Source organism: Lactuca virosa, chromosome 2, assembly GCF_052849685.1.
Source record: "Lactuca virosa cultivar CGN04683 chromosome 2, Lactuca_virosa_CGN04683_v6, whole genome shotgun sequence".
NCBI lineage: Eukaryota > Viridiplantae > Streptophyta > Magnoliopsida > Asterales > Asteraceae > Lactuca > Lactuca virosa.
Genome location: NC_136427.1, coordinates 260,558,482 through 260,702,660, shown reverse-complemented (window position 1 = coordinate 260,702,660; position 144,179 = coordinate 260,558,482). Strand labels below are relative to the sequence as shown.

Here is a 144,179-nt window from a genome sequence, read left to right as displayed (position 1 = left end):
AAGATATTGAATCAAGTGGAAAAGGTCGTTGCAAGTTTTTTGAATCACGCAAACTCGAACGGGTCACTCGTTTCTAAATTCTAACAACAAACTTCATGCATTGTTCCATAACTTCACTTTATCAATTTCTTTTACCACATAAACAAATTCAGAACAGTGGATATTATTGTATGATGATGCCTTATGACAGTTTTGTAATTCAGCGTGTTGTGTGATATGGATCTTATCATTTCAAACGTCATCTCTCAAAAATTGTTTTGAATCTGTGTTTATGTCTTGATTTGTGTTCTGAAACTGTAAATGCGTGACAAAAATGGGATATAAAGGTAATAATTAGTTTTAGAGTGCTAGTACTTATGCATTAAAGAAGTTGTACTCTAGATACAACTAATGAAATGAGCTTAAACATGGGGTTGCACTTGACATAAGCTTGTTGTGTGAAGTCCACTAAATTACCAAAAATCATAGTTGAAATCAAGTTGGAAAGGGTTGATCATGAATCCATGTGAAGTGAACACGTAAGCAGCAATAGTCTGGATCATCAATTGACTTTTTGGTTTCACAGACCAAGCTCATTTAAGCTAAATTTGATCAAATTTGCCATTCTTGACCCTCATTTGTTTTATGCTTCTTATGAGGCAATTGTAAGTCCCTATCATGATTTGGGGGTCAAACCCCAAAAGGATAAGCTGTTGGAAAGTATAAACCGATTGATGTAGCCCAGAAACGTGAAAAATACAATCGAACAATAAGATCTGAATTTGAATCATATGTTGAGAACATGTAGATTTAGGTACATGTAACACATGTTTTCCTTAAAACAAATTCATCTGACAATATTGGACGCTTGTCTAACAGGAAACAACATACATAATTGTTCTTCAATGAATTCCAACAAATTCCTCTAACAATATTGGACACTTGTGTAACAGGATACAACATATGCAATTGTTCTTTAATAAATCAAGGGCATGAAACCCACCTCGATATATTGGAAAGCGGTTATGTTTTCTAATTACATTGTATTGACTATTGAACAACTTACAACTAATGATCATAGGGTAATCGTTAGTTGCCTAGAGAATGTATGTAGTTTGTTATTTTCTTATCCTTTTCCAATTAGAGGATAAGCTTTATAATACACACAATATTAATAGAATCATGATCAACATTCTTGTATTTCCAAATTCTTAATCTACATTAGCATTAGATTTAGTAGATACATTTAAACCCGAACTCCTTTAGTTAATTTTTTCATAAGCAATCAATATTTTGTCATTTATATTGTACAATTATACTTGAATTACTCACATAATGGTACTCAAAGCACCCCAAACATGCCCTCCCTTACCCAAAAGGCTTGCGATTACAACTTGGTTAAGTTTAAACTTCAAATGCTATGTTTTGCACACCACATTTACATAATAAGTTATCTTATATTTTGAGCGTTTTTAGGTTGTCATGTTTGGCACACAAAAAAATAGTTTATAAGCTAGTATTTTATAAAGTTACTCAAAGTAGCATTTCAACAAGTTTATTGAGTTTTTTTTTTCCTCTTGAATATACCCTTTATTAATTAAAAAAAAACAAAATCTTTTGCATGTTCTTTTATATAATTTTCATATTTTAGTTATCTTATCAATTAGTTTCAACAAATATCATTTTTTATCAACTAACTTTTCAACTAATCCATCAAACATAACTTAAGACTTAAACATTAATTTTAAAGTACCAAACTACCATTATGAAATTATGACATCTATAAATTTTAACCCATGAACCGTCGGGTCACATCTTCCCTTTTTGTAACCCTTCAAATTATTAACCCTTAAAACACAATTTTTTTCCTAACACTAATTATAGTAATCCTGATGAAAATCAGGTTGATTGATTTTTAGGCATTCAAATATATTATTTGAGATCATAAATCCACTTTTTAGCTATCAAAAAAACAGTTTTTTGTTTGGCTTCCTAATTTATGTTTCATTGAAGAAGATGATTTGGGTTTTATTTTTAGATTTTTGAGGAAAGAAAAGAAAATAAAGAACAAAATATTTATTTTATGTGGGATTAACGTTAAAATGAAGTCTAATTCAGAAACTTAGAAGTCATGGAACAAAAAAATTTAAAAGATTTATTTTGGACCATGTTGAAAAACATAAGATATAACCTACGCCAAGAACAAAAAGCATAATTTACTCTTAAAACTAATTTTGACCCAAAAACAATGTTTTTCTTTTATTAAAAAACATACAAAATAAAATGTAACCCGACCCCGATATGACAGCCCGCAAAGTTATCCAAGGCCTTCAAAACCCTAGCTATAAATAAACATAGAAACAATATGCTTGAGCGCAGCTTCTTTATTTTCTGAACATCGAAACTCTAGGAGACCTACAGATCATCAGATTTCATGGTAAGTTAACCCTCATCTAACACTGTTGTCTTTGATTCGTCGTCATTCTATTTTAACAAGAGTTTAACAATTTCATCCTATGCTGAATTTAGGCTCCCAAGAAGGAAAAGGCCCCCCCGCCGTCGTCTAAACCGGCCAAGTCTGGCGGTGGAAAGCAGAAAAAGAAGGTCAAATTTTGATTTACTATCACTGATTTTCATCGACGTTTATGTTTTCGATATATGATACGCAGCTTCGTTATGCATTTTCTTATTCTTTACTGTATTTTCACTTTTAGATCGTGATTAGGGTTTTAGATTTTTAATCGTACATTTTATCTGGTATGAAATTAATCATGCGCTGTAGTCTGAAATTAACTCTGCCTCAACATAAAGTAACATACTTTGATTTTTGATGTTAACCCTGTTTTTTTACAAATGCACAGTTCATGGGAAGAACGTTTTTAGTTCTAGAACTTCTATGATTATTGTTAATTGAGCAGTATTTAGATACATGACAAAGTCTTGGAAAATTGTGTTGTCTTTTAAATTTTAAGTAGAGTTTTAAGATTGTTTGTGAAATGGTTTTCAGAAGTGGAGCAAGGGAAAGCAAAAGGAGAAGGTGAACAACATGGTGCTTTTTGATAAGGCAACATATGATAAGCTTCTTTCTGAAGCTCCAAAGTTCAAGCTCATCACTCCTTCCATCTTATCAGACAGATTAAGGGTACATTTACCATTCTATCCTTCAAATGTTCTATGCAATGTAGTATCTTCTTCATTAAAGTTATGCTCCCATAATTCCATAATAAACAAACCTTTTTCTCAAAACTTAGAAGTGAGAAAAACTTGAACCGGTTTAAACATGGTAGAAAGTCATCTGATGTTGGTTGTAATTTTTTCTGTTTAGATCAATGGATCATTGGCAAGAAAGGCAATCAAGGATTTGATGGCAAGAGGTGCAATTAGGATGGTATCTGCACATGCTAGTCAGCAAATCTACACCAGGGCCACTAATACTTGAGAGATGAAAGGACTAGACTACTAGTTTTTCTGAGACAATGTCAAGTCAAGGCATGTTTTTTGTCATTTTTCTGCCTCTAGTTTCTTGTTTATTATAAGATTAAGTACCTTTTATGCCATGCTTTTCTCATTTTAAAATTTCCAAATGCCATATTGTGAGATTCAAATGTGCATTTGTGCGGACCACAATTGAGAGAAAGCTTATATTGAACAATTACTGTCTTGTTTGTGGCCCCATTTTCATGCAAATTTGATGCAAAAGTTTTCGAACTACTGTGGATTTTGTTTGATGATAACTCCACAGAATCCAGAATGTTGTGGTTTGGTCATTGTAGATGGGTAATTTCAATAGCGTCATTCCTAAAAAAAAATCCCTGTTATTTTGATGTCGGTATCAACAAATTCCATGTAGAGATTGAACGAATCACTTGAATGTTTCCATATTGTTTTTTGTTGATATTCGGATTAGAAGCAAAAACTTCAATGGAGAGGGTTTGAGCTCAAAGAGGATATGTCCTATTGATTAAGCAATGTTTAAGGTTTATGCCCCTGTAAAGCCAAACATTTTGAGTTTAAGTTCCCTACAATACCAAAAAAGGTACATTTTAAACAAAAACGTGTAAGTTTGTAGGTCTCATCCTTGAAAAATAAAAATCACAAAATATAATGACAACGAAGCAATTTTGCAAGGATTTTTTTTGCAAAATAGACTATCGTTTGTGATAAATATTACAAAACAATAATTTTTGATATACGCTTCTATTTTTGGTCAATTTTATGATTACTTATAAAAGTTGTATAATTATCTTTTACTCTTGTTATTAGTTCCAATCTTAAGCAACATGTAATAAAATGGTGTAATTTTAAAGGTAGGAATATATGCATATCCGAATTAACCGTTTTAAAAATATAGTAAAATATCAAATGTTGTGTATGGCAATGAGCGTTTTGGAGCTTTTGGCTTTTAATAAAATGTTCGATTTAAACAAAAAATTTTGTTTTGCAGTACTAACTTTTAGTTTTTTTTTTTTTGAAACGGCAAGATTAATATTAATAAAATAAAAAACCAGCGTAGAGCTGGAAAATGCAAATGCTACAAGTAGAACATAGAACAAAAAAAAACATAATACAAAATAGAGAAACACGAAGCATAGTAATTGAGATCACACCAGATTATTAACTTGCTGCAACTTTGTTGACAGTTACAGCTTAGAATCCCATGAAGCATCAGTGTATTTCCACAATTGTTATCAATATCGTCTTGATTCCACATTGACATCCAGCCGAGATAATGAATTGCTAATGGTAGACAGGATTGAGTAATATCCCTTCCATCACAAATAACTTTCAACAGGTACCATCTGAGAGTTCTAAAAAAAATCTCAGAGCAGCCATTTTGCCACATGGGAATAGCTGCCCATATTTCCTAAGTGGGAATTGTCCTATTTGGATCATCCATCCACAACCACAGAACTTGATTAACTCTGACTTCACCATGTTGTCCATCCAGCTGTTTTGTAAACTCTCCGGATTGCTTTGAGGCTATTGATATTACAGTGAGTACTTTACTGAGAATAGCCAACTATGGGGTAAAATACCAGGGACACATGGATGGTTATCCCCACATCTTGTAGATGTTGATCCGTTGTGAATTGATACAACAACTTCATGTGTATGTCTTGAGGGACCTGCAAGGAGGGTACAAAAACCAACTCAAACTACCCGACACAACACGAGACCATCCAAAGAAATACGAAAGAAGTGCTACATCAAGCAGTCTAAATCCTAAATAATGTCCACCCTTATGAATTGATACACACACCAAACACACGCTAGTCTGCTGCAAGAACACACCAAGACACCAAGTTATTTAAAGTTTCCCACCCTCCCCCTACTGCCCTGAACCCTAGAACCTTCCATTGAGATAAGATGCTTATAGCCGAAAACACGTGTTGACAGGGTCGGAACACCATTTCATCCACCACATGGACTTGTTCCTTAGTCTGGAGTTAACCCATAGATGGGATATAGATTGGATGTCGTTTGCCAAACCTTTGTGAGAGGATATGCTATTCGAATGAGCTTTCCGATTTCTGTGATTCCAGATTACCTAAATATATACTAGCATTATGGTCGATTGAAGTTGGCCTGCAATGTTAGATCTCTCTCCCCCCCCCCCCCCCCCCCCCCCCCCATGCGTTCTTCCAGAATAACAAGTTGGACAGTGATATGATGTAGTCCGGGAGTAGCCGCCACCATGTTTTAAGATTATTCCAGACCTGACAAGAGGCTTTGCACCTTAGAAAAATATGTTCTTCCGTTTCTGGTTCTTGGCTGCACAGTACACATAAATGGTTATTACCAACGCCTCTTTTTATAAGGTTCACTCGTGTTGGGATTCTACCATGTGCTACTCTCCAAGCTAAAATATTAACCTTTTTAGGGACAAGATTATTCCAGTCCTATTCTATCATTGATCTAGGTAAGATAGAGTTAATGATGAAGTTTCTTAGGGAAGAGACTGAGTATATCCCTGATGGTTCCAAGTTCAAAGACCATTTGGTATGTTGAGTTGTTTGTGATTCTATAAATAAGCTTCTGAAGTCTATATTTTCTTTTGAGAAAATTATTGGCAGGTTTGCAAAGTTTCCCCAGCAACAACTCTTTCTTTTTGCCCTAGAAGGTGCATTGAAACCCCCGTCGCCTACGTAGATTGCTATAATGACACTCTTCCACAGTTCCTGTTTATTCCCTAGCAACGCGAGGTTAGGGGCTTTAAGGCTTCCAATATCTAATCCATCATTTACTTATTTCGAGAGCACTTTCTCCCAGGCAATCCATGGTACTTTTTATTTTTTCTGTCGATCCACCCCCAAAGAAGCGTCTTATTTTATTCAAGAGAGTTAATGACTTTGGCTGGTGCCTTGTAGATCGAGAAAAGGAAAGTACCTAGGCCACTAAGCACTGATTTGCATAATGTTAGTCTTCCACCAAATAAGAGTGTAGAGGCCTTCCATTTTGATAGTTTAGCTTGAAATTTGGATATCAAGCTGCTCTAATGAGATGTTCTTGAGATTGTTGGGAATCAGCCCTTCAATATCACTCAAAATGAACTTACACACAAGAAGATGAGTGACATTTGAATAAGTATACAAAAGAAGTATACTGAAGTTACAGAACAAAAGGTTTTACTGCCATACTCTCTTTCTCTCTGCACACTTTATTCATATAAAGAAGGACTATATATATAGCCCTTGAAAGCAACCTACAAGCTGTAAAATAGCATTAAAATACTCCTACACCTAAGGACTCCTAAAGACTAGGTACTACCTAATGACCAATTATCCCCACATGCACATTCTCAACGTACAAACCATAAATCTTGATGAAACTAGGAAGGCTTATTCCAACTAATAATCTATCTACTAAAACAAAATAAATAAATCAAGATTAACCCAACATTCACCCCCTTAATCTTGATTATTCTTAATCTTGCTTCTCTTGCTATAATCTTGCTCAGACTTCTTGACTGCTACTTGCTACATACTTCTGGTTTGCTACTTGCTACAAACCTCTTGCTTTCTATCTTGCTTTTCTTGCTTGCAATCGGCTCTCTCCTGCTTGTTAATCACTTGCTGCTTGCTTCTTCTTTCTTACCTGCTAACAAACAACAAAATTCTGTTGTTGCATCTTTCTTCTGACTAACAAACATGATCAGACTTGTTGCTTGTCTTACATTCTTGCTTTCTTTCTTGTCTGCTACTTGCTACAGACTACTTGCTTTTCTTGCTCTTGCTTGCTAACATACAACAAACATGTTGCTTCTTTCTTCTTTCTGTCTTTCTTCTTTCTGCTTTCTTTTTTCTGTGTTTCTTCTTTCTTCTTTCTTCTTTCCAATTTGTTGTTGTGCAGCCAATCTTCATGCTTGCTGCTTACTTTCTTGCTACAGATCAATCGATCCTCATATCACCAAACTTCTTGCTTTCATCCTCTATTTCTTGCTGAGAACCAGGTGTGAACCTGGGTGCTCTGATACCAAATGTTGGAACCAACCCTTCAATATCACTCAAAATGAACTTACACACGAGAAGATGAGTGACTTTTGAATAAGTATACAAAAGAAGTATACTAAAGTTACAGAACAAAAGGTTTTATTGCCATACTCTCTTTCTCTCTGCACACTTTATTCATATAAAGAAGGACTATATATAGCCCTTGAAAGCAACCTACAAGCTGTAAAATAGTATTAAAATACTCCTACACCTAAGGACTCCTAAAGACTAGGTACTACCTAATGACCAATTATCCCCATATGCACATTCTCAACGTACAACCCATAAATGTTGATCAAACTAGGAAGACTTATTCCAACTAATAATCTATCTACTAAAACAAAATAAATAAATCAAGATTAACCCAACAGAGATTGTGGTGCCTACGGGAAGACCTAAGTAGACAAATGGCAGGTTGCCAATAGAACATTGAATGCTCCTAGCTTACAGTTCGATTTCAAGGTTGCCTATACCCAAGCCAAAAAGATTGCTTATTGTTAAATTAACATTAAGGCCCGAAGCGAGTTCATAACAACGTAGGATTCTTATAAGATTCTTGGCATTTTGGGTCGACCACTCACCGAGAAAGACCACGTCGTCTGCATATTGGAGGTGTTTCAGGATTGGACAGTTATTTGGGAGAGGAATGCCTTTAAAAATGTTTTGGCTCAAGGCTTCTTCCATTGCTATATTGAGTCCTTCAGCAGCTAGGATGAATAAAAATGGTGAGAATGGGTCCCCTTGTCTAATTCCCCTCTCTAAAGCAAATTCTTTAGTTGCAAATTCGTTAACTATTATTGAGGCTCTGGTTGATGAGAGGCAACCCCAGATCTAGTTTCACCACTTTACCCCAAAATTCATCCGTGACATAAGAACATCCGGTGATCCATGTACATCCAATTCACACAATCAAAGGTCTTTGAACTTTGAAAAGGAAAGCCTTGATTTTAGCTTTTTTAGCCCATGATATGACTTCATTTACAATCAATGGCATGTCTAGTATATTTCAATTTTTTATGAAGGCTGTTTGAGTTGGGCTAATGACAAAATCGATAACTAACTTCAACCTTTCGGCTAGCACCTTCGAGATGATCTTATAAAGGCATCCAATTAAGCTTATTGGTCAGTAATACTTTTAGCTTTAAGTTTAAGCAAAACATTCCAAATTTAAAACATATTTAATGTAATGTTTAAGAAAAAGCTATTGAGCTCTTACAATTAATTTTCATAATTGCCTTTCAAAATATATTTACATATTTACCTTTTTTAAACAATTATCATTTTATGTAATTTTACATGTTTTAAAAGCTTTTAACTACTTTTACCAAACATCAGAGACGTCTAGTTGATTTTGGGGCCTGTGTAAAAAAATAAAATTGGGCTCTTAAACATATTTTGTTTTAGTATAAGCAAAATTGATTAATACTATGATAAATCGATAATTGTTAGAAAAATAAAGTACGATAATATATAATATAATCTTACGTAGTTACATTAATTACAATACTATCATAACATTCTTAAAAACAAAGTTGTTCACCAACTCTTTATAATAATACTCCCTAATATATTATTCACAATATCTATCAAATATATTGTTCTCAATATCTATCATTTCTAAATCATTAAGTCTTTCTTGTGAAATATGGACCGTAATAGGACTTTAACAACTTTAATTTTAAGAAACTTCTTTCTACAGATGCAACACTTACTAGAATTGACTTTTTCATATATTTTGAAACATCGGTAGGGTTAGTGGTTTCACTCGGTAAGAACTCTCCAACCAGATTTAACTCCAGATAAAGTTCATTGACGTCAATATTTGATCGTTCACCATACTTAAGTGCAGCTTCAAGACAAATACAACACAACTTAATATCTTTGTCATCAAATTCATTTAATGTTTTGGAAGCAAAAATTCAGAAATCTTTTCATACTTATTGTATTGTTCAAATCTTGTTTTAAAAAAAAGTCGTCGCTTAAAATTGAAACAATAAAAAATGCAAGCCACAACTGAAATCGATCGATTCTAAAGTAAAAACACAACAGGTGATCATTGGATTTCTCAAAAAATCGTTTCTAGTTTTTTAAAATTGAAACAATCAATTAATCAATAATATGAAATTGAAGGCCAAAAGAGATTATGAAATTGAGTGATCTTACTGGATTTTGAAACTTACAATTTTGATTTTAGAATTGAGATGGTGCATTGATTTTGAAACAATCAGTTAATCAACAATTAAACACACACTCTCAATGACTTAGCGGGTTCAAGAGAAGGTGTAGCGTCCTAGCGACTTCCAATTTAGATAGACAAGAATCAAAGGGTGAACTGACTTTGTCATGATGATGGTACCTTTGGATTAATTTTGTTTCCGGGACTGGATTACTAGTCTACTATGATGAATCGTTTGTAAAAATCGGGCCCTTCCATGATATGGGTCCGTGCGGTCGTCTATCTCACACACCCTCAAAGACGTCCATGACAAACATTCATATAACAAATAAAAACTACAGCTTCCAGCTATCAGCTAATTTTGCCAAAAACACACAAAGTATCGATCACATACCTAATTTGAAAAGACTATATACTAGCAACCAAAAAATGTTACATAATCCTGCCTCTCTATTTTTGCTCGTAAAGGCCTAAAGGGGAAATCCGAATGAGACGTTATGTATTCTTTAATCCTAAATGTATTTACAAATTATTTGTTATTGTCTGCTAATAGTTATTAGTTATTAATAAATAATATACGTGGATTTTGTCGAATGTATTTATGCTTTATACTTTTTGAGTTTTATTTTTAATGATATTATTTCGTTCGCAAAGCTACATGAAAATTAGTCTTTTAAGTTTTAAGTAAGCAACGTCAACAGATAGGAATTGGTGTTTACCAATTAGATTATTTTATTACATCTATTCATGTTCAATACGTTTTTTTTAAACGAATGAATATTAACAAATTTGCCGATACTACAAAATACAAGTTATTTTGGAAGAAGTACAATGCATTTTTATTAAAATATGTGAAATATTGGAACAATGTTTTATTTTATTACTGTATTAAATTATGCAACAATGTTTCACTTCATACCAAAGTTTAGAGATTTATCTATTTATATAAAACTTATTTAAATAAACACAATTTACTGGAACTCACGTTTTCATCAATCAAGTTATTTCAAACAAAATAAATAAATAATAATACTTTTCACAAATACATGTAAATGTTGTTTTTTGGTGTACAAATTGATGGCCACGTATCTCACATGAAGCGGAGAGTATTTTCCCACGAGTAAAAGCCCAAGCCATGCCCAACTACAACCCCACCTTCAGCTACGTGGTTGTACGGACGACGAGTTTCAGATAGAATCTACAGAATGAGAGCGTTGTACGGCGCGTGCACATCTGCTCTCCTTACCACCACCGTCACGCGCCAATCGAGTCTCTTTAGCGCGAGTAAACTGCAGCCGTGTCAGCGGCTTAGAGGAGGAGCTATTAGTGCCAAGGGTGGAATGGCAGTTGCGACGGCGGATGACCAGCGGTTGAAGAAAGGAATAGCGGAGTTCTACGACGAATCATCTGGAGTTTGGGAGAATATATGGGGAGAACACATGCATCACGGCTTCTACGACCCCGACGCCGTCGTACAGATCTCCGACCACCGATCTGCTCAGATCCGTATGATTGAACAAGCACTCCATTTCGCCTCTGTTCCCGGTATTTATCGTACTTTTTTTTTCTTTATTAAATCATGGTATCTCGCACTTTCACCAATTAGTCGACGAGTTGCATGTAAAACGCCTGGCTCAATAGCACAGTTCCGATAATAAGCCATGATTGATTGAGTGCAGCATGTCGACTACTTGAGCTTCCATTTAATCCTTTACCGGAGGAATCCCTTGGTTGGTGTTTATCTAACCAACTACTTTACTACGCTCTCGTTTTGAATTAATTTTGATTCTGTTCGTTTGATTTTCCACTGCATCTTTCATTTCAATCCTAGCATCCTCGAATTTCGAATCCGTTCTCAGTTTGTACTCCTTAATTCGATTCTGTTCAAAATACACACATATATTTAGACTTCTTGTTTCAGTTTATCAACGTTAATTTCCAATATGTACTCTTTTAATTTAATTTAATGGCACTCAGATCATCAATGAATGAAGTGAAAGTCCAACTTATTTTTTGAGATTATCAGTTTCTTTCTCATTGTTACCAGCCTTGTTATTCTCCCTCAGACTCCCCCTTCTTTTCTTATTTCAAAGCTTCTTTCTTATATGAAGTTTGTTTACATCGAATGTGTTCATGCCCTTGGTAATTAGTTCATCAATATCTTTTCAAAGAATCCAATTGAAAGATTTCAAGTAAAGGATCATGTTAATGTCATATATCAATATGATCAATTGGTATTTCCCTCAAAGCTATCTATATGTTTTCAATTTTCACCATACATGATGAACAATTCTTCTTATAGAGGACTCCCAGAAGAAACCTAGGAGCATAGTTGATGTTGGATGTGGCATTGGAGGTAGCTCAAGGTACCTATCAAGAAAATACGGGGCAGAATGTTATGGCATCACCCTCAGCCCTGTACAAGCCAAGAGAGCCAATGATCTTGCTGCTGCCAAAGGATTGGCCAACAAGGTATCAATTTTTACACTTTCAAAAAAAAAAAAAAAAAATCAACAAACAAACTACCCCACATCTTCTTCATACATATATATTCTATCATATGAACTAAACTTGACAGTTGACACTCTATGAACAATAAACAGGTCTCATTTGAAGTTGCAGATGCTTTAAACCAGCCATTTCCTGATGGAAAGTTTGACCTGGTTTGGTCAATGGAGAGCGGAGAGCATATGCCTGACAAACTAAAGGTTCTGTTGACTTCACCCCATATATTTGGGGTCCCATGCGTTTTGTTGTGTTCTGAATCTCTTTATGCTGACAATTTGACAGTTTGTTAGTGAGTTGGCTCGTGTAGCTGCGCCAGGTGGCACCATAATTATAGTGACATGGTGCCACAGGGACCTTTCCCCTAGTGAAGAATCCCTACGACCAGATGAAAAAAGGCTTTTGGACAAGATTTGTGATGCATTTTATCTTCCTGCTTGGTGTTCTACTTCTGATTATGTAAACTTATTGGAATCCCTTTCACTTCAGGTAAAAATATATACAGTTTTCCAATACATGGTTTTTGGATCAAAATTGAAAATTCATATAATATTTTTGAGTATTGTCAGGATATAAAATCAGCTGACTGGTCGGAGAATGTTGCCCCATTTTGGCCAGCTGTGATAAGGTCTGCATTGACATGGGAAGGTCTAACTTCATTGCTACAAAGTGGTAATTAATTGGCTTTTACTTTTTTTTTTATTACGGTTTTACCCTTTATACTGTTGCTCTTTGGTGATGAGAAAAATGAATATTGGAATTAATTTGAGTAGGATGGAAGACTATAAGAGGGGCATTAGTGATGCCGTTGATGATTGAAGGATTCAACAAGGGTGTGATTAAATTCTCGATTATTACATGTAGAAAGCCTGAATAAGTAAGTATATGTATGTATTCCTAGACTCTTACTGTTTGTGCCACATTGGTACCTAAGATAAGATACACATGAAATTCAAAAGAGATTCTTGAATGAAAAAAAGTAAAATTATATCTCCAAGAGTTGGGTGAGACGTATACGTTCTTCACTTTTTTTTTTTTTTTGGTTAGAAAAAGGTGAAACTTATTGCTGAGTTTTGTTGATTCTGTTTTGGGCATATGAGCTTAGACAGTAGTACACGCAATTTAAAACCAGTGGTATTCACCAAACTAAAGTTTGAAGTTGATGGTTTTAGGGGCCTTTTAAAACGAATATTTTTGAAAATGATAGCTATGTATGTGGAAAGGGTGATGGAACATTTTTTTAGCCATATACAACAATATATGTTTTATATAATTTTGAAGTACAACCATCTAATGCATAATTTGTTGTGTATGGTTAGAAAGTTAGAAAATTATATAAAGTTTGTTAGTTTTTTTTAATGTGGAAAACGTTGGATTTGAGTATTTAAAGTAACAATAGATGTCACCGACAAAGAAGGGAACGTTTAGTACAATTTATAAAAGGCAATCTCAAACATCAAACAAGAATTTCCAAATGATGAAACAATTGGTGCCGATGTTCTAAGGCAAAATTCTCAATTCGAAATAAAAATGAAGATGAAAAAAAGAATGATCCTCCATGTTATCTTTCAAACTAAATATTATTCCTTCGCTTTCCACATGTCATAAAGACTTCTCTTCATCTTGGTCTTACACGAGGCTATTCTTGTGTTTTCTCCAAATGTACACCTTCCATTCGTTGGACTCTTTGGGCATAGTGGCCATGGGCTCATCATGGGGTAGAATAGATTAGCATTGTTTTCTCCATGTATCAGTCTAGACCATTGTACTTTATAATATCTTTGAGGACCATATATACAAGTAAAATTTTATGAGAAATCAAATTTCTTCCTATCTTGTTTTTATATTACATTTTGATAAAATTAATAATATTTTAAGACTTATCATCATTTCATATGAGGTAGGAAGATAAGTAGGAAAATATTTAATTTCTCAATTTTTATATGTATTTTGCCAACAAAATACATAAACAATCTAATGTTTTCTTCAGATTTTAATGTTGAAAACCATTAGGAACACTATAAACAATATCATAAATAAGAACGGACAAATTATAAGGCAAAATAAAAAAGTTGGTTAAAATGATTTTCTTTGTCAAATATAAGTTTTTTTTTTTTTTTTTTTAAATTAGGTTTTTCTGGAAAAAATGTTAATTACTGGAAGACTACCTGGGAAAAATTGTCAAATTTAAGTTTTTTTTTGTCATCCAGAGAAAAATGTTAATTACTGGAACAGTTCATTCCATATACCAAACTTTATATTCAAACCATACCAGTCGTTAAATTACTTTATCAATAATATAGCTATACATCAGTAATCATGTCAATTCTATCATTTTGTTCATTCTTAATTAATTTAGGAAACATTGTAAGTTGATACAAAACAATGAGACGATGACAATATTTATGTTCCCAAAACGTGTACATTGCATCCATCATGTCTTTTTTTTTTTTTTTAGCATCCATCATGTCATATTGGAGAAGCCACACAAGACATGGTTTAATGTCATAATAAGTATTATTCAAGAGTTATTAATAGTAATATTCACTTACTAATATATCATTAAGTTTCAGTCACATTAACGAAGAACACCTTGATATGAGTATGACATTTGTAAGTAGTAAGGAAGGCTATCCATAAAAATAAAATGAATCAATGCTTATCATTGAAAATATATTCAGCTGTTTATAAAATGGGAGGTGATTCTTTCACACATAAAATATAAGTTTCACCGACTTGTATGATAGTTGCAAGGGTGTTGTACCTTCTGTGAATGAATCAATTTCATAATTGGAAATATCACCTCTGGAAATGAAAATTGTGGTTAGAAGTTTGTGCTTGAAACCTTATAAGAATATGTGTCTACAATATACCTTTATGGTAAAAAAAACACAAACGAATCTCACTATGATACACACACTCACTCTTTAAGTATGATGAATACGGAGCTTAGAAGGCAAATCCACCTTGAGAAAAGCTTCTGTGATCAATTTTGCCGACTCTTTGAGGCGGCCAGAGAATGTGTGTAACCCTTCCACGAATTAACCCCAGTGGAATCTATAAACAAAATAATAAATTAATAAATTAACATTTTAGTTTTCATGTTCAGGGCATATATGTTCAACATAAAGAAGTACATACGGGGCCAAATGATCTGGAGTCCAGGCTGTCGGTGGGATTGTCTCCTTCAACCCAACAATGGCCTTCTGGAACCTTGACAGCATCATACGAATATGGAAGACTGATCCAGTCACCTGGCATGCCAGTTATACGTTTTATCATGTGTTTCTCCTTGTAACTACTTGGTGAGCTGCAAAAACATCTCATCACTCCATCAGAATCAACATCACCAAACCAAATAATCAACTACCAAATTTACTTTGTGTGGAATGGATGATATGATTAATTGAATCATATTCGTAACACATGGAAAAATATATGTAAGAAAATAATGGAAGTAAAAAAAAAGCTGTTACTATACCAGAAAACTACAACATCACCATGTGAGAACCTGTAATCCATGAGGCAACGTTTCTCCACCAAGACATGATCATCTGCACAGACGAAAACCATTAATTAACTTAGTCAATCAAACTAGCACAACCAAACTGTGTAGTGTGTAGGTTTTCGCTAAATTAATTAGAAACCTACCAGTAAACAATCCCAAAGAAGTGGTCTTGTCAGGATTGAATGTGGGTGACATAGAGAATCCCCTTACAGGGACAATACTAGCAACACGGTCTGATATGGTGAGACCTATTAACCCAAATGTCAACGACGATTTACACACATTCCACACAAAACTTGGAGTTACCATATTTCTATTAAAAACACAAATCAAGAATCAAGCAAAATCCATCTGCATTCTGCAACCACAAAAAACAATCAATATAGACATTAATTAACAAACACTACAGCTCTTGTTTATCCTTCTTCATATACAAACACTATCAGTTCAAACAATTGACCAATATAAAGAAAAAAGAGCTTCAAAGTAGTACCTTTGACATACAAAAACTGACATATATAATATTTCAATGTACTGTTTATACACGATGTTCTAGTGGAAATCAAACTTGTTTATTAATATAGACAGTAAAGCAAAACACACAATGTAATTAATCTGAGATGAGTTTTTTTTCATCACAATCAAATCAAGAAATACACATGGCATTCAACAAAATTAGAACTTGCGAATAACCCCTGAGCGCATGTGTCTGTGTGATAATTGATTAGTTGACAGGAAATTTGTGATGAATACACGGAGAGAGTTGAACGAATACGTACTTGGTGAGCGGAGGAGCAACCGGCCGGGAGCGGTGGTGAGGGAGTTGCGCCCTTGCTGTGTCTGTGCCGGACGAATTTGGCTTTTTGTGTTTGCTTTTTTCCCAATTTTATTTATTCAAAAGTTACAGTTAACCCACGCCAACTTTACTCATAGTTGTAATCTCACCCCCAGCCCCCAGACTCTGTTAATTACAATCATGCCCCCTTCTTCTTCCGTGAATTGCCATGGAAATGGAGATGGAAAAGGGTGTGAAGAGATGGTTGGTCAACATATCACAGTGGAATCCCACACCCAATGAATTCTACATCGCCATGTCTGTTTTACCTCAAGAACAACACTCCTCTGTCACCAGGTAAGGCCGATATTACTGTTATAATTGAACTCGACTTCGCAAATTGAAACCTTTGGTAGTTGAATCTTTGTTGGTGGGTGAAATTAATTAGGTTTATGAAAACTGAAGACCAAAAGAGGGCACTTGTGAGCCGGCTGTTGCAGTATGCACTTGTGCATGAGGTTCTAGAGATTCCATTTGAAGAGATTATCATCATTCGAACTCCTGAAGGCAAGCCGTATCTGGTATTTGTTTGAATTGGACTGAAACTTCACATTCTTCTTATGCTTTTGTGCCTCTGACTCTGATCACTGTGTCATGTATGATCATGTCCTTGCTTCTCTCTTCTAGGAAAGCCATAAGAACAGTATGAAATTTCCAAATTTCAACTTTAATGTATCTCATCATGGTGACTATGTGGCGATAGCCTCTGAGCCCATTTGCCTTGTGGGTTTAGACATTGTATGTTGCGTCAATCCTGGGAAAGAAACGGTTTCAGAGTTCATTCACAATTTCTCATCATACTTTTCAAGTTCAGAATGGGAAAAGATTGTCAATGCTGGTTCTGATGATCATGTCCTGGACGTTTTTTTCAGGTGAAACTACAATTTGCTTGCTTGTTTTCTTGATTAAAAGGCATTCTTTTTTTGTATCCTCCCTTAGTCAAACTAAGGGAAATTTAAGATTTTCAAGGTTCATATTAATGTACTTGATGGTTGTGAATGGTATGATTAATGTATGGTTTGAAAGTGGAACAGGAATTGGTGTTTGAAGGAAGCATTCGTGAAGGCCTTAGGAACAGGAGTTGGGTATAAATTAGATTATGTGGAGTTTCAACACAAAGATTGGGCTGATATATATGTCAAAGTAGATGGAGATACATTGAAGGACTGGAATTTCTGGCTTTTTGAACTTCAAGGGAGACATCGGGTTAGTGCCCTTCAACTTATATCTTCCTTAACTCGTTTAAGGTGTTTGGTTCTTTTTGACTTAATGGGCTTATTGGGGACACAAGTCACTTAATCTGTTAAGCTTTGTATGGGTGGTGTTTCTTTTTGAAGGGTATTTTAAATAATTGTAATTTAGTTATACGTTGAACTATATATAAATGGAAAGTCTTGTCTATTTGACTCTTTTTGTGGATTTATGTAGGTTGCGGTTGCTAGGGGTCACCCAAGAATGGCCTCTGAAAGTTACAAGAAAACTCTCAAACAGACTCATTTTGACAATGATCTTTACAAACTAGGTTTCCATTTACCAAATCCAAGGTTTCTTACAAGAACAGTTGAAGAACTTTGTGCCCTTTTCCCTTTATGTTCATACAAAACTTCATTTTGAGAATTCGTTAATTGTATTAATACTTCACATATTCTAATCGAAGACGATAAAATGCATTGTAATTGAATTGATTCCATTTTATGTAGCACGTCAAGAAAATCAAGATAGTGTTGTGCATTATATTAGTTGTATCAATCTGTAATTTTTCATCACTTGCTCTTTCGCTTCTGAACTTCCATATAGTTTGTCATAATGTCCTTATGTAAGGCGTGACCTTTTTGTATCATTTGCTTCAATTATAATTTTGCATTAAACCTTGATTGTAACTCTTAAGAGACAAAACTGAGGATGAACTTTTTAAACCGAACCCACTTGGCGGGTTTGAAGGATTTTTAAGTTCTTGGATTTAATTTCTTATTTTTGTCCATTTTGTTCCTTTGATTCCATCCAATCAAATTGATAACATTGTCATATGATTATGATAGATATAAATTATAAGGTTTTGAATGAAAAACATAAATGCTACAAAGAATAAAGCGGAGAATGAATACTAGCTAGACAAAACCCTAATGGGCTAAAGACTAAGGGCCCATAAACATGTTGGCTAATAATATATAGGCTAACATCCTCTCTCAAACTCACAATGCCACAATAATAAGCATTGAGAGTTTGTCAAACACGAACCGAAACCGAGAAGTCGATAGAGCATTCGTAAAAATATCCGCAAGCTGCAAGGTTGATGAAACAATCGGAAACGATATGGTCCCGAGCTGTAAGTGATGACGAGTAAAGTGACAATCAATCTCAATGTGCTTCGTCTGCTAGTAGAAAACAGAATTCTTCGCAATTTGTATCGCACTTTTGTTATCACAATGCAGGAGAGTAGGTGAAGAAATGTGAACTCCCATATCTGCAAGCAGCCACCGTAACCAGATAATCTCACATGTAGTCACAGCCATGGCACGATATTCAGCCTCTGTGGAAGATCTAGAGACAACGTCCTGTTTCTTGCTCTTCCATGAAATGAGAGACTCTCCAAGAAATACGCAAAATCCAGTGGTGGATTTACGATCATGACGATCGCCAACCCAATCAGCATCACTATAGGCACGTAACTCAAAAGAAGACGTTGAGGGAAACAAGAAGGTCTGAAACTGAGTGTCGCGAAGATATCTCAGAATGTGGAGTACAGCTCCCCAATGAACAGAGGCAGGAGCAGTAACAAACGGCTGACAACATGAACAGCATGAGCAATATCCGGACGAGTAACTGTGAGATAAACCAAACTTCTCACAACAGTGCGATAAAGATGACAAAGGAACACAATCAGTAGGAGAATACCGTGCATTGGTTTCAAGAGGAATATCAACAGTTCGATTGTCAGAGAGCCCAGCCCGTGTAAACAAGTCAGATATATATTTAGTCTGAGAAAGAAGATACCCTTTCTTAGATTGAGCCACCTCAATACCCAAGAAATAACGTAGCAAGCCCAAATCCTTCATAACAAATCGATGAGCTAGATCATGCTTCAAAGACTCAATACCACCATGGCCATCACCAGTAATAATCATTTCATCCACATATAATGACAAAAGAATATGTCCTGCACTTGAGCATCTAACAAACAAAGTCGAATCATGATTACTCTGGACAAATCCAAGAGAGGTAATCACTATGGAGAATTTCTCAAACCAGGCACGAGGTGCTTGCTTGAGACCATACAAAGCTTTGCGAATCCGACAAATCTCACCCGGCTGGTGTTGAATTCCTGGGGGAGGAGTCATATAAACCTCTTCATGGAGGTCACCATTCAAAAATGCATTCTTGACATCCATTTTAAAGATCTTCCACTGTCGAACGGATGCAACTACAATCATAGTATGGACTGTCGTCATCTTTGCCACTGGGGCAAATGTCTCCTCATAGTCAAAACCGTACTGTTGGGAATACCCTTTTGCTACAAGTCTGGCCTTGTACCGCTCAACAGACCCATCAACTTTTGTTTTTATCTTGTACACCTAACGACAACCTATCGTATGTTTCCCATGAGGAAGGGAAACCAAATCCCATGTATGAGTCTGATGAAGAGCAATGAGTTCCTCAGCCATAGCATTCTGCTAAAGAGGATCTGAAACAACTTCTCTATACGATTCAGGTTCAGAAAAATGATGGATGTTCGCTATAAATGAAGCAAATGGTCCTGAGTATGTAGAGTAAGCAAAATCTGGAAGCTTGGTGGACTTGATATGTAACATCCGGATTTTCAGGTATGTTATTTTGAAATTATTTATTTTGAGGATCATTGATCTACTCGACGAGTTGGCGCTATAACTCGTCGAGTAGAAGCGGGGTGGCCACGTGAGTTTAATGAACTACTCGACGAGTCCAAGAGTAGACTCGCCGAGTAGGCGCTGTAAGTGGAAACCCTAGATCCCTGGGTTTGGGACCTATTTAAAGGCACTTATAGCCTCATTTGCGGCCACACCCCTCTGAGAAGAAACCCTAATCGCCCCTTGAGCTTGTGAGAGAGTCTTGAGCCTTACTTGAGATTTGTGAGTACATTTTTGGTAAAGGAAAAGAGGATTCCAAGCTAGGATTGAGAAGAGGCTGATAGATCTACTGCTTATTCGTCCAAGAGCTTCTATTAGAGGTATCAAGTTCGAATCTTTCCCTTTTATTTGAGTAGATCTCTTATCTTGGAGTTTAGGGATTCTTTTCCTTTATTTTTGGGACTTTGAGGATTTGGGGTTCATGTGGAGGATTGAACTCCAGATCTAGACCTTAGGAGGTCCCTAGCACCCAAAGGTTCCTGCTTTATTCAGCATTGATGGTATTTATGAGTGAAAACCCCATTTAAATCATGTTCTTGGCATTTCATGCCCAAAATGTCATGCATGGACATCAAGTTCAGACCTTTACGTAACTTTTGAGTGTTGGAAGGCCAGATCTATAGATTAGAGAAGCAGATCTGACCTCAGGAGGTCGTTTGAGCATTCTCATGGAAGAAACTCGCTGAGTCCATGAGCGGACTCGACGAGTCGGATTGTGTTGCACCACGATTCGTGATCAGTGGTAACCATTGAGAGAAAGGTTGACTCGACGAGTCGAGTGAGGCCTTAGAGGATTCAGAGGACACGTATGGACTCGCCGAGTCACCCGAGTGCACTCGACGAGTCTGGTCAAAGTTGGACCGTTGACTGGGGTTGACTTTTAGGGTTTAGTCAACTTTTGGACAGTGGACCATTGGAGGGGTAAAATGGTCTTTTCCCCTTCTAAGAGAATATAGGGAGGGATTATTCTAGCCTTTGAGGGCCGTATTAATTAGAGATAGTTACTTAATGTGATTAGGCGGAGGCTAGAGCAGATATTCGAGTTCGAGACTTTCCAAGATTTCCCGAGGTGAGTCTTCTCACTATACATTACCTAGAGTGGTATCTATGTGCAGACCGGAGGGTCTTATGTGTTATGTGTATGTTTGAGTTTATGTGCATTGTGATATATGTATGCTATGTGTTGTATAGACCGGACCGGATGGTCCAACGATTTAGACCAGACTGGAGGGTCCAACGATTTAGACCGGACTGGAGGGTCCAACGAGCTAGACCGGACTGGAGGGTCCAACGAGCTACGAGACTGGAGGGTCCCGCCGAGACACATTGACCAGAGGGTCATACCGAGTTATAGCCTCGAGTGGCTTATGTGTTGTATTTGGTATATTGGGGAACTCACTAAGCATTTATGGTTACCGTGTTATGTGATATGTGTTTCAGGTACCAGCGAGGATCGCGGGAAGGCGCCGACATGATTTGTACACACTGGCAGGAGATTTTGTATTGAGATTCGGGGAATGTTTTATTATGATGACATTTGATACATGAGATTTGAGAATATTATATGAGCTTTTATTATGTTGAAAAATGAAAAATTGTTTTAAAATTTTACATCGTTACAAGTTGGTATCAGAGTCTTGGTTTGAGAGATTCGGATGCACCTCTGGGCGTATCTGAACTCAAACTGAGGATTTGAGAGAATTTTTCATAAAAGAAACAATTTTTCTAAAAGAGTAAAAGATTTTTGAGAAAAGCAAAACGGAGCAGTGTGTACGATCAGCCAGCGCTCGAACGGTGATTTCCCAAAATACCCTTACATTATGTGTTATGAGATATTATGTGATATGTTATGCATGCTAGAGTAGGCTAGGTATTCATGGTTAGGACTAGAGTGGGCCTGATTTGTGATGCCTTAGCCTAGGAGTTATTGCTACTATGAGATACTTCGAGAGTGAGGAGGTAGCAGCGAGGAGCTTATGAGTGATCTACCGGAGAATAGCCTGAGTTTAGCGAGATATAGAGTACTTGTGATCTGGGATCCTAGGAGGAGGACTTGGAGTGAATACCGATGCGTTGTGGAAGGTAGTATATGGCTCGTACTACTGGAAACACCGGATCGATGAGCAGTCCAAGTAAGAATCCTTAGGGTACTAAAGAACAAGTAGGGTTGAGTATCGAGTGCGAGTATACTCGAGCGAATCTCTGATTTCTTTTGTGTTGTATTTCAGAGACATCATGGTTGGGACGCGCCACCACCCACGAGGCAGTGGTACCAGTGATGAGGAGATCCGTAGGTTGATTCACGAGGAGGTGGCCGCAGCCATACGGGGGGAGATTCCTGAGATGTTTGGGTCTATCAAGACCACTTTGATTGAGACGTTTGATGAGCGGTATGCTTCTCTTACCGAGGCTGCTGTTGCTACAGCCACTGCAGCCGTCGCCGCTGCCAGGCCACAGGGGGGTGACTCGTTGCTGTACCGAGAGTTCAGCAACACGAAGCCACCAGAGTTTGATGGGACTCAGGATCCGATAGCAGAAACGAGGTGGATCTCTGACATTGAGGGATGCTTCTACACCTGTTCTTGTCCGGAGCATCTAAGGGTACGGTTCGCGCTGAACCAGCTTCGCTTGGGAGCGAAGGACTGGTGGAAGTTTGTTACGGCAGACTTCACTCCTGCAGAGATTACAGCGGTGACCTGAGAGAGGTTCACCACCATGTTCCGAGATGAGTATGTTCCCCTGGTGGAGAGGGAACGGTTGGCACAGGAGTTCTTGTCCCTCAAGCAGGGAACTGAGTCGGTGACAGTGATTATGAGGATGTTTCATGAGAGGGCGTTGTTTTGCCCTGAGCACGTGTCGACCGAGCGGGAACGTATGAGCCGATATCTGAGCATACTGAGGAGAGACATTCGTGAGTTCGTGGCGAACTCGACGTACCGGACATTTACCGAGCTCCAGGCAAATGCTCGGAAGAGGGAGATCGAGCTGGAGACTCAGGCCAGGGAGGAGGCCGAGTCTCAGAGGAGGGACAGGCGACCGGCGCAGTCGCAGCCGGCAGCCAAGCGGGGGAAGCCCGCTGATTCGAGATCTGGAGGTCCGAAGGGCCGCACTTGCGGGAAGTGCGGCAAGAGCCATGAGGGAGTGTGCAGAGCAGGGGTGTGTTACAAGTGTGGGAAGGAGGGGCATTTCGCGAGGGATTGCCCCAAGGGATTTTCGGTTTGCTTTCATTGCAACCAGACAGGCCATCGGAAGGCCGAGTGCCCGCAGCTGCTACAGGGATCAGCACAGGGATCTGCACCTGCTGCTAGAGCTACCGAGGTCCGGCCAGCGAAGGCCGAGGCACTGAAGGCTCGCGGGAGAGCCTTCCAGTTGACAACGGAGGAGGTCCGCGCAGCGCCCGATGTCGTGGCCGGTATGTATTCTTTTACTTACTTATTTTGAGTTTGAGATTTTGTGCTTATATTTTGGTATGCATAGGTACTTTTCTTGTGAGTTCTGTACCTGCGTTGGTGTTATTTGACTCGGGTGCGAGTGGATCTTTCGTGTCATTAGCATTTAGTCAGCACATCAGTGTCCAACGAGAGGCGTTGAGTCGACCTCTACGAGTTTCTATAGCCGACGAGCGAGCGGTGTATGCTACTGATGTGATTCGAGGATGTGTACTCGAGATCTTCGGTGTTGAGTTCCCGATTGACCTAGTACCGATTGCGATGGGTGATGTTTGTGTCATCGTGGGCATGGACTGGTTGAGCCGATTTGGAGCTGTTATCGACTGCGAGCGTCAGATGGTGACGATACGAGACCCTAGTGGGGGAGTGCTGACAGTGTATGGCGAGGGTACCCGAATTTGGTCAGCGTTTTGTTCGGCTGCCAGAGTGAGACAGAGCCTACAGCAGGGCTGTAGAGGGTTTGTAGCCTATGTGATGGATACACGAGTGGCCGCAGAGAGGCCGAGTTCGGTTAATGATGTTCCGATAGTGCGTGAGTTCCCGGATGTTTTTCCCGAGGAGTTGTCGGGTGTGCCTCCCGAGAGGCAAGTGGAGTTCCGCATCGATTTGGTTCCGGGGGAAGCGCCTATCGCCAAGGCGCCTTATCGCCTTGCGCCGCCAGAGATGCAGGAGTTATCCTTGCAGCTTCAGGAGCTGCTGGGAAAGGGGTTTATTCGACCGAGTAGCTCGCCGTGGGGAGCGCCGATCCTTTTTGTCAAGAAAAAGGATGGTTCACACCGGATGTGCATTGATTACCGGGAGTTGAACAAATTAACGGTCAAGAACCGTTATCCATTACCGAGGATCGACGATCTGTTCGATCAGTTGCAGGGTGCGTCTTGGTTTTCCAAGATAGACTTGAGGTCTGGATATCACCAAATGAGGGTGCGTGATGAGGATATCCAAAATACAACATTTAGGACTCGTTATGGGCATTACGAGTTCATGGTGATGCCTTTTGGGCTCACCAATGCACCAGCGGCGTTCATGGACCTCATGAACTGAGTATGCAGGCCGATGTTGGATCGATCGGTGATTGTGTTCATCGACGACATTCTAGTGTATTCCAGGACCAGAGAGCAGCATGAGGAGCACCTGAGGGAGATCCTCGAAGTATTGAGATCGGAGAGGCTATATGCCAAATTCTCCAAGTGTGATTTCTGGTTACGTGAGGTCCAGTTCTTGGGACATCTCGTTAATCAGAATGGGATATTGGTCGATCCGGCCAAGATTGAGGCGGTCATGAGTTGGGAGGTGCCGAGATCCCCCACTGAGATCAGGAGTTTTATGGGGTTGGCCGGCTACTATCGGAGATTTATTCGGGATTTCTCCAAGATTGTCGTTCCCCTCACCAGATTGACCCGGAAGGGCGCTGCTTTTGCTTGGGGTCCAGAGCAGCAGACCTCGTTTGAGACTCTTCGCCAGAGGTTATGCGAAGCCCCGGTGTTAGCTCTTCCGGAGGGAATGGAGGATTTCGTGGTGTATTGTGATGTGTCTATATCGGGGTTGGGTGCGGTGCTTATGCATAGAGGGCACGTGATAGCATACGCATCGAGGCAGCTGAAGCCTCATGAGACGAGGTATCCCACTCACTATTTGGAGCTGGGGGCGGTGGTGTTCGCCCTCAAGATATGGCACCATTATTTGTATGGGGTTCGGTGTACCAATACACGGACCACAAGAGTTTGAAGTATCTGATGGATCAGCCCAACCTGAACATGCGTTAGAGGAGATGGTTGGATGTGGTAAAGGATTATGACTGTGAAATCCTGTACCACCCGGGCAAGGCTAACATAGTAGTCGATGCTCTGAGTCGTAGGGTGGAGAGTGCCCCGATTCGAGACATATGTATGAGGATGACGGTGATGACTCCGGTGTTGGATATTATTCGAGAGGCCCAGGCAGAGGCTGTGAGACCGGAGAACCGCAAAAGGGAGCGGGTGATTGGACAGGTGTCCAAGTTTGTGACGGATAGCCGATGGCTGACCTTTCGTGGTCGGATTTGGGTGCCGTATACGGGCGGGGCACGTAGCACCTTGATGGAGGAGGCGCATAGATCGAGATTCTTGATCCATCCTGGGGCCACGAAGATGTATTTGGACTTGAAGAGAGATTATTGGTGGCCCTGTATGAAGAGGGATGTTGCATGGGTAGTAAAGAGGTGCTTGACCTGTCGTCGGGTTAAGGCCGAGCACCAGCGTCCGCATGGCAAGTTGCAGCCGTTAGAGGTTCCCCAGTGGAAGTGGGAACAGATTTCTATGGATTTTATCACCAAATTGTCGCGGACCGTGAGGGGTGTAGATGCAATTTGGGTGATTGTGGACCGGCTGACGAAGAGCGCTCACTTTCTTGCTATCAGTGAGAGCTCTTCTGCGGAGAGGCTGGCGGAGATGTATGTGAGAGAGGTGGTGTCACGGCATGGAGTGCCGATCTCGATTGTGTCAGACCGAGATGTACGTTTTACTTCCAGGTTTTGGAAGAAGTTTCATGAGGAGTTGGCTACGAGATTGCACTTCAGTACTGCTTATCACCCACAGACGGACGGGCAGAGTGAGCGAACGATACAGACGCTCGAGGACATGCTTCGAGCATGCGTTATGGACTTCGGAGGAACTTGGGACACATACCTACCTTTGGCTGAGTTTTCTTACAACAACAACCACCATTCGAGTATTGGTATGCCTCCCTTTGAACTTCTTTATGGGCGGAGGTTTCGGACTCCCATCTGTTGGGGAGAAGTGGGGCAACGAGTGATGGGTAGCACTGAGATAGTGCTTAAGACGACTGAGATACAGCTGGTCAGACAGAGGTTACTGACAGCCCTGAGCCGTCAGAAGAGTTATGCGGATAGGCTGCGATCTGAGCTCGAGTTCCAGGTCGGAGATTTCATACTCCTGAAGGTATCTCCTTAGAAAGGAGTGATCTGATTCAGGAAGAGGGGCAAGCTGGGGCCCCGATACATTGGTCCATTCAGGGTGACCGCGAGGGTGGGTAAGGTAGCATATCGTCTGGAGCTACCCGAGGAGTTGAGTCAGATCCATGATACCTTCCACGTATCCCAGTTGAGGAAGTGTATAGCTGATGAGACGGCAGTAGTGCCTCTAGAGGATATTCAGGTGGACGCGAGCCTGAATTACATTGAGAGGCCGATCGCGATCTTGGATCGGAAGGTCAAGGTTCTGAGGAACAAGGAGGTGCCCCTGGTTCAGGTCCAGTGGCAACATCGGAGAGGGTCCGAGCTGACTTGGGAGCCGGAGTCGGAGATGCGGGAGCAGCATCCAGAGTTGTTTGTAGAGCGAGACTTCGAGGGCGAAGTCTGATTCTAGTGGGGGAGAATTGTAACAGCCAGATTTTCAGGTATGTTATTTTGAATTATTTATTTTGAGGATCATTGATATACTTGACGAGTTGGCGCTATAACTCGTTGGGTAGAAGCGGGGTGGCCACGTGAGTTTAATGAACTACTCGACGAGTCCAAGAGTAGACTCGCCGAGTAGGCGCTGTAAGTGGAAACCCTAGATCCCCGGGTTTGGGACCTATTTAAAGGCACTTATAGCCTCATTTGCGGCCACACCCCTCTGAGAAGAAACCCTAATCGCCCCTTGAGCTTGTGAGAGAGTCTTGAGCCTTACTTGAGATTTGTGAGTGCATTTTTGGTAAAGGAAAAGAGGATTCCAAGCTAGGATTGAGAAGAGGCTGATAGATCTACTGCTTATTCGTCCAAGAGCTTCTATTAGAGGTATCAAGTTCGAATCTTTCCCTTTTATTTGAGTAGATCTCTTATCTTGGAGTTTAGGGCTTCTTTTCCTTTATTTTTGGGACTTTGAGGATTTGGGGTTCATGAGGAGGATTGAACTCCAGATCTGGACCTTAGGAGGTCCCTAGCACCCAAAGGTTCCTGCTTTATTCAGCCTTGATGGTATTTATGAGTGAAAACCCCATTGAAATCATGTTCTTGGCATTTCATGCCCAAAATGTCATGCATGGACATCAAGTTCAGACCTTTACGTAACTTTTGAGTGTTGGAAGGCCAGATCTATAGATTAGAGAAGCAGATCTGACCTCAGGAGGTCGTTTGAGCATTCTCATGGAAGAAACTCGACGAGTCCATGAGCGGACTCGACGAGTCGGACCGTGTTGCACCACGATTCGTGATCAATGGTAACCATTGAGAGAAAGGTTGACTCGACGACTCGAGTGAGGCCTTAGAGGATTCAGAGGACACGTATGGACTCGCCGAGTCACCCGAGTGCATTCGACGAGTCTGGTCAAAGTTGGACCGTTGACTGGGGTTGACTTTTAGGGTTTAGTCAACTTTTGGACAGTGGACCATTGGAGGGGTAAAATGGTCTTTTCCCCTTCTAAGAGAATATAGGGAGGGATTATTCTAGCCTTTGAGAGCCGTATTAATTAGAGATAGTTACTTAATGTGATTAGGCGGAGGCTAGAGCAAATATTCGAGTTCGAGACTTTCCGAGATTTCCCGAGGTGAGTCTTCTCACTATACATTACCTAGAGTGGTATCTATGTGCAGACCGGAGGGTCTTATGTGTTATATGTATGTTTGAGTTTATGTGCATTGTGATATATGTATACTATGTGTTGTATAGACCGGACCGGAGGGTCCAACGATTTAGACCGGACCGGAGGGTCCAACGAGCTAGACCGGACTGGAGGGTCCAACGAGCTACGGGACTGGAGGGTCCCGCCGAGACACATTGACCAGAGGGTCATACCGAGTTATAGCCTCGAGTGGCTTATGTGTTGTATGTGGTATATTGGGGAACTCACTAAGCATTTATGCTTACCGTGTTATGTGATATGTGCTTCAGGTACCAGCGAGGATCGCGGGAAGGCGCCGTCATGATTTGTACACACTGGCAGAAGATTTTGTATTGAGATTCTGGGAATGTTTTATTATGATGACATTTGATACATGAGATTTGAGAATATTATATGATTTTTTATTATGTTGAAAAATGAAAAATTGTTTTAAAAATTTACATCGTTACATGATAGGACGAGTAGATCACCTGAGGGGTGGTGGTGGAGGTGGATATTCAATTTCAACAGTCGAAGGAGCAGGCTTAGGACCAGGAGGAGTCGTGGAACTCTCTGAAGAAGTGGGTATGTCATGAGGTGAAGGATCAGGTGGCATCGATGGGTCTCGAGCCTCTATCTCTTCATCAAAAGGATCAATATGCAGAAGATCTGACTTCGTTACATTGTGAGTTGTAGTAGGATTCGAGTAGAAAGGAATATGTTTCAAAAAAGTGACATGTCGGGAAACATATAACTTCTGAATCACGGGATCATAGCAACGGTATCCTTTCTGTCCAACACCATACCCCAAAAATACACAAATAGCAGATTTCAGCCCCAACTTGTTCCTCTCAACATGAGGACGAAGAACAAAACAAGTACATCCAAAAACTCGTAATGAAGAGTAGTCTGGTAGGTGACCATATAGCTTCTCAAAATGAGACATTCCTGAATTCAAAGAAGTAGGGATACGATTAATCACATAAACAACAGTTAGGACTGCTTCTCCCCAAAAGGCACTAGGGACCTGCACAGACAGGAGCAATGAGCTGGTTGTCTCAACAATATGATGGTGTTTTCATTTTGCCACACCATTTTGCTGAGAAGTGTTAGTACACGATGAATGGTGTATGGTACCATCGGAAGCAAGTAACTGAGTAAAATCATTAGAGGTATATTCACCCCCTAAGTCACACCTGGAGCACTTAATCACAGTCGAATGTTGAGTTTTAACAAGAGTTCTAAAATTGTTGTAAATGCCAAGGAAATCAGATCTGCGTTTCATAAGATAAACCCATGTATATCGAGTATAATCATCTATAAAAGATACATAATAGGTTGACCCACCCTTTGTGGATACTGGTGCAGGACCCCACACATCAGAATGAATAATATCAAAAGGAGCAGTAGAACAAGACATACTTTTATTGAAAGATAAATCAGAGAATTTTGCCAGTTTACAACCACTACAATTAGAAATATCACAAGTGTTCAAATGACCCAAAACACCACTAGATGATAGAAAACTCAAATGTGATACAAACACATGTCCCAAACGAGAATGCCAAAGATAAAACTCAGACGACAAAGGACTCAAGAGAAAAGAAGACAAATCAATGGTGGAGGTAGCAACAACAAATACTTTGAGAACCTCCAAGACATATAGTTCCCCCACCCTACGGCCGATCCCAATCACCTTCTGGGTGTGTTGATCCTGTATAACACAAACAAAATCAGAAAAGAACACCCAATTACCAGACTTACACATTGACTGACTGAGGCAAGATTCAAAGTAAGTTTGGGAATGTAATAAACATCAGGAAGAGTGATATGAGAAATAGAGACAGACCCAACACCCTCAACTAGCATAGATGTATCATTAGCAGACATAACAGAAATAGATAACACATGTGACAAAGAAGTAAATGATGACAAATGAGGATTCATGTGACGGGTTGCACTAGAATCTAAAATCCACAAAGATGAGGGGATACATGATGTACCGAATGAAGTAGGACCAGAATGAGACATAGATGCAGACATGGCAGTGGGATTAGAGGCCAAATACTGTCTAAAACTCTCAAAAACCTTAGGATCCAATGCAGATGGTGGCATGTTTCCAACAGATTCTGTGTCAACTGGTGGTGTAGCAGCAACAACAAACTATGGAGGGCGAGGTGTCCATGGAGGAGTACCAGAGGAACGTGGCTGAAACTTTTGTTGACCAGACCTATTTTGTTGTCCCGATTGAGGCTGACTAGATTTACCCTTGTTGACTAACAATGGACACTGAGCTTTCTAATGATTTTTCTGTTTGCAGAATGCACACTCATCATAAGCAACCCTTAAAGTTTGTCGAGACTGATTAGAGGAAACTGCAAGCACAACAGGAGTGGAAGTAGGAATGGAGGTTGCTTTAAACCCTTTATTCACATGAGACTTTATACGAGTCTCTTCAGCAATCAACTCATGAACAACATAATACACTGAGGGAAGGGGGAGCGATGAAGAATCGTTCCACGTAGGCCTTCAAAATCAGAATGCAAGGCCATCAAGAACTGGACCAAACGTTGTTCTTCCCTCCTAGCAATGTAAGGCTCAAAATCTTTTAACTCTTTAGATTCAGTAAGAGCCAATTGATCCCACAAATCAGACATAGAAGCATAGAAATCTTGAATACTCTGGTCATTTTGTTGAAGGGGGCGGATATCATATTCTAACTGATACTGTTTGGCAAAGTTGGACTGAGTATACAGTCTCTCCAAGTGATTCCAAACTTCCTTTGTTGTGTCATATTTAGCCACAATAGACTGAGTAACAGAAGTATTAATCCAAGTAATGACATTGGAGTTATCAGTCTCCCAAGCATAAACCAACAAATCGAAATTCTCAGCTTGAGGCACTGAGGGTTTGGCTTTAGTCCCAGTGACATAGTCTCACATATTCATCCCACGAAGGAAGTTCTTCATAACATAACTCCAATACGTATAATTTTTTCCATCTAGACGAGTACTGATTGACTGAAGGTAATCATCCTTTCTAGTCATGTTAGCAATGAATAAATAACCACAAAATAGATAAGCAATCTGAGAATGAAAGGAGTAACAAACCAGCGGAAGCAATCAATCGAACAGCAAGAGATCGATCAGCAACAACGAACTAACAACAACAGCAAACGAATACTAACAAACAAACGAATATCAGCAACAAAGAAACATCAAACAGATTGAAAGAAACTGCTACGAAGTCTTCTAACAACGTATTAAACCTCTACTTTGATACCATGATAACATTGCCATATGATTATGATAGAGAGAAATTACAAGGTTCTCAATGAAAAACATAAAGGCTACAAAGAATAAAGCGGGGAATAAATACTAGCTAGACAAAACCCTAATGGGCTAAAGACTAAAGGGTCAATAAACATGTGGGCTAATAATATATAGGCTAACAATATATGCTTCAATTATAATTTTGCATTAAACCTTGATTGTAACTCGTAAGAGACAAAACTGAGGATGAATTTTTTGAACCAAACCCACTTGGCGGGTTTGAAGGATTTTTAAGTTCTTGGATTTAATTTCTTATTTTTGTCCATTTTGTTTCTTCGATTCCATCCAATAAAATAAGGGGTTTGGCTTACATTATGTTTTTGGAATGGATAGAATTTGTCGAAAATTTTGAAATCTAAAGGAATTTGAATGGCATGAGTTTGGTTGGCACTCCATTCTTTGTTGTTTCTATTTGGTTTAAAAAATTGTCAAAGGAATTACAATTCTGCACAAGAACCAACACATTTATTGTCGTTATTGTAATTTCTTTGTTGTTGCGAAGAAATTGCAAAACTGTCACCTATATAAGTTGCCAAAAATCTCCTCGTATAGTAACAAAAATGGCAATACATAGCCCTAAATAAAGAATCCTAAATGTTGTAAAATGCAAAAAATAAAAAAAATAAAAAATAAAAAATAAAAAGGAAGGGACTATCGTATCTAGAAATGATGGTGTTGCATTTTTTATACTTTTGAATTTGTGTTTTGCTTAATGTTTTAAAAAATGGTTTTTTAGTTGAACTAACATGATGGTCGGTTTTCGGTTCAACCAGTCCGACCGCCGATTCAACCAATAAGTTTTCTATATATGGCGGTGGCATGTGTCAACCTTCGAGTTGTTTACACTTTGAATATGTTCAATTTTGCTTTGGAAATAGGTTGTTTTTTAACGGGCTAAATGAAATCAAATTATATAAGTCCAATAGATCGGTTCAGACGATTTTTTTCCTATTCTGTCACACCGGTTCAACATGATTTTTGAAGAAACCGTTCGGTTGGATCCGGTCTAGAAATTAACATAAAATTGGTCTTTATTGAACCGTTCTCATCTCTGGTTCTCAATCTAACCGAGTCGACCGGCCGGTTCAAACCGGTTTTTAAAACATTGTTTTTGATTATACAACCTTTAGAATGATAAAAGTTTGTCTTTTTAATAAAAGAAAATAGAAAAATTACTAAGCTCTAAACATTTGATTTTGACTATGGAGTCTTTAGGATTGCACATTTAAAACGATTTATGTTTATATAAACATGATTATAAAGAAAGATGTTTTTATTAGTTTATGCAGAAATAAAATGATTTAATAGATTTTTTTAATGATTAATAAATTCTACATAATTGTAATAACTTGTTATAGTGTATCTTTTCTTTAGAAACACAAGGTTTATTATCCGATTTTGTAGTTTTTCATATATATTCTTGCCTTCCGTTTTTCTCTGCATATTTTTCATGGGAGGGTTGTTGTGGACCCTTGAGACCGCTTTCCCAACAAGATGGTATCATAGCTCCTTATTTGGGGGAAGTCTTTGTTTTAGTGGTTCGTAGTATGTTATGTGGTGTTAGTTTGTTTGATCTTTCACATAAAAAACGAATTTATATCGGTCATATTGGATGGTGTCTCGGTACTTTAAAGGATCGTAGTATGTTATATGATTGTATATTCGTCTAATCTTCCACATTAGAAATGATGATTCGATTGACTGTTTTCTGTACAGTAATATTGTGTATGGTTACATACTTGTGCTAACGAAATTGTCTTACATGTGTTTAGTATAATGGGCATCAAATCATTGAATATGTACTTCTCAAGCCCCACCAATAATCTCCTGTAAAATATTAAGATGTCATTTGGTTCAAATAATGTTTTAAAAGGAATTAGAATCTATCAAACAAATACAAAATCAAAGGAATTTGAATTTGAATATGAAGGAATATAAACTCGTAACATGTTTGAGTGACAAAAATAAAATGGAAACAAGGCACTGGCCCATAAACGACCCCATGCAAGCCAAACGATAAGAGGAACAAGACACTGGCCCATAAACAACCCCAACAAGCCAAGCAATCAAGACTTTGTTCCACATGCTGGCCCATGACCGAACCATGCAAGCCAAAGGATCAAAGGAACAGGGCCCATCGCAGACACTGACATATGTAGTCCATCTCGTCGGTGCAAGCCAAATGATCATTTTCAAAACCTACAAGGCACAAGGACCTGGTTATTGAGAAGCTAAGTCCCTCATATTGGTAAGCCAAAGGATTAAGAGGACAATGCTCCATCCCGCATGTCGATGACCCCGAGCAAGACCCCTGGTCATGAACGATCCACACAATCTAAATGACCATATGAATAATTGCATGAAACATGAAAGACCCGAATCTATATAGTCATTGGCTTGAGTACATTCTAAATCCATTACTATTGATGCATTGGAGGGTAAGTCGGTAGTCGTTATAATTCTAGATCTATTAGCGCATTCTGTATATTATTGTAGGGGAATTCTTTAATTTATGAAATACAAGCAAGCATAAGAATATATTGATCATGATTTTCTAAAATCAAAGAACAAAAGTTAGGGTTCGAATACAATCAAACATCGTCCTAACAAACGATTGTTGACCATAAATATGAGTATGTTGCTTTTAGGACTCTGTTGACATTTTATGAGAAATCAAAGTATAATTGGTGGATTTTTCCTAATGAGCGCAAGTCATAAGCCTCGTTGGTAATGTGTTTTTGTCGAAGGTTGTGTCTTCTTAGTTGGTCAATTATTGCAAGACCTTTAATCCTTGTTGAATTCGTGCCAACCCGACTTCATTTTAGCGAGTTATGCAGAATTACGGTGCCAAAGTTTTTCGGCCCGGCTAGATACGACCCATTTCACTAGTGAAACCTAACGCGACAAAGACCACTCAGTGACTTGATAACCCAGCCCGATGAAACCTAGCCAAAATCATATTTTGGTTGATAACTCAAAATCCATGCACATTTTTGCGATCACAAAAGAAAATTTATTAGATAAATCGATGATTTTGAGCGAATTTCTTGCAATGGGTTTTTGTCAATCTGAAAGTACAAGATTACTCGGTGACCCGACCCAACGAAACCTAGCCAAAGTTATATTATGCTCGATAACTCAAAACCCGTTTACATGTTCTCTGTCATGAAACAAATATAAATCGATGATTTTGAACAACTTTAATTCTTTGAATTTTTGCCAATTCGAAAGTCCAAGTCGGTAACATAAGTATACAAGTATCTAAGCTTATTCCACTAGTAATTACGAACCAAAGACAACATATTTATTGAAACATCTTTTATTCATGTTAATAAAGACCTATGTAAAATTTCGTTCAAATCCGATTTCATTTGAACGAGTTATGGACGATTTTGCAAAAATAATGCATCTTGTGATGAACCAATCTTTATCTCCGTCACCAAGGTCTTTGTAAAAAATAAAAAATAAAAAAAAAAACTATGTAGAAGAAAAAAACTACGTAGACAAAAATATTATATTGTAAAAAAATAATCGATTAATGTCATTATGTCAAACAATTATTCTCATACTATAACAAAAAATAGGTATAAATTATTGACATTATCTTCAAGTATATTATTAAAAAGACATTATAAAGTTGTAAACTAAAATTTTTAAAGCAATTGTAATAGAATAATGTGTTAACAAAATTAAATATAAATTAATAGTGTTCATGATAAATATTTATCTCAAAACATACTATCTTAATACTCTTAACTCGTAGATCGCAAGTGAATATATCTTAATACTCTTAACTCGTAGATCGCAAGTGAATAACATTATGTATAGTTTTCAATTTAATATTATTTGTAACTATTGTTATAGTTAAATGATATAAAAGTAAATACTTTAATCATTTTAAATTTCCATCGTGATGATTTTTTTTGAAATACAAACAATTGTTTTCAAGAGACTATAATCTTTAAATTTAAATAGTTTTTAGTTATATGTAATTTTGATTTAATATTTTCTTCAAAAATATTATTTAAGTTAAAAAAAATGTTCTACTCAATCTAAAGTAATAGTCTTTCGACATTTTATTAGTTTCTTTGATATTTGGTACCATTTTTAAATTAACAAATTAAATATATTGGGTTGAAAATTTAAAAATTACTATCATAAGTAAACTAATAATAAATTTAAATTCTTTTATGAATAAAGCAAATTGCAATGCTTGAACCACATGAGAAAAATATTACAAACATAAGATATACACAAATAACTTCAATTTAACATAAGTTGTGATAAATGGTTGTGGACAGACGACTTTCAGGGGGTTTTTCGGTTAGCTCCATGAGGCAAATTATTGATGATGCAGGTTCACGCTCAGGTTCGGTGTGCCGATGGGTTAATTGGATTCCATTGAAAATTAACTGATTCGTTTGGAGATTATTTCAAGATAGGATTCCTACATCTCAAAATCTGATTAAAAGAGGTATTAATATTTTTTTTCGAATCTTTGCCCTTTCTGTTGTTCTTTGGAGGAAAGCACAAACCATATTTTCTTTTCATGCAATTTTGCTATGAAGATTTGGAGTTAGCTGATTAGATGGTCTTCTATCATGGAGGTGCAACCTGCTTCCTCTTCACATTTGAGAGATTGGATTATCTCGATGGATGGTGACAAAAACAGAAAAAAATATATATATATGGTGATGTATCTCATTTACACTCTTTTGATGATTTGGAAGGCGTGTATTGCCTTGATGTTTAGAAACGAAAGGTGAGCGGTCATGGTGGTTGCGGATGATATTAGTATTAGCCCTTTCAATTGGATTAAATCTAGATCCAAGTTTTGTAATTTAGATTGGTTTGCTTGGTGTATGTCTCCAACTTTGAACTCCTTTGTTTCAGCTTCTCGCTTAAGTTCTTTTTTGTGCTAATATATGTTGTTTCGCCGTTCAAAAAAAAATTAACAAAATATCATCAAAAGGTTAGAGAAGATTAAATGTTAGTAGAATTTTTTTCCCATTTTTTTAACATTAATTAACCAATAAAATCATTATTAAAAAGAATTTTAGAAATCATATAAGTTTCAAATCAATATGATAAAAAAATTATGATTATTTTATTATAGATATATAGATATATAAATATAAGGGGGACTATAAGACTAACACCCATGCAATATGAAATGTCAATAGTAAAATAATATAAACCCTTTATTATTTTTTGTAAATTATTATTTTTTTTGTTAAATTTATATCCAAAAATATATTTTAAATGTATAAAAAGCAAATTAATTATTCATATTTATATATAAAAAAATAATAAAAAGTTTCGTTAACAATAACATGTAACATATCCCTATTCTAATAAATAAACAGTTTTAATCTTCTTTTGCCAAGTGTCACTCTAATACAACTTTTTATTAATATTATGTCATGTAGATATATTAGGCAACTCATTTCAAAATTCAAATTTACATTTTCTAATTATATATTAAATTTGAAGTTATAATAACTTTAAAATTTTGATATATCTCTTAATTAATAATTTATTTAAAATGATTTATTTAAAATAATTGATTAATAATTATAAATTTTTATTATGAAAGTTTAATTAATTTTATAACCCGTGGTTTCCACGTGTTATAAACTAGTTCTTTATAATCACATAAATCATAAGCTTTTAACATCATTAATCGCCTAATCACCAATTACGTCAAAATTTTGATATAACAAATCCAACAAAAAAATGATAGGGTGAAGTTGGATGATATGACTTTATTAAGAGTTGATTGTCAATTTAAATATCTTCAATTTCAAATTTCTTTTCAACTAGGACTTCAAAAATACCTCAATTTTATCATATCATATGAATTAATGAAAAAATAAATAATAAATAAATAAATAAACTAACTTTGATTTCGATTGCATGCAAAATCAAATCATGTAACTTAACTTTGATTCCAATTGCATGCAAAATCAAATCATGTAACTTCGTACACTCCATAGCATTATTAATATATGTCTTGTATTCATCAAAGAGGATTCTTATCGACTTGAGAAAAAAAAAGCCATTATGTTCTTTATTTCCATCTACAATTTTAAAATTGATTGTTAAGGTTCATGAAGAAAGAAAATTAGTGATGAAATAAAAACATTCATCTAAAATCCTAGACCTTTGGATGTAGTCATGTATTGTAAAGTAATGTGCAGGTGGAGGCTTCTTTCTTGTTAAATAGAAGATTAGTGGTGGTTGAACTCGTAGCTCCGACTCCATTGTTTGAATTTTCAAAAATCATTTAATTCGTATTGAAACCGAGTGTTAAGGTCCCCCCTCCCCCCTCGTGTTAAGGTATGTTACGTTGATGTAGAGTTATGGTTTGTGAATGTAAGTAACTATGTAAAACACATGTTTGTTCATTTATTGTTTTCTTTTTCTCTCTCTCTTTCTAATTTTTTATTAACTCTTTATGAATGGTTTTGAGTGATAAATATTTTTTCAAGATAAGTGGTTGGAAAATGATGCTATATAATGGTGAGTGACAAAACTTTTTATGTTATAATATTATGAATACACCCGTATTTCTCAATAGAAAAAAGCGTCAAAGCCCATAACGAAAATAAGCTGAGATGATTCAAGTATTCAACGACCAGGCCCAATTTCTCAATAACCCAAGTTATGTATGTTATAGTAGGCATGCACAAAAAAACCGGTTCAAGATCCGAACCGGTAAACCGGTTTACGCTGAACCGGTCCACAGTGAACCGAACCGATTTGAGAACCGAACCACCGGTTTACACCCGTTCGAGATTTTAGTCGTTGAAACCGGTTTAGAACCGGTTTATATCGTGTGAACCGGTTTGGAACCGGTATGGAACTGAACCGAACCGATTGAACCGGTTTAGAATCGGTGTAACCGGTTTAGATAGGTTCGACTAATTTTTTGAGTGAACCGGTTTGAACCGAACCGGTTTGAGGCTGAATCGGTTTTGCTTGGCTAGGGAGTGAACCGAACCGGTTTAAAGAACCGGTTCAGTTTGAAAAATGAACCGGTTTGTGCATGCCTAGTTCTAGTCTCTCCCAATTTCGACCGTTATCGCCAAGTTACAAAAGATTCGCAAAACGCAAGAACACGATTCCACTTCCACTGCTGTTGAGTGTTGTACGTTCTGTTCATCAATCGCTCCCCTTTCTCAGTTGAGAGATACCATCGCAAATTACCAATCGCAGGCGGCAGGCCCTCTCTCTCTCTCTCTCATCGCAATCTGCTTTACTGCTTACGTTGTTTCTTCGAGTTTATCCCATTGAACTATTGAAGGTACCATAAATGATTAAATTAGGCAATAAACTTCATTAATCATTAATACATTTGTTTATCCGAAATTTTTATCTTCTTTTGTTATGAATTAGGACTTAGGCCACATTAACGTTGTATGTTATTGTTTTATTGTTAGTATCAATTTATCAGTAGCTTCCAGATGAGTTTAGTTTCTTTTAGTGTACTTTCTTGAATGGTTCAATATTTGTCACTTGGTATCTAGATAATCAGATAGTCACGTTTGCCTTTGCCTTTGATTTTATGTCCAGGGCTCCAGGCATCTAGCCAGTGTATTATGTATGTTTCTATTATGGTTTGGTGTTAATGTATTCCAATCTATATAGTATGTCTGTAGGAGGTTAGAGGTATATGTAATATATGTTTTCTATTTTTCTGTGTAGGAAATACTGAAAAGAAACGACTGTTATTCTTGCAAAGTTCAAGGGAAAAACAGAAAAAGGAATAAGATCTCTGACAGGTGCTTTCGTTCCTTATCTAGTTTCTTGTATTATCACTGTTCTTATGATGTTTCCTAATAAAAACATATGTGAAAGCCAAAAAGGCAAAAATAGACAAAAAACCGAGCAACAAAAGCAATCTCAAGAAGGATCTGTGGATAAATCTATGAAAATAGCAGGTTATTCTAGCGTTTCAAATGAGAATGATAATGCAACAAATGAGAATGATAAAGATTTACAACGAAAATTTATACACGAGAAAGAGCGTTGGAGACAGGTTATAGTAAGAATAATTTCCGCAGTGAAATATTTGTGTAAATACAATTTATCTTTAACAGGGTCTAACGAGAAACTTTATGAAGATAGTAATGGTAATTTTTTGGGGCTAATTGAAATGATGACAGATTTTGATGTTGTAATGCAATATCATGTTGGGCGTATAGGAAATGATGAAACTCATCATCACTATATTGGTCATAAAATTCAGGATGAAGTAATTTCTCTTTTAGCCCACATGGTGAAAACTTCTATAACTAAGATTATCAAGAAAGCAAAATATTTTTCTATAATACTTGATTGTACCCCAAATGTAATTCATCCAGAACAAATGGCTCTAGTTGTTCGATGTGTGAACATGTCTAATGAAAAAGTAAAAATTGTTGAATACTTTATAGAATTTTTAAAGGTGGGCGATGCATCTGGTGTTGGACTTTTTAATGAATTGTTAGATGTGTTTAAATTGCTTGATCTTAATGTTGATGATTTAAGGGGTTATGATATAGACTCGAATATTAAAGGACAACATCAAGGAGTTCAAAAACGATTTCATGAAATTAGTCCTAGAGCATTTTCTATGGCTTGTGCTTCTCGTAGTCTTAAGCTTACTATTAGTGATTTGGCTCATTCTTGTGATAAAGCCGTTTCACTTTTTGGAGTTTTGCAACGCATATTTGAATTATTTTCAAGTTCTCCTAAAAGACGTAAAATATTACTTGATAATGTTCCAAATTTAACTGTGAAATCATTATCCAAAACTCGTTGTGAGAGTAGAAGAAAGATTGTCAAAGCTATTAGGTTTCATGCTCCTCAAATAAGGTTAGCTTTGATAGAATTATGCAAATCATGTGATGATGCAAAGTCAAAGAGTGAAGCTGAAAGTTTGGTTAGTGATATAGAGAATTTTGAATTTTTACTTAGTATGATTATATGGTCTGATATATTATTTGCTATTAATATGGTGAGTAAAAAGTTGCAATCCACAACTATGTGCATAGATGCTACCATTAATCAAGTAAAAAGTATGATGATCTACTTTGAGAAATATAAAAATACAGGATTTGTCTCTAGTATGAATATGGCTAAAGCAATTGCATGTGATATGGATGTAGAACCTACATTTGATAAAACTAATAATGAAGATGAAATACAATCAACAACTGAAGAGTCTTTTAGAGTCGAGTACTTTATGTATCTTGTGGATATTGCAATTGCTTCATTGAATGATAGATTTGATCAATTAAAAACATTCAAAAGTATTTTTGGATTTCTATATGATTCAGAAAAGTTGAAGTCTTTAGATGATACTGAACTTAAAAACTGTTGTGTTAATTTTGCGACTACTTTTTCCCATAAGAAAGCGTGTGATGTGGCTATAGATGAACTCTTCACTGAATTACAAGTGTTACAGATGACTTTGCCAAATAAAATGATGTCAGCAGTTGAAATATTGGAACATGTTAATGCTATAGATTGCTATCCAAATGTTGCCATTGCATACCGAATCATGCTGACTTTACCTACCACTGTAGCATCAGCAGAGAAAAAAAAATCAAAATTGAAAATATTAAAAAACTATTTGAGTTCATCAATCTCAGAAGAAAAGTTGGATGGTTTGGCCATGTTATGTCTGGAAAGAGATACATTGGACAATATTGATCTTGATAAAATTATTAGTGATTTTGCATCTAGTAAAGCTCCTATGAGTATTCTTTTATAATTTATTTTTTTGGCAGTTTGTTGTTTATATCAGTAGCAACAAATTTCAAAAGGTTAAGCCTGCATCATTAATTTTTCTTGTTAAAAAACGTATGGTTATTGTTTTTGGGTTCATATGGTTTCAGTGTTGTGTTTGGAGCAGGTTTTGTTTTCATTGTACACGAACTCACCTACGACTGACTAATATTTCTAGGATTATTTGCTTATCATATGTTTATAAATTTCATAAGCTCAACAGAGAATCCGGAGAAGTTTGTTCCATGATGCAAAGATTTCTGGTTTGTGTTTTTATTTGTTATTTTTACTCCTCTCTTTTTACTGTAAACAACAAACTAATTAACCCATATGGAACGGACCTATTTCATCTTGAAACAGTCAAAGGTTTGATGAATGCATGCATGTGGATTTATACAAGAAGACAGACTGTTTTTTGGATCTTTAATTGGTTTTGTTCATAGAAAGGTGAGTTTGGGGGATTGGTATTAATGCATACGGTTTTTCTACATGTGTCGAGTTTGATATTAAGTTTTTAGTTTCAGTTTGTTTACAGATTTTATGAAGATGGTGCCTGAGTCCTCTGAAGGTCTGTTGTGTAGGGTATGTTAGGGTTCATCCAGCAATGACACTGTTTATCAGAAAATAGTCTCTTAATATTACTATATTCATCTCAAAATACAATGATATATGGAAAGAATTCCATCATCTGTTACCAGGTAATTGTTGCTTTGTTTTAGTTTCCGATTTGTTTTTTTTCTTTAGTTTAATTTAAATTAGGGTTCTTTTGTGCATGAACTTTTTTTTTTACTTTAAATGGAACATGAACCATTGTTTTAGCTTTATTGTGGTATGTCTATGGTAATAATGTTGTGTAACCAGGTTGAGCTTAAAGGCCAAGTCATTATGAATCCAGTAATGGAGTTTTGTGCATCTGCATCTGCATATTAGCTTCTTTTCTAGAGACTCAATCGATAAGGTCAGTATTTGGGGTTAAATGCAAATTAAGTTTTTCTATTTCCCACTTTATGCAACAAAATGAAACTCTGATTACATCTGATTTTTTTTTTCTTTTGTTATCAATTCTTCTAGGAAACAGAGGGAACTTGCTATGTGATTATGTTTTGTGGCGCGCAATGACGGATTGTAAGTTTTAAACTTTATTCTAACAAACAGTTTATTTAGCTCGATATTCATATTAATTGTAACATTTGGTAGTTTATTTTATTATTACTCTTGTTTTGGTCAGAACTTTAATCCAAATGAAGAACAGAATCAAAGTTTGATTAAGAAAAATAGAGCACGTTGTTCTTGATTTTCCTTTGTAAAATGTTGTGGGTATTATTGATTATTTGAATAAACTGAAGAATCAAAACCTGTATTTGGTTGCAAGACAAGAGGCTATTGATTGAATTTCAAAGGTTTGTTTGACCTTTGTTTTAAGAGTTTTTTGGTTAATTTAGGTTTAATTTGTTCTTGCTTAGATTTATTTATTTTTTCCACAAAAGAAGTACCACTTTTTCAGAATTAACTTGGGAATCCTTGAATCATGATTTTATATATTTTGTCTTTTCTTGACTCAGGTTCATGTTCAATTCAACTTTGGACCATTATGTGCATTTCTCTTTTTGTAAAATGCTTGGACAGCTTTCTTGTTGTCTATGAATTAATTACCTGTAAGTTATATTTATTATAAATATTTAATATCCCCATTTAATTTTTTTTATATAATCTTGTTTAACAAAACAGAAGCACAATCCTTGAATGATGCACTTGCTAGTTGTTAGATGTTTATCACTTGCAGCAGAAATGGAACAGACTGAAACATCCCAGATTTTGGATTTTCAGGTCAGTTTTCCAGTTTTTATGTATTAATTGAGTTTGTTTTCCTCATGAAATCAAGATCTATAATTCATTAAAGCAATTTATTGAAATTCCGCAGGCTGGTGAATAAAAGATTTGTTTTTGAACCAAAAACTGTCCAGAGAATGGAATTGGTTGTGTAATTCATTGAAATGGAGGATGGAATTAGTAACTCCATTTTCTTTCATTGATGAAAGGTAAAATCATCACATTTTTTGTGTAAAACCATTAGTGGGCTCCAAGACTGAGTTACATAATGTAAAGAGGGTAAATTGGTAATTTCACAATGTAGGGATTGACTTCGAGGAATTTCAAACATCTGATATAGCAGTGGCGGTGGCGATTTCTGTAGTTGGAATTGATATTGAAAACGCTGGATTTTCTGCAATCTTTGAGCATGCAGAGAAGGTTGTACATTGTTTATATGTAGTTTGTACATTGAGTTAGATTTTGCAAAAAAGATAATGAATTTAATGACTTATGAGATCGGTTTTTGCAGGAGAGGGGTCTTAAATGTATGGTGGTTGTGAGCAAGGGTTGTACCATGAGCTTTGGGAGTGGTACAATGACATCATTGCCTGAAAGCCTGATAGGTGTGCTTGAGGCTTCAATTTTGAGTTGTAAAACTGACGATTCACCTACTTGTTCTAAAAGGAGGAGCCTCAACAACATTAGCCCTTGAAAAAGAAATCTTGGAATTATATTTAAATTGTTGGTAGTATAATTTTGAAATGTTAAAACTACCACTCAAAATTTACAAAAAAAAAATGTAGGAGAATTAATTATGAGGAAAAATATGAAAATGGAAAGCTCTTTGTTCATAGAATATGAGGAAAAATATAAAAATGGAAATATATATACATTAAATTTTGTTTTTTATACATACTGTGTTTAGTATTTCTAATTGCTTATTTTGGCTGTGGGCTGGAGTTCAAAGAAGCTTCATAACAAAATAAAAAATCAGATATCCATTATATAATGGGAAGTGATTGGAACATAACAATTTTTCTTCATATACAACAATTTATGTTTTATAGAGTTGTAATTCAATTGTCATAATTCCTTTGTAACGCCAATCTGCCCATCATTGTTACATGTTACATAAAATGATAAAACATTGTTAAATACATCTAATTTCATTATTGTCATTATCACACAGTAAAAAAATACATAATAAATACTATTATAGTCTCATTTTCACTAAAGAAAGTATAGTATGTTTGATGAAACGATTAATGATTACTCAAAAATTGTCATCCATGGTTAGTAACGCAAATGTTTATAGAAATATATTTTATAAATAGTTTATTAGTTGAAACATGTTATAGTTCGAAATAAACTCATTATTGTAAACATATTTTTGATGACTATGTGTTCGAAATTTGAATCATATTTCTCAAACTTAATCCTAACATCTCTTAAGATCCTATAAGCAAAAATCGATCCTAATCACACTATATCCGATTCTCGAGCAAGATATTGAGATCTTAGGATCCTGACTAATACTATAAGATTTTACACTTATCCGATCTCACCTCTTTAGTCTTTATTCTACAATCAAGTTTATTGTCTTCTATGGCCTAGTATAGCCTAAGAAATATTGCCCCTTGAGCTTGAAATCAGACCTCTAAAATTCAACAATTTAAAATCTAGCATTGCAAATCGCAGCGTCACAACTTCATTAATATATCTCGAATTAGGGAGAGCATCCAAATACACATGTTACTCTCTATATGATCTTGTGCCTTTAAGCTATAGATAGTCATAATGATCTTGTTTCTTTTCAATTTAAAATGCTGTTGAAAATATCAAATCTTCCAATCTGGTTGAATGGTGTTATTAATTTGTATGTAGTTTGGAAAGATATAATATGGAACAAGAGCAACTTGGGTGGCTTGTAGGTAGTTGTTGTAGAAGTGTACATGGTTATTGGATGACAGTATTAGTATATACCTTACCGATACATAACAAGGCATATCCAAAGTATAATATTATAGTTTCAATATCTATTAACTTTGACAAATTAAGGTACAACTTCAATAGTCTTGATATGTATGTATTTTAATTTTTACTGGTTATTGCAATGTATATTCATTATCTTACGTTTATTAGCAATCTACTTTTATTTCATTGACAATAATAGCAACTCATTTGGTTGCTTGTTGATAATACCCAACATGTTAGGTTGTTTATGGATAAAATATAAGTATGTTGCTATTATGGAAAAAAAAAGTATACTGCATCTATTGTTAATGAAATGTAAGTACGTTGCTATTACAGGAAAAAAAAAGTATGTTTAATGTGTAAAAACCAATGTACATTGGCTATATTGATAAAAAGAGTAAAGTCCGTGTTAGTTAACTAATAGTTATGATGAATGTGTTTGTTTGGGGGGGTTGAAAGAAAAAGAAAACATTTATCATTTATCAACTAATCCAACACATTCATTCATTCCACTACATATAACCAGCAACTCTTCCAGTTCAGAATATAAATACCCTTGTCTTTACAAGGCAACCACAACAACTACAACATATTCCGTTCTTTTCCTAAAACAAGCATTAAACCCAGACATAAATTAATAATTAAAAAAAAAGAGAGACCATAATTACAAATGATGGGTGGTTGATACATGACATCTTCTTCTTCTTCTTCTTACTCTTACCTTTCCTGTATAATAATCCACAACAATATACATATATCATCAAACTCCCCTTCATGAAAGATGTATCAAAACATATTCAATTCTGCAAGATCATCCATTGGTATATCAAGCCCTGCTGTATACTGATCTTGTAATTCCTCTTCATCAAAGTTCAACAAAGAGCTCAAATCCTGGGCCCCACCAAGCTCCGTCCCCACACCTAACTCATCCAACGGATCCAACTCATGAAGTGGCATCATCTCCTTGCTTTCTTGTGACACCATCCGAATGTCCCTTCTCTCAACATTTACCACCGACAACGACGGCTGTACCGGATGTAATGTCCTTCCAAATCCATTCCCAGACATTGGGACTCCAGCCGCCTTTTGTTTCGGCTTAGGTTTTGTCTTCCGTTGATCGCATCTCTTCCCTCCCATAACCGTGCCAACATCATCCAGCAAAAGTTCCTTCTTCTTCCCTCTGTTTGATATCGGCCCGTTTATAGCAAATGCCTCATCTGATCATAATCATAATTAATTAATTAATTAATTAGCATTTAATGGGTTATTATGAAAGGATTTAGTAGGGATTTTGTACCAGATGATAGCCTTGAATCTTGATGAGGGTTTTGGAATCCGATATAATTGGTGGTGGTGGTGGCTACAGAAACTGTAGGCTCCAACTCATGGTCCTGAGGGGCAAAAAGGACATCTCGCAATGTAGGCACATTGAAGCAGCTTATACCTGATTTTGCAAATTTACGACATCTGGCAAGTGTCCTCCTTCCAAATGCCAATGCAACTTGCTTTGGGACTTTGGGAATCCCAGCTCTCGAAGCTCCTCTAGTAGCCTGTTATTATATATGCAACAAAACTTGGTTGAATATTATAAAAAGTGGGATTAAGAAATTATTTATAAAAAAAAAAACAGTAAGAAGTTACCAGAAGTTTCCTGTGAGCAAGCTCCACCAATCTATCAATTGCAACCTGCTCAAGATCTCTGCATAACAATTAACAACAAGATGATGTTTTAAACTTTTAAAATTCTGGCCTAATTTGACTTTTAAGATATTAAAATATATAAACTTCTTACCTCCCTACAAAGCTGCCTCCAACGCCTTTACATACTTTCTCCAAACATGCCTTCTTTTTACCATTCTATATAATAAATAAATAAATAAAACCACATCAAACACTTGAAATCATATTAGGTCAAATGAAATGCAAAATTAACCTGTTGTCTAAGTCTCATCTTCAGCTGGTCAATTTCATGTTTGATTGCTTCATCTTCTTTGTCATCCAAGTTAGGCTGTCATTCGCAGAAAAAAGATTAAAAAAAAAAAAAAAAAAAAGGTGACATTTTTTTTACATATTGTGAGTCAAGGGATAGTGAGCCTACCACTAACTCAGGGTATAGACCAATGCTCTGAAGCTCTAAAAGAAGTCTGTCATCTACACGCATTTGTTCATACTTATTATCAAATGAAGAAATGTTAAAACTTTCCATCTGTAAGTCCTTTGAAATCCCAGCTAAAAGCTCAACTTCTGAATGCACATCTTCACATGGAGAATCATTGATGCTAGGGCTTCTAAAGGAGTTGGAGCAACCACTTATAGAAAAAGACACCTTCACAGAATGAGGACTTTGAGCATGGACACCAAACACTGTGTCACATTCAAATTCCCTTCTTGCCCTCTTTCTAGGCTCATAATCATCCATTTCATATGCTGAATCACAAAAACCATCTTCAACTGTTGTTATATTTTCTTCTTCTTCTTCTTCAAGTTCATCCATGTTCTCTTCTATAATGAGTGCTGATAATACTCTTTGAAACAATGGAATGAATTCTTTAGATGTTTTTTCTGAATCTAGTCTCCCAGAAAAAGACTCGCTTCCTTGGTGTTTCACATGCCCGTTTCTTTCCTCATTTGGAAAGTTCACCTAGGACACCAAAAAACAATATGTTGCATTTATTTATTAACATATTTATTTTGAAAAAAAGGAAGTGAATGAATCAAGATTCCAGGATTAAAAACTTACCACAATATTATTTTCACGACCATGAAACTGAGGAAAGTTTCCCTGAACATCCTGCTCAGATTTTAGCTGATTCAAAAGCATCACAACAAGTGATTTAAAAGTTAAAAATCCATAAATTATTTCGACAAATTGTTAAAAAAAAACAGTTCTCACCTGCATGGATAAGTAGAATCTGTCTTTTGAGCTAACAGGAGCAAATATTGGTTCCATTTTTTTCCAGAAAGGGTTTGAACACGCTAAATCTACACAATCAATGATAAAAATATATATATATATATATATATATATATATATATATATATAAATATTTCTAAATTTAACAAAAACTAGGATTTTGACCGTCCGCGCAATGCTGCGGAAGCCCCTGTATGTTCAAAAACGCAGATTGACACCATACATACCATGGAGACGATTAAACCATATAAACTGGAGCATAAAAATATCAAAATAAAATTTGGATACAAATAATTATGTACGGAGGAGACGGACGAAAATAAGACTTGAAATTGTATCCTAAAGAAATTGATAAAAAAAAAATTATTAAAAAAATATGTAAGGGGTCGAAGTGTAACTTTAAAATATAATAGGGGATCAAATCGTAATGTATAAAATACCAATAATTTAACTTTAAAATTATCAGGGGTAAAAACTGTTAAATAAAAATTAAATGAGGGGAAAAGATTATAAATATGAAAATCTTCTATGACCAGAACCTAAATGACTATTTCCAAAAACTATTGTTTTACATTTAATAATGCATGCTTGACAATATATAACATGATTTGGGTTTAGTAAACCTGGATTTGGAAATAGAAAAAAAAAATATAAATCGTGGGAACATCATAGAAAAAGAAAAGGAGATGACAGCACAATCGACGGATAGGAATAGAAGTTGAGATGAATAGTGATTTGCCTCACAAACGGATTTTGGTAATTAATATATATATAATAGATGACAAATATAACATCTTACAGCTAGCATTGCGAGCATGATTTGCAGCTGCTAACAGTTCTTCACGATCATCATCAGATTTTCCTGAAACTTTATATAAAAAATTTAATATTTTTTTTTTTTAAAAAAAAAACACAAAAGATAGCAATTAGCAGTATCTATACCTGTGAAATCTTTACCACTGTTTTGCAAATGGCCAAGACGTGAAAATCCCTTACGATCTGAGAGCTTTTTCAAAGGGCGTCCTTTATTACTGGCAAAAAATGCATCATTGCATGAGTAAACCAAAAATTAAAAACTATAAATAAAATTAAAATCTGAATACCTTCCATTCTTCTCATAACCAGGCCTGTTTCTTTGAATTGGCTTAATCATGGGTGAATTATCCATTTTCTCCCCATTCACTGAAGAGCTAGCCCTAGCAATCAAAGGACCTCTTCCACTTCGCCCTTGTCTCCTCACACCCCCCTCACTACTTTCTTCATTAATTACAGATTTGACCTTCACTCCAACTGGTAATGAAGGCACAACATTCTGACCTTCATTCACATTTACATTTACAATTGGATTTGCATTTGCATTTGCATCTGTATCACCGTTTCCCTTTTCTTTCTCCTTCAATCTGCTTTCACCACCAACAGATTCTTCACTTTCAGACATACGTTGTGGAGATTGAACAATCTCTGGTTTAGGTTTAAACTGTTTTGAAACAAGAGTACCATTTGTCCCATCAGATGCCAATCTAACACTAATATCAGAATGCGAACAGCTGTCAGATGATAACTGTTGTTTTTCTTCTTGATTTGAAACAGGAGACACCAGATTCGCTCTCCTTGTTCTTGACATTTTCTGTGGCCTCTGACTACCCCACTGAGTCATTGAGGGAGATGATCCAGCTGGCATAGCACGTTTCCTGGTGGGCCCGGGTCCACCAGTTGAAGGGATTTTGTTTCCACCTGTCGCATTATCCCAGGTTTCTGATGTTCCGGATACACGTGGAGTACTTGGTGATGAGCTGGCACCATTACGTGGAGTCCTTGAAGCTTTCCCTTTTGTCACTGGACTAGCACACGGAGTATAACTGTCATCACGTGTATTTAACCTGCAAACACAATACATTAGTTAAAAACAAATAAAATGCATGATTATTTCATTAAGTTATACAAGTGGACACATACTTATTGTTTCCTTTTGTGATAATTCTTTCCTTATTTGGCCCTACAGTAAGATCTCTGGGAACAGCGGGCCCCTCCTGTTCATTTCTAGGGGACAGGCGAGCACGAGAGCTGTTAGATGATCCTTCTAACTTGTTATCCACCTTGTGGGTGTTTCCACTACCATTAGAAGCTCCTAATCTGCTTTAACAAGTATTAATTATGCAAAGTGAAACCCAATTTATTGTTTTTTGATGAACCCGCTGTAGTACCTGTAAGGGTGCACATCACTTGATTGCAACCCAGGGTCACTGGCAACCTTGTTTTGAAGAGTTCTTTTAGGCTCTCCATTGCTATCCATAGGTCTTGTAAAAGCTGCCCCAACTGAACGTTTTCTTTTCATCTTTTTATCCCACCCTTCACCTCCTGCAGGCAACCTCTGAATCTTCTCTTCTAAAATATCAGATTCTCCATTGTTGTCCTTGAGTAAATCTCTTTCTTTAGCCATTGCTACAGGCTGTCTTCTAAGACCATTACTTCGGAATTCCTGGAATTCATTTGAAAATTAGCTTTTGGGTCTACGTATAACAACAAATAAAGAAATGAACAAGTTGAAAATAAATAAATCATATTAAAAGCAAACCCTTGTTTCTGCAACTGAAGTGCGGACACGCTTGTTCAAAAGAACATTCTTGGGGCGATCTTGATTTACAAGTTCTGTTGGGTTTCTGTAAATTTGAGTTCCAATCTTTGTGTTTAAACCACCTGTTTGATCATTATTCACTAACTCATTCCTTTGTGGTTTCTTAGAGATTACAACATCACAATATTTATCCAACTTATGCAAGTGTTCATCTAATTTGCTTGCCCTTCCCCTGTTAAAAAGTGTTGCATCATACAATATTATTAACCAACAATATACTTGCTGAAAAATGAAAATCCATACTAATGTCATGAAAATAACAAAAAAGTACCTAGCTGTGATACACGTATCTGCAACACTCGATCTGAAACGCTTCAGATCATCTGCAACAGCCACTGGAGGTGAAGGCTTTAAGTTAGAAGGACCAGAAGTTCCAGAAGAACTATTATCTTCATTTGTGCTTCCAATGAAAAGTCCCATGACTCTTCTTAATTCAACTGACCTATCAATCTTCCTATCACCCATTGGGATTGGGTCAAGAGACAAACACTGAGACAAAGGGGGGAAATGTCCTGATGCTATCATTGCATTATTTCCACCTCGTGAGACAGAAATCCCTGAATTAAACAGCCGACTTTCAGCACCCTCTCTGAAGCTTCCGGACCTATCCAAATTGGGCCCACCTGACACCGAATGAGTAGTCCTCTTACCATTTGAATAAGTTCCAGAAAACCCTGGCTCGGAAGAACTAGCTGAGGGCGATTCAAATCTTGCGTTTCCAGCCATGACTCAAAACACTCTAGGTACCCCACTCATATGTAGGATACCTTGAAATTTTTTATTCTGAATGAATTACCAATGACATTCGAATGAGAATCTTGATTAAGTGCAAGGCGAGCTAAATTAACAAGCATAAGGTAATCATCACGAATTCTAACCAAAAAAGTCAGCGCTCTACTCGGAGCACCTTGATAAAAAGTTCAAATTCTCCGTACATAATCCAAGAATATACTACCTACAGCTACAGGTGTAAAACCCCACAAAAATGAGCTACATTTGGTAATTCAAGAAATTGGGTGATTCTGTACCCTAGTTCTTACTCGGAAAAGTTTGAGCCAAATTGAGAGAATAAATGAATAATTGGATAGGGGAAATGATACCTTTGATTAGTAAAATTCCATTGAAGGAGAATTTGTGAAAATCCGGTGGCTGCTGGTGGTCGTGGTCGTTGTCGTCGTCGTCGTCGTCTCCGTATGTCTCGCAGTGTCGCTTTTCCCAGTGTTGGTTTCTCTCCGCGTTCTTTTTGCGTTCAGAAGTCGGCTGATCGTAGAGGATTGGGCTTCTGTTTTTCTGGTTTTACATTGCGGCGGAACGGGCTTCGGACACGATTAAATTGGGCTCAAATTTCACGATTTTACGGGCACGCCAAGTCGCCAATACGTCATACTACATGAAAAACAGTTTTATTTGGATATTTTCTTAATGAAAACGACTTTTAAGGGTAAAACATTCCTAATAAATTTAACTTTAAGGAAAGAAGAAAGGAAAATTACTAATCTAGTCATTGTTAATGACTTATCAAAAATAGCCAAAAAATGAGTCTTAGCCAAAAATAGCCCACCAAATAGTAGTCAACAGTTGACTGCGGTCAACGTGTGTTGACTACTCTTTTTCTTGAAATCTACTATTTCGTGGTAATGGACTACTGTTTTCACGGCTCGTTTACTTTTTCGTGGCCCATTAGCTCAAAGTATATAATGGTTAATTTTTCAGATTATGTCATTTTTCACTATTTTTTTTTTTTGTTTGCCTACTGTTTTCTCTCAATGGAGCACCCGAAGAACAACCAGGTTTGTCTACTTTTCATCAAAATTTTACCGTGTTCGTGATTATGAGTAGGTTTTGTATATGGGTTTAAGTTTTTATTTGAAAAAAATCAAAAAAATAAAAAAAAATAAAACTGTAGGTTTCATACGAAACCTACGGTGTACAAGTGCCCAATGCACAGTTTGTGCAGTGTCGACTTGTACACCTACGGTTTCGTCGAACCGGAAGTATTTTTTTTTACGTTTTTTTTTTAAATTTGATCCAACATGATCGGAATTTGATATATATACTATAATTTCATGATTTTTTTTTAAACTCAAAAAAAAATAGCGAAACTGTAGGTTTTTTTGAAACCTACGGTGTACAATGATTTAATGCATAGTTTGTGCAGTAAAGGGTTCTACACCGTAGGTTTTTTTTTTTACCAAATTTAATGCATAGTTTATTTTTTTCCGTTTTTTTTTTAATTTATAACCAATAAATAAACATTTGTATATTTTGTTGATGCTGTGATTTTTTTTTTTTGAAAAAAAAAAAAGAAACCGTAGGTATGTATATAAAACCAAAAAAAAGTAGTCAAATTTACCAAAAAAAATTGTCAAATTTACCAAAAAAATCAGTCAACAAATTCAAAAAAATAATCTACAATTTAGCAAAAAATTATTGTATTAATTCTTAAAAAACTAGTTTATATTTTACAAAAAATATTTTTTAACAAAATAATTGTCAAAAAACAGCTCTACATTTTATAAACAATATAATTGTTAAAATAATTCAACATCTTATAAACACTCTTTTTAATACTCTATATCACAAAAAGAATACGGTTTTTTTTTTAAGTCTAATGTTTTGAATTCTCAAAAAATTTTAACAAAATAATTGTTAAAATAATTCTACATCTTATAAACACTATTTTTAATACTCTATATCACAAAAAAAAATTAAAACCGTAGCTTTTTTTACAAAACAGTAAATTAAACCCCAAAATAGTAGACTTAAAAAAAAAAAAAAAAAAAAAAAAAAAAAAAACGTATTTTTTTCCCAAAACCGTAGGCTACGGTTTGGGAAACCGTAGCTAAACCGAGAGGAAACCGTAGGTTTTAAAAACCTACGGTTTTGTATCTTAGAAATGAAAAAAAAAATTATACAAAACACGAAACAGTAGACGAATTGACGAAACGATAGACGAATATAGAAACATACGGTTTCGTGGGCTATATTTGAATATTTACTAGTTTTTGGCTAAAAATTGCTAATCACTTCCTTAATTTTGCTAGATTAGTAATTAGCCCAAAAAAGAAAAAGATAAATACATCCAAAATTATTAATCTTTTTTCAAAAATTGACCAATAAACTTATTAATTTTGAAATGATAATACTTATTTGTACTATAGTTTGCTCAAAGTTATGGATTTCTAAATGATTTTAATAAAAAAATTAATTTTAAGTTGATGTTTTTTAAATTTTTCAGTAATGTAGTTTGTTTTAATCCGTTGATGTCTAAATAATATATGTGAAATTTTTTGTTAATTTTAAGACAATGTTGATTATCTTGTATATTTTATATAATGAACAATTTGATAAATCTAATGAATTTTTGGATGATGTATCATATGTGTCTCACAAAACATTCAACTATAGCTTTAGATTTGAAGATTACATTATTACATGTCCTTATCAGATTATTTACTAACACGCCAAGGTATTGGTTACGCATGAAAAAAAAATCTTAACTGTAAAGTGGAATGTATAATATAATAGATGAACAAAGTTTGTTTACTGCCATCTTTTGTATTCACACATTCAATTTCATTGTTTTTTGTTTTTGTTTTTTAGGATATTAATGTTAACTTTATGTACAATTCACACATTCAATTCCATTGTTTTTTTGTTTTTGTTTTTTAGGATATTAATGTTAACTTTATGTACATACGTGGCTAGAGGTGTCGATGTTACTCAAAAAAATGGTGCTTGCTTCCAATTCATTTGTAAAACCTTACCTTTGCAGGGTAAGATATCCATTATTGGCAACTACAACTAATGAACCACACAAACTTTACTACTTCTCTACCTATGCTCTTTCTAAAATCAAATGTTGTTTCATTGTCATCACTCGGGATGTATAGAAATCGAAACCGACGTTGTGTTCAGCACCATTTACAACCTCGAGCACATATCTCGTACCACTTTTTATTAGGGTTTGCATGCAAATAAGATAGCAACATAATTTCCATATTTCCAATATAACACTCCAAAAATCAAAGAAATTTAAAATTTTCAAAATTAACCATTAACCAACATTTTTTACAAAAGGAGTCATTGTTTCAAAAACATGATTTAAAAATCAGAGTTTTCCCAAGACCCGGTGACATAAAACAGGAAGATGTGCACGATCATGCCTTTGCTTCCCATGATCCTCAAAAGTACCTGAAACAATAAACTAAAACTGCAAGCCAAAGCTTTGTGAGCTCCCCCGAAGTACCACCACAAAAAACATAACAAACAACAGCATGCATAAATGAGCCTTCAGCATTAATGGACTGCCTCGCAGGGCCTGCAACCTATCCGGACCGCTCCCGAGCCTTCGGCATGACTGGACTGCCTCAGAGGGCCTTCAGCCAATCCAGAGCGCTCGTCGGGTCTTCGGCTTAACTGGACCGCCCCGGGTATCTTGGCCTTCAGCACAAAGCAGGACCGCCTCAACCCAACCAACCATAACATGCCGACATATACATAACAGATAAACATATAATCAGTCAACAGACAAACAGGCAGATATACCGATCACTACCGCATGCTAACATTGAAACATCCCAAAAATACGGTCCAAAAATTTCGTTTTTAAATCATTATTAAAACCATAAATATCATCATCATAGTATAAAATCATAAAGCATGTATCTCAAAGTATCATAATATCTATCAACATATCAAAATTTCATATCAAATATCAGAGTAAATCTCCCAGGCTAGAAAATTGTGGTATGTATCATACGATCATCCCGAGCCCTTCTCTTTGCTAGCTGAAGTACCTGAAACCAAACTGAAAACTGTAAGCACGAAGCTTAGTGAGCTCCCCCAAACTACCACATACCATACACATATATCATATAACAGATAACACAACTATTGGACACAGCCCAGCTGCATCGGGACGAAGCTGGCATCGGCTTACCCGGCATCGGACTCCAGCCCGGCATCGGGCTCACCCCGGCATCAGACCGCGTCTGGCATCGGGCTCACCCCGGCAACGGGCTTACCCCGACACATACACAGCATATCATATATCATAAACACATAACATATCATATAACAATAACATACATCGGGCTTACCCCAGCATCAGACCGAAGCCCGGATGACATAACAGATAACATATAAACTAACATGCATCGGGCTTGCCCTGGCATCGGGCTTACCCCAGAACACGTCACACATAACAAATACACTAACATACATCAGGCTTGCCCCAGCATCGGGCTTACCCCGAAACACATAACACATAACATGCATGAATCACAAAGACATCAAGCATACATATACTCTTCTCGGGACCGCCCCGGCATCGGACGGAAGTCCGGAACTACTAACAACTAAATGGGCCGACATTGTGGCCTTAGACCCGTTCCTACTGGAGGAAAACTCACCTCGCAAGACTGACTACTGAAAACTCGAGTGAGGAATCCCTGTCTACTGCTCTGGCGACTCTCCGGCTATCAATACCATAATAACACTTAATCATAATCTGCTAATCCTCTCTTAGGGTAAAATGACCATTTTACCTCTAGTCAAAGTCAAAGTCAAAGTCAAGTTCAACTCTCAGTCAACCCAACTCGTCGAGTTATCTCCCAACTCGGTGAGTCCCTGAATGCTTAAACTCCTGGTCTACTGAGTCAACTTGTCGAGTCCCTGAACAGACTCGTCGAGTTCTTGATGTTGTAATAATCGAGACAACCCACTTCAACTCGTCGAGTCCTTCCCTGGACTCGACGAGTTCCCCTGTCTGATTGAGTCATCTCAATGGATTAAGCTCCTACCATTCATATGTATGTTCCAAACTTCACTTGTCCACTGGGAATGACCTTTCCAAGGATAAAGTTTCCAACTTTACCCGTTGATAACTCTTTTTGAAGGGTTTAGCCAAAACCCTAACTCCTCTAAGACATAGATCTTATCCAAACAGCCTTAGTATACCAAACCAAAGCATGAAAGCCTAGATCTAGGGTCTAGAAACCAGTTAACCACGTAAAGTCTCGAGCTTGCTTCCATGCATGGCCCCTTTTGGGGCTTAAAAAGGCTATAACAATATCCATAAGGTTTTCATGAGACTCAAATGGCATAAAGTTTGCACCTTTATGCCTTTACAACCCTCATTAACTCCAAATCTAAAAGAATAATCAGTTTGGGACATCCATGCCTCATAAATCATGCTACTTGGACAAAAAACCATAAAAGAGACCACAAAGAGATCTAATGAACTATAAGGCAAGTTTAGAGCTTGATTACCAGAAAGTGATGAGAATGGAACGAAATCCCTAGATCTATAACCTTCTCCTTGAACCTTCAAACTCCTTCTTCTTCTTCTAAGCTTCAAGAACGCACAAACCATTCAAAATGGCAAGAAATAGCTCAAGATCACTCAAGGTTGATTAGGGTTTCGAGATTAGGGTTTGAAGGTGATGGAGGCTGAGATGGAGACCAGATATGATGCTTAAATAGGGTGCAAACCCCAAAGATTAGGGTTTCATCCAGCCTGGCCTACTCGTCGAGTCAGGACTTCGACTCGTCGAGTAGCTCACTTAAAACCCTTGCCTTTTCTGCCTTCTACTCGACGAGTTAGGGCCACCAACTCGCCGAGTAACCCTTCCAAAATGAATAAATAATAAAGTTAAAATGCGTACCAGGAACCAGGCGTTACAAACATCCTATATATCAGGATACCGATCTAACCGATCTCTATAGCATAATAACATACTATCATATAACAGGATATTCAATCCAATGGGCTGGCCTTGGTGCCTTCGCCCCACGAGTACAGTAAGGAAGACTCGCCTGAATCGAAGAACCTTGAAAGAATATGTATGGCCCGATTTTGCTTCTAAACGACATGTTGACTCATTCCTAATCTCTTAAACGACGTTAAAAGATGATAAAATCGAGTTTAATATTGCTATAAAGATCGATTGTATAGGATAAAAGTTTCGGGTTGTCATAGGCCCGTACTACTGAAAGCACAAGATCTATACACAGGACAAGGAAGGACTTGATGAATTCGAGAAACTTCGGGAGTGTGAACCTTTTTGTGTGTATACTAATTGTTTGTGTATTATGTTTCAGCATGGTGGTGACACGCAACAGAGCAGAAGGTTCAAGATTTGGATCTGGTTCGGGCTCGGTTACCGAACCAATTAACGAGGGTCTGCGAGAGTTCATCACGTTTGATATTACGAGAGGCCACCTGATGCGACCCCGGTGATTTTCGGGTCGATCAAGGAGTGTACCATCGAGTTGACGGAGGATCGTCTCCGGATCTTTAGGGTCGATCTATGATGCATGTTTTATTGTATATTTTACTTACTCAAGTTTTAGATTTATAAAACTTAATTTTCTCTCAACTGGACTATTAAACACACTAGGAAGTGTACCTAATCGTGTAATAGTATAGTTGTGGTAAGAACAAGTGTCGAACTCAAGGAAAAGTGTTTTAGCTATTTTTATCTGCTACTAACTAATTAACAAATAAAATTAGAAAAATGTTTTTTTCTCTAGTTTTGCAAGGCTAGAAACTTAAATTATCAACTAACTAATCACCATTAACTAATGAAGTAATTACTAAAAACTAAAGCAAATAAAACAAATATGATTTAACCAAGGTAATTGAGATACTTTCGTTTAGCTTCATATTTATTTGTTATTATTATTGATTCATGGAAGTGCAATGGATTATAGTTTCATTGGTTACGAATTCCTAAGATGACCAAATTAGTGTTCACTAATTTAATCCTTTAACAAACAAGCTCATTCATACGGTGATCAGGCGGACAAACTAACAAGTTTACTAGTGTTCAATTTGTGTTAATTAGACTTATAAATAATTGGTCAAATTGGTTTATTAATTCAATTCAATATATGATTGGTCGTCATATATTAACTCCTACACTTATTTACCCACTTTTCTATTTAACCCTAGGTTTTATTCACAACTCTAGTCCTACAATTTTGCAATTCACGAGATCATAAGATTCAAATTCAATTAAGAAAGATGGTCATACAAACTTAATTAAATTCAACAATAAATAGAGAAAGCAGTTATCACAAGCACGTGAGGTTCTTTAATAAGCTAGATCAACAAATAACCAATAAAACTAAATCCAATCCATAAATCAAGTCATATTGAAGCAAACAATCCTAGGCTAAACGAAAGTCATGAGGTTTAGCCCATGATTTCAGCAACTAAAGTCATAAAAACGAAATTCATATGCATAAACATGATTAACTATAATAGAAAGTCGTAATTAAGAGTTTTATTGCCTTAATGCTCTCAATTCCCAAGCTACAATCGATTTCTTCACTTCCAAGCTTTAATTCAGAACCTTGGTCTTCAAAAATCGTCAATAGCTCTAGGCAAAAGTTCTCAATTCGGAGGATAATGGCAAGTATTTATACTTTCCCGAAAAACAGACCACCACGTTGTGGTCTTCGTGATTATTCCGTATTCAGCAAGTCTTCGAAGTCAATCGGGAAAGGTCAAAATACCACGTCGTGGTGATGTCACCACGACGTGTTGAGTATATTTTTCTTCATTTAATAATCTTTAATCAAATTCCTTAGCTTCCAACTTCCAGCTTCCTTTCTGCTCCAAGCACATCTTTTACCCCTACAACACAATATATAACAAATTAAGTACCTTTTGTTCTATAAAGGGTATGAAAGTAATTAAGATATTAAGATATTAAGATATGATATACAATTATATGTATAGATATGCACATATCAAAATACCTCATATTTATTCTTTGAGTGCCCTCAAGTAAATTGATTTTATTATCTTACCAATATCACATAGAACAGTCCATTTCAAACCCAACCATTATCCCAAGACCGCAATTCATGTATTTGTGTCTATAATTCATAAAAACCTCACATTCCTAAATACTCACAATCAATATGAACATTCACCCATTAACTTATACAACACTCATTTTTTCAACCCTCCAAATCCATCCCCATAAACCTTTCTTAACCTCAAAGTATTTTTGGTTAAACTTCCAAACATACATAATCTAGAAAAATTACAACTCTTGATAGCTCCTTGGAATTCATCGCTTCTTTGATTTCTTTGAAATAAAAAATTACAACTTTAGTTGTTGAAGCTATAGCTTGTTGTGCACATGCAATAATTGATCATTGATTTCTTTGAATTCACCACCTTTTTGTTTGATTTTTGGTATCTTCCACTTTTTGGTATTTCTTCGAAATTTTTGATCTTTGAATTTATACTTTGACAGCTCCACAGTTCTGCAACTTTTCGGCAATTTCTCTTTTTTTTTACATGTCTCACTATTTTTTTTTTCACTCAAAGTCCTTCTCTAATTTTAATGAGCTTCAAAAGCTTAACATACAAAACAATTGACAAATTCACACTCTATTCTTTATGAAAGTAGTTGAGGTTTCTTGAATTTGATGCGATTTTTGATGTATGTATAAATGACATCTTTGATTTCTAAGACACTTAGGTGGTGTTTGTTTTGGAAGTGGTAAAATGTCTTTAGTCTTTGTCCGTATCTGCGACAGAAGACGTGAACCAAAAGTATTTTTCTATGCCTTCATAGAAGAAGTGATAAAGAAGTCTTTTTGAGTTCTTTTGTCTTCCAGAAAACAAACAGTCTTTTTGGTAAACATCTACCCGCCCGCAGATGTAAATGCCCAAAAAGTTTTTTTGCCAAAAAACAAACGATCCCTTAGATTGCATGGGGTCAAGCCTACTCTAAATCTATATCGATAATCAACAGTCAACACCAGAAGAAAGAACGCCGTTATCTTCTCTACACCTAACCAAAAGTTCCGATATCTCCACCATGGTGGAGTAGCCTTCTCTTCTTTACTCTCAACCACAACTTACGATGGCTCAACTGTCGAAAACTTAGTTTAGAATTGTGATATTTGCTAAACCACACATACTATTTTTCTGAAATTTAGCCTTAATTATATATTCTTAAAAGAAAATAAAACTTTCTCCCATTTTATCATTCTACCTTTTTTAACGATGAACATGGATAATGTATATATTTTTTTTCTTATCTCGTCCTTTAATTTTAACATTTTATCGGGACATTGATGCTCTTAAAAAAATTCAATCGTTGAAATTAGCCCTGATCTGTGGCAAATGACAACCCATGATCCGCTGGAGTCATGGGAATCCGAACCCAATAAAAAAAAGACTAAACTGCACAAATGGTCCCTGTGGTTTGCTCAAAATTGCCACTTTGATCCAAAAAAGTTTGGACTAGCACCAGAGGTCCAAAGTTTTCATTTTGTTGCTTGTTTGGTCCAATCTGTTCTGATTTTTTTCCAAATGACGGATTTGCCCCTGTTAATATGTTTTTCTCTTTTTTCTTAATTGTTTTTCTGATTTTCAGATTTAAAAAAATAAAAAAATAAAAAATAAAATTAAACCTCTCTCTCTCTCTCTCTCTCTCTCTCTCTCCAACACCACACACTACCCTTATATCTCCCTCATTGGATCGAAAACCACTCCACCAAGCAACCCTCCAACCTGCTGCCTTACATCTTCCCTCTTCCCCTCCGATGACTACTGCCGACATAAGCAAAAAAGGAAGCAACCGCTAGGCTGCCGGGCAGCCTCCTGCCACCATCGACCACCTCTGTTATGCTGTTGCTCTTGCCATTTTTTTGTGTGAATCGCAAAGGGCCAAACCGAGGAATCTAATGACCCGGCATTTTTTTTCCTTTCATCATCTTCACCGGAGAGGATGTTCAGTGGCGATGATAGAGAAGAAGCGCATGTTGCAGGTACGCTATCATTGTTGCTCCAATTGAGGGTTTTCGAGCCCTAATCACACCTAAATCAAAGTTTCTGGTACTCTCTCCACCGATTAGGGCTTGAAACGATTTCGACTTCATAACTTTGGGTTATTTTATATCTGATTTGGGTTTTAACCTAACACAAAATACAGACGAGGGAGAATGCAAAAGTGTATTTGAAAGGAGGAGGTAGAAGGTGAAGGTTATCAACGGCGCACCAGATCCACGCACTGCTTACTTGAGGAGGTTGTTACCGAGGATTGAAAGGCTGTCGAAGAACGATAACTTTAAAGCGAAGGCAACATTGTTGACTGTCGTAGCGAGTGTGATCAGCGTCGGTGCTGCTTCGAGTCAGATAATTGTGAGGAATCTGGTGACGGTTATGGTTGATTTCGTTGTCAAAAGTGAGGATTGAACTGCGAGGAAGGCGACAACAGAGGCGCTTGAAAAGTTGGCTTTGGTGGAGACAAATTTATTGCCGGAGTTCAAGGGTCCTTGCTTGAAAACATTTGAGGCGAAAAATTTGTGAATCAAAATTAAGTGGTGATTATGTGGATTTTCGTTGAGAGAGAGAGAGAGAGGTTTAATTTTATTTTTTATTTTTTTATTTTTTTTTAAATCTGAAAATCAGAAAAACAATTAAGAAAAAAGAGAAAAACATATTAAATCCGTCATTTGGAAAAAAATCAGAACAGATTGGACCAAACAAGCAACAAAATGAAAACTTTGGACCTTTGGTTTGGTGTTAGTACAAACTTTTTTGGACCGACAATTTTGAGCAAACCACAGGGACCATTTGTGCAGTTTAGCCTAAAAAAAATCTACACTTCGGAATATTTTACTCGCTTTTTAACTTCTAGGGCGGGAGATAACTCGCAAAATCGAATCACTCTCATATGCCAAACTAGCCTTGCATTTCACCAATCGAATCCATTCCTCTTGGTGCGCTCAATCTCACATCTACTTTTCTATTTCCCTTTCTCTAAATTTTCCATGTAAATTCCTCCTTTTGCGTTTCCCTTTCGCTTTATTGCAACCATTTGGAGCTATATCTTGTTGTGCACATGCAAAGATCGTTGTTTCCAGTCCGGGTTTTCAATCCTTAAACCCTGTTTTATAAATCAGATCCTATTTTTGCATCTCTTTCGTTGATGTAAACTGTGATTTAAATTTCTTGATACTTGCACGGTTTTAGAAGTTCGAACAATTTAGTTTTACACTTGATTGTAGTTTTCTAGAGAATCACGATCGAGGAACAAACTTCGTAGGGGAACTAGGGCTAAAGGGTAGATTTGAAAAAAAAAAGCTGAGTAATTTGCATGTTGGTGAAGATTAGCAGTTTAACGGTGGTTATTTTTGTGGCAAAGAGTTGTTGATGTTTACCTCAAAATATCATGCTATTATTATTGTATTGTTTTTTGTTCTCTGATTTGAATTTTGTCATGTAACAGTGTTTTTCATAAACTGCAGGTTGTAAAAGCTAGATATCGATACACACAATGGGTTACATAGGTGGTCATGGCATCAATGCACTGCATAGATACAAGTACAGTGGAGTTGATCACTCTTATCTCGCAAAATATGTCCTGCAACCTTTCTGGACTCGATTTGTTACTTTCTTCCCTCTTTGGATGCCGTAAGTAACACTGTAGCACTCAACTTTTATTTGTGTTTTTTTTTCCTACAACAAAAACTGTTAATGATTTATTATATAATTACATTTATTAGTTTTATTGGAGATGAACGCCTGGTTCATGTATGCATTTCTGATACAAACTCATTGTTTTTTGTTTTCTTGCATGTTGTGTTGTGGATACCTCAGGCCTAATATGGTAAACATGCCTTTCCAATCACAATCTAAAGAATTCTCCCTTCATTTCCTTCACTAAAATTTATGTTTCTCGTTTCAGATTACACTCATGGGATTCATGTTCTTGCTCATATCTGCAGTGCTTGGTTATGTGAGTGAACGAGTTTGATCATTTTTACTACATGACATCTTACCTACTCTTCATTTTGTATTCTCATGTTCATTATGGCTATAAGACATATTTATGAGGCCATTTCTATACATTAGTGAGAGTTTTCAGTTTTACTGGCATACTTTTCCTTCCTATTTTGGCTTAAAATGTATGTCACATTTACTTGAACAGATATATTCACCACATTTGGACTCTGCTCCACCAAGATGGGTTCATTTTGCCCATGGACTACTTCTCTTCTTGTATCAGGTTTCTTTTAGATATATTAACCTCAGAGTCAGTTCTTATAACTTTTGGTATAAATGTTCATTGATTTACTTCCAATCTTCTCAATCTTTATACTAGACCTTTGATGCTGTTGATGGAAAACAAGCTAGAAGGACAAGTTCTTCCAGTCCACTTGGAGAACTTTTTGATCATGGATGTGATGCACTTGCATGTGCTGTATGTTCTCTTTAATCCTCAATTCTTCTACTCCTTTCTTAAATGATCTTTTTCAATTTATAGTTTCTTGATTTTGTAATTCAGCTAGAGGCTCTGGCTTTTGGAAGCACTGCTATGTGTGGCAGAAATACATTTTGGTTTTGGGTGATTTCAGCTGTTCCATTTTATGGTGCCACATGGGAACAGTAAGTAGTCCTCTTTTCCATTTTATGTCATTTTTTTAAGAGACTGCTGAGTGCTGACATGTCATGTTTCAGCTATTTCACCAACACCCTAATCCTCCCAGCAGTAAATGGGCCTACAGAGGGTCTCATGCTTATATATGTGGCACATTTCTTTACAGCTATCGTTGGTATGTAATGTAACATTTTTCTTTTTATCCAATATTAAATAAATTATTTGCTTAAACGATCGAATCATTAGATATATCATAATTTCAGGTGCACAGTGGTGGGCTCAGAGTTTTGGAGAGTCCATTCCCCTCTTAAGTTGGGTTCCATATATAAATGGTAAAATAATATTTGATCTCTAAACTTTAAAGTAAGTAACATCATAGAGTATAAATTTTGCTGCCTTTTTAATTTGATCATTTTATTGTATTATACAGGAATCCCTACCTATGGAGCTGTTTTGCTGTTTATGATAGTTTTTGCTGTTATACCCACTGTCACATTCAAGTAATTAAATGTCTTCATTTCATCATAGAACAATAGTTTATTTTGATCTGTAAAGTCCAAAGTAATATCAATATATAAATTAACACAGGAAAATACCCTAATTTTGATATTACTTGCTCTATGTTTTACAGTGTTCAGAATGTTTGTAAGGTTGTGGAGTCTAGAAAAGGAAGCATGATAAATGCCTTGGCTATGGTAATCATTTGCTTTTGTGCATTCTATTATTTTTGTTAATTTTTATTAAGAGGCTTAATGCTTTTTTTTTTTTTTTTTTTTTTTTTTTTATGCCAGCTTGTCCCATTCTTTGTGCTATTGGTAGTAGTTATTCTCTGGTATAGACCTCCTCTTTATATCTTACTTTCTTTTTTCTTTAAAGTCTCGGGTTTGGGTTATTTATATTATTATTATTAATTTAATGTTTTCAGGGATTGTATGTCTCCATCGAATTTAATCGACAACTACCCACATATGGTGGTGATGGGAACTGGACTAGCTTTTGGATTCCTTGTGGTGATTATTACTAAATGGAACTCATTTTTCTTTTAATCAACTTCTGATTTCTGAATAAAAATAAGAATTTTTATTTGTATTTTTGTTGGCAGGGAAGGATGATATTGGCTCACTTGTGTGATGAACCCAAGGGATTGAAAACCAGCATGTGCATGGTAAATTCTTTTTTAATTTCTGTATATAATTTCAACAAATCAGCTGAATTTTAATAACTTGATTTATGTTGTTAATTTGCAGTCCTTGCTTTATCTCCCACTTGGAATTGCAAATACGATCACTGCAAGGTTAAATGTTGGGTATGTATGCAGTCATTTGGCTCAAAGTAAAAATCAGGAACCCAATCACTTTTTATCTTTATCTAATTGTTGATGATGTTTTAATTTGATGCAGAATTCCATTGGTTGATGAGAAATGGGTTCTTCTTGGTTTCTGTATATACACAGGTATGGTGGTTATCTTCGTCATTTGAACCCCTTGCAGTAATTCTGTAATGATTTTACAGGAATGAAATTTTATACATATCGTGGAAAAATAAATGCTAAAAAAACATTGTCTTGTTTCATCATGTTATATATTCACTTGTTTTTTTTGTGATCTTTTGCAGCTGCGCTGTATCTGCACTTTGCCACGTCAGTTATTCATGAAATAACAACAGCTCTTGGAATTTACTGTTTTAGGTAACAAAACCTCCATTTTTTTTTTACTTTTATCTGTTGTAATTGTTGACTTTTTGACGCTAATCATATGATATGGCTAAAATTATCAGAATCACAAAGAAGGAGGCTTGAGACATGTTCATGAAGTTCACACGTGGGAATGGTGCCTTGAAGATCCTTATGTCTTTGTTTGTAACCATAACATATCATGTCCTATCTTACAAATGTAGTGTAGCATTTAGATGCAGACTTTTTACTTCTTTTTTACTTTATCATAATGCGGTTTATTTGTTTTTCTTTTTAGAAATTTTAATTATAATTAGCTTATAGGGTTTCTTTATGTGTTTTTTAATATCATATTTCTCATCTCATCTCTAGGACTATTGTTCCTTAATTTGGATTCTGTATTGTCTAAAGTTTATTGAACCCAAACTGAAAACTGGAAACAGTTAAAAAACAAGAACATGATAAAATCTCGAAGAATTGATTTATAAAGATTATGAAATTGATGTGATGTTCTTTATTAGTAAACGATCAGCGAGTCTTTCCAACCATAATAATTTCCTTTTCATGGTTTGTATAACTTGGTAAAAGTACATCATATGTATTAAATGTAGGATGATACATATTATTCTACTGTAAAACGAGATAATACAACACGCATGGACCTTAATTTCTATGTTACTCAATTGATCACATTGTGATGTGATATTATATTGTAATAAAAGGTTAATTGCACAAAATGTTGGAAACTTTGGTTATGATTGTTTAAGATGACAACTTAGGCCATCTCCAACCCTATATATATATTTTTTACATTATATTTTACACTAAAAAGAATATTTTTTACTATATTTTTTTGAATTTATATTTTATATAGATTTGTTAAACGCATACTTCACCTAATTAGTTCTTAACATATTTATGTATATTTTTTATAAAAACTTTATAAATTATATTAATTACAAAACTATAACCAAATTAATCATTCATATATTATTAATTCAATTAAATGTTATTTTATTAAACTGACATTTGTTAATGAAGAATGTTACATAAGTTCAAAACATTAAATTAAGTTTTATATTTATGACTAATTAATATTAATTTAATATATAACATAAATTTAATTTAACTTTTATAATTATAATTAATTAATATCAATTTAATATACAATTAAAATTAAATAACGATAAAAAAAAGACTAAAACTGACACAATTTTTGCACCATTGCATCAAATTTAGTGTTATACTAATCATTTACTCCAAAATTGTTTGATAAATAGAGTGTTATACTATTCATTTACTCCAAATGAATTGATAAATAGAATGAGGCCGGCCAAATGACATATATCCTATTTGTATCATGAGTTAAGAAAATATGTCCCTTAGGCAAAAGTTAAGGGTTCAAGTCATTTTTAGTTTTATTTAATTTTGTAATCCACATTTGACAATAAACTTGATGCTAACTTATAAATGATCTATGACCAAAATAAAAGATTTAAAGTCTATTGTTATAATTTTGTTTTGATAGTTTAGGAATGGGCTTTTGAGAGTTTTAAGAAAAACTCGAATAAGAGGAAAACTTTGTTGAGAGTACCAACAAAAACTTTTATTTTAGAACAATAAGCTCCTAATTCAAAAATTACTTCATGTAACTTTTTAAAAACTTTTATTTTTTCTTTTTAAAACTTATTAAAAGCACACTAACAAGCTGTTTGAGACCTAATATTGGGAAGTAATTTTATAAAAAAATCTCCGTCTTATTTGTCTTAAATCGCTCCAAAAATAATATTGTTTCAGGAAGCTCAAAGAAGATCAGAGAGTCCAAAAGACATCCAAACACTTTATTTGAACTACTTGTTATCCGCCTAACATGCGGTGTTTCCTCAATCTAATAATGATTAGAAATGTCAATATACCACCATGTTGGCTTCCAACTATTTTTGTTCGACATATCTTTAGTTATTTTCTTTAGAAGAGAGTTTGCGACGTATCTTTAGTTATTTTATTCAGAAGAGAGTTTCACGGATAAAGAGGGTAAAAATGTTTATCTTAAATAATAAAATGATAATATATCAACTTCACATGGTACGTATCATTTGTATATAATATCGTCAAAATAAGTAATGGCATGTTTCTTTTAGCTTCGTATGATACTTTATTAAATTGTAGTCACTTGGAGAGTTGGAGGCAAATGAATCAATGTCATGATGCATGTGGACAGCATCATCACCACATCACTTCACTTCACTTCACTTCTAATACAAGTCCCCTCTGCATCTTCCACTTTTCACTTTTACGCCATATTCCACACACAAAAAGCCATAACCACCACCCATCCCCCATCATGCATATCCATTCTCCACCTTTCCCATTTACAATTTACATCAGTACACACACAAAATACATGTAGAACCTATACTTAAATAAAACAAAAACATAATACAAAGTCACAAAAGATCTTAATATATACATGTAAAAAAAAAATCATCCTTTGGAAGTGTCAATCAACACCTAATACCTTTTAAAGAAAGGTGCGATGGTGTATTATTGAAGTTCACTTTCTTAAACCATCATACGACTGATATGATCAAAACCCACCAATGCAAATTACCCTATAAATTTTCACTCTTTCATCCAACATTATACCCCATGTCCCCATGGCTATAACCATGTTCCCTAAAATCACACTTTTCATCGCTACTTTCATCTTCTATTCCACCATCAACCAACCATCGTTGGTTTTTGGCTCAGACCCCGATCCACTTCAAGACTACTGTTTACCCTCGCCTCACACCCACCTCTGCAAAAACTCCTCATCCATCACCGTTGACGACTTCGTCTTCTCCGGCATAAAACATCCCGGAAACTTCACCAACAAATTCTCCGGGGTGCCTGTCTCCACCACCGTGTTCCCGGCGCTCAACACTCTCGGAATGTCGCTTGTCAGAGCTGACTTTCAGGTCGGTGGGATTAACGCCCCCCACTATCATCCTCGAGCCACGGAAGTGGCGTATGTGCTTGAAGGGAAGCTTTATTCTGGATTCGTCGACACAGGGAACAAAGTGTTTGCGAAGGTGATTGAGAAAGGAGAGGTGATGGTTTTCCCTAGGGGAGTGTTGCATTTTCAGATGAACGTTGGGGATTCGCCGGCCACCGTTCTTGGGAGCTTTGACAGCCAGAATCCAGGGTCGGTGAAGCTTCCGGCTGCCTTGTTTGGATCTGATATTGACTCAGAGTTGTTGGAGAAGGCGTTTGGATTGAAGAGTAAAGAGATCTCCAAGTTGAAGAAGAGATTTGGGATTAAAAAAGAAGAGTAGGTATAAGGTATGAGTTTTAGCAATGTTTCTTATTCTTTAATTACATTTTTTTTCTTTAATATTTGAATAAATAGAATGGAGAATTATTGATGTAAGTTTAAGGAATGTTAATTTTGTTGAATGTTTCATAATATAGATTCTTGATTAAAATGTCTAATATCTTGAGACAAATTCAAGCTCACTGGATTCCAAATGACTACGAATTAATGATTTTCCACGCCTTTAAACGTGTTAATGAGTTAGAAAGATGGATCAAGGATGATTTGGTACACAATACAAATAATTGATCAGATATGATAATTACCGAAAACAATTACAGATTGTAATTTTTTTATCTGTCGAATTATATTAAAAATAGTAAAAAGCTAGGATTAAAATAAAATAAAATAAAAAAATTGCATAAAGATAAACCAAAATTGGATATTTTAACAAATAAATTTAGTTAGACTTTTAGTTTTCATTTCCTATGAACAAATCAACTAAACGAGTGGTGTCGTGTACCTTCTCTCCAGTTGGTTATGAATTTAAATAAAAGGAAACCGATTTTCTCTGTCATTTTTTAAAAATTAATATCAATATTAATTTTGTCTACCAGATTTTTATCTATATATAAAATAGTCAAACTGTTCAACATTTTTATGACATCCAAACTTAAGTAATTCTTTTGTAACTTCAACTTTAAAAAACTTTTCTCTACAGACGCTAGACGCTACAATGTTAAGAATGGTTAATAAGATTTTATATGCATTGAAATTCTAATGATTATGATTTAGGAATTGAGATGACATAATAATCTGATTCATTATAGTGTTGCTTGATTGCTTCATAGGTCGCCAGTTTAAATTTTTGTCGATTCGATTTCCCCAATTTGGTTGCAACTATCTTCTTTATGAACGACAATAATTATATGTATGTTATTGTTTCTTCCTAAAATTTGAATATTTGAATTTGGTTCTTCTAAAAAATAGACTAGAAATTATATACTAATGTTACACAGTCTATAAAACTTTTGGGTCCTAGATGGTCGCTCCTATCGTCCATTGTCTAGATTGGGCCTGCTCGCAAGCTATACAAGGATGATCTGCTACTTCTGAAATATTTGAACAAATCACACATAACACAAAGGGCAAACCAACACCTCTACTAACCAAAATAATTCTAGTACGCGACATATTTAATCTTATTCTCAAAGCTAAAATAATAATTTTCGTTGGAGGACATCGATTCCACCTAGTAAGAAAAACCTCATTAGACAAATTCACCGGTGTTGTCACGTAGAACCGACTATATATAAAAAAAACTATAGATTATCCTTTTTTTAGCTATAGCTCATGTGTAATCAACTTCCTGCTAAAATTATATTAGTATATTTGGAACCATTACAAAAAAGCTTTGAATTATATGGTTCCTAATAGGGTATATGTAACGACCCAAAATTCATAAGTAAAAATTTTATTTTTAAATTCATCAATTCAAACATCACATGTCTCGAAATCATCCAAAATACAAACTATCACAAAATATTAGAGTAAAAGAGATCATAAATGCGGAAATCATGAGGGGAATGATGTTGTGCCATCACGCCGGGCCATTCATTTTTGTACCGGAAGTGTCTGAAACCAAAAATATATCTGTAAGCACAAAGTTTAGTGAGTTTTCCCAAAATACCACATATTCATACACATAAATATAACAACACATGATTGTGCCAGGTCCGTAACAACCCCATGGAATAACAAATGGTTGTGTCGGGTATGTATCAACCCCGAGTCCATAATGACTCCGAGCCCATATTAACTCCATGCATATATCATACGATCACATCAGTAATAGTCATACAAATGCATACATTCTACACATACAAAACAATGGGTCGACCTTGGTGCCTTCGACCCACTAATGTGGTAAGAAGACTCGCCTGTCACACCCCAAAACCGGAACAGCGGAAACGTTCGGGGGTGGAGGACGTCATGTTTAGTATCACAAGATATGCATTATAGTAAGCAAGTAATGAACAACCATTTCATTAGAAAGAAAGTGTTTACAAGGTGTGTGTTCACAAAACATAGAATACATAAGCAAATAACAAAACAAGACTTGAAGCTACTATGCTCCATCTTCTGAATTCCCAACACGAGTACATGTCTACTAGGCTCCTGAGAATACAAGTTATTTGAAAGAGTTGATCAGCAATTAAGCTGGTGAGTTCATAAGATTTTAGTGATGTAAGTAAGTTGTAGAAAGTTGTTGTAAAATGTCGTTGAAAATTTTAGTTGTAAAATGTAGTAAGTTGTAAGTTCTGTTTAGAAAAGTTCGTCTGTTCCTCTAGAAAATCCTATATTTCCTACTTTAATGAAAGATAAGTAAAAATGACTCTACAATCCTTTCTATGAGTACTAAATGGATACAAGTTATATAAAACTCAGAGTAAACAAACAATCGACTGTGCGCATCTGCCCTAAGCCCACAACCAAACAAGGAACAAAAATTAAGGCGGATAGCACACATCCCATTGGTTGTTAGATCATTGTTGTATATAACCATGGTGTATTCACTTGTTACTCATGGAGTTAATTGTAATGGTTCCTTTATATTTAATGAAAAAGATTCTTTAAGAGAACCCTTATTTCTTATAATAAAATGGTGACCACAGTGATTACTTCTATAATCACTTAGTTTATACTGGCTATATATGATCTAATATCGAATAGAAAGTTAATTGGGTGAATCTGCCCTAAGCCCACAACCAAACAAGGAACAGGAAGTAAGGCGGAAAGCACACATCCAACTACCTATTGGGTATTAATGATATATAATCATGATGTATAAACTCATGTATTATAGAGTTAATCACCTAAGGTCCTTTAAGTTTATACTGGTTTAATAAAATGGATTAAACCCTTTACTGGTAAGTTTCTAGTTTTGTATACCAAAAGTTCTGATTTGGAAAGTATGTTTTGTACTAGAAAACTGTGCATTGACTCTGTGTCCTATGACTTGACCCATACCTGGTACTCTTATGATGACTTAATGTATATTGAGCATTTATATATCTAGAATCGAATAGAAAATAGACTGGGTAAATTCGTTCCAAGCCCACAACCAAACAAGGAACAGGAAATGAAGCGGAGAGCACACATCCTATTACCTGTCGGATCCTATTGATATATATATCCTTTGGTGTATACATTAAGGAATCATAAGGTTAACATTATGGTCCTCTCTACTAAACGTAGCCTTCTACCAAGGCATCTAATGTTATGTGCGTTTTTTTCTTGCATGAGTTGTGTATTTTCCCAAGTGAGACTATCATTAACCAAAAATATAGGTTTTACATTACCGTTTATTGTGAGAAGATCACAATGTGAATGAAATGGGGAAATAATAAAGTACTGTAGTGTTGTATTATAGTAACTACTGCTGTACTTTCTACCTTAAACCAATTGTTATTTAAGGTATAATGTGATATGATTGCACCATACTATTGACTAATAACACGACGATGAAAGACGTCGGAAGGAATGACATTTGGCACCCGTAGACTTGCAAATCCCACTGTAGCTAACAGCAAGGTGTAGGATAGTCAATCCAGTATATTTCTATACCCAAATTCACGCTCCCCCTCTAGGAGATTCTGGCTGCAAATCGAACCATGACAGGTGATGCCATACCTCGAAACAGTGATTCACATTTATGTTATAGTATACTTGTATATGTTTTGTATGTACTAGCTGTATTGTATGTTCTCTCTGTCTAGTATGTATGTATGTTCTGTTTTTTTTTCTCATCATAGTATGTTCTCTTGTATAATGTATAGTATGTACTAGCTGTATTGTATGTTCTCTCTGTCTAGTATGTATGTATGTTCTGTTTGTTTCTCATCATAGTATGTTCTGTTTCTCATAATAGTATGCTTGACTCATGTATGAATTGACTCTTTGTATGCTTCATTGTACTAGAAGTAATGTGTAGTGTCTTCCTAAACTATACATATTATAGTTTACTAATGTTTTACTTGAACTGTTACTGAAAATACTCATTTATCTACTAAGTTATGCTTGCACTTTAAAAACAGAGTTTTGTAAAACTATAAAGTACATAACTTTAAAAGAGTTTTTGAAATGTTTTGATCACTTATAAAAGACATAAGCAATCTTTTGAAAGATGTTATTAACAAACAATTACACAATTATCATTGTGTTCAACTTGTATTCCCCCCCTTAAAAGCATTTAAAACAGTTAAAAGATTCATTACGGGGTATGAACTCACCTGATGTGGGTGATTCAACGAATACGCGTGTAAGGATGAGAAGTTCCACGAAAGAAGTCCCGAGACACAACAAGTCCTAAATGACATATATTGGCATGAATATAGTGTTTATAAGCAACTATATGAAAGGAAACACCTTCCGGGACTAGGAAACACTTTGACCAAGTGTTGGAATCACATGTGATTCATCAAAGGAAAGTGGAATGGTACTACTATGAGTTTACTACCATGGGTTTACGGCCAAGGGAGTTTACGGTCGTAAACTCATGGTCAAACATGCATAAGTGTGTGTTTGAAGGCTAAGGAAGCTTGAGGGACTTTTGCTCTACACAAGGGTGAGAAAGACCAACTCAATAGTGAGTGTTGATGAGTTTACGGCCAAGCAAGGAGTTTACAGCCATAAACTCATGGTCATTGTGCATTTGAGAGTAGTTTAAGGTCCTATTTCCATCAAGGAAGGGTTCTAGGTCACAAGCTTTGCATCTAGGAGGGTTTATGGCCAAAATGGCACCCTTATAGGGGTTTACGGCCATGGGAGATGGCTTGGCTGTAAACTCCTTTTGGTCTTGCATTCTTGATGTTTTCAAGGCTCTAAGCATGAGTCCTAACTAGATATCAAGTGTAGGGAAGAGTACTTACGATATAGAGGCTTGAAATGGTTGATTTTGGCCAAGAACACTAGTGTGTGTTCTTGGTGTTTCTTGAAGATCTAAGAAAAGATGATTTATATGGATGAAATCAATGGATGAAGCTAGTTAAGAACGTGTATCAACTAATCAAAGGATAGAATACTTACATATATGAAGATCTAGGATGAAAAGTTGGATGATACTTGAGAGGATTTGAAGAAAATCGGCCAAGGAAAGAAAGAATGGGAAAAATGGCTAAGTTTTATATATATATAGAGGTGAGTTTATGGTCCCCTTGAGTTTATGGCCGTAAACTCTTGGTAACTTGGCCGTAAACTCCTCTTGATGGAGTTTAAGGCTTGCATGCTATACTGTGGTTATAGCAGGTACTTCCTAACACTCATTCCTTGAGTGTATTAGGCTTAAAACTCCTTAGAATGACCTTTAACCAGGCTAGAACTCATTACCAATGAGTCTGACACTCAGTTGAGTTGACTGACTGAGCTTTCAAAGCAAAAAAATTTCGGGTTGTCACATCCTCTAACTGAAGATAACTGAATCGCACACTCGAGTTGTTGTTATCACGACTCCTCACACGAATTATAACCCAATAATAACCCTAATTAATAATCGAGATTAATCCATAAACGAAGGTCTAATTCATCATTTATCTATCTAAGGGGAAAAGACAATTTGCCCTTCCCATTCATGACTCAACTAGTCAAGGCCCAAAAATGGCCCAATTGGGTTTTCTGGTAGTACGCCCTGCATACTACCTATTACGCTATACGTACAACTCTTGATGCGGAAGGATTACGGGGCAACGACCCAGTACACGCAGCGTACTCAAGGTTACGCCCGACGTACTCTTCAGAAGTCTATACCTTCTATTAAGGTCTTAATGATTTAAGACTTAACGTCCAAACTTCAGATATAATTCCAATAAATGTCTAAAATCATAAAGTTGTAACCTTTATGCCTTTGCATGGAAAAAGGAAGCTTAATCCCAAAACCCTAGCTTCTAATATCACCAAAAACTACATAACTCGTGCATGGATGAGAGGAAAGATCCAAGCTTGCATTTTTATGACACTATATACCCTAAAATGTCTGAAATGGCAGCTCAAAAGCTCTGGAGTATTCCATACTCATAAAGATCAAGGTTTTGGGACAAAAAGAACATAAATCTAAGCTTAACCAAGATCTATCAAAACAATCATCAAGATTTGAATTTTATACCTCCTGAAGATGCATAAAGATGAGAAGAATCTGGATCCAAAGGATTGAGAGCAACACCACAACTCCAAAGGTCTTCCTTCACCACCAAGAACACCAAAAAGTCACTATAAAGCTTCAAAACTCACACACAAGGATTAGGGTTTCAAGATGGAGGCTAGAGGTAAGAAAGGGGTTAAGGCCATAAAGCTCTTTAAATAGGGTCCAAACCCTAAAAGTTAGGGTTTGCCCTCTGCATGAGTACGCCCATCGTAGCGAGGGAATCCGCGTCCAACTTTAAGGACCTACACCCGACGTACCCCTCGTACACCCAACGTAGGGACCAAATTTGCAATCTTTTAGGGAATCAATGCTAAAATAAAAATACTTGGAACACTGGCGTTACAATATAGCCTAGCCTATAGCTATGTATATCCTTCTTACCTCGAACCAAGTATATATCGAACAAGATATATACCAAACCAGGCATATACCAAACGAGGTACATATCGGACCAAGCACATACCGAACCATAGGAGATAACGAACAAAGTATGAGGATACGTCACAACAGTATCATAGTACATAGGAACTCACAGAAAACAACATTTGCTTATGTTTGACTAATGGGTTCTCAAACCAACAAAGAACAGTTGTTAACCGGCTAACAAGTACACACGGTTGTACCTTTGGGGGTATGACCATTAATGCAATAAGATGACAGACCTGCTCGGTATAGGAAGAGGTTACGGCCTCTCAATGTCGGTTATAAATAAATAACGAAAAAGCATTCTCCAAGGTATGCGCCTTCTACTAGTTGTTCACAATCGATTATACCCTAAATACTTACACTCCCTCGCGATTCGATATATCAATGTTATCATTATAAAACCTTTTCTGACTTTGTCATCGGAGCATTGGCCCGGGATCCCCTCTCGGTCAATCGGCTTAACGAGTTTTTTTGTTGTCTCTAGGTTATCCATATTACTAAGGAAGCAACTACCCTTATAGATGATGGAAGGTGAACTCAGGGACGCATCAGTTCCCATGCACGCCTATTTATCTTGTTGCTGATTGAAAAGACCCAATTAAATGCATCAAACTTGAAAATTAGGCATCTTTGGCTCTTCCTCTTGCCTTGTGACGCCAATTCCAATACCAAACATTTCCACCACAATGTTCTTTAATACAACGTTTTTTGGCCCCCACGACAGGACCTTATCAGTTGAGGAGTGAACTTCCACACATGAGGTCCAATGTTCAAACATTGGCACACCTAAAATATCGTTGATGTTCCGCAATTGACATCTCACGTAGATCTTGGAGCGGATGAACGTGGACCGCTCAGATATACAGTTTACCATTTATTTAATACACCAGTTTTTGTCTCTTTCCAAAAATAATCTATGAAACCGATTCACAAGAGAATTATTTTGAATCCAAACATCCTTCTAAAAAGGAGCCATCCCCTGCTCATTTTTTAAGAGTAGAAAAGAGAATACTTGAAAGTTGATTGGTAGAACCAACTATTTTAAAGCACATTCTATTAGAGTTAAGAACCACTCTTAAGGATCCTAATCCACCATCACCAGCATTTTAGAGGTATAATATATACAAGAGAATCCAAGATAAATTTTAACAAAATAGATTGACCACCAATAGAAAACATTTTTTTTTATACTTAGATAATTTATTCTAGAATCTAGTGACAATCATCTTCCACCCTTAAATGCAGGGCCGGTCCTGAGGATTTAAATGCCCAGGACGAGCCGGAAAAAAAAGGCCCTTAGGCCTTAACATGTAACAAAATTAAATTACATAAACTATTTTTTTTAACGAAAAGAATCCCATTCTTTGCAATACTTAGTCATGGGTTACATTTATATACTACTTCAAGTAACAAGCTAGATCATACTATTTTAAATGTAAGGGTAGTTACAAAATAACAAGTCCAAAAAAACAAAATTGTACCTCATAATGTCTTGATTTGTGCCTCAAATTCCTGAAGCCTCTTCATCTCTGCTTTGTATTGTTCAATTTCAATACAAAATGATTTAGAATTTTAAACACAAATGGAACATCTGTTAATAAAATCAAATTTTCAAAGAAGTGCTCAATTACAAACCCCAGAATTTAGACGTCCTATTACAAAGAATAATCAATAAACACAAATAAATTATTTGATTGATTCGTTGTAATTGATTAACACCCAATATTCAAGATAGGCAAAAAGAAAACAAGGGAGCAAAGAGGAATTCATACCTGCTTATATCTTCTTCGAGTATGCTCCAGTACTCCACCTGAAAGGCTTAAAAAAAATTACACAAATATAAGCTAAAACATAACCACTTTATTATGGATGAAAATCATTCAAAAAAAAACTAAAGGTACCTACAAAATATTAAAGAAATAAATTAAAAGTTCACTGCTAATGATTCCAGTTCAGCTTATTTAGTATGCTCAAACAAGAACAAATCTCATAGACCTTTGAAAGGAAACAAAACCTAGCTGCTTTCGTTCCCATTACCTTGCACATGGCCGGTGTTGAATCAGTGATGATAACCGATTACTAATAAAATTATAAACTGATAATGATTGATTCAAATGATAGAATGAGTAATCCACCGCAAACCCTTCACCCTCGTTGTACGCGATTCGCTCCGGTTCTACTGCTATTTGCAACGATGCTGAATACACTATCACAAAAAAATTAGGCCCCTTAAAATAATGGGCCCTGTACACATGCCCATATTGCACATGCTCATCACCGGCCATGCTTAAATGCATGACATATTTGATCCAACCGGAAGTCCCTCCAAATTACAATTAGTAATCAACGCCAACCGTTAGACACCACTCCCATATAATTTAGATTTTTGAAGATTAATCTACAAACCCAAAGTTAGAAAAAGCAAGAAAACCCGAATAATATTGAATATATATTCTCATACCACTCCTCAAAAAATAAGACATCATATGCATAATATAAGTGAAAGACTATAATACCTTTCTCTCCCACTTTAGCACCACGATATAATTGAGCCACAACCGAGTCTTTAATAGTCATGTATAATCCTTCCATTACCAGGATAAACAATAAAGGAGATAATTGGTATGTGACTATGTGAGTATGTCGCCTCAGAGTGAATTCAAAATACCATTTATTAAAGTTGACGAACAGACGGCTGCAAATATGGAATTTACTAATAATGGGACAAACGAGAATGCTAGAAAAATTACAATAAAAAAAGAAAAGGTAAACCAGTTGAATGTTAATGGTTTTAATTTCGTAAATCGTTTTATATTAAAACATAGATTGTAAGTGTAATATGTAATAACATAACTTTATAATACATTACTTATATATGATGCTAAAAAACTGAAAAATATTGAGAGCTGTAGGATGGTAGCGCAACTAAAAGTCTAAAAATAATCCATTCTGACCCTTAAACAACCATTCGATGCATGCATTTTGTGTATCTGATCCACTTTTTTTTTTTTTTTCCTAATCACGAAACACACCTGTTACATTTATAAGAAATATAACATTTTTTTTTTAAATATTAGTTTGTCTTTCAAAACCAGTTTTTTATTTTCTTTTGATAGATTTTCATCTTAATTTATTTTTTACCTATCAATAATAATTATTTAATATTAGCAACTAAATTTGATTTCCTGCCAAAAAAAAGTATTTTTTTCTCGTTAAAGATACATTTGACGAGTCATACAGTTTTGTAGTAATTAAGCCATACATCAGTTGAAGATACGAGTTGTGTTATATGGTATACCTACAAATACATCTATAGTTTATACATTAGAACATTTTTTTCAAAAGCAGTACACAATTCAAGTACATATGAATTCAGAACCCAAGAGCTTAAGACAAAATAAACAAACCAAACGAACTAATTAACTACCAACAGGATAAAGTTACATTGCAAATAAACCATTATACTACATAATCTTGATTAACTTAATTAATCTACCGAATTAGTTCTCAAAGCATAGCATTTAACATCTCATTCCATATATCAGGAACCCCAGGCAAGCACCAGTGGCTACAATCAGCCGAACCATGGTCTGACCCACCAGATTGTGCAAAATAAACCGATGGGTGTCCATCTCTTCTTAGAGCCGACATCCCGGTTATATCTTCCAAATAAACCGGAAATCTCATTCTTTTAATCACACCTTTAAGCACCATCACCTCTTCTGGTACATGAGGGTGACTAGCATACCCCAATGGCTCCCTTTGCTTGTAGCACTTCCATCCATTGTCTCTGTACGTACAACTTTCAATGTGTAAGGTACAACTTCTTATGCACATAGTACAACTACCAGTGTACTTACCTGTTGTGGCGAGGTGACATGGTCCGGAATATGACCCGGGATTGACGTGGGTCGAGGTTCAAATCGACCCATTTTGCCCATGTTCGGAGCCCTCTTTGGTATGCAACCATTCGGTTCATGTTTTGGGCTACGTGGTTCCCGTCCATTAGTAGGTCCCACCTGAAAATGTCGATCGGATCAAGGGATTGTACTGTACAAGTAATTAATGGACTGACTACTTGTTTCTTTTCTTACGATGTCCGCTTGTCGGAGTGGGTCCACCAGTGTGCCGAATCAAAGACCAACACGTCAGCAGCTCTCCAGTACTTGGCATTCTCTTCTATCAAATCCAAATGTAAAATCCTCTTGTTTCCAAGCCCTTTCTTCAATTCAACCAAAAGTGGTGCCCAACAAAATTCAATTGAAGTCTCAAAATCCTGTACAAGCAATCAAACTTCATTTTCTTAAATATATTTAAAATTCTTTTATCGAGATATCATTTAACATCTGAAAATATAGTCTTACCAAACATTAAATTACAATAAATTTAAAAAATAAGTTGGTTTATGCGCGCTAAAAGAGGGTCTTAATACAAAAAACCAAAGAAAAATGGTCTCACCAAGGCATGGAAGGCCATGGTAGGGCCCGCATAGGTGACCGTTTTGCGATCGGTGGGCACAACAGATTCAACTAAGCAAACAAGAGACTCCCATTGGTTTCTCATTATGGAATCGCCTACTAGCATTATTCTTTTCCTTCTCATTTTTCCAAGAAACTCCAATGCATCAAATCTGAAATGATGGATTCAATCACTTTAACTATAATGTATAAATTTAGAGCAATTTTTAAAATACATTATATACATACCTAGGAATGTTGCAACCATGAGGTTTCCATCTCCATTTCTCATAATCAGAATCTGGCCTCCCGTTTTTTTGACAAGTAACTTTGGTACTAAGATACGGGCAAGTGGATGCATCGTAAAGCGGATATGTCTGATCATACACCCATTTTCCAGATACAAAATCGCATTTTCTTAGTGAATCATGGCGACTTTGGACCATGTTGATCTCTTCATCGTTGTTATCATCCAGCCATGATAACTCCTCGATCTCAAGTTGTGATGAATTAAAGAGGCTGAGGAGTAATGAGAAGAAGGTAAGGAACGACAAAAGCATGGAGGAAGAAGCCATGAAGGTTAAAAGCAGGGAACAAATGGAATGGTGGTGATTGTATATAGAATAGAGTGGCAACAGAATATTTGCAGGTGGGGACACTTTGTAATAAGTAATGTTCAATTTAGGCATGACATGCGGTGGTGAATTGGATTCACAGTTTTACCATAAATTAGTACATTTTTTTTCACTCGTTAATTATTCTTTTATTTTTTAAGAATTATTTAGGTATTATGAGAAAAGACTGTCACATTTGAAAAAAAAAATGATGAAAATTAAAGCTTGTGATCTACTAGAGAAATTTCATTTAGTTTTTATAATAATCCGTTATTTATGTGTTAAAGTTAAAAAAAAACACTTATATAAATATGACCATAATGAATAATTAAAGAGTGAAAATTTATTTATCAGGGTAGTTACCTTTTTGTTTTGTACGCACATGGGTAATTTTTTTTTTTGTATACATCTAAGTAACAGACTTTTTGGAAATGTTTACATATGACCATAATGATCAGCTGTAGCAAGTTACAACCGATCATAGTGGTCATATATAAATACTTCCAATAAGTTTGTTATCTAGATGTGTAAAAAAAAAAGGTTACACAGATATGACAAAACAAAAAGGTAATGAAGAAACTATTCTTTTGATTTTTTAAAAATTATTTAGGTATTCACATTTGAAAAATGAAAAAAAAAATGATGAAAACTAAAGCTTGTGATCTAATGGAGAAATTTCATTTAGTTTTTATAATAATTCGTTATTTATGTGTTATAGTTTAAAAAAAACACTTATATAATTTGACCATAATGATTAATTAACGAGTGAAAATTGATTTATTAGGGTAGTTATCTTTTCGTTTTGTACGCATCTGAGTATTTTTTTTTTTTTGTACACATCTAGGTAATAGACTTTTTGGAGTGTTTACATATAATCGACTATAGCAAGTTACAATCGATCATAGTGGTCATATATAAACACTTTCAATAAGTTCGTTATCTAGATATGTACAAAAATAAAAAAGTTACACAGATATAACAAAACGAAAAGGTAATGGAGAAATTATTCTTTTGATTTTTTAAAAATTATTTAGGTATTATGAGAAAAGACTGTCACATTTGAAAAATGAAAACTAAAGCTTGTGATCTAATGGAGAAATTTCATTTAGTTTTTATAATAATTCGTTATTTATGAGTTAAAGTTTAAAAAAAAAATAAACAAAAATACCTTATATAATATGTCATATGCCATGACGTTTACTAAGTCAAAGTTCTTTATTGGGAAATGAACTTATCATGATAGTTACCTTACCTTTTTGTTTTGTTGATTTCTATGTAATTTTTTTTACACGTCTAGGTAACATATTTCTTAAAAATATTTATATATGACAATTATGATCGGCTGTAACAAGTTACAACCGATCATAGTGGTCATATATTAACACTTCGAATAAGTTCATTATCTAGATGTATACAAATATAAAAAAGTTACCTAGATGTGACAAAACGAAAAAGTAATTACTCTGATAAATCAATTTTCTTTTTTTTATTAAGGCGTCGATCATAATGTTTGCAATATTAATATATTCAGTTAAATTTCTTTAAAACATATTTATGATTATTTATGAGCATTTAATTGGTCACGACATGTTGGAAGCCATTTTTGGTTGCATAATTATCAAATATCTCTCTATATATACGAGACAAAAGCAATGTTATCGACGTAGATAAAAGATACTTCTATTTTTTGTATTTTAAATTCATGTAATACATTGAGCAAATTTCATTGAAAATGATGTTCTTATTCATGTTATTGGTCCTCATTTTTTAGTCTCTATTAATTTTAATATCTTAAATAATAAGATTCTATGAAATGATGATGTGTTTTTTTCCTTGTCAAATTGGAGGGTTTTATTATTATTATTATTTTACCAAAGTAGTGTATTAAAAAAAAATATTTACTATTTAGGTTAATTTTATACCAAATCAAATTAGAAAGTAAAACACAAAAAAGTGAAATTGAATTATCAGGGCAATTGTGACATCTTCTATTTTTCAGAACAATAAATAAATAAATAAATAAATAAAACTTTTCTTTACGCTTTAGAATCATAGTATTTTTTACGGAAAACCCCAATATAATAAAACATTTTGTGGAAACTGTTTCGTTTTATTAAAAATATTTTTGAGTAAACATGTTGTTTCTAATACAAAAACTTCAAGTATGTCATAATCAATACATAACATTGTTACAACGTAAAGTGTAACATCCAGATTCTCAGGTATGTTATGTTAATCATTTATTTTTGAGGTTCATTGATCTACTCGACGAGTTGGTGCTATAACTCGCCGAGTAGAAGCAGGGTGGCCACGTGTGTTTAATGATCTACTCGACGAGTCCGAGAGTAGACTCGTCGAGTAGGCGCTGTGAGTGAAAACCCTAGATCCCCGGGTTTGGGACCTATTTAAAGGCACTTATAGCCTCCTTATGCGGCCACACTTCACAGAGAGAGACCCTAAACTTACCCATTCGTTGTTTAGAGAGAGAGAGAGACCAAATTGAGCATTCTTGTGCATTTTTGGAGGAGGATTTGAGGAGCTTTGTGGATCTCATCAAGGAGAGGCGGTGGATCTAGTGTTCTTCTAGCATTAGCATCTGTACAGAGGTAAAAAGCTCTCATCTTGGCCACATATTTTGTTAGATCTCATTTTTGGGAGTTTTTAGGGTTTTCTTCCAATCATATTGTGTCCTTGAGTTATTTGAGCATGGTTTGAGGTTAGGACCTCAGATATGGACTATAGGACGCCTTGAGAACCCAAAGATCCAAGCTTTATTGAGCTAGAGGCAAGCTCATGTGCATTCAACCTTCTTTGGAGCTTGTAATAGCATATTGGAGCAAATATGCCATGCAAGAATGTAAAGATCGAAGCTTTGCGTGACAGTCGAGCCTAGGGAGTCTAGATCTAGAGTTTGGAATGATAGATCTACCCTAAAACGTCTGAATGGGAGTATAGACTGGATGCACTCGCCGAGTCTATGAACCGACTCGACGAGTCGCTTAGGGTTTATCCCGATAAGTCTGCGCACGCCATAACTCGACGAGTTGCCGGGTCTACTCGACGAGTAGAGTTGGTTTTCATAAGGTCTCCGAAGGAAATAGGGGACTCAACGAGTCTTCTCGATGCACTCGACGAGTTGAGTCAACATGGACTCAAGGTTGACTTTTGTTGACTTTCAGAGTTTTGACCAAATATGAGTAATTGAGACCATGGAGGGGAAGAAGGGTCTTTTGCCCTTACCAAGAGTTAAAGAGGGGTCAGTATGATTTTATTAGTATTATGGTCTAATTAGAGATAATTATCACATGTATTAGGCGAAGACTAGATTGGTGATTCGTGTACGAGGTGTATTAGCTTGCTCGCTTCGAGGTGAGTCTTCTCATTATACTTTACATAGAGTGGTATATATCTGTGACCAGAGGGTTTTATTTGTTTATTTGAGTACTGTGATATTACTGCATTATGTTTGTGTGATTTATGCTACGTGTTCTTCATAGTTTACAGAGTTAGGACCAGAGGGTCCATAGAGATAGGACCAGAGGGTCCACAGAGTTAAGACCGGAAGGTCCATCAGAGTTGTGGGACTGGAGGGTCCCACTGAGACACATTGACCTGAGGATCTTACAGAGTTATAGCCTCGAGTGGCTAATGTGTTGTATGTGGTATTTTGGGGAACTCACTAAGCTTCGTGCTTACCGTGTTATGTGTTATGTGTTTCAGGTACTTCTGATGATCGCGGGAAGGCCCCGGCTTGATTGTACACACACTCGCTTTGGGGATATACTTTGGAGGATCCTGGTTTATGTGATAAACAACTTTTGATAAATAAATTGTACTAAAACTGATACTTGAGATTTTTGGGAGATATGACATGTGATTTTTATGCTTGAAAATTTTACGTTGTTACAAGTTGGTATCAGAGTCTTGGTTTGAGGGATTCGGATGCACCTTCGGGTATGTCTGGACTCAAACTAAGGATTTGAGAAAAAATTTCAAAAGAAAACAATTTCTTCTAAAAATGAGCAAAAGTTCTAAGAGAATAACGAGAAAGAGCAGTGTGTACAATCAGCCAGAGCCCAAACGACGATTTCCCAAAATACCCTTACTTTCTGTGTTATGAGATATTTATGAGATATATTATGCATGCTAGAGAGTAGGCTAGGTACTTCATATTTTAGGACTAGAGTGGCCTGATCTATGATGCTTTAGCCTAGGAGTTACTGCTACCTGTGATTTGCTTTAAGAAGAGTATGTAGCAGATGCGGTGTGGAAGGTAGTATTGGGCCCGTACTACTGGAAGCACCGGGTCGGTGAGCAGTCCAAGTAAGAATCCTTGGGACGCTAAGGAACAAGTAGGGGAGTGATCGAGTGTGAGTATACTCGAGCGAGTCTCTGACTATTTTATGTTATATTTCAGAGACATCATGGTCGGTATGCGCCACAACCCAGGGGGCAGTGGTACCAGTGACGATGAGATTCGGAGGATGATTCATGAGGAGGTAGCCGCAGCCATCCGAGCAGAGATTCCCGAGATGTTTGGGTCTATCAAGACCACCCTGATTGAGACATTTGATGAGCGATACGCTGCTGTCACTCAGGCTGCTGCTGCTGCCACCACTGCAGCTGTCGCTGCTGCTAGGCCACAGGGAGGTGACTCGTTGTTGTTCCGGGAGTTCAGCAACACGAAGCCACCAGATTTTCATGGGACGCAGGATCTGATTACTGCGATGAGATGGATTTATGATATCGAGGGGTGTTTCTACACTTGTTCTTGTCCAGAGCAGTTGAGGGTATGGTTCGCGCTGAACCAGCTTCGCTTGGGAGCAAAGGATTGGTGGAAGTTTGTGACAGCTCATTTTACTCCTGCAGAGCACACTGTCGTGACTTGGGAGAGGTTTACTACGATGTTCAGAGATGAGTATGTTCCCCGGTGGAGAGGGAACGGTTGGCCTAGGAGTTCATGTCCCTCAAATAGAGGACATAGTCTGTGACAGTGATTACGAGGATGTTTCATGAGAGGGCGTTGTTTTGCCCTGAGCACGTGTCTACCGAGCAGGCACGTATGAGTCGGTATTTGAGCATTCTGAGGAGGGATATTCGTGAGTTTGTGGCGAACTCGTCTTATCGGTCATTTGATGAGCTTCAGCAAATGCCAGAAAAAGGGAGATTGAGCTGGAGACTCAGGCCAGGGAGGAGGCGGAGTCTCAAGGGAGAGACCGGCAGCCAGTACAGTCTCAGCCGGCAGCCAAGCGGGCTAAGCCCGCAGATTCGAGATCAGGAGGCCCGAAGGGCAGCACTTGTGGAAAGTGCGGCAAGGGTCATGAGGGGATATGTCGAGTGGGGTCTTGCTACAAGTGTGGCAAGGAGGGGCACATGGCGAAGGACTGCCCCAAGGGATTTGCAGTTTGCATTCACTGCAACCAGACTGGCCATCAGAAGGCTGAGTGCCCGCAGCTGCTTCAGGGATCAGTGCAAGGAGCTGCACCTGCTGCTATTCGAGCTGCGGAGAGTCGGCCAGCTAAGGCCGAGGCACCAAAGGCTCGCGAGAGAGCCTTTCAGTTGACAGCGGAGGAGGTCCGCGCAGCACCCGATGTCGTGGCTGGTATGTATTCTTTTGTTATACTATTCTAAGTTATTTGTGCTTATATTGTGATATGTGTTGGTAGTTTTCTTGTGAGTTTTGTACCTGCCTTAGTGTTATTTGCCTCGGGTGCAAGTCGATCGTTCGTGTCAAGAGTTTAGTCACCACATCAGTATCAGACGTGAGTCGTTGAGTCGACCTCTGAGAGTTTCTATAGACGATGAGCGTGCGGTGTTTACCATTGATGTGATCCGGGGATGCGTACTCGAGATTTTTGGTGTTGAGTTTCCGATAGATCTGGTACCGATCGCGATGGGTGACGTCTGTGTCATTGTGGCCATGGACTGGTTGAGCCGGTACGGAGCGGTAATCGACTGCGAGCGTCAGTTGGTGACCATACGAGACCCTGGTGGGGGAGTGCTTACAGTATATGGCGAGGGTACCCGATCTGGATCAACTTTCTGCTCTGCTGCCCGAGCGAGACAGAGGTTAAATCAGGGTTACATGGGTTTTCTGGCGTATGTGATGGATACGCGGGTTACTGCTGAGAGACCGATTTCTATTGTTGAGGTCCCGATAGTGAGTGAGTTTCCGGATGTTTTTCCTGAGGAGTTACCCGGGGTGCCTCCCGAGAGGCAGGTGGAGTTCCGGATTGATTTGGTTCCGGGAGCGTCGCCTGTTGCCAAGGCACCTTATCGCCTTGCGCCACCCGAGATGCAGGAGTTATCGTCGCAGCTTCAGGAGCTGTTGGGGAAGGGTTTTATATGACCGAGTAGCTCGCCTTCGGGAGAGCCGATCCTTTTTGTCAGGAAAAAGGATGGTTCACACCGGATGTGCATTGATTATCGGGAGTTGAACAAGCTGATGATCAAGAACCGCTATCCACTTCGAGGATCGAAGATCTGTTCGATCAGTTACAAGGTGCATCTTGGTTTTCCAAGATTGATTTGTGATCAGGATATCACCAGATGAGAGTACGCGAGGAGGATATTCAGAAGACAGCTTTTAGGACTCGTTATGGACATTACAAGTTTGTGGTGATGTCATTCGGGCTCACCAACGCACCGGCATCATTCATGGACCTCATGAACCAGGTGTGCAGACCCATGTTGGATCGATCGGTGATCGTGTTCATTGACGATATCCTTGTGTACTCGAGGGCCAGGGAACAACATGAGGAGCAACTTAGAGAAGTTTTGGGAGTTTTGAGATTGGAGAGGCTATATGCCAAATTCTCCAAGTGTGATTTCTGGTTACGGGAGGTCCAGTTCCTAGGACACCTCGTTAATCAGAATGGGATTTTGGTCGATCCGGCCAAGATTGAGGCAGTTATGAGGTAGGAAATGTTGGGTTATGAGCATTCTAACACTCCTAAGTATACATGCAACCCTAAATACCTTGGATCTATGTTTTCTCTATTATACATACAATTATGAACATCCAAGGTATTATCCTAATCTAGCATACAAAATAATAAATATAACAAGATAGAATACATACCTCTTTGATGTAGAATGTCTTCATGAAGCTTGAGTGCCTAGTGCCCCAAGTGTGACACCTCAAATGGTTCACACAACACCAAATACACTTGGAATAACTTGAGAGAAACTTGAACACTCCTTGAAATCGTCTAGCCCTCACACTCACACATTAGTGCACGATTTCTTGAGCCATGGGATTCTTTTATATGGTGGCTATTAGGGTTACACCATGTAACTCATAACTTTACCCATTCCTTATGCTCCATGGATTTTAACCTCCATGGAGTATCCATGGGTCACCCCATGGACTTAGTCCAACATAAGGAATCTTGGATCACAAGCCCACATATATAAGAATGAATGATTTACACAATCAACCCATATATTTAATTAGTCTCCTTTTGATCACTTAATTAATTCCAAATTAATTTTTGATCAATACTAATTAAATAACCTTATTAATATATTAGAACTTATAATATATTAACCAACCTTAAGTGTTATTTCTCTCATTATAGTCTATCCAAATGCATGATGCCATGCAACCCAAATGGACCATGTCGGGTCGGGTCAAGTCTTACCAATTATAGTTATGGACTTAGACATTAATCCAATAGTCTCCCACTTGGATAAGTCTAAAACTATTATTGCGTATGACTTCAGGAACCGATCAGCAATCGTAGCTCTCAAAAGCTTCTGTCGAACTCTGACATTGTCGATGAACTCTGACCTTTGTCAATGACTTGTCCATTAGATAAGGGATCATATATTCCTCCATTCTAGATATCATATGGACTGAGACATGGATTATCAATCATTCTCTCTGTCCATTTGTTGTTTCCCGATTTCCGATTCATGATGACTGACTGATTGAACAAATCAAATCAGTCCTGGCTTGGCCAAGCACTCACATGTATCATCTTTAAATCATCGAGGGGCCCACATATATCGCTTTTATCCCGAAGGTAAAAGGAATGGATAAACTTCGACTCATATGACTTGTTCTACTACTTGTTGAATCATACACAAAGGCACGTTTTATAACATCGAGTTACCAATGCGTTTTCGTGCAATCAATGTATAACCAACTCATAGTAACAACTCATATCTCTAGGTTTGAAGAATATAAGATATTATCGTCTCATGATCACTCGTGATAAAATCCATGAAGTGATTCAAATGAGCGCGGGTTGAATCCAATACTCAGAACTTATGAGCACTCATGAGTGTTGTAGCACCACTTTTGTCCACCAACTTGGACCTCTACAAACCAACCCATGACAGTCTTGATTCATATCTACTTCCAACATATGACCGACTGTGGATGGTTTGAATAACTTAATCATTCAGGAAGAGCGACTTAGTTATTCTGGAAGTCAAAACATGCAAAGTGAAACACAAGAATAAATGAATCAAATATGGTATCAAACCCTATGAATATAAATAAACACTTTTATTTATCACCATACTGATTACTCATTATTCATTGTTTCGGTTTTATCAACTTTATACTTGAATTTAAAACAATAGTTGTCCCATGCTCCAAGCATGTACACTATGTTTTCTAAACACTAGTCATGTCATACACCAAGTATGCATACTATGTTTGTCTATGATCTTTACTTTGTAAAATAGATCAATTGAACATCACTCCAATGATCCTCTTTTCACAGTCCCAAATCCTTACTGCAAATGCAAGAATTCCAAATTCATGCCATTTACTGAAATCTGTTAGATTCTAAACTTATATGCATTGATCCTCTTAATTATTATGCACGAAGTCAGAAAGACTTGACAAAAATCATTACAGAGCATTCCAAAGGAGATCAGCTCCTTGGAAACATCCTTCTTTCATTAAGTTTCCTAATCTTACACAAATTGAATAATTTCTAACTTTGAAACATTTCCATATTCCATTTTGACTATCACTTATGAACAAGAGTTGCCTCCTTACAGATTATGTCAATATGGTCCTTCCATAATTAACATTATACTTCCAACTGTCCTTAAGCAACCAATCTTTGGTAAACCTTAGATTGTCCTCGACAATTGCTTAATCATTTTAGTCATATCCAATTCTAGACCTTTTCCCTTCATAATGCCCCAGGCATTTGGAAAATTTTAGAAAGGATGAATATAGCACATGTAATCGATCCTATATCCGAAGCATATGGGACACGATTCATGATGTCTCACATAAAGACTAAACCAGTCTTTTGCTATAATATTTCCATTTCAATTTGCCAAGTTCTCAAAATTCAGATTATTAAAAGGGATGCCGTAATCATAATCGAATTTTAGAACGCAAATAATGGACCGATATATAGAATTTCCTTATGTTGAGTCATTCCAACATGAAATTCATATATATATCCTTGATTAAATACGATTAAAATCTCAATCTAAGCTTTTAGAATTGAAATGAAGTATAATTTCCTCTCCCTTAATTATAGCAAAACAACTTTTTCAACCCCTGCAACCTCACGAATTGAAACTTTTGTTTTCTATAATTAACATTGCTAACTTGCAACCTTTGTCATAATTATCATGCTCCCACTAACATGATGATTATTAGCATAACACTTATGCTCCCACTAGCTTTGGCATGTACTCAGAAATCAGCTGACTTTCTTACCAAAGTTCAGATTTCTGATACTAGATTGTTTTGATAAAACTTTATCAAAATCATACACCTCTCTTAGATAGCTCACATGTGTGTCTAAACAATTTTAGAACTATGAAAAGGGATGCCGTAATCATAGTCTCAATTGTTTAGACCTTTGCCACTTCTCACAAGTCCATGTTAGTGTGCCGGTAAACCAGACACGCTCCACTAACGACTTTGAGAATGCAAATATCACAATTGCTATCTAGCTAAAATCTACTTAGTGAAAGTGTTTCCTCACCATCATTTTCATGAATCGGAGAGAAACCTTATGACACTTAGATTTAATAGTGTATGTGTTCTTATCCATGTGAATTTGTCAAAACCATAATCACAAGACAAGGTTAGTGACAAATCCAAACTCATATTGATTAAACTTGTGCAATCTTAAATTCTTGCCATTTGGCAGCTCAGGTGCCTGCCATTGCTTCCAAGTAGTTGTGCAACCAATTGAGAACTCTCAGAACTCCTATGCAAAGCCAACTTGAATAGGCACAAAAATTTCAACACGATAGGTTATAAACCTCAAGTCGTGTGCTAGTGAAGGACTTTAGGTTTTATTCTTGATTAAGTCTTGAAACTTTCAAGAGCTTTAAGACTCCCACTGTCCTCTTGACATATAAGACTCCCTTGTTAAATATTCAAGAGATAGTGCGGATTCTTTATCAAGACTAACACTTTACACAATTGGCCTAAGTTGGTCTCTGTTTTATCCAAAACATCACAACTTACCAATTTCAAATGTACAAGAGTAGATAACCTTTTACTCTTACATTTGACTAGTGTTAACAAACCCTCTTTAAGATATGTCACTCAAGTTACAATCTTGGAGTATGACTCTAAGAATTGTTTTGGAACGAAGTATGACTCATCTTTTTGATTTAACCATTTCAACAATTCATGACTCCTCTTCTTGACTTTAGAGGACCAATTTTGATATGGTATCTTAATCATTAAGATGATCATAAACATGATACTAAAGTACTCTCCCATCTTTTCAGATTTGAGAAACTTTTATCTTTCTGCCATACTTTGATTCTTCTTATTCGTTCTCTCTCACATTGAAACTTCTCCAATGCTACAGACTTATACTTAAACTTATAAGTATAACCATATTTACTGAACTTAAGTAAATCATGACGAATAGTCTTCTTGATCTTTTGTGGTGGACTTGACCAGTGCACAAGAATGTGTACTCGATCCCTTAGTACTTTCCTTATTCACATAAGGAATTAGTTTAATTTTCCAAGTTGAAAGTTCTCATTCATCATACTATACAACTTGCATGATTCCAAGTTTCGGTCCAATTGAACCTTGGGTGATGAGAATCTTTCCTTATTTGGTAATATTAGACACTACCACAACCGAAAGAATCAAATCCATTTTTCCAATATTGCTATCAATGGAATCTTATAAGCAACAACTTTTCACAAATGCCATTGTAAGGATACTTAAAATAAATAAAATCAAAACCTTTTTCTTTTATTTTAAAACTTTGCAGAAAAACTTATCCTTACAATCCATATGAAAACCTTGTTGTTATCTATTCCTAAGCAATATAAATATCATAACTCTTAAGTAATAGCCCAAAATTCTGATCACCAAACCATGCGATTGAAATCCATCTTCGCGATCAGAATCAGCATGTACTTAATAGAGTTAGACAATGGACTTTACCTGAAGTAGAGCCAAACTTATTGACTTTAACATCCTTAGGTAATTTTGGCAGCTTCGTAACCAATGCCCCTTCCTTTGGCAATAGTTACCTATGGATCCTTGATAATGGGACTATCTCAGACTTCGCCTCTTTCTTTACCATTGGGTCAACAGAGTTGACTATGGCCGATCCCTTTCCATTGGGAAGAGAGAGCTTTACTGGATATCCAATGGCATCATTGTCAATGTCCATAGCGTTTTAGGAAGTTGATCTTAGCAAATAGATAAGATCATTAAGGGTCTTGTCTTAGTCTGTTTCATAGAATTCCCAAAAGAACTCACTATGTGACTTAGAAAGTAGTTGAGCCACCAACTTTCTCAAGACTTTGACACCCAACTCTCCCGGCTTGTCAATATGTGACTACATCTCCAAGATGTGATCACACCTAGACCTTGCCTTGCCAATAGGGCTTGAGTGACCTTAAACTTTTTAGGAACTTGTGGGTTAGGGAGAATAATTGGAGGAGGTGAAAGAAGTACGATATCCATGGGACATCATCTTCATTTAGGAAAGCTTGTTTCAAGAGATTTGGGAAGATCATAAATGTCTAGACCAGACATCTTTTTGGGAGATATTCAAGATAGTTGATTTAAAGTCCTTAATATGACACCCAATATGAAATATTAAGGCTAGGACCCAACAAACTATTTTATAACTTAGAAGAGGGATGCCGTAATCCAAGCTATAAAATATTTGAAGGTAGGTGAATGACGATTCACCAATTTCCACCATGAAAAATGAAATAATTTATTAGGTTTTAATTGGATTTGAAAGTCCTAGATCTTTGAGATTCATTGAACTGTTCAAAGGCATGTTTCAATCTCGAGTGTGCCCTTCAGGTTTTGTGACTGGGATGCCGAGGATCACAAAACAAGGTGTGAATAACCATGCAAATATACTTGGTACCCTTAATATTTACCCCTTAATCAGTGTGCCGGTTAACCACACACGCTCCACCGATACTATGATAAATATTAAGTTACCCTTTGCCTACCTTGTTAAGTCCAGGTTAGTGTGCCGGTTAACCACACACGCTCTACTAACGACTTAAGCAAAGTGCAAAGTGTAATTTCATAGGTTAGCACCAAATTCACATTTTCCTAAGTAACTAAGATTGGGTATTAATAAGAGTTTAGTTACTTAGTATTTATCATTAATACTTTTAATGAAAGAAGAATTATAGTCCTTGTCCTACCCGTTCGGCTAACGACCATCCACCAGTCAAGGAAGCGGTGGTTAAGAGTGGACACCCATTAAACTGCCATTTTATAGGCAGTAACCTTATACCCCCCTTATAGACCGGCTTCGTGAATGAGGCCTACTAACGGTAAGACTGACTTTACTCTTATACATATATATAAATATTATTAACTTATAATATTATAAAGTATAAGGGTTGAATTTTAACTTTTAAAATTCTAAGGGCTAACTTGGAATTAAAGTATTCATAAGTGAAAACTTTTCAAATTCCAAAACTTGAGGGCAAGTTTTGAAACTATTCAAAACTAATTAATTCCATAACTTATGAGTTTAAAGTAGTTTTAATTAAAACTACTTTAAACTAATTAATAAAAAAAATAACTTTTTTTATTGTAACTTATGGAACTAATTAAGGTTGCACTTTTTTTTTTAATTTAATGAAGAGACTCTTGAACCTCCATAACTTGAGGACAAGTTATGGAGTCATAAAATCATTTAATTAGAACTAGACTCTTCATTTTGTAACCTTTGCCAACTTTTATGAGTTTTATGATTCTTAAATGTGACTTTTCATATAACTTGAGGATAAGTTACAAAAACACACTTTGGAATCAACTCTTAGATTAAAATGGATTGAAAACAACTATTTCACACAACTTTTCTATTAATCTAAGAACCTCATAAGAACAAGATAATTCAAATCATCAATCTTCAAGAAATTAGCATGAACATACAAACTAATACAAATCTTGAAATTATGACAATTATCTTAGAAATTGGATTAGCATGAACATTACCACATCAAAAACAAGTTTATAAGTCCAAAAACATCTTAGGGTAATGTTCCTAGTCCAATTCCAGCCAAAACAATCGAATATATGCATCCAACTCGATTTTTTCAGCTACTTTTGCAAGTATAACAAGAAAACAAGCCTAGGCTCTGACACCACTGTTGGGTTATGAGCATTCTAACACTCCTAAGTGTACATGCAACCCTAAATACCTTGGATCTATGTTTCTCTATTATACATACAATTATGAACATCCAAGGTATTATCCTAATCTAGCATACAAAATAATAAATATAACAAGATAGAATACATACCTCTTTGATGTAGAATGTCTTCATGAAGCTTGAGTGCCTAGTGCCCCAAGTGTGACACCTCAAATGGTTCACACAACACCAAATACACTTGGAATAACTTGAGAGAAACTTGAACACTCCTTGAAATCGTCTAGCCCTCACACTCACACATTAGTGCACGATTTCTTGAGCCATGGGATTCTTTTATATGGTGGCTATTAGGGTTACACCATGTAACTCATAACTTTACCCATTCCTTATGCTCCATGGATTTTAACCTCCATGGAGTATCCATGGGTCACCCCATGGACTTAGTCCAACATAAGGAATCTTGGATCACAAGCCCACATATATAAGAATGAATGATTTACACAATCAACCCATATATTTAATTAGTCTCCTTTTGATCACTTAATTAATTCCAAATTAATTCTTGATCAATACTAATTAAATAACCTTATTAATATATTAGAACTTATAATATATTAACCAACCTTAAGTGTTATTTCTCTCATTATAGTCTATCCAAATGCATGATGCCATGCAACCCAAATGGACCATGCCGGGTCGGGTCAAGTCTTACCAATTATAGTTATGGACTTAGACATTAATCCAACAGGAAATGCCGAGATCCCCCACCGAGATTAGGAGTTTCCTGGGATTGGCCGGCTACTACCGGAGGTTTATCAGAGATTTCTCTAAGATTGTCGTTCCCCTCACTAGGTTGACTCGGAAGGGTGTTACTTTTACTTGGGGTCCCGAGCAGTAGACCTCATTTGAGACTCTTCGCCAAAGGTTTGGTGAAGCCCCGGTGTTAGCCCTTCCCGAGGGAATGGAGGACTTTATGGTTTATTGTGATGCATCTATATCTGGGATGGGTGCGGTGCTAATGCAGAGAGGACACGTGATAGCATACGCATCGAGGTAGTTGAAGCCTCATGAGACGAGATATCCCACCCACGATCTAGAGCTGGGGGCGGTGGTGTTCGCCCTCAAGATCTGGCGCCACTACTTGTATGGGGTTCGGTGTATCATATACACGGACCACAAGAGCCTGAAGTATCTCATGGATCAGCCCAACCTAAATATGAGACAGAGGAGATGGTTGGATGTGGTGAAAGACTATGACTGCGAGATCCTATATCATCCGGGCAAGGCTAATGTGGTAGCCGGCGCCCTAAGCCGCAAAGCAGAGAGCGCTCCGATCCGAGATGTGTGTATGAGGATGATGGTGATGACTCCAGTCTTAGATACCATCCGAGAGGCCCAAGCTGAGGCCGTGATACCAGAGAACCACAAGAGGGAGCGGGTGATTGGACAGGTGTCCGAGTTGTGACGGATAGCCGAGGACTTATGACTTTCCGAGGGTGGATTTGGGTGCCCTATACTGGCGGAGCTCGGCGTATACTGATGGAGGAGGCGCATGTGATTTTTATGTGATAAACAACTTTTGATAAATAAATTGTACTAAAACTGATACTTGAGATTTTTGGGAGATATGACATGTGATTTTTATGCTTGCAAATTTTACGTCGTTACATAAAGACCTAAAGATACTGAACAGCAATGAAAGTTGTCTCTTAATCACTCGACATCCTAATCAAATTCCATTAGCTTTAACCATATAACCTGTGATGCATATAAATTGAGTGGTTCGGATTGGGAAACCTGGTGAAACATATAGGGTTTTCAATCACACAATATTATTCTGATAATAATGTAACATTCATTATCCAAGTAATTTACATCTTTGATCCCTCAGTATAAAATTGTTTGTAAAGTGGTCCCTTGGCACTTTAATGAAAAACGTGGGTTGCATGTGTATGTTGGGCATACCCAAGCGTACGTTGGGCGTACGTGGTGAATGTTTAAACCCTAACTTTTATGGTTTGGAACCTATTTAAGCATCATTAAATCCCAATACCTCTTCCCCTCATCAACCTCCATTGCCCACTTCGTCCCTTACAAACCCTAATCTCCATTGGTGGTGTTTTGAGCTCATTTTTTGGTGTTTTTGTCCGCTCTCAAAGGAAGGAAACCATTAGAAAGCAAAGAAGGAACTCCAACCTTGGTAGATCTGAGTTCTTCACTCCTTAAACAACCTCCAGAAGGTATAAAGCTCTGAACTTGTTGGTTATTTCTTTAAATATTGTTAGATCTGAATTTTTATGTTTATTATCCCCATAATATTGGTCCATTTGGGGTATGAGCTACTCTAGACCAAATGAGTTGTCCTTTTGGACGTTTTAGAGTGTCTAGAGTGATAAAAATGGGATCTTGGTCCTTCTTTTCCTACCATGCAAATGATATGTTGTCTTAATGGGTTAAGAAGCTAGGGTTTTAAGATTTAGGCACTTAATAGTAATGCAAGGTCATAAAGTTGGAAACTTTATGATTTAGAACGCTATTTGGGGACGATAGGACTTAAGAGAATAAGCACTTAATAGAAGGATTGCACCTCATTCGAGTATGTTGGGCGGATTTCTGAGTACGTTGAGCGTACTCCCTTATTTCCTCGTTTCTGGATAGTGCGTACGTCGTGCGTACATGCTGAGTATGTTGGGCGTACTCATCCTGAGTTGACTCGATTGACTTTTTGACCTTTGACTTTTACCAAGATTTTGACCTAGGGGTATTTTGGGTATTTTTAGTTGAATTTTGAGATTTGGTCACTGTTTTTTGTAAATGTGACCGGTAGAGTTGGTATTCGGAGCAGCGTATTGTTCGACTATTTCGTCAGACTATGAAGTGAGTCTTCCTCCACGTACCTGTGGGTCGAAGGCACCAATGCCGACCCACTAGGTTATGTATCCTGGTATAAAGGATGTTGTTATGTTGTAGTGATTTGTATCCTGGTTGATAGGATGTTGTTATGCGTTAGTAATATGTAGATCTGTTTGTTTGCCTGTTGACTGGTTATATGCTTATCTGTTGCATATGCCGACATAGTACAGTTTTGGGTTGAGGCTTTACTGCTATGTGTGTGAGCCAATAGACCAGGGGTAATCCAGCCTGATGGTTGTGGACCCAAGGGTATACCAGTATGATGACTGATTGAACTCGTTGCATATTGGCATTCCATTACGATGACTGATTGGGTCGGGGGTAAGCCAACCTGATGGCTGTGGGCCCAAGGGTTTTCCAGTCCGATGACTGATTGGACCTATCATGCATAATTGTATATTTGTTTGGTTGTGTGCGACACTTTGGGGGAACTCGCTAAGCTTTGGCTTACAATTTCAGTTTTACGTTTCGGGTACTTCAGATGATCAGGGGAAAGCAAAGGTGTGATCATGCACATCCTTATGATTTCATGATATTTGATTTTGGGACGCTCTGATATGTGATTATTATTTTTGTGAACAATGTTTTGTAAACGATTATGTCTTTTAGTTGAATTTTAAAAATGAAAATTTTACCCTGATTTTTGGGATGTTACAAATAATTTATAATCACCAAACCTGCAAAACTAAGTATTACCAAACAATATAGATATATCCCATAACTTAGATATCTATAAAACTTTACACCCATACATATCCATCCCAACCGATTCTCACAAATCTTAGTCCACGATTATCAGGAAGAATGAATTTGTCTGATGAATCGTTTAGAGTAATGGTTTTACTACACAACTAGGGGATCCCTTTCCTGGTATAAGTCATGAAGGAACTTAAGTTGTCAGAGTCTTTGATGAATATGGTATCCCATTTCATCTACATCTGTGAGTAATGAGCCCACACTAGCAACATAATTCACAAGACTATCTAGAATGTCAAGTGTTGCCATCGTACCCTGTTTGATGACCAAACATACGCTCCGGTTTCCTGATTGGACCCACCATATCTGGTTATCCAAAGGAATAATATTATACTCTGGTACGTAAACCATACATTGACACATGTCATTGAACGTATTTCTACTATCCGTTTAAAATGACATAAACACAAATATTAGTAAACCTTAGTATTCGTTCGTTTTTATAAAATCTAATCGTTATAATGTTTTTATCAGATTTACCAGGAATCCCAAACGAACACTGACATATAGCTAATAAGAAACAACCATGTAAGATCGTATTTAAGGTATGATCCATTGGGTAGATAAAGATATATTGTTTGGGAAATCCACTTGAAACACCTCACTAATCTAGCCTTGTCATCATTCCCGTAAGTAGATCAGACAGTATAACGACTGGTGTTTTTAATAGATCTTGTTTATAAGTTCATAATAACGATTATAAACATAAATATAAGTTATACTTAAAGCACGGTAAACATAACTCAACATACAAGTTGTTTGACGAAAAACCGGACATTACGCGGGCAAAACTTCGAAAGCAAAAGATCTATTTCTTGGGGCACTCTGGCGCTCCAGAGCTTCTCTACTAACACCTAAGAACTACTAGATTCGGGCATCGGGGACTCGGGAAAGTTTGAGAGTGTTTGTGAAGGAATTGGCAAGAAAATATGCAAGAAAACGTTTCAATATATAAAGGAAGCACTACTAGAAAACAACCCTTTAATGACGCGCAAACAATGACACTCGCTGATAGAGGATGCGCATTTGTGCGTGCCCTAAAAAATAATGTCAATTTTGCAAAATTTGAAGGATAGAGGACACGCATTTGTGCGTGCCCTAAAATTTGTGTCAGAAAAGAAAAAAAGGAAATGCGGAGGGTGCCTTTCATAAAATGTGTGTCGTCTAAATGTGTCGCTTTATAACATTTTAATGAAACACGCGTTTTTAAGGCAGGATTTCACCCGCCTATTGAATCCCAAAAATTAACCCCCCCCCCCCCGCCTCTTCCAATTAGCAAGAAAAATCCCTAGGCCTTCGTCTTCATAGCAGCATCGCACCACCACCCAACCTCCGATCCCGCACCGCCAAGTGTCTCCGACCATCTTCTCCAACCATTCTTTCCTGTCGCACTACACCGATAACAAAACCCCCATCACTATTTTAAACCACCCGTGATACACATCCTCACCCTCTCCTCTAGATCTTCATTCTCTGTAAAAACCCTTCTACCATCGATGATCGAATTGCACTCCCAAAAATTACATAATGAAATCCCAAAAGAATTATAAAAAATCCCGCTACTAAGAAAAACCCCAAACAACCGGTGGTGTTTTCCCTAAAATTCTTGGATTCTCTCATGCGATTTTAGCGATTTTCGTTTCCCCCCTATTTTTTGGCATCGATCACTTCTTAGGCGGTCTTTGGCCTTCATTTTTATTGTATCTGGTTTCCCTTATTCTCCTCCACCTCTGTTTCCATCTTTCATCTTCAAGTTCTTCTCATCAATGATTCAGACGATTCATATGATTCCAGGTCAAGGAGGAGGAAGAAGAGCTATCGTTGAAGTTCTAGGATTAGAAGCAGGAAATCGAAGAAAGATATGATATATCTATATAATATATGTATGTATGTTGCAGCTGCTAGTTCTCGCAATCCTACTCTAGATAACGCTCTCACCAGACTCCAACGATGTACTTTCATTAGACGTCAGAGAACCTTCTCGAGTCCAATTTTATAAAGGCTATGTGTTCAATCGCATTCCAGAACTTGTCTCTGAGCCTGGGATTCTCTTGTCTATTTTTGATGAAATTTGTGTTTTGATTAAGGAAGATAGCTCCTTCAAGAAAGAACTTATGATGACTCCCTTTGTCCTTACTAATACTGGATCTTTGCAAGAACCACAAAGATATATTCTAAATACATTTCCATTATATATATAATACATTTTAGTGTTTGATTCTAGTGTAAAGATGATTTATCTTCTATCTTTTACAGCCTATATGATCCTCGTATACCCGAGTTAGAAAAATTTTGGTCCAGATGATGAAGCAGATAACTACTCAAGAAACACTCCTGATGCATTTCATGAAGATTATGTAGGCAAGCTGTTCGATGAAATGCCAGGAGACAAGTTTTGGTCTGAACTAAAAGTCATCAGATGGTATCCTGTTTCTGTTGACCCACCTTTGACTGGACTTCCATGGTTAGTGCCAGATAATACATGTACACACATAATACATGTACATAAATGGTATCTTGTTTGGTTTTCCCCTTGTTTTTTTAATTTGCAATTGTACACACATATAGCTATACATACATGCATATGTATACATACATATATAGATAGAAATACATGTATAGATGATTTGAAGCCATTAGATGGTATCCTGTTTCTGTTGACCCACCTTTCATTGACTTGATCTTCAAGTCCACTGAAGATGATTTGAAGACATGGCCTCACAGGTGACCTTAATTGCACCCCTTTTGTCTACTAGACATTCTTATGCTATTTACAAGTCTTTCAATTGCTTCAATTCAAACTACATTTTGTTATTTTGTAGCTTTGAATACCGATTGAGGGTTAGTCTTGGACCTGTTGGAGACTTGTTGTTAACATCTCGTGTCAGAAATACAAACACAGATGGAAAACCATTTTCTTTCACTGTTGCATATAAAACCTATTTTCCTGTTTCAGATATCAGGTATTAAGTTTTTTCGTTCTTTTCCATGTATACACAAGTTGAAGATCAAGCCCAAACACCCATCCAACAGGGTTGCCTCTTTTCTTTTATTATTATTATTATCATGAGTTAAATGCCTATTTATTCAACACAATGTTTCTCCTTTTTCCATATTTTTGTAACAAAGTGGGTTTTTAGACTCTATGCAGCCATGGTTCATACTATGATCAATTTATGCAACAGTTTTTCACTTTTTGTACCTATTTATGCAACAATGTATCATTCCTTTACTAATTTATACAACACTGTTCAAATTTTTACCAATTTATACAGCCAACAAAAATTATGGAACCATGTTTTAACCGGTTAAACAGGTTACTTAGAATAAGTTTGCATCATTTGGTCCTAAAATATTTAAATGTGGTCACATATTTTTCATAAAAAACCACTTTGGTGTGTAAATTGCAAAATGTTGTGTTGTACACTGATAAATTGGAACTGGATTGATAAAATAGAAACTTGGAAACAAATGGAACCCTAGCTTTCAAATACAAGTATAAGTAAATTGGTAAAACTGAATTACCATCCTCTTAATGTCACTTATATGTAACTATATTAATTTAAGCTATCCTCATTTACTCTTGATAAACAGTTACTTGCCATATTACTATGTGATAAAGATAAAGTGACACATGATGCAGGGAGAGATTCATGATTTGTTAGCACTGGTGTATTATGATGGCATTCAGAATGTAACACCCATAAAAATTAGGCCAGATTTAAACTTTTTAAAACATTTAGGAACCAACAGTTATTACCAACTTGTTTTCAAAATAGCTCTATATCAGAGTATCCCAGAAACATAGTCATAAAAAGCGAGGAGCCAGAAACATAGTCATAAAAAGTGAGGAGTTGTACGATCACGCCTTTTCCTTGCCACGATCCCCTGATGTACCTGAAACAATAAACTGAAACTATAAGCCCGAAAGCTTAGTGAGTTCCCCCAAAATACCGATACACATACAGTCCACATAACAATATCAGCAATATCATAACATAACAAACTGAACAGCATGTAATGGGTCCACAGCTTTACAGACTGGATTACCCCTGGGCCAAAAGTGTGAGTCTGGATTGCCTACCGGGCCCACAGCTCACATCTGGATTGCCATCGACCCACAGTACGTGTCTCCCTTAGCTCGTATTTAGAATGCTCCAGCTACTAGATTACCACTGGGCCCACAGTGTGAGTCTGGATTGCCTTCCGGGCCCACAACTCACATCTGGATTGCCACCGAGCCCACAATACGAGTCTGGATTGCCTACCGGGCCCACAACTCGTATCTGGAATGCTCCCGGGTTTGTTGGTTACCGCACAGAGCAGTATCACCTCAACCCATCCCCCATAACATATCAACATATAACATAACTACTGAGCATGCAGATAATCATATAACAACACAGGTAGTCCTACAGATCTACCTAACTGGCATAACCACTAGCATGCAACACTAACTCATACCCAACATCTAACACTGCTAGGATAACATATCCAATGGGCCGGCCTTGGTGCCTTAGACCCCTTAGTATAGTGAGGATAACTCACCTGACACTGCTAAAGTCCCGCAGATAAAACTCCAGCTGCTGGTTGACAGATTCCCGAACTGTAAACATCAAACAATACCCAATTAATAATTAGGTTCCAAGCCCAAGGTCAACTCACACTACAAAATCCCAAAATTCAAATAATGGGCCAAAGCCTAACATATGGCCCAATTTTCCAAATTGGGCCCAAACCTATACATGGTCTTTCCTTAAGGCCCATCCATTAATTCTAGTCCAAACTATTGGTATACCAATGGCCCAATATCTCATAATCATCAAGGCCCAGACTATGGCTCATTTATGGCCCAATTTTCCAAATTGGGCCCAACCCCTCATATGGGCCTTATCCTAAAGCCCATCTAATTACTTTGGTCCATTAACTTGTTCTTGGATGGCCCATCAATAGTCCAATCGCCAAAGCCCAATAGGAAGGCCCGAGTGAGTTTAGGGCTTTCACATGAAATGATGATTAGGGTTAAGTATTTCTTACTTAACCCCTTAAGGACTTAATCCATTAAGGACTTAATCCATTAAGTCCATTATTGCCTTAAGTTAGTTTGCCAATGATTATTAATTATTATTTTAGGTTTAATAATTAATTCACGTGTGTGTCCCAAACAATTCCCACATTTAGGGTTTTATGCTCTTAGGGTTTTCCAAACCCTAATTAGAGTTTTCCAACCCAATACTAGCCCATTAGTCTATTGGTTGGGCTTTTAGGTCACATTGGGCCTTATTAGCCCCTTATGGTTCCATTGGGCCCACTAGGGTTTCATTGGGCCCACTAGGGTTTCGTTGGTCCCACATTGTCCAAACATCCCCCAAACGAGGTCCAAACGCAATCAAAGCACACCGCCACCCGACACGGCGGCCGGTGGCGGCAGGAGGCGGCAACCACCACCTCACGGTGGTGGTTTGGAGTTTCTCTATTATTATTCCGGTATCAAATACAGTTTACAACACCAAGTCCAAACACACACCAACACACTAAACTACACACACATACTAATTAAACATGCACACACGCACACAACCGCCCTATGGCGGCAGGCGGTAGTCGGAGGTGGCAGTAGGCGGCTGCGATGAGTTCCTTCCCGTTCCCAAAGGTTACCGGATGTCTACAACCACACAACAGTGAACAAGAAGTTCATCGGCCTCCGGCGGTCACTCGCTGCCCACAACGACTCCGATAGCAGCACTGTGGCGGCGGTGAACATGGGTAGGCAGCAACGGCGTTGACGGCGCCAGCGACAGACGAATGGGCATCGGCAAGATCTGAACAACATTGAAGAATAGTGATTGGAGCGGTCTTGACCTCTTCGGAACAGTCCATCAGCAGCGACGAAGCGACGCTCGGTCCTCGTCGGCAGCTCTGACTCCAACAACGAAGGTGCAGCGGCGGCTGGAGGAAAAAGGAACCCGACATCGATGAAGGATCGCCCACTGGCCCCCCGGTGGTCTTCAGCTTCTCCGGTCATGGTGGATGGATTCGTTGGTCTCGGTTGATCGGAACAAGCGACATGGTGGTGGCGCCGGAGTTGAGAGATAAAAGATGGCGGCCGATTGAAGATGAGAGGGAGGTATAAGGGGCAGGTGACGGCTGGGAATAGGGTTAGGATTTGCGTGGGATACTAAACAGTTAAATACCCGACTCTATGCAAACTTATGGAGAAAATGACAGAACTGGTCCCTCTCATTCCATTTTCTTCAAACCAAGTCCAATAATTACCATTTAAAACCCTGGCTCCTTAAAATCCTTTCATAATAAATCCTGAAATTACATTTTAACCCCTGGGGATTTAAATCTTGTCATTTGGCTTCCCAAAACCAACTCCCAGCTCATTATTATTTAATTTTTGAGCTCTAATAATATAAAATAATCAAAATAATTACTTCCCGGGGTTCCTGATTTATTATTTAATTACTCTTCTTAAAACGGGATGTTACAACTCTCCCCCACTTAAATTTGATTTCGTCCTCAAAATCGTTTCTTATCATTCCTTACACGCCAAACAACTTGAACTACTTGGCTACAACCCTGAGCAAAACTCCAGCCTCTCCAAGGCAACCATATCCAACCCTCGCAGGGTCCTAAAACCAGGAAAATAAACGAATCCCTTACTACATGATCATATTTACTCAATCCGAAATCTGGAGTCTCGAGATGGTCTGTCTCCTTAACAGACCGCCCACTCTGAATCATTGCCGAGTTCATAGCACTTATCTCCCGACTAGCTACTCAATTGCTAATAACCTGGGTTTCCCACCCGAAAACGGAATCACAAATTCCACACTGCTACCTATAATTCTCTTCTCGACAAGAGATTAGGTACTCCTTCAAGAGAAATTTGTTCTGATAACCAATTCCTAGCGATAAAATGAACAATGAGATGTAAACTGGGAGATGAACCCCTTTGGATCAACACGACAATGTTTCATTTGGTTCCTGAACCACATACATATCATAACCGACTCATAAGCCCAAACACTCATACCTGGCCCGATCAGCCTCGGGCTGGAATACCAGGCATGCCCACGCTGGGTCCAGTCATCCTCAGGATGGAATACCCTCGATCAATATAGCACTATATACGAAACTCGGGTCTAAACTCATAACTTGAAGTTCAAGGACCTGCCCTTGTATTTCTCACAAAATCGTCTGATTCCTCCTGGCCAATTACGGCTCGCCCGAATCTCAACAATATGTCCATTCCGAAAGCGCTCAAACAGACGAATATAGACTATTAAGATCACCAGGCCCACAACCTATGACTAGAATACCCCTACAAGGCCCCTCAGCATAGGTCTGGATTGCCTATAAGTCCCCAGCATGAGTCTGGTATGCCCTACCTGGCCCTCAGCTCATGACTGGAATGCTCCTGATAAACGATCAAACTTATCCAAAATAAAAGGCCTAACCAACATACTTTACAACACCAACCTGCACCATAATGCTGAAATCCCACTATGCACGATCCACCTATAGAACAAGTTGCTTATCCAAGCAAAATCCTGCAACCTTGGTCGCACACGACCCCAGAATAGAATGATAGCCGAACTTTAGATCCAACTTGCAGACTATAACCCAGACCTGATCACCCGTACATCGAACGAACTCTATTGCCACCTTGAATACCCGCAGATACCCACGAAGAGTCACTACCATGCACATATTTGGGAATCCCTAACTCCATACTTACTCGCCACAACGCCCATACTCGATCGAGACTGATCCGCTCCTACTAATACCAACTAGTCCGAGAGGACTTCCACAATTACCCCGAAGGTTACCAACATCCGAGTCCGATATGAATCAAAAGTCTATTCCACTATTGAGGGGAAACATACCCCAAAGACTTAGGAAATGTAAGCACGCTGCACAAGGAAGTTGGTGATGCGTTCCTAGATTCTCAACTGTCGCCTCTTGAATTCCTTCGGAGGATTTCCCGCTTCCTGGGAGGTTCACCGATTAATGCCTGTCTGACCCTTCTTGAAACCGCAATCTGAACCGCAACAGACAACTTTCAATGGCTGACGTTCAACCTGAAAATTCCCAATTCTGCTATCAAGCACCGAGATGGCGCGTTTCACATGCTGGGGAATTTCACCGAACTCCCAACTCACACAACCCTCAAACCAAACAACCACTTGGGTTGTCTACCTTCCAAAAAAAACGATGCGGAATTTATCCCAGTTTCAAAACCGATCCTGCTTATGCATTCCGGGACGATTCTCTCCCACTTAAATTCGACTAAATCTTCACCATACATGAAAGTTGGAGAATTCCCAATCGTTCTCACTTTCCAACGGTCGATCCAATGATAACCAACTCTTTCCAACTAGTGCTCCATTACCAGCCAATCCCGAGTGACCACACAGTTTTAAGAACTAGATGAACACTTCTTGGATCCCAGGGAAACCAACAGTCCATAATGCTTGAATGATCCCACACCCAACTTGAAGTCCAAAGATAGATGCTCCAACTAATGTCTCAACAACGAGCTACTTCCCTTGGCGCTTTCCTCTGTCAATCAATAAGGGTTACTGAAACAACTGAATCCTGACAATGCTTAATAACCACCCTGTGTGATTCGGTCCGCAGACCTCCCGCATAATAACCCCTCTTGCCAAGGTGCTCCAACAAAATTACCGCTCTCGGCTCTAGAAATCATATCATTCAGGGTCACGCACCCTGACTCACTCACCAATTCAATCATCCACAGTGCTGCAATAGTTGAAACAACCTCTGCCCTAAACCGGGCTACAACTACTTCCAGGACATAGTCTACAATCCCAAAAGTGCAATAGATCGCACAATCAATCCTTAACACTTGATACAAGAGATCAAAGGCGAACCGAACCTCACATAATACTTCTGCCATATCGACCCACCCGCGCTCACCAGTGCTGAACTACTGTCGCCAATCCCGATGACTAACTGACCCCGAGCCGGAATACAACCTGATCCTGGGGTCACAAGCCTGATCAATGCTTTGAGCTCGTAAACTGAAAGGGCACAATCCTTGCCCTAGAAAACGACAGTCCAATACTATCTATTAACCATTCTACTTTCAGCTGCATAACTCCAACTGAACATAATCATTACTCCTTTCGGAGTCCCCGCAACTCACCTTCCAGCCTCGAGCAAAACCCCCAAAACCTCAAACCTAGAAACCCATGTGCTAGACTCTCCCACTGAACCCGCAGAATGTAACGACTACAGAAAATCTCCCTGATCCCAAGTAACTGCAACCCTCTGCTCATCAGAATATGTCCCGGTAACAAGTCTCGGTACTGGAAAGCTCAACCAGCTCCTTCCCCTGCCGTCGTTACAACTGCTATAGCTGTCGCGACAACCGTCTCGGCAATGGCTGCATAGCACTCATCGAAATACTCAACTGTGGCAGTCTTAATAGACCCAAACATTTCCGGAAACAGTTCCCGGACAAACTCGATCACCTCCTCCCGGATGATCTCCCTGACACAATCCTCTAACAATGTTGGCCTATCCTGGCTGCTAGCTCCCGATCCTAACCTGGATCCGGTCTCAAGACGTCTCTTAACCACCATTCTGGTAATACACCAGAAAGATCTCTGATAACCCATATAACAACAGGTAACCTACTCCCAACCCAACACTAGGGGTTGTGACTTCCTTGCTACGCGTATTGGTCATGTGCTTTCAGTAGTACGGTCCCATACTACCTTCCACACCTACCCATATTTGTCTCAAGTATCACCACAACACCCTAACAATATACATATCCATAGCGAACGCTCGATCCTCACTCCTAGAGGAATGCTAGATATCTCATAACTGACCTACCGGTCTCACACAACCCACCCACTTATGAAACTTCCACCAACCCTGCAGCACTAGTGTATGCTAGTCATACATAACGTTGGACCCTATATACTTTCGAATACTTGATCCTACCCTAAGCCCTTCATCAAACAAGAACAGATAATAAGGCCAAACCAAACATTCTCAGGCTATAAGATCTTAGTTATATACGACCGCAATGCATACACTAAGCAACTGCAGTAATGATGTCAATCTCATATAAGGAAAACCCTAGGCTACCAGGCATCATGCAGTCAGGCAATTCTATCATGCAATTCCTAAGATCCCTAGCCTAATACTAGCATGATGTTCTAACATATCACAATATCAATAACTGTATGGTATTTTGGGGTCTACTTACTGGCTCCGGCTGATCGTACACCCTGCATCGTCCTTTGATATTTTGAAAACCTTTTTGAAAACTTTTTTGAAAATAATCTTGAAAACCTTTCTCAAAATCATTTTAAAAACCTTTTCCTTAGTTTAAGACTGGATTCACAGAAGTGTTCCTCCAATTCACTCAAACCAAGGCTCTGATACCAACTTGTAACACCCATAAAATTAGGCCAAATTTAGACTTTTTAAAACATTTAGGAACCAACAGTTATTACCAACTTGTTTTCAAAATTGTTCTATATCAGAGTATCCCAGAAACATAGTCATAAAAAGTGAGGAGCTGTACGATCACGCCTTTGCCTTGCCACGATCCCCTGATGTACCTGAAACATTAAACTGAAACTGTAAGCCCGAAAGCTTAGTGAGTTCCCCCAAAATACCGATACACATACAGTCCACATAACAATATCAGCAATATCATAACATAACAAACTGAACAACATGAAAAGGGTCCACAACTTTAGAGACTGGATTACCCCTGGGCCCACAGTGTGAGTCTAGATTGCCTATAGGGACCACAACTCACATCTGGATTGCCATCGAGCCCACAGTATGTGTCTCCCTCAGCTCGTATCTGGAATGCTCCAGCTACTGGATTACCACTGGGCCCACAGTGTGAGTCCGGATTGCCTTCCGGGCCCACATCTCTGTTGGGTTTTGAGCATTCTAACACTTCCTAAGTGTACATGCAACCCTAATAAACCTTGGATCTATGTTTGTCTAAGGTACATGCAAAATATTATTTTCCAAGGTTTATAACATATCTAGCATGGCATGGGGTACTTTTAAACATAAAAGGACTAGATGAATTACATACCTTTTGTTGATTGTTGATTCCTTGGAGTTTGAGAGCCAAGCACCAATAATGTGAATGCCTCAAATGGAAATCACAAATCACCACAAACTTGGAAAAATGTATGAGAGAGTATACTAACACTTAGAAATCGGCCACCACTATTACACACACACACTAGGGTTTTATTTCATGCAACATGAGCTTGTTTATATAGTGTGCGTGGTTAGGGTGAAACCCTAATAACCCATGTCTTTTCCTTTCCAAGGATCCATGGGTTAAAAGCTCCATGGATCATCCATGGACTTGCATATAAGCTTAGCCCATTAACAAATGAGTATTAGCCCACACCATATAAATATAATAGCCCATGATTTAATTAGTCTTCCTTTTAATCACTAAATTAATTCAAGATTAAAACTAATTAAATAACATGACTTTATATTAATATATTATAACTTATAATATATTAATAAATCGTAAGTATACAATTCTCATAAAATTATCCATAAACAGTTTGGGTGAAGTGCAACCCAAATGGACCATGCCGGGTCGGGTCAAGTATATACCAAATAAGTTATGGACTTAGACACCTTATTCAACAGTCTCCCACTTGGATAAGTCTAATAACTGTATTTGCGTATGTTACTTCAGGAACCAACCAGCAATCGTAGCTCTCGAAAACTCTGTTGAACTATGAAGCGCCATTTTAGATAAGTGATCATATAAACCTCTGTTCTCATGATATCAGCCGGACAAATACATGGAACAACGTCGTACTTATTGTCCAGCAGTTTGTTTCCCGATTTCCGATTTGTTTGACAAAGAACTAAATTGAACACATCAATTAGGTTCTGATCGGGCCCGATACATAGGTCAAAACAAAATCATCGAGGGGCCCAGATATCGCTTCTAATCCTCCAAGGACTAGAAGGAACAGATAAACTTCGACTCATATACTAGTTTCTACTACTTGTTGAATTATACATAAAGGCACGTTTTATAACATCAAGTTACTGATGCGTTTACGTGCAATCAATGCACAACCAACTCATAGGTAACAACTTATATCTCTAGGTTTGAAGACTTATATGATATTACCGTCTCACGATCACTCGAGATAAATTCCATGAAGTGATACAAGTGAGCGTGGGTTAATTCCAATACTCATAACTTACGAGTACTCATGAATGTTGTAGCAACCATTGCTATGTCTAAACACGTTTAGCCATCTACAAACTCGATTCATGACAGTCTTAATTCATACCTACTTCCAACATATGAACGACTGTGGAGTGTTTAAATAACTTAGTCATTCGGAAAGAATAACCTAGCTATTCTGGAAGTCAAAACATGCAAAGTGAAACACAATAATAATCGAATCCAATATGGTCTCAGAACCCTTTTGAATATAAATAAAACCACCTTTTATTTATCACCATATTGATTACACATTATTCATTGTATAATGTTTCAAATAATCAACTTAATACTTGAATAAAAAACAACACTTGTCCCATGCTCCTAACATGTACACTTTGTTTTCTAAACAATAGTTATGCCATACTCCAAGTATGCACACTATGTTTGTCTATGATCTTTACTTTGTGAAATAGATCAATTGAACATGATTCCAATGATGCTCATTTCACAATCCCAAATCCTTATTGTAAATGTAAGAATTCCTAATTCCTACCATTTACCAAAAATCTGTTAGATTTTAAACTTATATGCACTGATCCTCTCGTAATGATTATGCACAAGGTCACCAAAACCTTGTCATCAGTCATTATAGAGGATTCCAAAGGAGATAAACTCTATGGAAATGAAGTCTCATACTCAAAGTACATTGCTTTGAACATCCTTATTGCATAAAAGTTTCTAACTTTCTCATAGATTCTTAATATCCAACTCCCAATATGGAAAATTTCCATATTCCTATTTTGATTATCATATCTGAACAAGAGCTACCTCTTTTCAGAATATATCCATATGGTCCTTCCAAAATTTAACACTATACTTCCAACTGTCCCTGAGCAACCAATCTTTGGTGAGCCTTAGATAGTCCTCGACAATTGCTTAATCATTTTAGTCTTATCCAATTCTAGACTTTTCCCTTCTTAATGCTCTGAGCATTTGGAAAATTTAGAAAGGATGAATATTATAGCACATGTGACCGATCCTATACCCGAAGCATATGGGACACGATTCACGATGTCTCACATAAAGACCTGATACTGGATCAGTCTTTTGCTACAATATTTTTTTATTTTCCATGTTTTCAAAAATCGACTATGAAGAGGGATGTCGTGATCATAATCGAATTTGAGAACGCAATATATATAGAATTTCCTTATGTTGAACCATTCCAACATAAAATTCATATATATATCCTTGACTAAAGATGATTAAAACTCAATCTAAGCTTTTAGAATTGAAATGAAGTATAATTTCCTCTCCCTTAATTATAGCAAAACAACTTTTTCAACCCCTACAACTTTACGAATTGAAACTTTTGTTTTTCTATAATTAACATTACTAACTTGCAACACTAAACATAATAATCATGCTCCCACTAACATGATGATTATCAGCATAACACTTATGCTCCCACTAGCTCTGACATATTTCCAGAAATCAGCTGGACTTCTGAAATTTAGATTCGTACACCCTTTCTTAGATAGTTCACATGTGTGTCTAAACAATTTCCAGAACTATGAAAAGGGATGCCGTAATCATAGTCTTAATTGTTTAGACCTTTGCCATTTCTCACAAGTCCATGTTAGTGTGCCGGTTAACCACACACGCTCCACTAACGACTTTGAGAATGCAAACATCACAATTGCTATCTACTTAAAATCTTCTTAGTGAAAGCATTTCCTCACCATCATTTTCATGAATCGGAGAGAAACCTTATGACACTTATATTTTATGGTGTATGAGTTCCTATCCATGTGAATTTGTCAAAACCATAATCACAAGACAAGGTTAGTAACAAATTCAGCCTTACATGGATTGAACTTGTTCAATCTTAATTTCTTGTCATCTGGTAGCACAAGGCCCACCAATGCTTCCAAGCTGTTATGCACACAGTTTAGAACTAACAGAACTCATATGCATAGTCAACTTAATAGGAACAGACATAGAAACAAGAATTATGTCAACTTAATAGGTTGCAAACCTTAAGTCGTGTGCTAGTGATAAAACTCAGGTTTTACTCTTGATTAAATCTTGAAATCTTTTCAGGATCTTTAAGACTCCCACTGTCCTCTTGACATATAAGTTTCCCTAGTCAAGAACCATTCCTTGACAAAACAAATATTCAAGGGATAGTGCAGATTCTTATCAAGATAAACACTTCACACAATTGGTCTTAGTTGGTCTTTGTCTTATCCAAGACATCACAACTTACCAATTTCAAATGTACAGGAGTAGAAAACATTTTACACTACATTTGATAAGTGTTTTAAACCTTACTTTATGTCACTCAATGTTACAATCTTGGATTATGACTCTAAGAGTTGTTTTGGAACGAAGTATGATCCATTTTCTTGATTTTAACCATTCCAACAAATAATGACCCCTCATCTTAGTCATAACAATGCACTAAGATGTCCTTAGAGTATGAATTTGTGATATGGTTTCATAATCATTAAGATGATCATAAAACATGATACTAAAGTACTCTCCCATCTTTTCAGATTTGAGAAACTTTTATCTCTCTGCCAAATTTGATTCTTCTCATCCGTTCTGCCATACATTGAAACTTTTCCAATGTTACAGATTTATACTTAACCTTATAAGTATAACCATATTTACTAATCTTTAGTAAATCATGACGAATCGATCTTTGTGGAGGACCTTGACCAGCACACACCCAGTGTACCTAATTCCTTAGTCCTTCAATTGACTCACATATGCATGTGATCAATGAATTAGTCTTAATTTTACAAAGATGAAAATTCTCATTCATCATACAATACAACTTGTATGATTCCAAGTTTCTGTCTAACTGAAGCTTGGGTGATGAGAACCTTTCCTCATTTGGTAAATTCAGACATTACCACAAATGAGAGAATCAAACTCATATTTCCAATATTGCTAGAAACATACAAACATCAATTTTCCATAAATGCCATTGTAAGGGGATATAATATAAAATAAACTAAACAAAACTTTTATTTCTTTATTAAAATGCGGAAAAATATTCCTTACAATGCATCTTCAAATGAAAACTATGCTATTACATATTTCCTAGCAATCTATCACAACTTTTAAGTAGTAGCTCAAAAATCCGATCCTCGAACCATGCGATAGAAATCCATCTTCGTGATCAGATTCAGCACACTCTTCTTTTAACCTTCCTTTTGCTCGATCCTGCTAAACATCAAGATGCAACCTAGTCACATCATGTAATAAGAATCAACAATTAGGAACTTTAACAAAGTTAGATAGTGGACTTACCTGAAGTCGAGTCAAACATTTTGTCTCTACTTGCCTTCAAATATTTCAGGTATTCAGGGCAGCTTCGCTTCCAATGTCCCTTCTCATGACAATAAAAACATATAGACTCTTTGGGAATGGTACACGAGACAATCACAGACTTAGCCTTTCCTTTTACCTTTTGGTCAACCGGGTTGACCAAGGCCGATCCCTTTTCATTGGGAAGAGAAAGCTTTTCTGGACTTCTAATGTTACCATTGTCTATGTCCATGGAAGTTTGAGAATTAGACCTTCCATCAATATTTGCTTGACCATTGCGCCAAATCATTGCTGATTCAGCAGCAACAAGCAAATAAGAAAGATCTATTAGGGTTATGTCAGGATCTGTCATATGGTAGTCTTTAATAAACTCACCATACGACTCAGGAAGTGACTGAAGAACCCAGTCAACAGCGAACTTCCTTGAAATAACAGCACCCAATATTCTCAACCTGTCAATGTGTGACTTCATTCCTAAGACATGAGTGCACACAGGTCTTCCATCTTTATGTTTCATTTCTAGTAGAGTTTGAGTGATCTTGAACCTTTCAAGTCTTCGGGCTTGTGGGTCAGGGAGAATAAATGGAGGAGGTGAGGGGAGTGAAGCATGATGTTGAGGGACATCATCTTCAGGAGGAAAGCTTCTTTCAAGCGATTTGGGAAGATCATAGTTGTCTGAACCAGACATCTACAATGGGAGAAAATCAAGTTAGTTGATTCAAGTCCTTAATATAACACCCAATATGAAATATTAAGGCTGACCCAACACAATATTTTATAACTTGGAAGAGGGATGCCGTAATCCAAGCTATAAAATATTTTAAGGTAGGTGAATGACGATTCACCAATTTCCACCATGAAAAACGAAATAATTTATTAGGTTTTAATTGGATTTGAAACTCCTAGATCTTTTGAGATTCATTGAACTTTTCAATGGCATGTTTCAATCTCGATTGTGCCCTCTCAAGTTTTGTGACTGGGATGCCGAGGATCACAAAACAAGGTGTGAATAACCATGCAAACTCACTAGGTACCCTTAATATTATCACCTAATCGATGTGCCGGTTAACCACACACGCTCCACCGATCTATGATAAACATTAAGTCACCCTTCGTGATCCTTACTAGTCCAAGTTAGTGTGCCGGTTAACCACACACGCTCCACCAACGACTTGGTATGGTACAAAGTGTGAATTCCATGGACTAGCACCAAGTTCACATTTTTCCTAAAGTAACTAAGATTGGGAATTAAAATATTTAGTTACTTTATAATATTCATTATACTTTTAATGAGGATTTAAAGTCATTGTCCTACCCGTTCGGCTAACGACCCTCCACCGATCAAGGAAGCGGTGGGTGAGAGTGGACACCCATTAAGCTGCCATTTTATAGGCAACAACCTTATACCCCCCTTATAGACCGGCTTCGTGAATGAGGCCTACTAACGGTAGAACGACTTATTCTTATACATATATATAATAATTAACCATTAATGTTATAAATAATATAAGTGCTGAATTTTAACTATTAAAACTCTAAGGGTTGGAATTAAAGTTTATTAAAGTGTGTGTAACTTTACAAATTCCAAAACTTGAGGACAAGTTTTGAAACTATTCAAAACTTTTCATTTCATAACTTATGAATTAAAGGTTCATAAAAATGAAGACTCTTCATTTCCATGTAACTTATGTGTTTTAAGTGTGTGTTTAAAAGAAGTGACATTTGGATATCCATAACTTGAGGACAAATTATGGACTCCATTAAAACACATAAATGATCAAGAATTAATCCTAAACAATTCAGCAAATAATTCCTATGATCTTCTAAATTCATAAGAACATGAACATGATTATCAAAGTTTCAAAAATTATATGAACACATACAAAGCATGAAATTTTGATATATGCTATTGTAAATGGATTAGAACAACCATTACACCAACCAAAAACAAGTTTTAAAACACCAAAACAGTTTAGGGTAATGTTTCTAGTCCATTTCCAGCAGCAAAAGTCGAAAATCTGCATTCTGAGGCTCCTACTCGCCGAGTGCACGAACCTACTCGCCGAGTAGGATGAGTTTACTCATGAACTCGGCGAGTCCCCCCATGGACTCGGCGAGTTCATCAGGCAGACAACAAAAAATTCGACTTTTTTCACTATTTTGCATCAAGTATCAAAAAAACAAGCCTAGGCTCTGACACCACTGTTGGGTTTTGAGCATTCTAACACTTCCTAAGTGTACATGCAACCCTAATAAACCTTGGATCTATGTTTGTCTAAGGTACATGCAAAATATTATTTTCCAAGGTTTATAACCTATCTAGCATCGCATGGGGTACTTTTAAACATAAAAGGACTAGATGAATTACATACCTTTTGTTGATTGTTGATTCCTTGGAGTTTGAGAGCCAAGCACCAATAATGTGAATGCCTCAAATGGAAATCACAAATCACCACAAACTTGGAAAAATGTATGAGAGAGTATACTAACACTTAGAAATCGGCCACCACTATTACACACACACTAGGGTTTTATTTCATGCAACATGAGCTTGTTTATATAGTGTGCATGGTTAGGGTGAAACCCTAATAACCCATGTCTTTTCCTCTCCAAGGATCCATTGGTTAAAAGCTCCATGGATCATCCATGGACTTGCATATAAGCTTAGCCCATTAACAAATGAGTATTAGCCCACACCATATAAATATAATAGCCCATGATTTAATTAGTCTTCCTTTTAATCACTAAATTAATTCATAATTAATTCAAGATTAAAACTAATTAAATAACATGACTTTATATTAATATATTATAACTTATAATATATTAATAAATCGTAAGTATACAATTCTCATAAAATTATCCATAAACAGTTTGGGTGAAGTGCATCCCAAATGGACCATGTCGGGTCGGGTCAAGTATATACCAAATAAGTTATGGACTTAGACACCTTATCCAACAATCTCACATCTGGATTGCCACCGAGCCTACAGTACGAGTCTGGATTGCCTACCGGGCCCACAACTCGTATCTGGAATACACCTGGGTTTGTTGGTTACCGCACGGAGCAGTATCACCTCAACCCATCCCCCATAACATATCAACATATAACATAATTAATGAGCATGCAGATAATCATATAACAACACAGGTAGTCCTACAGATCTACCTAACTGGCATAACTGTGACATCCCCATTTTCACGGCCAGAAAAGACCTAATTTGTTTATGCTTGTTTGAAAATCAAAGTAACATTTTACATAAAAGTGTTGCGGAATTTGTTCCCAAAATAAAAATATGATAAAGATTTATCAAAGCATTTCCATACAAATGTATTTCATTAAAAAGACTCGGGATGTCATGTTCGATACAGATCAAAAGCATAAACAATACAATATAAGCCTTACTACATTATTTCATATCTACAAGCCTATATCCGTTATCCCTCATCCAAAACATCACATCTATGCTCGAACGCCACAACATGTAATACATTAAACTGAGTGGGTCAGGCTTGGGAGCCTAGTGAGCACATAGGGTTTTCAACCCACAATAAATAAGTTATTTAATTTCATCATCCAACAATAACCCGATTACCCGTTCCCGTTATCCTCACTTTACGTCCCTAAACACCTGTCATAAGGGACCTAGCCTAAGGATCATCATCGGGATGGACACTACCGCTAACGGGGTTCCTCAGCAATAAATGTCCTAAAGGCAACCATGAGGGGGATGGAGTACACCGGTGAACACATCGTTCACAAACACCTACAGGTTGTGATCCTGCTAGCGTTCCACTGGACTGTCTAGAAGAGTTCGTGGTTGTCATCCATACTCCGCTAGATGACAGAATCAACAACAACAACATCGAGGCCTCTCGTCATTTTATCACACATCGTCTATTACATCTACCCATGTTTTACCCCAACATTTTGTAGATATAAAATACATATACAGTTTAAATCATTTAAAACATGTATAAAAATCTTTCATGAGCATAGACAGCAAGTATTCAGACAATATGCACACATAGCACGTAATTTATATTAAATACTTCATATCTATGTGTAAGATGAAAGTGACTATGCACTCACTTGATTAGGTGGTGACTCGGTACTCGGACAACACTTCGTTATCTCAAAACAGTTTTCCCTTGACAAAACCTAGTATCAATACCACTAGGGTTTAGTCTAACGTTATCCGCGACTAATTAATAGTCTAGCTATTATTACTGTTATATGAGCGTTAAAAAACACTCTATATAACTGATAATAATAGCCCAAATAATTATTTTAAGTTCCTAATAATGTTACTATAATTAAATAAAAGCTATATTAAAAATGGTGTAGCTCACTTACAACGGGTTTTATAGATAACCGGGCTTTGCTTGGAACAGCGTTTCCGAACCGAAAGACCATTTTTCTCGGGACTCCGGGAGCCTCGGGGCTTCCTTCGGGTGCTAGGGGGTTTACCTAGGCTTAGGAGGGGGTTAGGGGTGGTAGAGAGAGAAACTAGTGAGAGAAAGAAGGTGGAAAGGTGCAAGGAAGTCGGCAGCCCTCACATGCCTTTTATAGGCGCGAGCCCTCTCGGAACGCTGGGCGTAGCTTCGGATAAGGTGCCAGGTGGCGAAGTCTCGGTGGGGCGACGTGGATGAAGCTGGGCCGAGGAGTGCAAGGCGTACGCTGGGCGTACCGAGTTCGGACGCAGGGCATAATGCGAAGGGTGGCGTGTCGCAATCCGAAGCGGGCTCATCGAACGGCTGTGGTTTGGCCACGTCATCATTTTATGCACCAGCTTCGCAAATTGCACACTTAACTTCTAAAAATCATAACTTTCGCATACAAGCTCCGTTTTCGACGTTCTTTATATCCACGCGTAGGCGGGAACGTACTCTACAACTTTCCTTTAGACTTCGTCGGCTAATTTTAAATTTGAATAAATTACTTAAATTGTCCCTATGGTTTGGTTAAATTTGCGTGTTTGGTCCCTAACTTTTGTTTTGCACTCGGACCGTCCCTATTGTTTTATTTGGTTGCGTTTTTCGTCCCTCACAGTCATGAAAAGACTATATTACCCTTGGTCATTTCTTTTTTTGATTTATTTTCGATTTTTTTAATATTACCATTTTAAAGATTATTATTAAAAATAAAAAATGTGGGTCCCTCACCTCATTATCTCTTTTCCCTCCCTCGTCATCACTCATCTCCCCCATCCCATTCCCGTCCTCTCATTTCTCACCGAAAGCCACAACCACCAACGAAGCATCACCGGAAAACCACCTAGAAACGTCACCAGGAAACCACCGATCTGCATCATCAATCCTTTCTCTTTATCTTTCCGCCCCCATCTGCTCCATCCTCGCTCTTCCTTCTTCGTCATCTACCTGAATAGATGGAGCATCGTGTCCGCCAAAATCCTCCAACCACCACTATCGTTCACGGAGCGTTGTTCCCATTTAACCCTATTCTTTTTGAAAACCGTATTTGATTTCAAGGATTTCATCAGTTTTTTTCTTTCATTGCCGTTTTCAGATTAGGTTTTGCTTTTGGGTTCTGATTCCACATCTGGATTTCATTTCAGTTTAGGTTTTGATTTTGGGATATTGGTATTTGACTTTGGTTAGGTTTTTTATTTCAAAATTTGATCTTGTTATCGTTTTGATTTCTATGTTCAGAATTTGATTTCTATGTTCAAGTTTCATTTTCAGGATTTGATGTTGGGGTGTGAATTAATGAAATAGATTATGTAGTCTGTATTAGAGCTAAAATCAGTGGATGTTAGTGATGTTGGAATCGCTTGGTGGTGGTTACTGGTGGTGGATGGTGGCTTTCAGTGGCTGGTGGTGGTTTTCAGTGGCTTATGGTGGTTGTTGGTGGCTTATGGTGGTTGTGGTGCAAGTGGGAGGGACGATTTCAGTTTATTTTTCTTTAATTAATAAATAATAAATAAAATAGCAAAAAAATGAAAAAGAAGAATAGAAAGGGTAATATAGTCTTTTCGTATTGGGGGAGGGACAAATATAGTCTTTTCATATTTGTTAGGGACGAAAAACGCAACCAAATAAAACAATAGGGACGGTCCGAGTGCAAAACAAAAGTTAGGGACCAAACACGCAAATTTAACCAAACCATATAGACGATTTCAGTAATTTGTTCTTTAAATTTATTTTAAAAGTTATATTTTTAACAGGCCGGGGCAGGGTTGGTCCGTTAAAAATTCATAACTTCTTCATCCGATGTCCGTTTTCGTCTGTCTTTTTATCCTTACGCTACTATTAACGAGATCTTCGATTTTCGTTTAGGTTGTGTCGGCTAAAAATTGCTCGATCTAATATTCGAACTTCGGGTTGTACACTGGTAAGCCGAAACTTCGAAAAATCATAACTTCCTCATACGAAGTTAGATTTGGGCGTTCTTTTTATGGACGCTCTCGGTTTAACGTTTTCTACGACTTTCGTTTAGATCGCTAAGGCTAAAAGTCACTATATCGTAAATTCACTATTTACACTTCCCGGTGTTGTGCCGGTTCCGTCGCGAAACTTCGACGGGTCATAACTTCTTCGTTATAACTCAAATTTCGGCGTTCTTTATATCCCCGGAATCCTTGTTTCGACCACTACAATTTTATGTAGAGATATCGGGTTTATCTCACACTTTAATTTTGACGCTTATTTTTATTCTTTATTTATTACACATTTATAAATAAGTAATAATAAGTAATAAGCATATAAAGGCACATAATTCACATGATACTCAAATATTTCATCTTTATTATCTCAAAAGAGTTACAATAGTTGACCTAGACTATTACATCATCTGATAATGCTTAGCCCCGAAACCCGGACGTTACAATAACCACTAGCATGCAACACTAACTCATACCCAACATCTAACACTGCTAGGATAACATATCCAATGGGCCGGCCTTGGTGCCTTAGACCCCTTAGTATAGTGAGGATAACTCACCTGGCACTGCTGAAGTCCCGCAAATAAAACTCCAGCTGCTGGTTGACAGATTCTTGAACTGTCAACATCAAACAATGCCCAATTAATAATTAGGTTCCAAGCCCAAGGTCAACTCACACTACAAAAGCCCAAAAGTCAAATAATGGGCCAAAGCCCAACATATGGCCCGATTTTCCAAATTGGGCCCATACCTCTACACGGTCTTTCCTTAAGGCCCATCCATTAATTCTAGTCCAAACTATTGGTATACCAATGGCCTAATATCTCATAATCATCAAGGCCCAGATTATGGCTCATCTATGGCCCAATTTTCCAAATTGGGCCCAACTGAAAGAACCCCTTTCTATACTTTCATATTTCTGAAAGACCCAAACTTTCATACTTGACAATATAGTTACTCCAAAACATGCTACATGCATATTCATAAAATAATATTTTTATATTGATAAAGTCATTACAAAAGATTGGATACAAACAGACTATGTTTTAAGATTTTACATGACTACCCAGGATATTGTAAATCTATACAAACCTAAACCACAATACAAAAAAAATAATATTACAACTATTCTAAGTCTTCCAAATATACTGGGTGCCTATTGTTGGGTTTTGAGCATTCTAACACTCCTATGGTGTACATGCAACCCTATAAACCTTGGATCTATGTTTTCTCTATTATACATGCAAATATTAACTATTCCAAGGTTTCATCCTAACTAGCATATTATGAAGCACCTATACTACAAAGTTCTAGTTAGATGACATACCTTTTGATGTAGCTTGATGTCTTCAAGCTTTAAGAGCTTAGCCCCAATAGTCTGGAAGCCTCAAATGGAATCACAAATCACCAAAACACCTTGGAAGAACTTGAGAGAATATGTATGCACACTAAAATCGGCTCACTCTTATTTTCACACACTTGTGCCAATTTTGTGAGCCAAGGACCCCTTTATATATTATGGAGGATTAGGGTTACATCCATGTAAACCCTAATACCCATGACCTTTCATTTACATAGGATCCATGGGTTAAAAGCTCCATAGACCATCCATGAAAGCTTAGCCCAACCTAAATGAACTTGGCCCATTCCATATATATAAGAGTCCATATTTAATTAGTTCTTTTTGATCACTTAATTAATTCTAAATTAATTCTTGATCAATACTAATTAAATAATATGATTCCATATTAATATATTAGAACTTATAATATATTAATATAAATCATAAATATACTATTCTCAAAAGACTATCCATATAAATTATGCCGGTGAAGTGCAACCCAAATGGACCATGTCGGGTCGGGTCAAGTACATACCAAATATAGTTATGGACTTAGACATTAATCCAACAGTCTCCCACTTGGATAAGTCTAAAACTATTATTGAGTATGACTTCAAAATCTAACTGGCAATCGTAGCTCTTAAAGCCGATGTCGAACTCTGACCTTGTCAATGACTTGTCCATTAGATAAGGGATCATATATTCCTCCATTCTAGATATCATATGGACTGAGACATGGATTATAATCATTCTCTCTGTCCATTTGTTGTTTCCCGATTTTCGATTTATGATGACTGATTGATTGAACAAATCAAATCAGTCTTGGCTTGGCCAAGCACTCACATGTGTCATCGCTAAATCATCGAGGGGCCCACATATATCGCTTTTGTCCCGAAGGTAAAAGGAATGGATAAACTTCGACTCATATGGCTTGTTCTACTACTTGTTGAATCATACACAAAGGCACGTTTTATAACATCGAGTAACCAAATGCGTTTTCGTGCAATCAATGTATAACCAACTCATAGTAACAACTCATATCTCTAGGTTTGAAGAATATAAGATATTATCGTCTCATGATCACTCGTGATAAAATCCATGAAGTGATTCAAATGAGCGCGGGTTGAATCCAATACTCAGAACTTATGAGCACTCATGAGTGTTGTAGCACCACTTTGTCCACCAACTTGGACCTCTACAAACCAACCCATGACAGTCTTGATTCATATCTACTTCAAACATATGACCGACTGTGGATGGTTTGAATAACTTAATCATTCAGGAAGAGCGACTTAGTTATTCTGGAAGTCAAAACATGCAAAGTGAAACACAAGAATAAATGAATCAAATATGGTATCAAACCCTATGAATATAAATAAACACTTTTATTTATCACCATACTGATTACTCATTATTCATTGTTTCGGTTTTATCAACTTTATACTTGAATTAAAAACACTAGTTGTCCCATGCTCCAAGCATGTACACTATGGTTTTCTTAAACAATAGCTTTGTCATACACCAAGTATGCACTCTATGTTTGTCTATGATCCTTACTTTGTGAAATAAACCAATTGAACATAATTTCAATGATTCTAATTTCACACTCCCAAATCCTTATCGAAAAATGTGAGAATTTCAAATTCCTATCATTTATCGAAATCTGTTTAGATTTTAAACTTATATGCACTGACCCTCCTGTAATGAATATGTACAAAGTCACAAAGACTTGTCAACAGTCATTATAAGGTATTCCAATGGAGATCAACTCCATGGAAACTAAGTCTCATATTCAAAGTACATTGCTTTGGACATGCTTCTTGCATTAAGTTTTCTAATCTTACACAGATAAGTCTCATATTCAAAGAGTCCATATTTAATTAGTTCATTTTGATCACTTAATTAATTATAAATTAATTTTTGATCAATACTAATTAAATAATATGATTATATATTAATATATTAGAACTTATAATATATTAATATAAATCATAAATATACTATTCTCAAAAGACTATCCATATAAATTGTGTCGGTGAAGTGCAACCCAAATGGACCATGCCGGGTCGGGTCAAGTACATACCAAATATAGTTATGGACTTAGACATTAATCCAACACTTATTGCCTGCATTATGTTAAAACATTGGGAGGGGTAAGCGATAACGCTTAGTGAGTTCAATAATAGATACAATATAACGTTATGCCATATATATATATATATATATATATATATATATATATATATATATATATATATATATATATATATATATATACCAATATGACAGAAGCAAATAGGAGCAAGGAACAACAAATGCATAATGTGATAAGCTTTCCCTAACAATCATTGATTTTATTCAAAGATATACAATCATTGAGACATAACAATTTCCATACTTGATTACATCAATAACGCTTTGGCCCAAATGGCACAGAAGACATACAACTTCGGATTAACATTTTGGTAGATTTCAGGTTTTCACGCCCTGTCTAACCATCTGCCAATGCCATAGAATAGAGTCATTCACTTACTGGGGGACATGATCTACATGGCCAGAGGCTACACACCAGTACCACTGTGAATCTGAGTTCTTAAACTGATCACATGGTCAAAGGTATAGCTTTGCTATCATAAATAGCAGAAATAAAAATAACACGGGAAAATACTCAGGAATATCATTCTACTTAAGCCAAAGTGATGCCTATGTCATACACTTCATGGTCAATGGTTCATACCAATACCCAAGTGATGCCTATGTCATACACTTCAAGTCAGAGGTACAACCTTGCTATAAAAATAGCGGATACAACAACTCGAGAGGATAACATGGAAAAGCACATAGCACATATAACACATAACATACAATTGTTTCTACATATTAAACTCACCTTGAATTAACCAGGGGTCAAAATAATAATTTGTGCAGCATTTCGGCTCTAAATATGACTTTCGTCGTTGAAAACCGGGAACTTTCTTGAAAACCGGGCCCTGCGGGGGTTGGGCTTCGAAACCGAAAAGATAAATTTTCCGGGATTCTCGGGAATCTCGGGGCACGCTTCGGGCTTTGGAATAAGTACCGGGGCTTCGGGGGAAGTTAGAACGAAAGTAAATGTTGGAAAGGGGTGAAAAAGGCCAAAATTCAAACTCTTAACCGGGAGGTCTCGCACCCCTTATATAGGTGCGAGCCTCGGATCCGAAGTGAAGAAGGAAGGGCACGTGTACGAGGCTCGGAACACGCGGCAGCAGGGCGAAGCTTCGGCCGGAGAGCTGGCTACTTCGGATTGGGCCTCCTCCTCGGTCGAATCAAGAGCTTACACGAGGGTCAGATCACGTGGGAGCATGCGAGGATCACGTGGCTTCCTTCGGACACCTGTGTGACACGCGTCGCTTCTCGGACCTGCCACTCAGCAGCTTCGGACACGTGGCCAGCTCCGAGCGAGGGTGACGTGGCAATCACTATTCATGCGATTTTTCTCGAAAATTGTGTCAAATCTTGTAAAATCCATAACTTTCTCATACGAGCTCCGTTTTTGACGTTCTTTATATGCACGCGTAGAGAAAATTATGCTCTACAACTTTCATTTAGACTTCGTCGGAAAATTTTGACTTTATTTTTATATTATTATTTTTAACAGACCGGGACTGGTAAATCCGTTAAAAATTCATAACTTCTTCATCCACGTCCATTTTCGTCAGACTTTTTACCGTTGTACTACTAATGACAAGACCTTCGATTCTCGTTTAGGTCGTGTCGGCTAAAAATCACTCAATCTAAAATTCGAGTTTTTAGCTGTCTAGTGCTAAGCTGAAACTTGTAAAAATCATAACTTCCTCATACGAAGTCAGATTTTGGCGTTCTTTTTATCGAACTTCTCGGTTTAACGAATACTACGACTTTCATTAAGATCACTAAGGCTAAAAAGTATTTTATCAAAAACTCACTTTTTACGTCATTCGGCACCGTGTCGGTTTTATCGCGGATCTTCGATTGGTCATAACTTCTTCGTTATAACTCGGATTTCGACGAGGTTTTCGCCTACGTGTTTCTAACGAGATTATCTACAACTTTCAACAATAAAATTTTACTTATTTCAAGTTTTATATTTTCGCTAAATTTCACTATTTAGCTTTTAATTGGAATCTCATAAGACTTCCAATAATTTATGAGTGATTCTAAACATAGTTTTACCTTATTTCTAGTAAAAACTATCTGTTAGAACTCAATACTCAATATCACATAATATTTCATAATATTATTTATATAAAACACGATCTCAAAACGTGTATGTTACACCAACCCCTCATATGGGCCTTATCCTAAAGCCCATCTAATTACTTTGGTCCATTAACTTGTTCTTGGATGGTCCATCAATAGTCCAATCGCCAAAGCCCAATAAGAAGGCCCGAGTGAGTTTAGGGCTTTCACATGAAATGATGATTAGGGTTAAGTGTTTCTTACTTAACCCCTTAAGGACTTAATCCATTAAGGACTTAATCCATTAAGGACTTAATCCATTAAATCCATTATTGCCTTAAGTTAGTTTGCCAATGATTATTAATTATTATTTTAGGTTTAATAATTAATTCTCGTGTGTGTCCCAAACAATTCCCACATTTAGGGTTTTACAGGTTTTCCAACCCAATACTAGCCCATTAGTCCATTGGTTGGGCTTTTAGGTCACATTGGGCCTTATTGGCCCCTTAGGGTTCCATTGGGCCTACTAGGGTTTCATTGGGCCCACTAGGGTTTCGTTGGTCCCATATTGTCCAAACATCCCCCAAACGAGGTCCAAACGCAATCAAAGCACACCGCCACCCGACACGGCGGCCGGTGGCGGCAACCACCACCTCACGGTGGTGGTTTGGAGTTTCTCTATTTTTATTCCGGCACTAAATACAGTTTAAAACACCAAGTCCAAACACACACCAACACACTAAACTACACACACATACTAATTAAACATGCACACACGCACACAGCCGCCCTATGGCGGCAGGCGGTGGTCGGAGGTGGCAGTAGGCGGCTGCGATGAGTTCCTTCCCGTTCCCAAAGGTTACCGGATGTCCACAACCACGCAGCAGTGAACAAGACAGTTCATCGGCCTCCGGCGGTCGCTCGCAGCCCACAACGACTCCGGTAGCAGCACTGTGGCGGCGGTGAACATGGGTAGGCAGCAACGGCGTTGACGGCGCCAGCGACAGACGAAGGGGCATCGGCAAGATCTGAACAACATTGAAGAAGAGCGATTGGAGCGGCCTTGACCTCTTCGGAACAGTCCAACAGCAGCGAAGAAGCGACGCTCGGTCCTCGTCGGCAGCTCCGACTCCAACAACGAAGGTGCAGCGGTGGCTGGGGGAAAAAGGAACCCGACAGCGATGAAGGATCGCCCGCTGGCCCCCCGGTGGTCTTCAGCTTCTCTGGTCATGGTGGATGGATTTGTTGGTCTCGGTTGATCGGAACAAGCGACATGGTGGTGGCGCCGGAGTTGAGAGATAGAAGATGGCGGACGGTTGAAGATGAGAGGGAGGTATAAGGGGAAGGTGACGGCTGGGAATAGGGTTAGGGTTTGCGTGGGATACTAAACAGTTAAATACCCGACTTCATGCAAAATTATGGAGAAAATGACAGAACTGGTCCCTCTCATTCCATTCTCTTCAAACCAAGTCCAATAATTACCATTTAAAACCCTGGCTCCTTAAAATCCTTTCATAATAAATCCTGAAATTATGTTTTAATCCCTAGGGATTTAAATCTTGTCATTTGGCTTCCCGAAACCAACTCCCAGCTCATTATTATTTAATTTTGAGCTCTAATAATATAAAATAATCAAAATAATTACTTCCCGGGGTTCCTGATTTATTATTTAATTACTCTTCTTAAAACGGGATGTTACACAAAATGTGGTCCCAATATATGATCAAAGATTAAATTTACCACTAAAAGATGTTGAATGGAAAATGTGACTGGACTGGGGCCTGACACTGCTCCCTAACATGAGTCTCGATCTTAACATCTCTCCTCCGAGTAGCAGACTGGAACTCGAAAAGAGTCTGGTACTGTTGTGTAGACACAAACTCCCATATATTAGTCTTGAGCATGCTCAGATATCACGACATCTGAACCTGCTCGGAAGATGCTTACTCAGGGCAGAAAAGTGCCCTCTCGGTGAACTTCTTAGTGATCTTCGTCACCGACTCCGTCGTCTGTCTGAGTGACAGATACTCCTGGGCCAAACGCTCTCTCTCCACCAAAGGCACATACTATGAACGAAACATCTCAGTAAACTGACCCCAAGTCACTGCGACCATCTCCGCAGGTGAGTAAGAACCGGTCACACGCTTTCACCACCTTCGCCCCCAAGCATAGAAGGTTTAGGTCGCACCTGACCTTCTGGTCCTCCGGACAAGAATATGTGAAGAAACAACCCTCCAAGTCAAACAAACATCTCATCGCTACAATTGGGTCCTTGACCCCATCAAACTCCGGAGGCTTCGTGTTACTGTAGCACCAATACTAGAAAGATCCTCCTACCCCAGCTGCAGCGGCTGAGGCAGCGACAACCTGTGTCACAGCAGCATAGCGCTCGTCAAAGAGCTCAATCATCATGGTCTTTATTGACCCAAACATCTACGGGATATCACCTCGAGCAGCTGCAACTACCTCTATAAAGATCAACTCAGGAATCTCCTCATTCAGTACAACCAACCTCACTGGCTTACCACCTCCGGATCCCGAACCTCTAGTGACCACCATGCTGAAAAATAAACATATATTCATCAGATCATCAATAGAGTAACTCTTCACAACTCACATATCTCAACCTCGGGTCTTGTGGTTTCCCTGACAAGCGTACGGGTCCTGTGATTTCAGTAGTATGGGCCCATACTACCTTCCACACCTACCCGTATTTGTCTCAGTAATCGCCACAACACCCTTGGGCCACTAGGCCCTCTATTCTTGGTGCACACGCACCCTAAAACACACTCCTAAAGAGTGACCATGACTCCTAGTTCTACTAGGACTCTACCAATCCCGCTCACGACCCATGAAACCTCCACTAACACTGCGGTCACCTCGCATATGCCAACCGCACATAGCGCCAGATCCGATAGACAGTCGAATAAGTGATTATACCCTAATCCCACAACCAAACAAGGAATAGGAAGTAAGGCTAAATCAAGAATTCTAAGTCTATAAGATCCTAACTATGTACAATTATAGAGCATATACTCAGCTAATAACAGAAAGAATGTCGATTCCAAATAAGCAATTCAAGGAATATCCTAGGCTATACGGAATCATGTATCAGGAAATTCTATCATGTGATTGTTGAGGATCCTTAGCCCGCATTCTTGTAACAACCATAAAAATTATGCCCAATTTAAACTTTTAAAACATTTCCAAAACCAGTTGATTATTACAAAACTTGTTTTCCAAAATATCCAGTGTCAGAGTTTCCCATAACCAAATCATAAAAATCACAGAAGGTGTACGATCACGCCTTCGCCTTCCCGCGATCGTCAGAAGTACCTGAAACAAAATAAAAAACTGTAAGCCCGAAGCTTATTGAGTTCCCCCAAAATACCAACGACATACATATATAACCATATCATATAACAAACACAACATGCATAATGAGCCATCAGTCTGACTGGACCGCTCTCCAAGCCATCGGCACGTCTGGACCGCCCTCTCGGGGCCTTCAGCCTATCCAGACCGCTTGTCGATAAAGTCAACTCAACCAAATGCAGCTCCAAATCCAACACCTACATCCACCGATGACTCACTTCCATAAATTCCCAAATTACCAAAATACCCCCAGAGGTCAAACTGGTCAACCCTTGGTCCAAGTCAAAGTCAACAGTCCATGTTGACCCAACTCGTCGAGTGCAGCTAGCAACTCGTTGAGTTCCTTAAGAGTTCAGAAAATCATAAAACCCTCACTGACTCGCCGAGTTTCCGACCAACTCGTCGAGTCTATGCGTGTCCAGAAATCGGGGAAAACCCTAACTGTCTCGTCGAGTCCTCTTACTGACTCGTCGAGTCCATGCATAAACCAAACAACAGGAAAAACCTCCCCAATTCGTCGATTTGGCTTATCCGACTCATCGAGTTCATACAATCCATTTCTTATCCAGATGATTTTGAGCCACTCCAAAGCTCCAATTGATAGATCTAGCCTCCTAGGGCCTACTTATCACATAAAGTTGCAAACTTTGCGTGCATTCAAGGTCATAAGAGCCAAAACTAGGCTAAGGAAGAAGCTTAATGCAAAGAGAAGGCCATAGCTTGACAAGACTGAGACTTTATGACAACAAGGGGCTAAAGGAGTCCAGATCTAAAGTTGTAACCTCAGATCTTGCTCCAAAACCGAAAATGTAACAACGTAAATTTTCAAAACAATTTTTCATTTTTAAATCATATTTTCAATCATCAAAACAATATCAAACAAACTGTATCCAATGTCATCATAACAACAAATCCCAGAATCTCGAAACATAATCTCTATGAGTGTGTACGGATCATGCCGGCGCCTTCCCACGGTCCTCGCTAGTACCTGAAACACATAACACAACAACTGTAAGCATAAATGCTTAGTGAGTTCCCCAAAATACCACATACAACACATACGCCACTCGAGGCTATGGTACGACCCTTCGGTCGATGTGTCTCAGCGGAACCCTCCAGTCCCGTAGGTCGTTGGACCTTTCGGTCCGGTCTGTATCGTTGGACCCTTCGGTCCGGTCTATATCGTTGGACCCTCCCGTCCGGTCTATACAACACATAGCATACATATAACACAATGCACATAATCTCATATATACACATAGCATACAAGACCCTCCGGTCTACACATAAATACCACTCTAGGTAATGTATAGTGAGAAGACTCACCTCGGGTATCTCGGATGATCTCTCACACGGATATACTGATCTAGCCCCCGCCTAATCACATACATAATATCCTCAAATAAATAATGGCTCTCAAAGGCTAGATTAAATCCCCTTCTACAATCCCTCAGAAGGGTAAAAGACCATTTTACCCCTCCTTGACCCAAAAGTCCAAATGTTGACCAAAACCCTAAAAGTCAACGAAAGTCAACGGTCAAACTTTGAACCGACTCGTCGAGTGCACATGGGCGACTCGGCGAGTCCATGCGGGTCCTCTGACTCCTTCTAGCCTCTCTTGGCTCGTCGAGTCATCCTTCCACTCGACGGGTTCCTCCTGTCACGAATCGCGGGGCAACCCCGACTCGACTCGTCGAGCCCACTTATGGACTCGGCGAGTTGCTCCCATAACATCTCTCAAATGACCTTCTGAGGTCAGATCTGCTCTTCTAAACTATAGATCTGGCCTCCCCAAGACCAATAACCACGTAAAGGTCGAAACTTGACCCACATGCAAGGCACCCAATGCTTCTTTTGGTGAAATAACTACTAAAATGGCTTCCTAGGCTCATCACTCCAAAGGGGTGGCATAAAGCATAATGATAGGGACTCTCTGGACCCCTTAAGGTCCAGATCTAATAACCATTTCACCTTGGGACCTCACACTTTCCAGATTTAAGCTAAATAAGGCATAAAGAAACCCTAGGTTCAACCAAATCAACAAAAATACGAGAATAAGCATAGATTGATACCTCCAACAGCTTCCTCTGATCAAATGGAAGTAGATTCAAGCTCCCCAACTCGCCTAGCTTGACCTTCCTCCTTCCTTCTTGCTAAAATCCACAATAAATGGTGAATAATGGCCTCCTTTCTCACTCACAAGGCTCACAGATGCTCTGGTACTCTCAAGGACGAAGGTAGCCGCAATTAAGGGCCATAAGGTCCTTTAAATAGGGCACAGGCCCGGGGATTTAGGGTTTCAACCCACAGCGCAGACTCGTCGAGTCCACCTTTTCCGACTTGTCGAGTCCGTTCATTAATCCAGTCAGCATTCGCGTTCCTACTCGATGAGTCCACGCCTCAACTCGTCGAGTCCCTCTCTTTTACTCAAAATAAATGGTCAAACATAATACCTGGAAATCCGGATGTTACGATTTTCCCCCACTAGAATCAGACTTCGCCCTCGAAGTCTTGCTCCTCAAACAACCCTGGATGCTGCTCCCGCATCTCCAACTCCGGCTCCCAGGTCAGCTCAGACCCTTTCCGATGTTGCCACTGGACCTGAACCAGGGACACCTCCTTGTTCCTCAGAACATTGATCTTCCGATCCCGGATCGCGATTGGCCTCTCAGCATAATTCAGGCTCGCATCCACCTGAATATCCTCCAACGGCACCACCGCCGACTCGTCGGCTATACACTTCCTCAACTGAGACACGTGGAAGGTATCATGAATCTGGCTCAACTCCGCAGGTAGCTCCAACCGATATGCTACCCTGCCCACCCTCGCGGTCACCCTGAACGGCCCAATGTACCAGGGCCCCAGCTTGCCCCTCTTCCTGAATCGAATCACTCCTTTCCAAGGAGACACCTTCAGGAGTACGAAGTCTCCCACCTGGAACTCCAGCTCGGATCGTCGTCTATCCGCATAACTCTTCTGGCGGCTCTGAGCTGTCAACAACCTTTGTCTAACTTGTTGTATCTGCTCGGTCGTCTAAAGCACTATCTCAGTGCTGCCCATCACGCGCTGTCCTACCTCTCCCCAGCAAATGGGAGTCCGACACCTCCTCCCATACAACAACTCGAAGGGAGGCATACCAATACTCGAATGGTGGCTGTTGTTATAGGAAAACTCAGCCAATGGTAGGTATGTGTCCCAACTTCCTCCGAAGTCCATCACACATGCCCTAAGCATGTCCTCGAGCGTCTGAATCGTCCGCTCGCTCTGATCGTCCGTCTGTGGGTGGTATGCGGTACTGAAATGCAGCCTCGTACCCAACTCCTCATGGAATTTCTTCCAGAACCTGGAAGTGAAACGCACATCTCGATCCGACACAATCGAGATAGGTACTCCATGCCGCGATACCACCTCTCTCACATACAATTCTGCCAGCCTCTCAGCAGAAGAGCTCTCGCTGATAGCAAGAAAATACGCGCTCTTCGTCAGCCGGTCGACGATCACCCAAATTGCATCGACACCCCTCGCGGTCCTCGGCAATTTGGTGATGAAATCCATAGAAATCTATTCCCACTTCCATTGGGGAACCTCAAGTGGCTGCAACTTGCCATGCGGACGCTGGTGCTCGGCCTTAACCCTGCGACAGGTCAAACACCTCTCAACAAACCATGCTACACCCCTCTTCATACAGGGCCACCAATAATCTTTCTTCAGATCCAAATACATCTTAGTGGCCCCGGGATGGATCGAGAATCTCGATCTATGCGCCTCCTCCATCAAGGTGGTGCGCGCCCCGCCTGCATACGACACCCAAATCCGACCCTGAAAGGTCATAAGCCCGCGACTATCGGTCACGAACTCAGGTACCTGTCCAATCACCCGCTCTCTCTTACGGTTCTCCGGTCTCACGGCCCCTGCCTGGGCCTCCCGAATGGTGTCCAACACCGGAGTCATCACCGACAACCGCATACAAATGTCTCGAATCGGGGCACTCTCCGCCCTACGGCTTAGGGCATCAGCTACTAGGGATGAGAATTTGGACCGAAAACCCGAACCGAACCGAAAACCGAACCAAACCGAACCGAATTAGACCCGAATAAGCAATTCGATTCGGTTTTCGGGTATTTATATAAGGCTTATTCGGTTTTCGGGTTATTCGGTCCGGGTTACCCGAATAAGGGCTTATTCGGTCCAAAAGGACCGAGCCGAATATGAAAAGTCACATTTTTTTTCCTAACTCGATTGCTTATTCGGACTTCTTTTCTATCGATCGTTACCCAACAAAACCCACGTAATACACCAAAAAAATAACAAAATCGAATTCGATCATCCATATTACACCAAATCGACAGAGCGTATTACACCAAATCGACGAGTCGACGACATTACTCTTTGATCGATTGAGGTTTTTCTCATCCTTGTGACATTACTCTTTGATCGACGATTGCGGCTGCTGCCCTTGCGACTTGCGATAACATGGACTCATTGATCGATCATCACTAGTTCAAAGTTCAAACTTCAAAGTGCATTCATGATAAAAAAAAAGTCGGCCCTTGCGTCTGGAAAAAATAATCGTCTCCTCATCCTTGTTTTCTAGTTTCTAGTGTGATCAAACCCCATTCAAGTCATGGAAAATTGGGTTCCAAATCAAGAAACTCAAGTAAGTATTTGTATCTTAATCTACTACTCAATCTTTCAATGTGTTATTATGTATGTTACTCATTGAAATTTGAATGTGTTAATCTACTACTCAATCTTTTAATTTGTTTCTTTAAAAGATTTGTTATGAAATCATATGCTACAAAAGTCATACAAAATACAGTATTTATAATCACATTCTAAATGTTATTTGGGTTATTCGGGTTATACGGGTTATTCGGCTCCTCAATCATCTTGTACATGTTATTTGGGTTATTCGGGCAGGAACCGAACCGAACCGAATAATACCCGAACCGAACCGAACCCGTATTGCTTATTTGGTTCGGTTTTCGGTTCATACAATTACCCTTATTCGGTTTTCGGTTTATTCCGGTTCGGTTCCGACCCGAATAACATCCTTATCATCTACAACATTAGCTTTGCCCGGGTGGTACAGGATCTCACAATCGTAATCCTTACCACATCCAACCATCTCCTCTGGCGCATATTCAGGTTGGGATGATCCATCAAATAATTCAAGCTCTTGTGGTCCGTGTATATGGTACACCGAACCCCATACAGATAGTGACGCCAGATCTTGAGGGCGAACACAACCGCCCCCAACTCTAGATCGTGGGTGGGATACCTTGTCTCATGAGGCTTCATCTGCCTCGATGCATATGCTATCACATGACCCCTCTGCATATGCACTGCACCCAACCCCGATATCGATGCGTCACAATATACCACAAAATCCTCCATCCACTCCGGAAGGGCTAACACTGGGCTTCGCATAATCTCTGGCGAAGTGTCTCGAATGAGGCCTGCTGCCCCGGGCCCCAACTGAAAGCCACGCCCTTCCGGGTCAACCTGGTGAGAGGAACATCAATCTTGGAGAAATCTTTAATAAATCTCCTATAATAGCCGGCCAACCCCAGAAAACTCCTGATCTCGGTGGGAGATCTCGGCACCTCCCAGCTCATCACCGCCTCAATCTTGGCCGGATCGACCAATATCCCATTCTGGTTAACGAGATGCCCCATGAACTGGACCTCTCGTAACCAGAAATCACACTTGGAGAATTTGGCGTAAAGCCTCTCCGATCTCAGAACCCCGAGGACCTCCCTCAAATGCTCCTTGTGCTGCTCTTTGGATCTCGAATACACCAGTATATCATCAATGAACACGATCACTGAACGATCCAACATCGGTCTGCACACCCTGTTCATGAGATCCATGAACGCCGCCGGTGCATTGGTGAGCCCAAAAGGCATCACCACGAACTCGTAATGTCCATAACGAGTCCTGAACGCCGTCTTCTGGATATCCTCATCACGCACTCTCATCTGATGATATCCCGACCTCAGATCAATCTTGGAAAACCAAGATGCTCCCTGCAACTGATCGAACAAATCATCGATCCTCGGTAGTGGGTAACGGTTTTTGACCGTTAACTTGTTCAACTCCCGGTAATCAATGCACATCCGGTGTGAACCATCCTTTTTTCTTGACAAAAAGGATCGGCGCTCCCCAAGGGGAACTACTCGGTCTAATAAACCCCTTCCCCAGCAGCTCCTGAAGCTGTGAGGATAACTCCTGCATCTGTGGTGGCGCAAGGCGATAGGGCGCCGCTCCCGAAACCAAATCGATGCGAAACTCCACCTGCCTCTCGGGGGGCACACCCGACAACTCCTCAGGGAAAACGTCCGGGAACTCTCGCACTATCGGCACATCATCAACAGAACTAGGCCTCTCCGCTGCTACTCGTGTGTCCATCACGTAGGCCACAAACCCACTACAGCCCTGTTGTAGACTCTGCCTCGCTCTAACAGCCGAACAGGATGCTGACCCTGAACGGGTACCCTCGCCGTACACCGTAAGAACTCCCCCACTAGGGTCTCGTATCGTCACCAACTGTCGCTCGCAGTCTATAACAGCCCCAAAACGGCTCAACCAATCCATGCCCACCATGACACATACATCCCCCATTGCAATCGGGACCAGATCAATCGGAAACTCAACACCGAAGATCTCGAGTATACATCCCCGAATCACATCCGTAGCATACACTGCTCGCTCGTCAGCTATGGAAACTCGTAGAGGTCGACTCAACGCCTCCCTCTGGATACTGATGTGCTGACTAAACGCTAACGATACAAAAGACCGACTCGCACCCGAGTCAAATAACACCAAAGCAGGTACAGAACTCACAAGAAAAGTACCTACGCATATCATAATATAAGCACAATATCTCAAACTCAGCTTAAATAAATGAAAGAATACATACCAGCCACGACATCGGGCGCTGCGCGGACCTCCTCCGCTGTCAACTGGAAGGCTCTCCCGCGAGCCTTCGGTGCCTCGGCCTTTGCTGGCCGGATCTCAGTAGCTCGAGCAGTAGGTGCAGATCCCTGCGCTGATCCCTGTAGTAGCTGCTGGCACTCGGCCTTCCGATGGCCGGTCTGGTTGCAATGAAAGCAAACCGTGAACCCCTTGGGGCAATCCCTCGCATAATGCCCCTCCTTTCCGCACTTGTAACACACCCCAACTCTGCACACTCCCTCGTGGCTCTTGCCGCACTTCCCACAAGTGCGGCCCTTCGGACCCCCAGATCTTGAATCAGCGGGCTTTGCCCGCTTGGCTGCCGGCTGCGCCTGTGCCGGTCGCTTGTCCCTCTTCTGAGACTCGACCTCCTCCCTGACCTGAGTCTCCAGCTCAATCTCTCTCTTCCGGGCATTTGCCTGGAGCTCAGCAAATGTCCGGTATGACGAGTTCGCCACGAACTCACGGATATCCCTCCTCAGTATGCTCAAGTACCGGCTCATACCTGCCTGCTCAGTCGACACGTGCTCAGGGCAAAACAACGCCCTCTCATGAAACATCCTCGTAATCACCGTCACAGACTCAGTTCCCTGCTTGAGGGACAAAAACTCCTGGGCTAGACGTTCCCTTCCCACAGGGGGAACATACTCATCTCGAAACATCGTGGTGAACCTCTCCCAAGTCACCGCAGTAAGCTCTGCCGTAGTGAAGTCTGCCGTCACAAACTTCCACCAGTCCTTCGCTCCCAAGCGAAGCTGGTTCAGCACAAACCGGACCCTCAGATGCTCCGGACACGAGCAGGTGTAGAAGCATCCCTCGATATCAGAAATCCACCTCATCGCAGCAATCGGGTCCTGCGACCCATCAAACTCTGGTGGCTTCGTGTTGATGAACTCTCGATACAGCAACGAGTCACCCCCCTGCGGCATGGCAGCATCGACGACTGCGGTGGCCGCAACAACAGCAGCATCAGTAAGAGCAGCGTACCGCTCATCAAAAGTCTCGATCAGCGTGATCTTGATAGACCCGAACATCTCTGGTATCTCAGCTCGAATGGTCGCAGCCACCTCCTCGTGGATCAACCTACGGATCTCCTCATCACTGGTACCACTGCCTCCTGGGTGGTGGCACGTCCCAACCATGGTGTCTCTGAAATACAACACAAAAGAAATCAGAGATTCGCTCGAGTATACTCGCACTCGATACTCAACCCTACTTGTTCTTTAGTACCCTAAGGATTCTTACTTGGACTGCTCACCGACCCGGTGTTTCCAGTAGTACGGGCCCTATACTACCTTCCACAACGCATCGGTATTCACCCCAAGTCATCCTCCTAGGATCCCAGGTCACAAGTACTCTACATCTCGCTAGCATAGGCTACCCTTCGGTAGACCCCTCATCAGCTCCTCGTTGCTACCTACTCACTCTCAAGCATCTCATAGTAGCAGTAATCTCCTAGGCTAAGGCATCACAGATCAGGCCACTCTAGTCCTAATATGAATACCTAGCCTATTCTAGCTTGCATAACATATCATATCATATCTCATAACACATAATGTAAGGGTATTTTGGGAAATCACCGTTTGGGAGCTGACTGACCGTACACACTGCTCTGTTCTGCTCGTCTCAAAACCTTTTACTCTTTTTAGAAAAATTGTTTTATTGCGAAAAATTCCTCAAATCCTCAGTTTGAGTTCAGATAGGCCCGAAGGTGCGTCCGAATCCCTCAAACCAAGGCTCTGATACCAACTTGTAACAACGTAAATTTTCAAAACAATTTTTCATTTTTAAATCATATTTTCAATCATCAAAACAATATCAAACAAACTGTATCCAATGTCATCATAACAACAAATCCCAGAATCTCGAAACATAATCTCTATGAGTGTGTACGGATCATGTCGGTGCCTTCCCATGGTCCTCGCTAGTACCTGAAACACATAACACAACAACTGTAAGCATAAATGCTTAGTGAGTTCCCCAAAATACCACATACAACACATACGCCACTCGAGGCTATGGTACGACCCTCCGGTCGATGTGTCTCAGCGGAACCCTCCAGTCCCGTAGCTCGTTGGACCCTTCGGTCCGGTCTGTATCGTTGGACCCTTCGATCCGGTCTGTATCGTTGGACCCTTCGGTCCGGTCTATATCGTTGGACCCTCCCGTCCGGTCTATACAACACATAGCATACATATAACACAATGCACATAATCTCATATATACACATAGCATACAAGACCCTCCGGTCTACACATAAATACCACTCTAGGTAATGTATAGTGAGAAGACTCACCTCGGGTATCTCGGATGATCTCTCACACGGATATACTGATCTAGCCCCCGCCTAATCACATACACAATATCCTCAAATAAATAATGGCTCTTAAAGGCTAGATTAAATCCCCTTCTACAATCCCTCAGAAGGGTAAAAGACCATTTTACCCCTCCTTGACCCAAAAGTCCAAATGTTGACCAAAACCCTAAAAGTCAATGGAAGTCAACGGTCAAACTTTGACCCGACTCGTCGAGTGCACATGGGCGACTCGGCGAGTCCATGTGGGTCCTCTGACTCCTTCTAGCCTTTCTTGGCTCGTCGAGTCATCCTTCCACTCGACGGGTTCCTCCTGTCACGAATCGCGGGGCAACCCCGACTCGACTCGTCGAGCCCACTTATGGACTCGGCGAGTTGCTCCCATAACATCTCTCAAATGACCTTCTGAGGTCAGATCTGCTCTTCTAAACTATAGATCTGGCCTCCCCAAGACCAATAACCACGTAAAGGTCGAAACTTGACCCACATGCAAGGCACCCAATGCTTCTTTTGGTGAAATAACTACTAAAATGGATTCCTAGGCTCATCACTCCAAAGGGGTGGCATAAAGCATAATGATAGGGACTCTCTGGACCCCTTAAGGTCCAGATCTAATAACCATTTCACCTTGGGACCTCACACTTTCCAGATTTAAGCTAAATAAGGCATAAAGAAACCCTAGGTTCAACCAAATCAACAAAAACACGAGAATAAGCATAGATTGATACCTCCAACACCTTCCTCTGACCAAATGCAAGTAGATTCAAGCTCCCCAACTCGCCTAGCTTGACCTTCCTCCTTCCTTCTTGCTAAAATCCATAAGAAATGGTGAACAATGGCCTCCTTTCTCACTCACAAGGCTCACAGATGCTCTGGTACTCTCAAGGACGAAGGTAGCCGCAATTAAGGGCCATAAGGTCCTTTAATTAGGGCACAGGCCCGGGGATTTAGGGTTTCAACCCACAACGCGGACTCGTCGAGTCCACCATTTCCGACTCGTCGAGGCCGTTCATTAATTCAGTCAGCATTCGCGTTCCTACTCGATGAGTTCACGCCTCAACTCGTCGAGTCCCTCTCTTTTACTCAAAATAAATGGTCAAACATAATACCTGGAAATCCGGATATTACAGAAAATACCACAACCATACACCAAAAAGGGTTCTAAGCCCATGAATGAAGAGATATAGTTAATGGAGAGCCAAGGTAACGACTTGTTACCTTCAATGCGATGCTAACATGGAGTAGTGTTCAGATCTACAACTTCTCTTTGTTCCAATCTTCTTGAACCTCAAGTTCTTCTCACTAAGATCCACCTTCCAAGCTTAAGACACACAAATATGGAGTGTAAACACGATTTAGGGTTTCTGATCTCAAGGGGGGCTGTAAGCGAGGCTAATGACCCTTTAAATAGGGTGAAAACCCCCAAGAATTAGGGTTTCATCTTCCAGCTCCTACTCGTCGAGTCGGGGTCCTCCGACTCGTCGAGTAGACTACATAAATTATGCGGGCTGACTAAAACTCTACACGACGAGTTGGGGCCTCTAACTCGTCGAGTAGACTTCCTTAATTGTATGAAATCCCTAAATCTCATTCTCAGAAATCGGGATGTTACAATTCTAGCATGCAATTCTATCACATAACATAACATAACATGTGTGGGTATTCTAGGGAACTTCCTTGAGCTTCGGTTGATTGTACACATCGCATCCTTCTCGTGTTTATTTGGAAAACAATCTTGAAAAATCTATTTGCAAATCCTTAGTTTGAGTCTGGAATCACACGGACACTCATCCAGTTCACTCAAACCAGGGATCTGATACCAACTTGTAACGTCCCAAAAACCAGAGTAAAAATTTTCAATTTGAAACACAATTTATAATCCCAAAAGTTACCAAAATATTGTTTACAAATCATATTAAGTTAAAACGTCGAATCCAAGTATCAAGCAACATGAACTGCGGGATGATATGTACAATCATGCCTTTGCCTTTCCCCGCTCATCAGAAGTACCTGAAACATTGAAATCCAAACTTTAAGCCAAAGCTTAGTGAGCTTTTCAAAATACCCCATAATACAAACAATTAAAAATACAATACAAGCATGTATACAGGGTTTGTTGGTCCTTGACCTCAACCCAACCATACCGGGTTTGTTGGTTTACATCACAAAGCAGTAAAACCTCAACCCAACCATCCAGGTTTGTTGGCACGTGGCCTCAACCCAACAATCCAGGTTTGTTGGCATGTGGCTTCAACCTTACCATATCGGGTTTGTTGACCTCCAGTCTCAACCCAACCATATCGGGTTTGTTGGCACGTGGCCTCAACCCAACAATCCATATGTCGACATATATATATATATATATATATATATATATATATATATATATATATATATATATACAGAAAAATCACACATAGAACTATCATAGCAACCCTACACCCTATGATACATAAACTTAATAAATGGGCCGACCTTGGTGCCTTAGACCCAATGACATAGTGAGAGAACTCACCTCACAATCAAAAGGATGACCGTAAAGATCTCTGCTACTCACACCGGCTCAACCGCTCGCCTAAACAATAATCCGGGACCCAATTACACATTGATAATAAAAAATACTCCAAAAGTCCCCAAAAGTCAAACTTTGTCAAAAAGTCAACGGTCAAACTTGGTCAACCTAGACGGAGTACGCTCAACGTACTCGACACGTACGTCCGACGTACACACAATCTAAATCGGGCCTCATGCAGCATACGTCCAGTGTACACGGTGTCTTAATGATCCAACTTTTAAGGGCTTATTCCCTTAATCCACTTTGTCCAAGTCTCATATCTTGTAACACCCCGAAATTCAGGTGTATCTCTTTAATCCTTCTTCTTTTCCAAGTTGTCGAAATTGGCCCAAAATAGGAAATGGTGATAAGTGGGTACGCTGGGCGTACTGAAGAGTATGCTGCGCGTATCCATAGGCGTGCCTTTGACGCAAACTCAACCCAGTACGCGGGGCGTACCTTAGTTTACGTTGAGCGTACTGGCCCAGACTTACAACCCTAAATGAGACATGAGCACCATAAAAGGAATGCTATGGCCTCCATCCCAGCCACCATTTCCAGAGAGTGAAACCCTAGAGAGCCAAACATTCGTTCTAAGCTTGTGTGTGTGTGTTTTGAGCTTGAAGGCATCTTTGTGTGCTTGTGAAGAAGAAGAGAGGGCCATTGTGGAAGCTAGAGTTAGAGTGCAAGCTTTGGATATGAGCTTTACAGAGGTTGAGGCACCACTTGGAGGTAAAAAGCTCAAAGCTTTATTCATCATTTTGGATTTGTGCATTATGGACCAATTTCTAGGGTTTTGTCCCAAGATGGAGACTTTATGAGTAAATGGTCTCCATAAGCCTAGATCTGCCCCATTTCAGTGTATCTTGTGTTGTAGGTCCATAAAAATCCAATCTTGGACGTTAAGATTAAGTCATGCATGAGATAAGGGCTTAATGAGGAAAGAGGAAAGGTGTTTGGAGCGATTGGTGACCTTTACAGCCATGCCAAGGCTTAAAGGTTTTGACTTTATGGATTAAGAGGTATTAGAATGGCCAGATCTGAAATATGAGCTTATGTCTTAACCGTTTAAGACCAAAATCATGAGGAGTGTGAAACGGGGACTTACGTTGGGCGTAATCCTAGTACGCGCAGCGTAGGGGGTCGAGCTCCCTGATTCTGTAAAGCCTTCGAGTACGCCCAGCGTACAGAGCTGGTACGCGCCGCGTACTCCGGAGGGTTGACTTTCGTTGACTTTTAGGGTTTAGTCAACATTTGGACCTTTGGGCCATTGGAGGGGTAAAATGGTCTTTTACCCTTCTGAGAGAATATAGGGAGGGACTAGTCTAGCCTTTGAGAGCCGTATTAATTAGAGATAATTATTTTATGTGATTAGGCGGAGGCTAGATCAGTATTTTGAGTTCGAGATTATCCGAGTTACCCGAGGTGAGTCTTCTCACTATACATTACCTAGAGTGGTATCTATGTGCAGACCGGAGGGTCTTATGAGTTCTGTGTATGTTTGAGTTTATGTGCATTGTGATATATGTATGCTATGTGTTATATAGACCGGACCAGAGGGTCCAACGATTTAGACCGGACCGGAGGGTCCAACGATTTAGACCGGACCGGAGGGTCCAACGAGCTAGACCGGACTAGAGGGTCCAACGAGCTACGGGACTGGAGGGTCCCGCTGAGACACATTGACCGGAAGGTCATACCGAGTTATAGTCTCGAGTGGCTTATGTGCTGTATGTGGTATTTTGGGGAACTCACTAAGCATTTATTAAGGTTCTAAATAACGTAAGGCGTGACTTGGCGGCAATCTCAAGCCTCAAGCTTTTCCGAGCCTTGGCGAGCCACGCCGTTTGTAAGGCGTGACTTAAGGTGGCAATTTTGTATATAATTCATATTTTTATATGTATTTTCTACTATTATTCATTTTTATACACATATATGAGTCAAGGCGGCGTTTTGGTAAAGCTTGGCGGCACATACAAGCCTTGGAGCCATGGCGCGCCATGGCGGAGCCATGGCGAGCTTTTTAGAACCTTGGCATTTATGCTTACCTTGTTATGTGATATGTGTTTCAGGTACCAACGAGGATCGCGGGAAGGCGCCGACATGATTTGTACACACTGGCAGAGGCTGATGTTTTTGAGATTATGGGATATGTTTTATTGTGATGACAGTTGATACATATGAGATTTTGAGAATATTATATGAGCTTTATTATGTTTGAAAAATGAAAAATTGTTTTAAAAATTACGTCGTTACAAGTTGGTATCAGAGCCTTGGTTTGAGGGATTCAGAGGCACCTTCGGGCAAATCTGGACTCAAACTGAGGATTTGAGAAAAGTTTTCAAAAGGAACGATTTTTCTAAAAATGAGTAAGAGAATTTTAAGAGAAAGAGGAAACGAGCAGTGTGTACAATCAGTCAACGCCCGAACGGTGATTTCCCAAAATACCCTTACTTATGTGTTATAAGTTGTTATGAGATATGTTATGCATGTTAGAGAATAGGCTAGGTATTTCATATTTTAGGACTAGAGTGGCCTGATTTGTGATGCCTTAGCCTAGGAGTTGTTGTTATCTGTGATGTGCTTTCGAGTATATGCTAAGTAAGAGTATCCAACAGGAATCTTTTTTAGTAAAGGATTTTAGTAGAAGAGTAATCTAGGAGAGATACCTAGATGAGCACTGGTGGAGTCTACTGAGGGAGTAGTCAGATGCCTGCGTGGGGTAAAGTTGCTTGGGTTCGGTGGTATCCTTTGAGTATGAGGAGAGCAAGTGGGTAATGACCTAGAGTGGTTTTACATGTTGGTAGAGATTATTCGATGCCCAAATGCTGCTTGCTTCGTGCTTTGTGGAACTCTTGATGATGAGAGTCAGCTACTAAGTAAATATGACGATATTCAGGAGGTAGATGGCTGGCATCATAAGGAGTTCTTCAGCAGCTGATGGCAGAGAAGTGTGAGAACCTAGGAAGAGCCTAGGAAAGGGTGAGCCTAGTAAGATGAGTACACTGACAGAGTAGGATATTTCGCAGAGGAGCGAACACGTATGACGGGGTTGGTGATTAAGAGGGTCGAGCAGCTACTTAGGAACTCGGGGATGGTCCGTGTGGAAAGTATGGGTAGATGTGGCAGGTAGTATGGGCCCGTACTACTGAAAGCAGAGGACCCATACTCGATACAGGGAACATTCCGGAGGTTTTAAGTAGTAGATCGAGAGGTGATTTCATGGTTTGAGTACCATGATTTGTAGCAGATCGAGAGGTGATATCATGGTTCGAGTACC

General features: G+C 38.1%; 10 protein-coding genes and 1 long non-coding RNA gene across 21 annotated transcripts in view; 7 read left to right on the top strand and 4 right to left on the bottom strand.

The window, feature by feature from the left end:
- LOC145156956 (Polynucleotidyl transferase, ribonuclease H-like superfamily protein) overlaps positions 1-236 on the top strand; it is a 2,593-nt gene extending 2,357 nt beyond the window's left edge. The window contains exon 8 of the mRNA XM_079076152.1: positions 1-236. This exon is cut by the window's left edge and continues 101 nt beyond it. Coding sequence (XP_078932278.1) covers positions 1-77 — 77 coding nt within the window. The 3' untranslated portion in view covers positions 78-236.
- A 2,057-nt stretch (positions 237-2,293) lies between these two features.
- On the top strand, positions 2,294-3,631 carry LOC145160923 (small ribosomal subunit protein eS25). The gene is made up of 4 exons (XM_079080303.1): positions 2,294-2,416; positions 2,509-2,583; positions 2,987-3,121; positions 3,305-3,631. Exons 1-4 carry the CDS (start codon positions 2,414-2,416, stop codon positions 3,416-3,418), a joined length of 327 nt encoding a protein of 108 aa, XP_078936429.1. The 5' UTR covers positions 2,294-2,413; the 3' UTR covers positions 3,419-3,631.
- Positions 3,632-10,745: 7,114 nt separating this feature from the next.
- On the top strand, positions 10,746-13,147 carry LOC145160922 (putative tocopherol O-methyltransferase, chloroplastic). The gene is made up of 6 exons (XM_079080302.1): positions 10,746-11,190; positions 11,948-12,117; positions 12,249-12,353; positions 12,436-12,639; positions 12,720-12,822; positions 12,924-13,147. The coding sequence occupies exons 1-6, from the start codon at positions 10,851-10,853 to the stop codon at positions 13,025-13,027; spliced, it is 1,026 nt and encodes a 341-aa protein (XP_078936428.1). The 5' UTR covers positions 10,746-10,850; the 3' UTR covers positions 13,028-13,147.
- Positions 13,148-14,787: 1,640 nt separating this feature from the next.
- Positions 14,788-16,538, bottom strand: LOC145160921 (uncharacterized). 2 transcript variants are annotated; one of them, XM_079080301.1, is made up of 6 exons: positions 16,438-16,538; positions 15,802-16,016; positions 15,632-15,704; positions 15,292-15,460; positions 15,075-15,207; positions 14,788-14,955 (listed from the first exon to the last, which is right to left on the bottom strand). In XM_079080301.1, exons 2-5 carry the CDS (start codon positions 15,965-15,967, stop codon positions 15,100-15,102), a joined length of 516 nt encoding a protein of 171 aa, XP_078936427.1. In that variant the 5' UTR covers positions 15,968-16,016; positions 16,438-16,538; the 3' UTR covers positions 14,788-14,955; positions 15,075-15,099. The 2 variants fall into 2 exon arrangements, with proteins under 2 accessions (XP_078936427.1, XP_078936426.1); XM_079080300.1 differs by having other exon boundaries at positions 14,788-15,207.
- Positions 16,350-18,208, top strand: LOC145160920 (uncharacterized). Its single transcript, XM_079080299.1, has 5 exons — positions 16,350-16,790; positions 16,882-17,014; positions 17,121-17,365; positions 17,528-17,699; positions 17,922-18,208. The coding sequence occupies exons 1-5, from the start codon at positions 16,663-16,665 to the stop codon at positions 18,105-18,107; spliced, it is 864 nt and encodes a 287-aa protein (XP_078936425.1). The 5' UTR covers positions 16,350-16,662; the 3' UTR covers positions 18,108-18,208.
- A 20,677-nt stretch (positions 18,209-38,885) lies between these two features.
- On the top strand, positions 38,886-44,181 carry LOC145160918 (cyclin-D4-1-like). Of its 5 annotated transcripts, XM_079080295.1 has the most exons (12): positions 38,886-39,045; positions 39,447-41,776; positions 41,874-41,960; positions 42,038-42,211; positions 42,375-42,471; positions 42,585-42,638; positions 42,742-42,913; positions 43,076-43,168; positions 43,242-43,340; positions 43,435-43,552; positions 43,648-43,763; positions 43,855-44,181. In XM_079080295.1, the coding sequence occupies exon 2, from the start codon at positions 39,568-39,570 to the stop codon at positions 41,497-41,499; it is 1,932 nt and encodes a 643-aa protein (XP_078936421.1). In that variant the 5' UTR covers positions 38,886-39,045; positions 39,447-39,567; the 3' UTR covers positions 41,500-41,776; positions 41,874-41,960; positions 42,038-42,211; positions 42,375-42,471; positions 42,585-42,638; positions 42,742-42,913; positions 43,076-43,168; positions 43,242-43,340; positions 43,435-43,552; positions 43,648-43,763; positions 43,855-44,181. The 5 variants fall into 5 exon arrangements, with proteins under 5 accessions (XP_078936421.1, XP_078936422.1, XP_078936420.1 ...); XM_079080296.1 differs by lacking the exon at positions 42,742-42,913 and having other exon boundaries at positions 42,049-42,211; XM_079080294.1 differs by lacking the exon at positions 42,742-42,913.
- Positions 44,182-45,751: 1,570 nt separating this feature from the next.
- Positions 45,752-52,136, bottom strand: LOC145160917 (spectrin beta chain, brain). Of its 3 annotated transcripts, XM_079080292.1 has the most exons (17): positions 51,949-52,135; positions 51,727-51,809; positions 51,120-51,631; positions 50,789-51,020; positions 50,418-50,692; positions 50,170-50,346; positions 49,317-50,093; positions 49,156-49,244; positions 49,013-49,081; positions 48,193-48,281; positions 48,040-48,105; positions 47,398-47,940; positions 47,233-47,307; positions 47,092-47,156; positions 46,941-46,998; positions 46,597-46,849; positions 45,752-46,516 (listed from the first exon to the last, which is right to left on the bottom strand). In XM_079080292.1, exons 3-17 carry the CDS (start codon positions 51,572-51,574, stop codon positions 46,086-46,088), a joined length of 3,654 nt encoding a protein of 1,217 aa, XP_078936418.1. In that variant the 5' UTR covers positions 51,575-51,631; positions 51,727-51,809; positions 51,949-52,135; the 3' UTR covers positions 45,752-46,085. The 3 variants fall into 3 exon arrangements, with proteins under 3 accessions (XP_078936418.1, XP_078936419.1, XP_078936417.1); XM_079080293.1 differs by lacking the exon at positions 51,727-51,809 and having other exon boundaries at positions 49,013-49,075; positions 51,949-52,136; XM_079080291.1 differs by lacking the exon at positions 51,727-51,809.
- A 10,368-nt stretch (positions 52,137-62,504) lies between these two features.
- On the top strand, positions 62,505-66,269 carry LOC145160916 (choline/ethanolaminephosphotransferase 1-like). Its single transcript, XM_079080290.1, has 18 exons — positions 62,505-62,602; positions 63,131-63,296; positions 63,483-63,492; positions 63,571-63,621; positions 63,814-63,891; positions 63,988-64,086; positions 64,171-64,271; positions 64,344-64,438; positions 64,527-64,595; positions 64,694-64,763; positions 64,895-64,958; positions 65,055-65,095; positions 65,189-65,273; positions 65,366-65,428; positions 65,511-65,569; positions 65,664-65,716; positions 65,878-65,950; positions 66,040-66,269. Exons 2-18 carry the CDS (start codon positions 63,160-63,162, stop codon positions 66,059-66,061), a joined length of 1,170 nt encoding a protein of 389 aa, XP_078936416.1. The 5' UTR covers positions 62,505-62,602; positions 63,131-63,159; the 3' UTR covers positions 66,062-66,269.
- A 2,178-nt stretch (positions 66,270-68,447) lies between these two features.
- On the top strand, positions 68,448-69,409 carry LOC145160915 (germin-like protein subfamily 3 member 2). The gene has a single exon (XM_079080289.1). The coding sequence runs from the start codon at positions 68,593-68,595 to the stop codon at positions 69,250-69,252; it is 660 nt and encodes a 219-aa protein (XP_078936415.1). The 5' UTR covers positions 68,448-68,592; the 3' UTR covers positions 69,253-69,409.
- A 1,329-nt stretch (positions 69,410-70,738) lies between these two features.
- Positions 70,739-78,043, bottom strand: LOC145156954 (uncharacterized). 4 transcript variants are annotated; one of them, XR_013737003.1, is made up of 4 exons: positions 77,893-78,043; positions 77,628-77,665; positions 77,337-77,384; positions 70,739-70,883 (listed from the first exon to the last, which is right to left on the bottom strand). It is a non-coding gene; the product is annotated as an uncharacterized LOC145156954 (long non-coding RNA). The 4 variants fall into 4 exon arrangements; XR_013737002.1 differs by having other exon boundaries at positions 70,739-70,865; XR_013737004.1 differs by lacking the exon at positions 70,739-70,883 and adding an exon at positions 71,297-71,408.
- Positions 78,044-79,253: 1,210 nt separating this feature from the next.
- On the bottom strand, positions 79,254-80,887 carry TBL36 (TRICHOME BIREFRINGENCE-LIKE 36). Its single transcript, XM_079080287.1, has 5 exons — positions 80,562-80,887; positions 80,314-80,485; positions 79,950-80,131; positions 79,716-79,874; positions 79,254-79,645 (listed from the first exon to the last, which is right to left on the bottom strand). Exons 1-5 carry the CDS (start codon positions 80,885-80,887, stop codon positions 79,363-79,365), a joined length of 1,122 nt encoding a protein of 373 aa, XP_078936413.1. The 3' UTR covers positions 79,254-79,362.
- Positions 80,888-144,179: the final 63,292 nt, after the last annotated feature.

Excerpts from the sequence above, each read along its gene's own strand:
- LOC145160921 (XM_079080300.1), bottom strand. The coding sequence starts at position 15,967 with ATGGTAACTCCAAGTTTTGTGTGGAATGTGTGTAAATCGTCGTTGACA. Across the intron at positions 15,461-15,631 it reads GGTGATGTTGTAGTTTTCTG|CTCACCAAGTAGTTACAAGG; the intron begins GTATAGTAACAG and ends ATGTTTTTGCAG. Across the intron at positions 15,208-15,291 it reads ACTCCAGATCATTTGGCCCC|ATTCCACTGGGGTTAATTCG; the intron begins GTATGTACTTCT and ends TTTTGTTTATAG.
- LOC145160922 (XM_079080302.1), top strand. The coding sequence starts at position 10,851 with ATGAGAGCGTTGTACGGCGCGTGCACATCTGCTCTCCTTACCACCACC. Across the intron at positions 12,118-12,248 it reads CCAAAGGATTGGCCAACAAG|GTCTCATTTGAAGTTGCAGA; the intron begins GTATCAATTTTT and ends AACAATAAACAG. Across the intron at positions 12,823-12,923 it reads AACTTCATTGCTACAAAGTG|GATGGAAGACTATAAGAGGG; the intron begins GTAATTAATTGG and ends TAATTTGAGTAG.
- LOC145160916 (XM_079080290.1), top strand. The coding sequence starts at position 63,160 with ATGGGTTACATAGGTGGTCATGGCATCAATGCACTGCATAGATACAAG. Across the intron at positions 63,892-63,987 it reads TACTTCTCTTCTTGTATCAG|ACCTTTGATGCTGTTGATGG; the intron begins GTTTCTTTTAGA and ends TCTTTATACTAG. Across the intron at positions 64,764-64,894 it reads ATACCCACTGTCACATTCAA|TGTTCAGAATGTTTGTAAGG; the intron begins GTAATTAAATGT and ends TATGTTTTACAG.
- TBL36 (XM_079080287.1), bottom strand. The coding sequence starts at position 80,887 with ATGGCTTCTTCCTCCATGCTTTTGTCGTTCCTTACCTTCTTCTCATTA. Across the intron at positions 80,132-80,313 it reads CCATGGCCTTCCATGCCTTG|GATTTTGAGACTTCAATTGA; the intron begins GTGAGACCATTT and ends TTGCTTGTACAG. Across the intron at positions 79,875-79,949 it reads CACTCCGACAAGCGGACATC|GTGGGACCTACTAATGGACG; the intron begins GTAAGAAAAGAA and ends CGACATTTTCAG.
- LOC145160918 (XM_079080296.1), top strand. The coding sequence starts at position 39,568 with ATGATGTTTCCTAATAAAAACATATGTGAAAGCCAAAAAGGCAAAAAT.
- LOC145160920 (XM_079080299.1), top strand. The coding sequence starts at position 16,663 with ATGGAAATGGAGATGGAAAAGGGTGTGAAGAGATGGTTGGTCAACATA. Across the intron at positions 16,791-16,881 it reads CAACACTCCTCTGTCACCAG|GTTTATGAAAACTGAAGACC; the intron begins GTAAGGCCGATA and ends GAAATTAATTAG. Across the intron at positions 17,366-17,527 it reads GTCCTGGACGTTTTTTTCAG|GAATTGGTGTTTGAAGGAAG; the intron begins GTGAAACTACAA and ends AAAGTGGAACAG.
- LOC145160923 (XM_079080303.1), top strand. Across the intron at positions 2,584-2,986 it reads GTGGAAAGCAGAAAAAGAAG|AAGTGGAGCAAGGGAAAGCA; the intron begins GTCAAATTTTGA and ends AATGGTTTTCAG. Across the intron at positions 3,122-3,304 it reads TCTTATCAGACAGATTAAGG|ATCAATGGATCATTGGCAAG; the intron begins GTACATTTACCA and ends TTTTCTGTTTAG.
- LOC145160917 (XM_079080292.1), bottom strand. The coding sequence starts at position 51,574 with ATGGCTGGAAACGCAAGATTTGAATCGCCCTCAGCTAGTTCTTCCGAG. Across the intron at positions 50,693-50,788 it reads CTTCAGTTGCAGAAACAAGG|GAATTCCGAAGTAATGGTCT; the intron begins GTTTGCTTTTAA and ends AATGAATTCCAG. Across the intron at positions 46,850-46,940 it reads TTGCTCACAGGAAACTTCTG|GCTACTAGAGGAGCTTCGAG; the intron begins GTAACTTCTTAC and ends ATATAATAACAG.
- LOC145160915 (XM_079080289.1), top strand. The coding sequence starts at position 68,593 with ATGGCTATAACCATGTTCCCTAAAATCACACTTTTCATCGCTACTTTC.